This window comes from Oryzias latipes, chromosome 1, assembly GCF_053564925.1.
Source record: "Oryzias latipes strain Hd-rR chromosome 1, Olatipes_Hd-rR_3.1".
Lineage (NCBI taxonomy): Eukaryota > Metazoa > Chordata > Actinopteri > Beloniformes > Adrianichthyidae > Oryzias > Oryzias latipes.
Genome location: NC_136237.1, coordinates 15,944,501 through 16,088,679, shown reverse-complemented (window position 1 = coordinate 16,088,679; position 144,179 = coordinate 15,944,501). Strand labels below are relative to the sequence as shown.

The following is a 144,179-nucleotide window of genomic DNA, read 5'->3' as shown; positions in this document are numbered from 1 at the left end:
AACTACCCCTTTTAAAATGGTTTTGTTTTGTCTTCATAGCAGCCTTTGTTAGTTTTTAGTCACTTCGGAGTGACAAACAGATCTATGTAAGTTTTAGAAGAATAATCATTTGTAAATTTTTGAAATTCCTTGACTACTGAGGTTCTTTGTTAACCAAGCCCACATTCCTTGTATGTTCATATTGCATGTTAAATTGTTCTGTTCATCTTGAACCAAGGATTCAAGTATTAACATTTGCACAATATTTTATACAAGATTAAAATATACAAGAAACAAGGAAACACCAGTTTTGTGAGCCTGCCACGCTTACGCTGCTCAAAATCTTCACATTTTAAAATAAACATTTTTTTGTAATAGCTCTACAACGATGCTCAATGAGTCATGCGGCAACAGATCAAAATCCCCAGGAGGAGTTTAAATTTGTAGATGGAATAATGTGATTGAACCCATAAGAGATTTTGGCTCCATTCTTTTTTCTCTTTTTTTTTTTATTTGGGGGCTGGTGCCCCGTGTGATGACATCATTTTTTAGAGGGATTTGTTCATTATGTACAAAATTCATTTTAACTAAGTTACTAGGTGTGTGCAAAATTTTGGTGAGCTTTTTAGCATTCAGCAGTAGCAAAATGTTCGTTTAAACATGCAGTATTTAAGAAAATTGCAAAAACCCATCTGGTCCTTGCAGTCCAGAACTGCTGCAGTTCATAATCATATTTCCCATATTCTGAGGAATGCTTAAATAAAATAAAATATTGCATAATGGCACCAAACAATTCTTTCCGACATGATTAGTTATGACATTTCAGATGTATGCAGCCCACATCCTACACATAAAGGAGCAACATAGCTGCAGGCTGTTGCAGTACAAAGGGTATCTCACAGAGGAGGTGCCCTTCCTACACAGTGTTTCATGATTTCTGGATACCAAAGTTCAAATCTTTTTCCACATTTATCTCTCGCTGCCATTTGCTGCCTCTGATATGTAAAGCTGCTCGCTATAGCTTTTGCTACAAAAATGCAGTCTGTGCAGGCCTCAGCGAGTGTTTCAGATGGAGTGGAGTGCATAATAACACAAACTGGATCAACTGGTTTTGTTCATTGTTTGTGTATAGTATCTAGGGCAACATTGTTTTTGATTGTTTTGTGTCTGACTTGTTTCTTTTACCACCTGTGATTTAATGAAAAGTCTCCTTTCTAAGATTGTCTTCTTGAGCTCCTACAGCTGCCTTGTGTTTAATATTTGACACTTGTTTACCATATTTGCCAATAACATGTTGCTTGTAAGGTTTTTGATGTCAGCTGTTACTGGTGCAAAACCAAAAGCAGAATTTGGGTCAGATCAGGAAGGGATTAGACACAAATTAAATTAAAGGGAATGAAAAACCAAATTGTAAATTTGTCCTTTGTCCTTAAATGAACACACAGATTTCAGTTGAGTGCCTCTTCTGATGAACATGCTTCATTTTTACAGTCATGTTTGTTTGACACTTCCTCAAGTGTTTTGATATAGACAGCTTTTGTACATGGAGCTGAACTTAATAGTTGAGATTTCTCAGCTTAGACAAGATGAGAGGGTTGTAAAGAAAGATGTGGGGAGTTGGTGGGGCTACAAATAAAAAAAATGTGAAAACAGTTTTAAACTCAGAGATACACATTGTCAACTTAAAGGAAATACTGAAATTCGAAAATTTACACTGTATATATAAATATATATGTATAGACACACACACACACACACACACATATATATATATATATATATATATATATATATATATATATATATATATATATATATATATATATATATATATATATACATAGAGAGAGAGAGAGAGAGAGAATTTGCTATGCCTGTGTCATGCCTTCTCTGATGTGGGCATACACAAAAAAAAACTCCCCCAATGTTATAAGATAACATCCCCATAACCTCTTTCACCCGATGCCAATCATGTCACAGTAGCCAATAAGCACAAAGCCCCACCCCCACACAAAATTTGACTCAACTGCAACAAACAGAAATTCTGAATTGAAACAGTGAATTGAACAATAAAAAAAAAACTGAAAACTGCAGCTGTTACATGTTAACAATCGTTTTTATTTGGTAAGAGTTTTAGGATTATATTTTATTTTATTCAGGTTTCAAATGTAGATTTTTCAAAATTACCTTTTATTTCTAATTTTGTTTTCAAATTTACAATATTTCCGTCAAGTTTAGAATGGTGTACTAAAGAGTCTAAAAAAGGTTTTCAAAATTTCAATTTCTTTTTTTTTATTGACAATCTGGTTTTTCATTCATTTTAAGCTGATACTGATTTGACCCTAAAGAATTACCTTCATTTGCAGTTTTTAAAATATAAAAGGTTTCAAGTAATTTATTTATTCCCCTTTTCTTTATCAACCATAAACAGCTGCACACACCCTCGTCTTTGAAATCCCTTAAACTGAAACTGTTCTCTAGTTTTTCTGGAAAAACTGCTTGAACTTTGGTGCAGTGAGTCTCTTCTTCAAGCCTACTAACATTTCATATGCTGATTAATCAAAGTCACTGATAAAACATTGGAGCTCCAGAGATACACAGATTTTGACAAACGGGACTGTTATCCAATCAGATTTAGGTAAAGTAGATAACCGAGATGCAGAAGAATGGACAGTAAGCCAAAAAAGAAGAGGAGAGAAGCAGAATGAGAAAAGTCCGCTGTGTTGGCTGCCCGCCCTCCTTTCCTAAGGTCTAGAGGACATGTTTAACATTCTGCTCTATTCTTCTTTCTCGCCTCTCATCCAGCTACAGCCTCAAGTCCCTGCTGCACTCTGTTACTGATGGCCAGAGATGAGAAGAGAGGCACAGTAAATCCCTTAATCATAAGAAGCAAGGCATTGTTGTTGCTGCCTTCACTGTCCACCAGCAAAATCTAGTGTCTTTTGTTCTGAGATTTTATCTAAGAAATCTTGTGATGAAAAATTTTGTGCAGTGATCCAATTGGTACAAAAAAGTAAAAAAAAAGAAGAGGTGTGCAGAAAACCAAATGATGAAAAAAAGGCCAAAGATGGGGCATGCAATCATATTGCAGGCACATTAAGAGATATTACACTATTAAAACAGTTTGTAACACAAAGATTTGGAAATCATAAGCAAAAATCTATTTCACACCTCAATTACCTGGGAAACTCATCACATGTACTGCAGAAAAGTTCTACTCTAAATTCAGTCCTATTCAATGCAACAGTCACAGAATGCAGCAGCTCACATGATGAAAATACCAATACCGCCAAGATTGTTCACCACAATTTGCATGACATGCAAGTTCATCTGCCACTGTAGTTAAGAAACACAGAATGTTTACTGCCCATCATCAAGACATCTCAAAAAACAGTGTACGATTAGTTTTAAAATATATCTTCCAGTCTTTTTGCAAGAGAATCTGGCTCTGAGTTCAAAGACCAGGGCAAAAAAACAAACAAACAAACAATCCGTGGCATTTAAGTGTGTCCTGAGCCCTCTAGGTGCCAGTGGTTAAAATAATAAATCTGAAAAATCATGCACACGGATTAATCAATTGTGCTGTTACGCAATTATGGGCGCGTACACATTGCATGTCTCTGAGCAGAGCAGCTGGACTTTCAGCTTCGTGTTTGCAGGCAAGGGAGGGTGCTTTGTCACAGTGTGCGCAATGGAGGAGGCTTCGGACCGCAGTCATTAGTAACAGGCCGTGTTCAGGGGCCTGCGGCTAATGATGACGTTGCACTTTTTGATTGGCTGTACGTTGGTCCAATGACGTGTAAGATAGGATTGGTCTGGAAAATTACGGTACGAAAGAACAAGAAATTGGAGTCCCGTTGGACCAACTCTGTTTTTCATTTATATTAATGATATTTACAAATTATCACAAATTATGAAATTCAATGTTTTTGCAGATGATACCAACCTTAAATGTTCAGGGGAGAACTTAGAGAAACCTCTAAGTGAAATAACTCGGGAATATTACAAGTTAAAATACTGGTTTAATAGGAACAAATTTTCATTGAATCTAAAAAAGAATGAATTTATGCTGTTTAGGAGAGCGAGTAAGGATGTGCCAGTTCAAATTATTGTTAATGATACACCAATTGAGAAAGTGCAAAAACACGTGTTTCTGGGTTTAATTATTGATGATGAGCTTAGTTGGAAACCCCATATACATTATCTGCGTTCAAAAGTGACTAAACGTGTTGGAATGATGAAAAGATGTAGCTTGATGCTTAATCAATCCACTTTATTTATTTTGTATCATTCCTCCATGATGGTATATTTGAATTAATGTATACAAGTGTGGGGAAATTGTTAAAAAGCAAATTTGCATCCTTTAATAATACTCCAAAAGTGAGCCGTCAGGTTCATTCACAAAGTTAAATATAATGAACACACCAATTCACTTTTTCTTAATACATTTAATTTAAAATTACAGGTTTTGGTAGATTTTAAAACTGCCCAAATTACGTATAAAGCATCAAAAAATTCTCTGCCAACCAATATTCAATCTATGTTTCTGCCTTCGAAACAGAGATGCTGTGAATAAATATAAATTGAGTGGAATCAACTAATTCTATTAACCTAAAGTCAGGACAACCCAAAAATTGATGTGTAAAATCCATGGGCACGGTTTCACAATTTATGCGCAGGGTTTTTCAGATTTCTTTTCTTTTTTTAACCACTGGCACCTGGAGGGCTCCGTAAGTGTGTCAGATTCAAACTAAAAGTTGAAAATCATACGCATAACTATTAACAATGTTAATACACATTACCTCTCAAAATCACATCAACATCAGTGAGCACAACCAGAATTAATCTTTATTTTAGTACACATCCTATATTTTTTCTATGATTTTTCTAAATACTCAATGCAATTGACAGTAATTTCATAATTTTCAACTCACTCACTGTTGCAGTTGTTATTGAACAATCCTTCTAAAGATAACAGAATTTTTAAGAAATAAAAACCGTAAAATGCAGAGTTCCACATTATTGTGCACAACAGCGTTCCACAGCATCTTATATATTGTAAAGACCTGAAAATGGTCATTTGTTGAACGTGCTGCATTAGGAGTCATATTAACTGAAATCAAAAATGTATTTTGGTCAAATACATCCTAATAGGTCAAGTTACATTTTAACATAGGATCCCTTACTTTGTAGCAGCTTCACAATTCTTACATCCATTGAAATTTTAATTTTTTGGAGAGTTTCTACTTGAATTTCTTTGCAGGATGTCAGAATAGGCTCCCAGAGTTTCCCCATCAGTTTATCTCTTTTTATGCCTGTAGCAGCCGATGATGCAACTTCATCAAGCAATGTACAAAACTGACGGTGGTTCCATTTACATCAGCCACCTGTTAAGCGGTCCGCCGCCCTGCTGGTAGAAACGTGTGTCGCAGCCTATGACGCAAATTTTTGTTGACAGAAATGTTGATTAATATTTATTCTACACATTCTTACAGCATTGGAAAACGTTAAGAATGTTTGTGTCTTGTTTTTTCCTCCTACGGAAACCATATTAAACAAAAAATATGTTTCTCTCCCCCATCTTTTTACATTTTCAAATATTTTTGAAAATGCTCCAGGGAGCCACTAGAACAGCGGCTCCTGAGCTGCGGGTTGCCGACCCCCGGTATAGGCCCTTCATACTACAATGATTACGCTGAAGTTTCCGTGAAATATCCAATGTTTTCATACCTTGTCCAAGGCATTTAATGATTTCACCATTTTCAGCAGCAGGATGATCATTTTTCTTTCCCATATTGCTTGAAAATGTTGGTCTGCTTCATAATGTGGAACGTCCTTCTGTAGTAATTTTTCCTTTAATTGAACTCACCTGGCAAACTAACTATCATAGATATTTGAGATTGATGTCCATGATCCAAAGAGCCCAGAGACACAGTGTCATCCACGAGTTTGATTGAAAAACAAAGAATTTCATATTTTTGACACTGAAATACAGTTTGTATAATAATTTGGGACACACTGTGAGGCACTCTGGATTATTAGATGTGCTGTTGTTTTGTTTAGTAAAAAAAAAAGACTTTTAGTGCAAAAAATGTGCTAATCAGGCGTATAAATCTCCACATTGCAGGCTGTAAGTTTTCTTCTGAACTGAAAGGATAAAAAGATGAACAACTGTGTTTTCAATATTCATTACAAAATTAGCATGAAAACATAAACAACAATAACCTGGAAAAAGGATTTGTGTGTAGATGAGTGGGTATGTTTCTGAATTACTAAAGTAATATCTCAGAGCGCTTGAAAGAGAGACAGTAGTGTAAGCTAAAAAGAAAAAAACCTAACAGAATTTGAGACACTAATTTAAATTTAAGATAGACACATCAGACCTCAATGATTAGGATCATGAGGGTATCAATGTTCTCCTCACCTAAGGGTATCAAAGGTTGGCTTAAACTGGAATTTCACACCAGATTCCATAGACCCAAAGTGGTTCCCCTTAAGCCGTCAAGGTAATTAACGAATGTGGACATATTTGGATCTGTGGATCTAACACAGTGCTTCAGATGAGAGGTGTAGAAGAGAGGTTGAGGTCTTGTGTGGACTTGATGATCAGAAACAGCTGGATTGTGGCGGTCAGCAGGGATTATGCAGCTAAACAGGAGATAGTTGCTGTGCAAGCCTAACACAAGTTGTGCATGTAATCTCAAAGGTTATTAATCTGATTAGTTACAAAAATCAGAAGCAAAGTGATTCAAAAAGGTTGTAAGAAAAAAGATTTAAAAAGAAGAAATATTGACAAAAAACAAAGGTTACTAAAGGGCTTTTTACTGAATAATCTAACCAGGGTGTGTTTTTGGTATCATAACTAGAGAAATTGTGTCTTTTCAGAGAATTGTTGCTCTGGATAATTTTTGAGTTGCACTTGCATGGGTTTATCAACTCCAAGGTCATCTGGACCCAACATGTGAATCCTTGTGCTGCTGCTGTGCAGTGGTGGACACTGAAACAGCAGAGTAAAGAGGCAGAGCTGATATCCTTTTCACCACAGTGCTTGGCTGCACTTGCCTCGCTGATGCTGAAGTAGTTTCATTATTGCTTCTTCACTCCGAGCTCACTTTTTTTGTTTGTAGAGAAGTTCTAGTGTACTTTTATAGAAAATTTAAGATACAACAATACCAAATGTGAAACTGAAATAATACAGTAACAACCTGTCCAAGGGGGGGCCTGATTCCCGGGTCGTACCAGACCTTAAAAAAGGGATCCTTAAGTATGTTTTTATTCAAAACCTTTTTATGTAAATTCCTGGTATGTGAATCCTACATTGCTGTCCTCCAGACATTTGTTTTTAAATGAATATAATTAGCATAAGTTTGGGACTTTGTACAACTGTTGTTTTGCCACTTTAAGTCACCGGGACGAATTTTGCGCGCGATATTCGTCGACGTTTAACGCCTCGTGACTAAACAAAGGGCACCAACGTGAGTGTGCACACCTACGCAAAAAACGCCACGCGTAAAAGCGTCATTTTTTAAAAAACGCCTCGGGTTCGTTTTCTTTTGGTTTGACGCGCCGCGTCAAAAACTACACGACCAATGAGAATGGCGCTTTTGCACACGTGTCTGGAGCTTCTGAAGTTACAGTAAAACACAACTTGGGGGCGCTCAAACACAAAACTGTCATGCTGAGCACACATACGTAACGGCGAAGAAGATATACGCCAACTAGCGTCTACACTGCCGCAAAGAAATAAGACGAAGAAGATGCACTCACTGACGGATATTCGAAAATATCCCCGAAAACCATCATGATACATTTTCAGCTCTTGTACCAGTCGATAAAACTCCCCATGTTCTTCTCTTCTCGTAACTATGGGATGTACCCAAAATCGACGTCGTTTCCGGCGTCTTTCATCATTCAACAGAACAATAATTTCTTCATCGCTGGAACTGGAGCTAGAGCTACTGGTGCTGGAAATATTCATGTTTTCTTTGTTTGATTCTGACAAGCGCGTAAATACTTGCTCTCTTCTTCTGAGTGAAAAGCGACTTTAAGAAGCGTAAAGTTGCGCAGCGCCACCTTGTGTACAGGGGTATTTCTGTTTTAAATTAAGCGCCATATAATGTCAGGGAATGAAATTGCATGTTCGCTCGGCTCATCGTCAGCGAAAATCGCCTGGGTGTGAACACAAAAAACGTGTTGAAAAACGCTGGCGAATAACGGCTGGCGAATATTCGTCCCGGTGTGTACGGGCCTTTACCCTGTTGTCAGTGAATGCAGGCTTGGAGATGTTAAGATAAGGCCCTGAAGCTTTAATGGCAGATCCCAATTCAGGAGTGTTGCTCCTTCACTGGAATGATTGAAATTATGGAAGTCTCGTGACTGAAAGGTGCTAAATATTTCAGATGACAGGGAAGCTTAGGTTTTCTAACTTCTCCTCTCAGTAAACTAAAACTAAGCACTACTTCACCCAAGCACTAGAAGCTCATCCACAAACACCTTTGTAACTTCATGGGATTCACACATATATAAATTCTTAACAGCTCTTTGGTTAAAAATCTAACGTGTTAACTACACACATTTTTTTTGCTATCAAATAACTTTTTTCAATTAGGTTAATACTGATAAAAAATAAAAAAACACTCAAGAAAAAATTGGTGTGCATGTACGTGTAAATGTTCTCAGGGTTTTTTTTTCTACAGGTTTGTGGAATTTCCACATTCCACAGACATGTGCAACTACAAAATTAAGTGCAACTCAAAAATTGTCTAGCCCAGTGATTCTCTGAAAATACACTGTTTCTCTAGCCCTTGTGCTATCCTAGGCACTTTAACATTGGGAGTTGGGTCATCTAGACCCACTAAACCGTGCTCTGAACCTTTTTTCTTCAAATATTTGTGATCTTCACTGGTGTCCATGGGTTACATGAAATCTTTCCACCTTTATCCACCTTTGTCATGGTAACACGTCAATGCAAGAGTGGGGTCATCTAAGATAGCATAAGGGTTAATTATGGTGCTAAAAAAAAACCTGGTTAGAATGTTCAGTAAAAAGTGAGGCTGCATATGTTTTCCCCTTAAGACAGATCTTTATCTGTTATAGTTACCCATTGGAATAGATGTAAAGCACTCAAAATACCAGCAAAAGTATTTTTAAACCACTAGGAAAAAAACACGTTCTTATAAATGTTTAGCTGAATTAGGATGAGCCCAAAGTGCAGAAAAGATGTAATTTAAAAAAAATCAACTCATATTATGGCTGGTTTTCTGCAGCAGGTTGTCATTATGTTAATTAGCTGTGCACCTCAGTGTGCATGTATTTATTCTTGTGAAGTGAAGGATTGCTCCATCTCTAGTACATTGTCAGCTTCAGCCGTACTCTTTACATGACAACGTAAACATACTGTAGATAAGGGATGTAAAGAAACATGCACCAGGGTCCACTGCGAGTTGTGCATGATGTGTTGTACTTTAAATTTAAAATTGTAATTTATGGAGATTTTCTAGTAATTTAACAGCTCTTGCAAATGTAAACACACACACACACACACACACAAGTCCTACTTAGACATGTTTTATTTAGGTCAGTGCAGCTCCATTTGAGGTATCTCCTTGTTCTTTTGTTTTTTACCTTATATCCCTTTTAAATAAGCATTTCATACATTTTTTTGGTCTAATCATTATACATTAATTGCCTTAGATTGTGCTTTTCTTCTTGGCTCCTTGCTTGCTTGTCCTCTCACTCTGCCCGTGTGGCTTGAGGCTGAGCCGGGGTGTCCTATTCCTCTTGCGCTAATCGCGAGCTTCCAGTTTGCTTGAATGACTCTGACTTACCTGCTGCAACCTGGCCTACTTTAAGAATTCCATCTAACTTTGTATCACCAGTAAAGCTGAAAGGGTTTGGATTGATAAACTACAAGAAATTACAAACTAATAAAAGGTACTGTGTTTTCTGCACCATAGGCCACACCAAATTTTAATTTGCACCGTCAATGAATGGTCTATTTTTCTACTTAACTTATGTCATATATAAGGTGCACCGATCTATATGACGCGTTAAGCGGGACAAAATAATAATCATTCAACGTCATTCAGACGTTATTAACTGTGTTCACAGTAATTCTTGACTTGTTTGTAACACGATACGCATTAACCAAGTTAGAAGCATTAGTTGTGTTGACATATTTACAAGACATCTAACTTCTAACCTGATTTGCAACAAGATTTGCATGTAAAAAAACTGTGACTGTTTAACTCCCAACTTTGTTAGTAACACAAAAAAAGAACACAGTCCAGAACCGCTACACGTTAGCTGTGTTAGAGTTTTCACAATACTCAGGGGTTAAAGTGGATTTTTGTTTATGCTGGTAGTAGAACAAATTACTTCAACGTAAATAACGGCATGAAAATTTATATTAGGGGTGTAACTATTAATTGATTAATTGATTACCAAGTTTTTGAGTCAAATCAAACTATCCCATTGTAATATCATTTAAAAATGAAATAAATTGATTGTAATCTATATTGGATGGCATGGTAGGTTTATTTTACTGTAACGTGAAAACAACCAAGTGCATCACAGCGGACAACACACATGTGAAGGCTGCAAAAAAAGATCAACCAACCATTAACAGTCTAATGTGTGGAAACACTTTAGCAAAGATTTAGGAAACAATTTAGCAAAGACATGCATCGTGGTAGAATGATCTAATAATATTCCGTTCCAAATTATTTTGATGTGGAAAAACAACAGTGGAAAAACTTAACCAGCACTGTTTATCTCTGAGTCATACTGGTTAAAGTTTTGGCTAAAATTTTGGTAAACAAAAATTATGATATGAATTTAAAAAAAAATTAAAATGAATCGTTACAGCGCTACAGAGAAATGCAGTTAAAAAATACTTTTGATCGTAAATCCAACTGTTGACAGGGCGTTATGGATTTTTTTTTTTATTGATTATTGTACTAAAGAACTTGATAAATGCGGGAAATGCACTTTCTTCTTTCTCATTTTCTTCTTCTCTACAAATTTTAGCTTTTACATCTTCATTGGTTAAATGCTATAAATATGGAGTTAATTCAGTCTCAATAATCAGAAATGCACACAACCGGTTTTACAAATACACACGCTCCGATTCACAAATGTCATTTTATGCAAACGTGAAAAATAAATTCGGAAATACACACCCTGTGTTTCACAAACACACACATTGTGTTTCACAAATGCACACTAAATGTTTTACAAATGCACAATAAGTTTTTCTCACAAATGTCCACACTGTGTTTCACAAAAACATTTTTGAAATTCACAATAAATGTATCAGAAATGCACAGTAGGTGCTTCACAAACAGGATTTTTAGGTACACATGTGATGTGAACTCACAGATCATTCGAATTGCAGAATGTGCATTCAAAATCACGTTCTCGTTTGTGAATCTCCCCGTGTGTGTGAGAGATTTTTCTACGGTGAATATTGAGACTCATCTGACGGAGCAGGTCGACTAATGTCACCATTGGCTAGTGAATCTGTCAATCAAACTCATCGGCAAAGCAGGCGGATTCGCTTTTTAGCCAATCGAATGGCCCCTTACACTTTCTCTATGCTTTCTGCAGGTGGCAAGAGCCCCGCCCATGTTTGATTCTGTACCAGTCGGTCGTTAGCGTGTTAGCTTTAGCATGACTTGCTGGTTTATTGCCTTCTGTTGTCAAAAATTACTGGCTTGCGCAACTTTTCAGTGGACCTGGGAGCAAGGCAACAGTGGTTGAATGCAGTTGACATAGAATCCATCGAACTCTGTACTGGTCATGAGATTTACAATGAACGTTTCACTCGGGATTGTTTGTACGTTATTCTCTTAGCTTTCATGCTAGTGTCATTTCAACACTCAGAAACGGTTCCCTTCGGTCTTGATCATCTGAAGGTGGAGGAGAAAAATCTTTAACTTCCACAGTAGGTTCTGTGGAGAAACTGGCATCACTTTGCTCCGTACCACGCAGTGGGACTACATTACCTCAAGTTCATCTCATTGTCAATCACAGATATACAATACACCTCCCCTGCTCAGCCCGAAGTCACTTTGCTGGACCTTAATTTTATTTTTTTAATAACTCAAATGTCATTGATTTTATATTGTAACCATATACATATACACCTCTTGGCCAGGTCGCCCTTGCAAAAAAGATCCTCATCTCTCTGGGTTTTATAACTGGTTAAATACTACACAACAAAAGATGGTCATAGAACAACAAAGTGCAAACATTCACCCTTTATTGCAGAGTAAAATTCAGTGAAAACATGAACAGATTAAAACATCAAAATTTAAGCAAATGTGGGATCTCTACTGATTTGAATTTTATTTAAACTGGTACTAATTTTCATAACATCCTTACATACAAACAAACGAACAAATTATCTTTGAATCTAAAAAAGACTAAATTTATGCTCTTTAGCAGGAAAAGCAAGGAGATGCCAGTGGAAATTATTATTAATGATACACCAATTGAGAGAGTGCATAAACATGTGTTTTTGGTTGTAATTATTGATGACAAGCTTTGTTGGAAACCTCATATACATCATTTACGTTCTAAAGTGGCTAAATGTGTTGGTTTGATGAAAAGGTGTAGCTCGATGCTTAACCAATCCGCTTTATTTATTTTGTATCATTCCTTTATAATGGCATATCTAAATTATCGTATTGAAGTGTGGGGAAATTGCTACAAAACTAATTTGCATCCTTTAGTTATACTCCAAAAGCGAGCCATCAGATTAGTTCACAAAGTTAAATATAATGAGCAAACCAATCCACTTTTTCTTAATACAGTTAATTTAAAATTGCAGGACTTGGTAGATTTTAAAACGGCCCAAATCATGTATAAAGCTTCAATAAATTCTCTGCCGACCAACATTCAATCTTTATTTCAAAACAGAGATGCTGTTAATAAATATAAATTGAGAGGAATCAACAAATTCTGTCAACCCAAAATAAGGACAACATTAAAATCGCTGTGTATCTCAGTAAAGGGTGTCTCACTCTGGAACAATTTATCGGACAACATGAAAACTTGTAAAAATCTTGTTCATTTTAAAGTTATGTTTAAAAGATTTATAATGAATGTGTACCAAGATGCAATGTAACAATTATGAGTATGTGTAGTCTTGGAATTTGGAAGGATCATCATCAAAGTGGTTGTTTTGTTTTATTTAGTTTTATTCTGTTATTGTTTCCTTTATAGGGGGTTTGGTGTTTGGTCGGAGTTTTTGGGCATGTCTGTCTGTCGTCATCAGGTGTTTTTTGTATGTTAGCGTTATTATGTCAAATGTTTAATTTCGTTGTTTTGTTGTTATGATTGTTGTTGAGTGGGGGTTTGGATTTTTATAAGCTTTCGCTTCGTCCATTCCCCTTTCAAATCTTATTTTCCAAGTCATGTATTGACTTATATTTTCTTTTTCCAGGTAAATGTTGATTGGATTTGATTTGAAATAAACTTGTTACTACATACAATGAAGTCCCTTGAACAATACAGCAGTATTGATTTGAACTCTGTCTTCCTCCCCTCGGTCTCTCTTCTTCTGTATGTAATTATGTCGCCTAAATTAAGTTCTAAACAAACGGGACAGTAAAGATGTAGGTCCACTCCCAAACAGTCTGAATTCCACAATGGGTTGATGTCGTCTTGCACTTCCAACATTTGTGGACCCAAAAGGGGACTGTCCCATACCAGGACATTGATACCAGGATGAGGTTCAGTCATGGATCCACTCTCCTCCCATTCAATCTCTGGAACCAGCATACCCTGACAAAAAAAAAAGATACTGTTTATGAACAGCACTGTTTTTTTTAATGTTTTAGATTATGTAGGAACAGAGACCCACTAATAATGACTTATATTATTTCTGGCAGGCAGACCTCATATCTCCATAACTGTTTTTAATTTGCAAATAAGTGACTGTTAACAAAGAGATTAGTACAGCTGATGGCTCATAATGCCATGCATTGTGATGCATTTTGAACTTGCAGATGTGCTTTTCTTCCTACTTGATTTAAAAAACCAAACAATTTAGGGAAATAGTTTGCAACACACAACAATACTTTTCATTCATTTTTGATGAAAATTCCTTGTAGTCATTGTGATTTCATTATACTGTTCTTGATACTTTCCACTTTAGTCGAACTGCACACACATCAGTTGTCCAGTACAGTGAGATTAAATAAAGCAGGGTTTTTCAACTAGTGTGCCGTGGGAGATGGTCAAGTGCGCCGTGGGAAATTGCCCTCATTCACTGATCTAAAAACATTTTCCATCTCCAGGAAATCAGCTCTTTGTTCATCCAAACGGGCACTGATAAAACACTGAGTAGTTAGGAATATAAAAGATCTTAAAATGACTTTTTTCTTTTGTGTTTATATGATTCTATTGAAGACATTTTGATAAGAATGACGGTACCGCGATTTAGCTGCAGCTACAACTGTGTAAGGAAAAGTCCCGCCCCTTTAACTGTCTCCGCCAATCATTCTTGAAGGCTTAATCACATGTCATCAGTCTGACCAATCAGAAGTGGTTAAAGTCTTCACTTCCTTATTCTTAATTCTGCTGATAAAGTCGCTCAGTTCTAACAAAAATACCAGCTAAAGCTCGTCTTTAGCGGTGTAGCTTTCCACAGAATCCAGTGTCAGACCGTGGAACAAGTGAACAAAGGTTGAAAAACACTGAAATAAAGCACTTACCCGGGGATCAGAAACAGGGTTCTGGGTCAAGCCCAACTGCCACAGCTGATTTGGTGTCATGCTTTGCTCCATCCTGATTGGATGGCTGTCCCACGCGTCACTAAAGACATCCAAACTGGCCTGAATGCGTGGTAGGAAAATATAGTGGCAGCAGAATACGTGATGTTACTGATATTGAGCAAGTCTTGGTCCTCAGGAGAGTGCAGGATGTTGTAAAATAAACCAGTAACACTCATGAAGACATCACACCAGAGGGGCTGGCTCAATCCTGTATTTGGAAAAAAGCAAAAAGAAATAAGATATTGTCAGATTTATTTTAAATACATCATTCACTTTTATGTATATATTAAAGCTTCAAAAACCAGGTTCAACTCACCATTGATTGTGTGTACACTTTTCCCACAATGAAGCTGTTTGTGTCAGTTCTACATACTGTGAGCATTAACTCGGCTATGCCCACATTTTCTCCTCCGTGATCTCCTCTCACCCTGACAATAACATGAAAATCATGTCTCAAACACATAATTACAAATGCATCGCCAACACATCAATTTAAAATGTAATGTTTTTATGTACGTTGCCAATAAGTAGAATTTCTAGGTTAGATAAATTGCAGGAGTGGGTTACATGTATCACTGGGGAAAAAAATGAGGCGAGAGAGACTGTTAAGGGGGGGTAAAATGTTATTCATGAGGGTAAAGAGTTTTAGAGTTTCCTTTGTTTTCAGAGGAGTCTAAAAAAAGTAATTTTATTTTTGTACAAATAACCAAGTAGTTATACTGCCTGATATGTGAATGAAAGATTTCTTTATGAATAACATGAATACCTCAGAGGTAAGCCATACACGTTCTAAGCGTCACTGAAGAAGGCCAAGTCTGCACAGTTGTTGTCTGCCATCTTCAGGTACAAGATCTATGGAATACAAGTACAAATACTTTCAACTGACAGATATTTACAGGGGCAAAAATGCTAAATTCCCAATTGATAGGTAAAAAAGTAATACAATAGGATGATAAAATATGAAATAGAATATAATAGAAAGGTATTTAATGATCCCACATAAAAACACACACGCATTACAAATAGAAATATCACAAATTAAAAAGATTGATAAAAAAGGTAAATAATTGAAAAATCAGTGGGTATAATTAATTAAAAGAAATTACTTGTGAGATGCCCTGCCAGAGAGTTGTATTGCCTGATGGCACGAGGAACAAAAGATTGCTTCAGTTTTTCTGTGGAGCAGCGCTGGGAAAGCAGTCTGTTTCTGAATGTGCAGGCCTTCCACAGCAACAGGTTGACTGACAGTCGATGATGCAGCCTTTGAAGGATGTCACGCTTCAGCAATTCCTAGAGAATAAATAAAAACACGACAAACATGGATTAGATCATTTAGCTGTCTGAGATTAAATTACATAACTTTCAAATATTTGAAAGGGGATTTTTTTTAAAACACTCTTGCTATGATAACTTGACCTTGTAGTAAAGAACAGCTTTAAAAAAAAATCAGAGACAAGACACTGATCACAGGAAGCCTGTCTGTAATACTTACAGTAAATTCTACTCTAATCACTGTTGACAGCAGATTTCTCCCAGCCACCCTTTCTGTGACTACTTATCGACTACAAAACAGCCTAAAAACATAATGTTTGGGATTCTTGTCATTACGTCATTGGAATTAAAGATACGGGGAATTTAGTGGCTGTCACTCTGACACAATCTCACAGGGCTTTTCAGCACAATACGGGTTCTAACGTTAGAAACTTAATGAGGCTTCTTTCATTCAACAGTGGATTCACGTCTGTTATATTTAAAAAATGCCGTTTTCATGAATGTCATATGAATTAACTTTGTTGCACATATCCACCCCATCTTAAAGTCTGGGTTGTGAAAAGACTGTGTCTAACTTTAACCCGGATCGCGTTTACATAAAGGCAGCACACGGAACAGCTAACTAGCTAGTTAGCATAGCATCAGTGTTTAAACAAATCCCCATCTCCAAATCAATACTTTTTATCAAACTTTCTTTCCTGCTGTAAATCCGGCATGTTTTTCCCCTTAGTTCCATCTGAATCATGTTAAGAACCTTGAACCGACACCGGCTTGAACTTCACTCACACTCACATGGCAGGCAGCACAATTTGAGTCGAAAGCCGGCTAGTTTCGAGGCCCCTGGTTGGTTGTAGTTACTCGTGCTGTGTGAAGAGCTGGTATACCAAGTATAAAACTTGACAAAACCATCATAAGTCCTCCCCCGCATTCATAAAAAATATGACCGTACAGGCTAAGCTAAGGTAATTTGCGGTGGGGGTACTCTGCAAAAGACTCGGCTGAAGTGTTCATAAAGCATTCACACATGTCACTTGGCAAAGGAGAACGCTTCAACTTAGTATTCAATAACATTACAGGACGTACAACGAGGGAATAATAATCAAATAAGTGCATTACTTACGGGCTGAGACTGATACCGTTCGGAAGACCTCTCCGCCATGTTTGCCGCCCGCGTCCTCTCAACTGCTGTGCTGAACAGCTCCCTCCCTCGTCAGTTTGAAAGTGAGGAGTGTAAGGGGCCATTCGATTGGCTAAAAGCGAACCCGCCTGCTTTGCCGATGAGTTTGATTGACAGATTCACTAGCCAATGGTGACATTAGTCGACCTGCTCCGTCAGATGACTCTCAATATTCACCGTAGAAAAATCTCTCACACACACGGGGAGATTCACAAACGAGAACGGGATTTTGAATGCACATTCTGCAATTCGAATGATCTGTGAGTTCACATCACATGTGTACCTAAAAATCATGTTTGTGAAGCACGTACTGTGCATTTCTGATACATTTATTGTGAATTTCTAAAATGTTTTTGTGAAACAGTGTGGACATTTGTGAGAAACACTTATTGTGCATTTGTAAAATATTTAGTGTGCATTTGTGAAACACAATGTGTGTGTTTGTGAAACACAAGGTGTGTATTTCCGAATTTATTTTTCACATTTGCATAAAATCACATTTGTGAATCGGAGCGTGTGTATTTGTAAAACCGGTTGTGTGCATTTCTGATTATTGAGACTGAATTAACTCCATATATAAAGCATTCAAGCCATTGTTTTCCAATTTCTCTTTATTTATTTACTTATTTATTTATTCATTTATTTATTTATTCATTGTTGTATCTTCCGCTAATTTTTTGGCGCTTAACTCCTACAATCTTTCAACTATTTTAACCATTCAACTATTAAAATATTCAGCTTTTTCAATCTATGACTTTTGGTTCTTCAAATCCTTGAACTTTTCAAGATATCTCTGGATTTCCAGAATTCATGCCTCCCGATACATGGGGAATCCTTGAATAGCTTTGCTTCTTTTAACCATTATAACTTCAACATACTTTTAGCTAGAGACACCATTCGAACTGCCAATTATTAATAAGGCCTTTAACTGATTCCAATTCTTTCAGATTTTTTAAATATGTTTTAGTTTTGGAAATACTAAACCTTTAAACTTTATGTCAATTTCAGCTTTATTGTGGGTTTCAATGGGAGTTCACCCTGTTTCTGAGCTTCTTATTTTGGCATTCTTTCTGCTAAAGACATCATCAAAGCATTAAAATGGTCACAAGGCTTTGGACTACACAATATTTCAGTCTCGTGATTATTTATTTATTTATTTATTTATTTATTTATTTATTTATTTATTTATTTTTTATTTTTATTTTTTATTTTTTATTTTTTATTTTTTATTTTTTAACTTGTCCTATCCAACAGCTGGGCAGACAGATGAGAGCTGAAGGCCTCTTGTGTTTGACATATTTTACTTTAACAGGGGTCATTAATCTTCAGAAAAAACAGAGGTATGTCTGAATAAACCCCTTTTGTAATTGAGGCCAAACTTTATTCATTTTAATCATATTTGAAAATCTTTTGTGTTGGACCGGACGGAAAAGGAAAGGAGACAAGAAGAGAGGGATGTTAGAGAGGGGGGATAGGAAGGTGATCATAGGAGGGGGGGGGGGGGGGGGACCATGAAGCAGCATGAAGCAACAAGTTTCTGGATGTTTATCATTACGGTGAGGTTCAGATGTAATACAAATCTCAAAGGCTGGGGCCTGTCCACACACACACTCAAATGTTGTAAACACACCTGCTAGCTGCAAAAAAGTCCACATGTCAACATGTACATAATACAGATAGTGTTCACACATGCATACTTATACCTTCAAACCAACTAGTGTTAAATATTTCATTCATTCAATCACGCAAACTATTAGTGCAAAGGTGAGCTAACACCTGTGCTCAATTGAGTGTTTATGTTCTTCTAAAATGGATGGTGGAATGTGAAAAGAAAGAGGGAGAGTGCCCAGCCATCCCCACACCAAGACCCCCGCCGCAGCAGCAGTGGCAGCCAGAACCCCCCAACGCCACACGGCAGCAGGCAGAGAACAACCACCCCCCGGGAGATCACATCCGCCACCCAGGCCAGGGCCAGCAGGACCGCCGCGAGGCCCCCAGGGCCAGAGAGCAGGTAGGCATGGGGGGAAAAAAGAGTGTCGCCCCAGCCCAACCAGGAGAGCAGCCCCCCCGCCGTGCTGGGAGGGCCCAACGCAGGGCCCCACCCGAGAAAGGTGCCCACAGCCCCAGACGAGCACCCCATCACCACCCAGGAGTTCTGGGCATCCCCCCGCCCCAGGTACGAGCCAGGACCCCCCAAGGGAGACCCGCGCGGCGCTCCAGGCAGCCACCCACCCGGCCCATGGTTGGTCCAGAAAGGAGCAAGGCAGGGGCCAGCCATCCCCACCCAGGAGGGAGGCACCCCAGGAAAAGGGGGGCCCACCAGGGGTGTTGTAAACATGGCCCGACCAGGCTCGGCCACAGTTGGAAATTTGGCGAGGCCCAGCACCCAGGGACAAGGGCCAGAACCAACAATAGCAGACATCGAGGACAGTTACAAGTACCTTGGAATTCCACAGGCAAATGGCAACCTGGAACAGGCAACAAGGAAAGCTGCAACAGCTAAATACCTCCAACGAGTAAGGCAAGTCCTGAGAAGCCAGCTCAATGGCAAAAATAAGACCCGGGCAATAAACAGCTATGCACTGCCAGTTATCAGATACCCTGCAGGAATAATAAGATGGCCAAAGGAAGAGATACAGACCACGGATGTTAAAACAAGCTCCTCACCATCCATGGAGGGTTCCATCCCAAATCCAGCACCCTGAGACTGTATGCTAGCCGCAAGGAAGGAGCAGAGGACTAGTGAGCGTAGAAGCCACTATCCAGGATGAAACATCCAAGATCCATGATTACATCAAGCTCAAGGCCCCAAATGACAGTGAATGTCTCACGCAATGGAGAGCAGAGGATACAGTGCTGGAGGACAGATCCTCATGGGAGGACAAACCCCTGCATGGGATGTACCACCGGACCATAACTGAAGTGGCTGATATCAAGTAGTCCTACCAATGGCTAGAAAGGGCTGGCCTACAGGACAGCACCGAAGCACTCATCCTGGCAGCCCAGGAACAAGCCCTGAGCACCAGAGCAATAGAGGCTCAGATCTACCACACCAGACAAGACCCAAGGTGTAGGCTGTGCAAAGAAGCGCCTGAAACAATCCAGCACATAACTGCAGGGTGTAAGATGCTGGCAGGGAAAGCATACATGGAGCGCCACAATCAAGTGGCTGGAATAATATACAGGAACATGTGTGCAGAATATGAACTGGAAACCCCAAGATCAAAATGGGAAACGAATGAGAGGGCAAAGATCCTGTGGGACTTCCAGATCCAGACTGATAGGATGGTAATGGCGAACCAACCAGACATTGTAGTGTTGGATAAAGAACAGAGGAAAGCCGTTGTGGTGGATGTGGCAGTGCCAAGCGATGGAAGAAGGAACATGAGAAAATGGAGAAATACCAGGGACTCAGAGAAGAACTGGAGAAAGCATGGAAAGTGAAGGTGACAGTGGTGCCTGTGGTAATTGGAGCACTCGGGGAAGTAACCCCCAAGCTGGAGGAGTGGCCACAACAGATACCTGGAAAGACCTCAGACCGCTCAGTCCAGAAAAGCGCAGTGCTAGGAACAGCTAAGATACTGCGCAGGACCCTCAAGCTCCCAGGCCTCTGGTAGAGGACCCGAGCTTGGAGGAGAAACCACCCGCGGAGGGTGAGAGGGGCGTTTTTATATATATATATATATATATATATAAATAAAAACATATATTAGCAACAAGTAATTGTGATAAGTTTATTCAACCTAATTTCTAATGTCTGTCCAACTCAATAATTGTTTATACAACTCAAATTCACATAATTACCAAACTAAATGTCATAATAATCCGACTCAATTGAATGTTTTTCCATCTTAATTTAATGTTTTTTCTTGAACTGTCATATGTCTAAGTTTGGACCCACAGATATTCTCCTTTCTTATAATATTAAAATGAATGACCGAGTGTGAATTGTCTCTATGGAGCCTGAGTTCAGTTATCATAACCTTTAACTTCAAGTTTAGAACTTACAACATTTTTCAGCACAAGGGGTGTTGTTATCATCATCTTCCTTCCTCTCACTCATGGTGCAGAAAGAAATAAACATAACAAGATAGAATAACTAGGCAAAACGCAGTAAAACAGCTAGATAACAAAACACATTTAGGCAAAAACCAACATTTAAACCCCAATCCGTCCAGACAGGCAAACGGAATGGTATCCCACAATTCCTTGTGCTGCGGGATCTAACAACAGCACCATAGTTACACCTACTTAATTGAATTAATTTGCATGAAAGTAAAATAACTACTAATTACGTGTTATTCTTGAGTTTATTGAACTAAGAAAAAATGTATCTTAACTGAAGCAAATCATCACGGCAGGTTAGATCAATGTAAAAAAGTTTATCTTTAAACCATCGATAAGTGGTCTTATCACCCTCTCAAGACAGAGAAAGTATTATCTTTCTCAAATGGACACGCCATGCTCCTTCACTTCACTGAAAACAAACTAACATCCAACTAAACCTGCTCCAGACCAGGTTATGTTCAGATCATAAGTTGCTATGGCAACTTAACATACCCTGAAACATACCTCAGTTTTTGGAACCAAAAGCTGAGGTTATCCGCTTCCTTATCCTCAAACTTATCGAGGTAACTCACATAACCTGCTTTCTGGAACAGGGCCCTGTAACTCCTAACCTTGTTTGCAATACGTGAAAAACTGATACCACCAAAATAAACGTTACTGTGAATACGGTAATTCCCAAATGTAGTAACACGTAGAAAAAACCCACAGTCCACACGTATTAGGGTAAAAATGTGTCTAAATGGACAGGCTTGTAGATTTGATGTGAGAAATTGTAAAACAGAATGTGAAAACCTGTGCACCAAAAATTTGCATCTGTGTATAAAAATCTTCTGCTGTGAACTGACAAATTCCCATTTGCATGTGTTCATTTAGAGTTACAACGTCAAATCTGTGATTACGACTGTTCAAATGTGCTTTTGCATGTGCGTGAATCTGCTGGCGCAAATCCCAAGTGCGCTACAACTGCACTCTGACTTCTGACACATTCCTTGTGAGAAACTTGTGTAAAAACTGATCTGTGTCCGATAATGGAACTAGGGGGGAGGAAGGGTTAGAGGAGGGGGGAGTCAACCAATCAGAGTGCAGGACTCAAAGAACTTGGTGAAATTGGAAAGAGCTTCACAGATCTTCCTGCTTCAATAACTCTTCTGATAAATGTTCAATTGTGACAGCAAGCATCTCAATCCTTTTGTATTGACACAGATGGTTAACTACAAATGCCTTTCTAAAGAAAAAAGATTGTTTTTGTCTGCCTTTTAATGAGAAGTCGAGCTGAACATGCAGACACTGCAGCAGTGACACGGCCTGCAAGGGACCGTGAACAAAGTGCAACCTCTGTGAAAACATCATTCTGTAAAAATCAATCTCTCCAAAATGAATAAATGTCTACAGTTACAAGAGCTGGTAATGAAGACTTGTCAACATATTCATGGTACAATCAATATTTTGTGAGAAATTCCATCTTTAATATATTTTATATAGTTTTTCACATTTTAAAAGTTATGGCCATTTGAGTACAGTGAACTCATTGTCATGTTCAAGAAACCAGTCTGAGACAATTTCAGCTTTATTACATCGCGCCTTATCCTGCTGGAAGTAGCCATCAGAAGATGAGTACAATGTGGTCAGGAGTCTTCAATTAGGGCATCTTGCACAGACTATGACGCTGACTTATTAAGTGTGTATTGAAATGTCCTTCAACCAAAATTTGCCTTAATCTAGCTCTCTCTGTATATTCCTCTGCCTGCCTCTGTCTTTGTAATTTAAAGGGCCAGTGGAGCCTCATTAGAATGCAGAGGATGATATCTTTCCTGCAAATTGAAAACATATTGATTCTCCTCAAGCTTTCAGGGAGAGCTAAAGACAGACGGACAGAGGGGTAGACATGAGAAAAGGAAAATTTTGGGGGGGGGGGGGGGGGGGGGGGTCTGAGAACACACTAGAGTTCGCTTCATTCCCGATGCTACATGTGCTTGCTTCTTGTTTCTGGAATGCTGTTCAACAGCATAAGATGATATCCCATGAGGTATAAACATGATGCCATGACAACTGCATCCACAGAAGCTTTTCTACATGTTTCCACTCTACCAATGCATTTGCCTACATGCTGCGAGGTCCAGCTGCAAAGGGAAGAAGCTACAGGATGCCAATGGACAAAACATAGCACGTACAGATGTGCTGACTGCACAGTTTCCATGGGAACAAGACCACCAACATATCCCTTCTCCCTCCATCTCTCTTAATCGCTCCTGCAAAAGCCTGACAAGCTTGTCTAATGCTACCAACTTGCACATCAGTAGCATTAGACAAGCTTGTCTAATGCTACTAACTTCGCATCATGTGTGCCCATGCATTCCTGGTAGGGCTCTCACATCAGATAAAGCTCAATTTGTCTTGTAGTGCCCATGTCTGTTGTGTGTGTGTGTGTGTGTGTGCTTGTGTGAATGTGTGTAGTTGAATATGTGGATGTCTATTTCTTTAATCTATCACAAGAACAAGGACAGAGGATAGGGAAGGAGGGCTGGTGGTGGTTTTATCAAACAGAGTGGTTTTCTATCTTGAGAGTAGACGCAACCTGATTACAAACAGTGCTTACATACAGACACAATTTTTGGGTACACAGTCTACGACTATCTGTGAAAGAATTTGTGTGAATTGAAGTTTTTTCACCAATGTTTAATATGAAAAAGGCTTTTGATTTTTTTGATTAACAAAACCTGCCATCATGTGGTTTCCCACAGTCAGTGCACAGTTTAGACACAGGTAAAGAGTTTGTAGAAATCATTTTCATTTAAATTTTTTATAAGTCTGAATCTGCTCTGTTTTTCTTTATATTTTTTATGAAAATGATAAATTCCTTTTTGATGATAGCTTGTTTTTCCTTTCAATAATTTTTTACAATTGAGAGAATACTTTTTATTCATATAATTGTCTTAAACTTGTCTTTATTTCCACAGAAAATTAAAGATGTCGTGAATTAAAAAAAATCCTTCTTAAAGGTTTTGATTTGACAACAGGCTTTACATAATTTTATTTTAGTAATAAAATCTGACTTTTTTTCATGGGAATCAATGAGAAATTTCTATCTTCTGACACTGTCCCCTGGTGTTCATTTGAGGAACAGACATTTTCTTTTTTGCTTCAAATTCAAGACTGTAAGGTGGAGCCTTGGGATGATGTAAAGGATCGGGATTAAAGAAAACACTACATGAAGGCCAATCCTATAACAAAAATAGTACATCGACTAGTTTCTTCATCACTCTGACACATGATTCTATCAATAATAGTACAGCAATATACATTTTAAGTTGGAGTGTGATGACTGCGGTCACACAGGATTAACATTAAAGTGTAGTGTACAGCTCCAATTGATTTTATATGTAATTTAGCTGTGGTTATTTGTGTATATTACTTGTTTGTTGCTTTGAGTTTTCATGTGGAGCTGTACCTGCTTGAGGTGGCCTAAAGATGGTTCCAAACTGAGAAGCTCTCCAAGAGGGTTCTACTACTACCTGGACTCCATGGGGAATGGGTTTCTATGTTCTACTTTTGTTGTTGTTTTTTGTCTCAGAATGACACAAGGGGGGGCACAGATTCGCTCCATACAAAACAGTTTACTCCTGACACACTTTGGCCCCTAAAACTGTCGTTTCACTGAAACCAACTCGAAAGTCTCCCGCCATCCATTAGTAAAAAGTAGTACTCTTGAAGTTTATTTTGTTTAGTATACTTGAGAATAAGTATAGCTACAACAGAACATGTAATTTTAGTGTAGTAAAAGTATTAACTGAATACTTCTTCAGACTACATTGGAACATTTGAAGTTTACAGTAAATAGATAGTACATAAAAGGTAAACCTCAAGTACACTGCCTCACTTTTAGTATGAACCAAGTATACTTTTAGTACACTTCTATAGACTAGAGGAATCTTTTATACATCATTACAGCATTTGTCTGACTTTTATCAGCCATAAAGATTTCTACCTGTAAGTTTCACCACGGTGGATAGTGGCGCAGTGGTTAGCGCTCTTGCCTCAAGTCCCGGTGTGGAGTTTGCGTGTTCTCCCTGTGCATGTGTGGGTTCTCTCCGGGCTTTCTGGCTTCCTCCCACCGTCCAAAAACATACTTCATAGGTCAATTGGAAACTCTAAATTGTCCCTAGGTGTGAATGTGAGAGTGAATGTGTGTGTGATTGTGGCCCTGCGACAGACTGGCGAACAGTCCAGGGTGTACCCTGTATGGTACTTGGTACAGGAAGCAATAGAACATTCCAACACCAGTGATTTTGTGAGGGCTTCCTGAATACCAAATGAAAACAGCTGCACCTTATCAGACGTAAAGCAGCCAACACAAAAGCACCCAAGACCATGACAGATTTCTGTGTTTGGAGGCTTTAATTTACAATATTACTAAACCTTAAGAAATACCGTTAAGCTGATTGAATGGTACATTGGATGCTTATAAAATTAAAGATCTTATTATTCAATTACATATATACAGTTTGAGATGTTCAATGACTGGACGCCTGTGCATGTTAAAGTTAAGTCCCATTCGCTGTAATACACCTTGGTGTGTGAAATTTGTTCTCTGCATTTGACCCATTCCCAGGGGGAGCTATAAACTGCAGACATAGCCACGCTTTGAGGTTTAAACCCACCAACGCAAATAGTTTGTCAAGCAGGGAGGGATTGGGCCCCATTTTTAACATTTACAATTCAATTTTACTGCTTTGACATCTACAGTAAACCCTTGTTTTTCGCGGGGGTTACGTTCCAAAAAGAACCCATGATAGGCAAAATCCGTGAAGTAGAAACCTTTATTTTTTTTAACAATTATACAATTAAATACTTTATTATACATTGAGAAGAAAGAACAAACCATTTTACAGGCTCAAGCATTTGTTTCACAACCAAAAGTACTTTAGAAATGTTTTTTTCAACAAATAACTGTAATGTCAAATAATAATTTGAATCATCGATGTGAACAGATTGCTTCAAATTGCGGAGATTAGCCCCGCCCACCGCAACCCGAGTAATTGGATTAAACAGGAGAAAATTTAAAATGATTATGACAAAAATACAAAGTACAGTAGTCGGACAAATAGTGACTCAGGTGTATTTCACTGACTCCGCTCTGCAGTGTTTTCTTCTTTTGAAGCCCGCGGTTCAGGTGTGTTTGTTCGGGAGAACATAGTGATAGGCAGTTGTTGTCGCTCTTTTTTCTATGGGTTTTAGAGAAACTTGAAATTGCAAGATGATTTGCACGTACGTGTTGTAAATTTGGCAAGCTGATTTACGTACGTGTACATATTAAACTGCAACTTTATTGACGCACAGGTAGAGAAGAAGCGGAGTGACTTTTTAGCCAATCAGAATGCAGAACACAATGCACGATGCAAAACCCTGAAGTAGCGAAACCGTGAAAAGTAAACCGCATTATAGCGAGGGATCACTGTATTTTTATTTAAAAGAATATTTAGTGCCCTATAGTTCACCTCATAACTTTCACCACTAAATTGTGTATTCTTTTGTCTCCCCAGATATAAAAACAGTCTGAGAAAAAAATACCTTCTGTTTCCACAGCATCAAAAGATTAGAACAACCTTCTTTAGTTCCTACGTTCTCTTACAACACCGTCAACATTTAGGAAAGCTTTTTTAACTGATATAAATAACTTGCTATTGTTTGAAATGTATCTTCTATTTGAAATGTATGGATTTTGTTTTATATTTTGATCTTTTATGTACTGTGAACTGTCATTTAGGTATGGGTAATTATTCTGAGTCAGCATAAAAAAAAACACAAATCTGGATGTTTGTCTGTGGGTGTGTGTATTTTTCTCTGTTAAGTGATACTGTGACTCAAAATATATTGTTTCTGTTTTCTTTCACAATCTGTACTCGTAAGTAACTGGAATAGAGAACCACCATAAAAACATGGTTTGTGTGATGGGGCCAATCTCTCTTTGAATTTTAAATAAATTAAGTTTAAAATTTAAATAAAATGTGCTTTGCAATAAAATTAGAAAAACGCAAATGCTGTGAATTAAATTGGTAATAGTGTTTCATTATGGAATAAAAGACAACCACTAACATAAACTCCTCCAGCAGATGGCAGTAGCGCGCCGTGGATTGTTATTGCAGGCGTCCTAAGAAATCCGTAGAAGAAGAAAATACAACTCGCATGTGTTGAAGGTAAGTTTCTTTCATGATATTTGCTGATTTTTCACTACTATTGATGCATTTTAAACTCTCATAGTGTAGTAGTTTTGTTTGTGTGTAAGGCCGCATGTGGTTTCCGTTTGCTGTGGTGCAAATGAGCGTTAATCTGTATGGATCGATCGTTTTTGCTACGGTACTTTGTTCTGTTGTTAATTCTAAAAAAACGCTAGAAACTGGACGAGCTTACTCAATTTCATGCGATTATGTGTGATTTTATTCTAGTTATTGTGACGTTTCCGTTGGCTCTGGCATTGGGTGCCCTGTGGCGGTCCTGCTGGGCATGGCCTGGCTGGGTGGGTGGCGGACGTGTTGACCGGCGGGCGGGTCAACACGTACCGCCGTACGGATCATGTTGGGGGGGGGTCCTGGCTACCACTGCTGCTTCGGCAGGGGTCTTGGTCACTAATACCCCCGCCGAACTAAGTTAGTGTGGGGATGACTGGTCGCCCTGCCTCGTTCTTTTTACATTCCATCATCCACCCTAGAAAAACATAAGCAGTGAGTCACTTAACACAGGGGGTATTCCAGGAAGCAAGTTAAACTACCGACTTTTACCCTGAACTGTCGCGTAAGTCAGCCTAAACTTGTTTGCTCTGCGTATGTCGGTTCCAAAACACCATTTATGAGTTTGCTTAATTAACCTCCTCTCGGTAACCCTGAGTGCATGGCAAGTACAACAAGGCATTTTCAATGGATCGCCGATTACCGGAGTCACCATGGAAACAACAAGTGGAGAAAAAAAGAGAGCGCTATACTTCAGTGAGACGGACTCGGGGGTTTAAATGATGGCGTATAATGAGTATTGGTTATGTTCAGATCATAAGTTGCTATGGCAACTTAACATACCCTGAAACATACCTCCGTTTTTGGAACCAAAAGTTGAGGTTATTCGCTTCCTTACCCTCAAACATATCGAGGTAACCTCAGGTAGCCTGCTTTCTGGAACAGGCCCCAGGTTTCAGCTCACTATTTTAGAAAATTGGTTTGCGTGACTGAATGAATGTTTCACATGTGTTAGTCTGAATGCATAAATATGCGTAAGTGAAAGCTAGTTGTATTGTTAAAATGTTTGTATGTGAACATTTTTGGAGCCAACAGGTGTTTGTAACAAATGCGTGTGTGTGTGTGTGGACAAGCAATGCCCCTTTTTTATTTATTTATTATACATCTACACCTGACACTAATAATTATAAACTTCCAGCAAATTGTTGCTTGTTGCCTTCTGATGTGTTATGATTTTAACCCCCCCTATAAACACCCTCCTACCCCTAACATCCCTCTCTCTTCTTCACACCTCTTCTTTTCCATCTGGTCCAACAAATGGTTACAAACATAATTACTATAAATAAAGTTTAGCTTAAATTACAAAAGAAGTGTATTCAAATATACACCTTGTGTGTCCTAAGATCCATGTTGTAACAGTAAAATATGTCCAACACAAGAGGCCTTCAGCTCTTATCTGTTTGCTCAGCTGTTGGACAGGGCAAGTTTGACCCTTGTGCTATCCTATGACCCCACCCTTACATTGTCATGTTCTCCCTACCATGACAAAGATGGATAAAGGGTAAGAGGATTTTATGTAACCCATGGACACCAGTGAAGTTCACAAATCATTGAAGAAAAAAATGTTCAGCGCACTGTCTAGTGGGTCTAGATGACCCCACTCCCAATGTTAAAGTGCCTAGACTAGCACGAGAGAGAGAGAGAGAGAGAGAGAGAGAGAGAGAGAGAGAGAGAGGAGAGAGAGAGAGAGAGAGAGAGAGAGAGAGAGAGAGAGAGAGAGAGAGAGAGAGAGAGAGAGAGAGAGAGAGAGAGAGAGAGAGAGAGAGAGAGAGAGAGAGAGAGAGAGAGAGAGAGAGAGAGAGAGAGAGAGAGAGAGAGAGAGAGAGAGAGAGAGAGAGAGAGAGAGAGAGAGAGCAATCAGACGCTCAATTTATTATATAAAATTACATTTCATTACATAAAATTACTCACGAGACTTGAGTCAGGTGAGCCACAGGAAGTAGGTTGGAGCCGTTTTGCAGCGCCAGCCCCTGCTGAAAGGAAGACTGTCCTGCTTAAATCCTGTGTAGTCCTGTGTAGTGTGGGTTAAAAGTTGATGGTACAGGTAACCCAACAATGTAACCCCTGTACAGTGTTGATGAGAAAAATATTACTAAAAAGTCAATTGTTATTTGAAGTATTGCATAAAAACGTATTGACCATAATTTTTAAATCTAAATGTTATCTGTATGAAATATGTGAAATAAGCTTCCATAAAGTCTTCCAAAAATGATCAAAAGCTTAGTGTCAACATTGCTGATTAATAGGCACCTATTACAAATAGAGTTGTGTTGTCTTACTGTCCCTATTTTCTTTTCTTTTTTACAGAATAAAATCTAATTTTGTGGTCTAAAAATAACACATTTGTCACAACAAACGAACACACTGAGCAACATATACATTATACCTTATGCAAGTGGCTGAGGAGGCAGCAGGTCTCGGCTTTCAGTTCGGATATTGTTTTTTTTCCTGGGCAAAACTCAGACACGCTGCCAAAGCCCACTCTAAGTTGACCTCATGACATTGGCGGCCCCCAAAAGGAGCAAAAGCCGGTGCTTCAGAGATCAAGTCGTCTTACTTTCTGGTTGGAAAATTAGCATGATATCGGCCCTTTTAAAAAACCAATGGGATCGCTTTTAAAATACATCACAGGATAATAAGCATATGCAGTGTAAGAGATATTAAAAATGAATAAATAAACAGATGCATTGTTGTGTGTTCTGCTCATAAAGGCCATGCGCATTGGACTGCCAGCTTCAGAGACGCTGCAAGGTGGATTCTTAAAAGCTTTGGTTTTGGTGAGCATGCAGATTTCACTCATACAGAAAATATTTAACCCTTGTGCTATCTCAGATGACCCCACCCTTACATTGACGTGTTCTCCTAACCATGACAAAGGTGGATAAAGGTGGAGAGGATTTCATGTAATCCATGGACACCAGTGAAGATCACAAATCATTGAAGAAAAAGGTTCAGCGCACTGTCTAGTGGGTCTAGATGACCCAACGTTAAAGTGCCTAGGATAGCACAAGGGTTAATGCATTTTTTCTGGCACATGATGAACCTGTCGTTACTCTTGCTGTATCCCTACCCTTACAGACGGTGTTGTTCAGCGTGTTTATGTTCCAGTTGTTGAGGACTGTTGGACTAAGGGCGTTCTCCATGGCATCTGAGACCTACTTGTCGGGCACTCACTCTGCAGCTTTCGTCACCTGTCCTAATGACACTGTTGCTAGAGACCTGGCCAGGTAATCCAAATGATATTGGCCCAATTATGAAGAACACTTTTATAGCCAACAAATTGGTCAAGTAAAGCCTATTAGCTGGAAAATACTTCTGCCAATGACTTATATTACCCTTTTAGTGCAACCCACAAATTGAATCACAGCTTTGACAAAAGTCTTTTGTCAGTCTTGCTTTTTACTATCATTTTATTTTTTATTTTACGCCTGATCCACACTGTGCTTTTCTGTCACAGAGGTATTGTGGAAAAGAAACTAGCTGCTTGTGTCAATATTGTGCCAGCAATCAAATCAATGTAAGTCATATGTATTTCTGTCCTTTGCTGTGGTTGTGAAAAAAAAACATGTATCTTTCAATTTAAAATAATATTTTTCTTGTTGCTCCAGATATGAGTGGCAGGGAAAAATTGAGGAGGATAATGAGGTTCTTCTGGTAAGTTTTTGAAAATTGTTTTTCTTGTTTTTCCTGCTTAAAAAAGGCTAGTTTTATGTCAAATTCTTTAAATATTTAATAACAGAAAAGCTAACTGCTATAAATGCTTCTTTATTGATTGTGCAAAACAAACTGCAGGCTTTTCCAAAGATCGTTTGTTCCTGCATGGTTTATTTTGACAAATTTTAACATTTTAAACATTTTTGTGCGGTTTATCAAAAATATTATACACCATGGCGCAGAGACCTACGACAGTGTATCCGGGCCACCAGAAAAATAAAAAAATGAATAAGAATAAAGTTGGAAAATTTTGACAAAAAGTTTACAGTTTTACAATCATAAAGTTGTGGAGAGGAAAAAGTCTGAATTTTATGAGAAAAAAGTTCGAAAATTATAGGAAAAATATCAAAGATTTACAAGAATAAACACCTAAAATTATGAGCAACGGATTCAGTATTTTATGACAATATAACATAATTTCATAAACTATTGGTTGAGAATTTACAAGATTAAAGTCATACATTTATGAGGCAAAAGTGAGGCAAAAAGAAACCGGTATCGATAGATTCTGGATAGAGACATACACAACCAACTATATTTTCTACTATAAATTATGACTTTATTCTAGTAAATTACAACTTTTCTCTGACAATTTTAGGACTTTATTTTAGTAAAATTACAACCTTTTTTAAGTGAAAATATTTTTCTCATAAAATTACAACTTTATTCTTTTAAATGTATTTATTTTTTTGTTTTTTATGGTGGCCCTAATACTCTGTCGTAAATACTTATAAATGTTTAGCTTTTAATGACACTATAGTCTGTTTCCTGATACTACCAAGAAAACACTGTAATCTGGACCACTGTTTTTCAACCAGGGCTGAAGATGGTAAGGTCTTCCGTTGGAAATTGTTCATTTTAACTAATCTAAAATTATTTAGAGGGTATCAGCTCTGTGTTCATCCAAAAATGCCCTGATAAATCACAGAGTTGTTAGGATATGAAAGATTATAAAATACTCTTTTCTGTGTGTATTTGATTCTATTTATTAATCTATCTATTTTGTGTACGATTCATCAAGCATTCTGTCATACAATTGTTCACAAAAGCGCAGTTGCTTTAGCATAAACAAAAAAGATTTCAATAAATAAATCACTATTAAGAATATATGTATATATTAATGTGTTTTTTTTTTTTTTTGAGAGGTTACATGAACTTGCATTTTAATAAATTGGAGGGAAAAAACTATCCGGGTAAACTTTTACCAAATTTTGTTGAAAATCATTTTTTGAAAACTATCACAACTTTTAGGAAAAGCAGCCTGAACTTGAAGCTTTTTGTGCCTCAGTTATTACAATAAAATGCTTGTGAGATTGAGGAGAGACTGAGGAGAGGTTCTCTTTTTTTACATTTTTGGTCGTTGGTGTGCCTTGGGATTTTTGTCAAGGAAAACTATACCTCAGCTCAAACAAGGTTGAAAACCACTGATCTAGACAATGTTAAAGCATTGATCATTTGTGAATTTTGGACATTACCTTGTTTTATCACTGTGCTGTTCAGAACGTGGGGAAGGCAAAAATGTGTCTGGCATTCATTGATTCTGCTAGTTAAAAAGATGAGAGGTCTGTAATGCTCATCATAAATACGCTTAAACTAAAATAATTCAGATAATCACATTGACAGATTTTTAAAGAATTGCTTTGTGTAATGGTGCAAAAAAGTGTTTTTCTCCTACAAAAAGAAAGAATGCTGTCTCTCATATACCCGTTACTTCTTTAAGAAATACTTCTGTTCTCCTATTGTTACCCGTATTACAGTTTTTCTCCAAAGGTTTGGCTCATTTCTTGAAACAAAAATTACATTCCCAAAACAACATGGACAAACCTCCAAACCACTTGGCAATTGTTCACAACAGAATGGAATTTCTCATTAATTTCATCAAATTGCAAATGTCTTGGTACATGTCTCAATGGCTCAGTACATCTTTGCAAGTGATTAAGTACAGGTAGCCTACATTTAGCACAATTTCCAAGTGAATAGATCTTGTTGATCTAAACTGATTGTTGATTCTCAGTCTAATGGTTGTTCGCTCCAAAATGAGTCAGCATCATTTCATTGTGTAACTCAACATGCACAATAGTCTGTTCAATTGTCAAAATTAGTCAAGAACATAATACCATGAATACGATCCCTTGGAACGTTTGATAAATTTATTATTATTTTGATTTGATCCCTGAAAATGAGAGAGGTCTCGTAGGGCCTCACCTACCACTATATGTTATTGTATGGAACAATGTGAATTTCCACCATGGCCCGCTCATCAGGTCCTGGTTCACTACTCATCCAAGGATGGTCATAGTGTTCTTACCACCTTACTCTCCTTTCCTCAATCCTATTGAGGAGTTTTGCTCCGCTTGGAGGTGGAGAGTGTATGAGCATCGGGCTCAAGATCAGAGGTCCTTGCTCCATGCAATGGATGCTGCGTGTGAGGATATTACAGGAGATCAGTGTAGGGATGGTTGTGACATGCACAGCGTTTCTTCCCTTGTTACATCGCAAGGGAGAATATACGCTGTGATGTGGACAAGAATCTATGGCCAGACAGACAGCAGCGTGTGGACGGCCAGCAGGGTGAGGATGATGGCCAGGAGAGGGAGGGTGAGGACAACGACCAGTGAAGAACTGTTAGTTGTGAAACTCAAGCATTATTTACAGCACTGTAGCTGCAAATCATTTTCATAGTTTTTTGTTTATATTCTAAAGTATATTTAAGTATATATGTTGTATACATTTTCTATTTACTCTGATGTATGACGGTTACTTTATGTGTGTGAATGATAATGGTTAGAATTTCCTTGGCAGTATGAGTGCAATGTTTGCTGTTAAACCTAAGAGGCTACTCTTCCCCTAAAATCCTTTTTCTGTTTTTCAGTTTTATACAAAATTGTATTCTGTTAGCTATACAAAAACAGTACAGTATCCACTGTCAATGAATGACTGAGCTAAGACTGAGAGGTGGACATGAGGGATATTTCAATGGTCCTCTGCTAAAGTGACAAAACATCTACGGTAATCATTTTGACTTGCAGTGCTTACACATTGCCGAAGGGATGGAGTATTTTGGGGGCACTGACTGTTTAAATGAGAAAGAAATTAATTTTGACAGATGAGTGAATATTTTTGGGAGAGATATGAGCTTTTGCAGGTGAACCATGGTGTTGTGCTGAACCATCCACATTATTTTGGCAAAAGCACCAAGAGTGTTGAGAACGTCTGGTCTGCCTCAGGAAAAGAGCCAAAGCAATTGTGAAGGATCTTTGCCATTTTCATGGCACTGACTCTTTACATGGGAAAGGAATTTAGTTTTGAAGCAGGAGTGAACAGTTTTGGGAGATATATTAGATGTTGCAAGTGAGCTATAGTGTTGTGCTGAACTGTAAGACTGTTTTGCCAAATGATCTTAGAATTTTCAGAATGTAATTTCTGTTTCAAGAATGAGCCAAACCAATGGAGAAAAACTGTAATGTCACCTCTTTGAACTGATTTACCGGTATAAAAGACACCGGTAACCTCCGCACCAAAACCACAGAGCTGTCAAAGGAAACCCACGACAAAAGTTTGCTATAAACCATCATCCACCAGAGGAGGATCGGGAGAATGTCATGTGGTCAGAAGAGACCAAAATGGAACTCTCTGGTAGAAACGCCACTCGCCATGTTTGGAGGAAATAGGATGTTGAGTTGCAGCCCAAGAAGACTATACTCACTGTGAAGCATGGGAGGTAGAAAAATCATGGTTTGGGGCTGCTTTTGTGCAAAAGGGAAAGTACGACTAATCTGTATGAAGGAAATGAGGAGTCGGGCCATGTATGGAGAGGTTTTGTGTAAAAACCTCTGTCTGAGCATTGGAGATTGTCCAGCAGGACAATAATCCCAAACACATTGAAAGAGTGGCTATGTAAAATGGTTCTGGAGTAGTTTAGCCAGTCTCTGTACCTTAATCCAGTAAAGAATTTGTGTTGAAAACTTGTGTTCCCCAGCAACATCACAGCTCTTGAGAAAATCTGCATGGAAGAATGGACCAAAATAGCAGCACCAGTGCAAACCTGGTGAATACCTACAGGAAACCTTTGACCTCTTTCTTTGCCAACCAGTATTACATTACAAAGTATTGAGGTGAACTTTTGTTATTGACGAAATACTTATTTTCTGCACTATCATACATATAAATTATTCACAAACACAGGCAATATGATTTACTGGATTGTTTTTTTAAATTCGATCTTATAGTTAGTGATTCGATGGTGAACTTTCCAGACCTCTCTTATTTCTTTTAGGTGGGATAACTTGCAGAATCTGTGACTGCTCCACTGAAAATAACAAATCCTATATAGTCTGATTGAAAAGAATTTGCTCATATTACCGTTTGAATTGTTATTTGATAAAAAAAAGTGTTTTAAAACTTAATTTAATGTCAAAAGAAATCCTGAATATACTCCTTATGGCAAAGTTTAAAAAAAAGTTTCCTTTGGAAGGGAATAGTGCTGTTTGATGACTTTAGAAAACTGTTACTCTTGATCTTTTTCTTTGACGGCCCGGGCAACTATCTTTGTGTACCTCGCCTTTGCTCTTAAGTATCAAGGATAGGCTCCAGTCACCCCAGTGAGCCTCCACAAGAAACAGTGGCCCATCCAGCAATTTATCAATGAACATATGGATGTGAGTTTATCTTAGCCTAAATGTTATTTTATTGTAACCCATGTTTCTCTTATACCAGATGATCAAAACAAGAAGTTCCAAGGTGTCTGCTCTTGCTGAATATGTACGGTGAGTGTTTACTGTCTTCTTAAAGAAAACCTGACACTGCTTCATGGGCTGCTATAATCCGTACGATTAGATGTTTTTTTTATTTTGTTGACCTACATTTTTATTTACAGCTCCAACCACCCCTATGAAGTGGCAGAAGTCATCAGTCTGCCTATTGAACAGGGAAACCCACCTTACCTCAAATGGATCGGAGACGTTGTGCCTGAATGAGTTGGACTGAGAAACAATTGATTGATAGAAATATGAAAGAATAGAATTATGTTTTGTTTTAAACTGTAGAACATATCCACTGCTTTAATTTAAATTGGGCTGCTGAACTGAAGATGCAAAGACAAAGTTTCTGATCGATCCTTCCAGTTTTTACCACCAGAGGGCAACATAAAACTGCCTTTTCAAAAGTACATTTTTGGGTTTCAATTTGTTTAATGTTTAAATTAGCTCCCAGTGTTTCTCTTTAGGGACTTGTACTTTTTTACGGTCACAAAATAAAAATAAATAATATATTTTTGGAGGCCCATTCATCTTGAAACCATGTGGCAACAGTTAAGTCCTGTGATGGAAAGTGATATTTTGTAACATTAAAGTTTCACTTAACATTTATTTAGCTCACTGTCAACACATACAATTTTTTTTTGACACAAACTGAATTAAAAGATTTTTTTTTACAACAAAAAGTATTTGATGGAAAATTTATCCCATTGAATACTTTCCTGGATATACTTCATATCTATAAAAAACATCAATTTAGAAATGTAGAATTGACAAAACATGACAAAATACACCAGTAATACATCAGTGTAATTCACCTTATTAAATGGATGCAAACTTATGTCACATTTTTTAAAAATATATAAGCAGCCATCTCATATTCACATATTTAATTGTGTTTCCAATGTTTTTGAGGAAAATAAAAGGGTTGTATTTATGTCCAGTTTAACGGTCAAATGCCTGTGTGGAGAGGTAGAGTCTGCCAACGGGCAAAGTTTATCAATGAAAACATGAATGTCTTTATTAAACCAAAATGGAAACACAATTCTTTTGTGTTTGAAAGCTTGTCATTAGTGGTCTCATGCCGTGTTCACTGGTGTTGCCCTTAGCCACTGTAGCTCCAGATGTTCTTTAATCTTAAAGCAATGTCCCCAGCAAATTACCAGCAATTAAAAGTCCATTTTTGTATGGTATCCCATTGGGATAAAACCGTCTTGAGCTGACAGACCCACTCTGATGAAAATAGTGTTTTTGGTGTTTTGAACAACTCCCAATAGGATCTATCTGCAGACATCGTCAGCTGGAAGTCCCCCCATATCGCTCGAAAAACCATTTTTACTGGCAACCCTAACAGTTGCGCTTTTTCTTTTTCTTTTTTTAACTTTTTTTTACTTTCTGAACAGTTTTCGTAACCCTTGTTCTAGGCCCTTTACCATTGGGAGTTGGGTCATCTGGACCCACTAGACAGAGCTCTGAACCTTTTTTCTTCAATGATTTGTGATCTTCACTGGTGTTCATGGATTGCATGAAATCTTTCCACCTTTATCCACCTTTGTCATGGTAGGGAGAACATTATAATCAAAGAAAATTAATCAATGTATATAAAAAAAATCAATATAAGGATTCCACCCTGCGACAGACTGGCGACCAGTCCAGGGTATCCCTTGCCTTCGCCCAAGTGGCCGGGATAGGCTCCGGCAACCCCGTGACCCCGAAAGGGAATAAACGGTTAAGAAGATGAATCAATATAAGGGTGGGGTCATCTAAGATAGCACAAGGGTTAATCACAATTTTGAAAGCAATAAAATTATCCCAGTTTTTGTCCCTTCGTAACCCTTGTGCTATCCTTTGGGGTCAAGATGACCATTGACATGTTATCTCTACCATGACAAAGGTGGAGAGGATTTCATGTAATCCATGGAAACCAGTGAACCAGTGAGGTTCACAAATCATTGAAGAAAAAAGTTCAGCGCACTGTCTTGTGGGATCTAGATGACCCCCACTCCCAATGTCAAAGTACCTAGGATAGTACAAGGGTTAAGCTTACTTTACTCACTAAAACGTTATTTTTTACTGGCGTGGCACAAATAAAGCAACATCAATTCTCAACGCAATTTAATCTTCTAAAAATTAAATCAGCGTCTCCGCCTAAAAGTGAGAAGCATCTGTTTCCTTAGCTCCTTTTTGTTGCTCTTTTATTTCCTACTGTTTCTGTATGCTTTTGCTATGATTCATACATCTTGTACGTTTGTTATTTAAGATTGTTTGACTTGTAATTCATAAAAAAGAACATTCCTCCGCAAAGAGCAGATCTGCGTTATAGAAGCACAAACAGAATCCACTTCTGTTTCAAACCTATAAAATAAAGCATGCGCTAATTTATAAAAGACAGTGCAATCAACACTTTCATGCATTTTCTTGAAAAACATAATCATTTTTTGACTGCCCTATTTGTAACTTCTGAATAAAATAATTAAAATATTCAAACTAAGAAAAAAAATAATTTTAGCTTCAGCCTAAAGTTGTGTAATTTCCACCTCTGGACGATAAAGTCTGAAGCCATCTTGTCTGCAGCCAGGTCCCTCTCACTGCTGCTGCTCTGCAGAAACTATGTCCTAGAAAACAACACAGATTTCTTTTTTTCATTTTGGCTTAACCCTTGTACTATCTTAGATGACCCCACCATTGCTTTGACGTGTTCTCCCTACCATGACAAAGGAGGATAAAGGTGGAAAGATTTCATGTAATCCATGGACATCAGTGAGGATCACAAATCATTGAAGAAAAAAGGTTTAGCGCACTGTCTAATGGGTCTACGTTAAAGTGCCTAGGATAGCACAAGGGTTACACCTGCATCATCATGTCTAAAAGACCACTGGGAAAACTTTTAAAATAGGTCAAAAGATCGAACTTTAAAGGGAATGAGTTTGAAATTATTTTCTGTTTTAACCAAAATATTTAGTCACAGGAAGGAAAAAATATTGTCATTGTTAATAACAAAGAATAAAAAAAAAGTTCAGCATTTCTATAAATGTCCACATTTTCAAAATTTTTAACTTCTCAATTAATAAACATGAAGTCTTTCATGGTTTATTAATATCAAATCAATAGACTGACGTATGGAAAACTGATATATACTTCAAACTGGTGTGAATGGTCAAATCCCAGGATTTTCATAGGATCAATTATTCAGAATCCTCTCCTCGGTCATCCTTGTAAACATCATCGGGATGTATTAGAGATAGCTGATGTCAAGGACAGAGTTTATGTACACAACCTTCTCAGGCTGGGAATCATGGTTTTTATGCCTGCTGGTTGAGGGAGGGGCAGTTTCAGGGGTAAAGCCTGTGGTCAGGTCAGGATTAGCCCCCTGCACAGTCTCTGTCTTCAGGGGCTCTCTTTGGTTTCCTTTGTGTGAATGCTGATAAATTTCCCTGCCCTGCGAGTTCCCTACTTCTCCCAGGATTTCTTCCTCCACTCGCCCTTCACCACAGTTTTTCTTATGCACGTTGGCGGCAACGTCACTCTTTTTCGGTTGGAGCAAAATCCCTCCCCACTCCTCTGTCGGTCGCTGGACCTCGGTGCAAACCCGGTCGTTGTTCTTCACCCTTCGTGAGGTGCGGCACAGAGCCTTCCTAAAGCCTCTCTTGAAGTTGTCGGACAGAAATCCATACAGGATGGGGTTGGCACAACTGTTGGCATATGAAAGCACAACAACGAAATAATAGAGCCCCCTAAAATCTCCAGGAAGGACTACGAGAAGGTTTATGACATTCAGCGCATAAAAAGGAAGCCAGCAAAAGACAAACACCGCCACGACGACCACCACCATCCGGGTGATTTTACGCTCGGACTTCCTGCGTCTGGTGGAAGCCATCTGTGTTCGCTTCCCAACACTTCTCACCTAAAAAACAAAACATATATTGAGTACAAACAAGCTAGAGTCAAAAGATAACTCAACAAATTCATAATTATTTCATAAAGTAGAGAAACATTTAAATTTTTTACAAAAAACTTTATAGCTAAAATGGTTACTTTAGATTTTTTCATCAAGCTGTAAGATTTACCAGCACCTTATAACTCTTTTACATTGCAGCTTAAGCTCCAGCGTTGACATTCTTTCCACTACGTAAATGTCCAACCATTTACGCAATTAACACATTTCCAGCTGATTCTGTCACTGAGAAAAGCTGCTTTCACGCTTTACGCTAGTAAGGTGCTGCTTAATGGTACGAAGCCAATCTGTGTCCAGATCAGCTGATTCATGTTGATTGCATGAAGGATCAGTGTAACAATGTATCAAAGAAAATGCGTTCTTTAAATGTTGCCGGCGACAGCTGTAATGTTAAGGAGGTAAAGACCCACTCCAATGAAAATGATAGGAGTGTCAAGATGGCAGCACACATAGCTGCAGCTGCCTGGTTTTTGAATGGTCATTGTCATGTTTGGATGTTTTTCATGTATGATTTGTGCACATTCAGTTGGGCTGATCACACCTACAGCCGACACAAGCTCCTTAAAATTGGGTTCCGCTGTGATGGACGTGTAACAAGTAGGGGTGTATATTGGCAAGAGTCTGGCGATACGATACGTATCCCGATACGCGCCCTGCGATACGATACGTATCCCGATATTTTACGAAAAATGTTTTCTTTCTGTTTTTTTTAAATATGACTTCGAAAAAACTCAACCTTAATTTTAATGTCTTCCGCTGTAATAAAATGGTCAAATTAGGTTTATTTAATGATCACAATGTTAAGCACTTTAATTGTATCTCATATATAAGTTGCGTTTAACAAAGCAAATTCATAGTTCTTTTATTTTGGTAAGTTAAAATATAGAAAGGGAACAGTCAACATTGTCTGATTTTGAAGCATTTTGAATCGATACAAGTATTGCCAAATTAACAATTTTTTCTTACACCTCTAGTAACAAGCGAGTTTATCCGCTTGATTTCACTTTTAAGCTAGCAGGTTGCACAGTGCAGCGCCATGACTTAATGTAATGTCGCTGATTCTGGCAAGAGCAGAGGAGGCGGGCTCTGCGTATTTGTGTACATCCCACCTGATGCTAATGCCAATTCAGCTATTGCCCGTCTCCATGCCAGCACTGGGAACCAGCAGAGCAAATATCCTGATGCAGATCATTGCTGGGGATTTTAACCATGCAGACTTGAAGACAGCTCTGCCTAAATTCCATCAGCATGTTAAGTGCACCACAAGAGGAAACAACACTCTCGACAAAGTCTGTTTCAACATCAAAATGGGCTACAGAGCCAGATCTCTACCACACCTGGGCCAGTCTGACCATCTGTCCTTGCTTTTAATTCCTGTATAAATCCCACTCAGGAAAACAGTTCCCACCATCTCTATTTCCACGTGGCCAGATGATGCTTCCCAGTGGCTGCAGGACTGCTTTAACCCTTGTGCTATCCTAGGCACTTTAACATTGGGAGTGGGGTCATCTAGACCTCACAAGACTAAACCCTTTTTCTTCAATGATTTGTGATCTTCCCTGTCCATGGATTACATGAAATCCTCTCCACCTCTATCCACCTGTGTCATGGTAGGGATAATACGTCAATGTAAGGATCGGGTCATCTGGACCCCATAGAATAGCACAAGGGTTAAAGGACAGAGGTGTTTGAACATCAGGACCTGGAGTTGTCCACTTGGCTGTGCTACATTAAGACTCGGAAGGTCAAACAGACTACAGGAGGAAGATTGAAAACCACCCAGACAGTGATGACAGCTGACAGGTGTGGCAGAGAATCCAACACAGAACTACAGAACCAACCTCAGAGCTACAGAAGGTGACATCACACTGGCTTAAACCTCTTCTTTGCCCTCGTTGATGTCACTACACCACAGGCACCTCAGCTTCACCACACAGCTCACACAGTACCATCCTCGTCCTGGATAAGCAGGAGGTGAGACACACCCTGCGTGCAGTCAATCCGAGGAAGGCTGCCGGTCCTGATGGTGTCCTGGGGCGACTGGTAAGGGATTGTGCAGACCAGCTGACTGCAGTCTTCACAAAGATCTTCAACCAATCCCTGGTACAGTCAATGGTCCCACTCTGCCCGAAGTCCTCCTCCAAACATTGCTCAAGAAGCCTCACATCTCCAGCTTCAATGACTAAAAACCAATGGTTCTCCCTCCAACAGCCATGAAGTGCTTCGTAAAGCTGGTCTGTTTTCACATAACAGCAGCCCTCCAACCGGGATTGGACCCCTGCCAGTTTGCATACAGGGCGAAACGATTAAAACAGCTCTGCATGCTGCTGTTTCCCATCTGGAGCAGCGAGGGAGCTATGTTAGGATGATCGGCCTTCAACACCATCCTCCAACATAAGCTGGTGGCCAAGTTGGAGGACCTGGGACTGCACCGTTCAACCTGCATGTGGATCAGCAGCTTCCTCTCCGGTCACAGACAGAGAGTCAGAGTGGGACATCATATATCATCTGCACTAAGCCTCAGTACCGGCTTCCCCCAGGGTTGTGTACTGAGTACTCTGCTCTACTCCCAGTACACGTATGACTGCAAACCTGCCCACCACAGCAACACCATCGTAAAGTTCGCTGATGACACCACAGTGGTGTCAATATAGTGTTCAACCAAAAACTTCCTCCTCAACACATCAAAGACCAAAAAAATGATAATAGACTACAAGGAGAAGAAGACGGGCATAGTGCCACTATTCATCCATGGGGACTGCATGGAGAGGGTGGCAGACGTCTGCTTCCTGTGATTCCACATGAGGCAGAGCTTAACCTGGAAGTGATCTGTTGCCTTCAGGCAGACGCTACAATTCAAGCAGAGTAAGGACAAATAGACTCCAGAACAGTTTTTATCCAACTGCCATAAAACTTTTAAACATGTCTATGAAGCATTAAATCTGGACCTCTTCTTGTAAATTGTGATACGGTTGATGTTTTCTTCAATATTCATTATTATTTATTATTTTCTCCTCTGGTTTTAACAATTTTAACACATATCGAGTATTCTGTTTTTTTTTTTAAGTTTTAGTCCATATGTAGCAACAAATTTAATTCATTTCCTGTTTTAGTTACCAGATAAGCACTTTTTATGTACCGGTACGTTTTTACCATGTGTTGTTTTTAAGGTATATCGGTGTTGCACTGACAAGGAAGCACTTTTAATCTCATTGAACCTGTGACAATGACAAATAAAGATCTATTTGTCTGTCTTTTAGTGTTTTTAAAATGTTCTTGTGGCCTTTTTACTAATGATGGAGGACATGCAAATAAAATCTAGCTTAAAATTCAATTTCTGTGTATTTCTGCATTCAAATTGTCATAAATCAGGAGCAGACAAAAAATGCTGTTTGAAAAAGAAGATTTTTGTGACGTAGAAATCACACTAAAGGGGCCACAAGCTCCCTGATCTGCAGCATGAGGAGAAGAGAGGTGATGGAAAATCAACACCTATGAGCTGTAGAGCGCCACGGACCGGTATAACGTCACACAATGTTTTCACGGACCTGTCTTTAACATGTAGGTGGGTGAATTTATGGTGTGACGGATAAAGCAAAAATAAAATGAGAAAACCGTTGCAAAACTGGTATTTTTTAAATACAATAATAAACGTGAATCAACCGTGTCTGCATCTTCATTATGTGCGTATGTAAAAAATTCGAGAATCAGTTGCCCTGTATCAAGTGGAACGGCTTCTGATACGTGAGAACAACTGTCTCAATAAGTCCATATGTCAAGGAAGACTCCTAGTTTTGTCTGTAAACAGCAGCTTTATTTTTCGTTAAAGTAAAAGATCCTTACTCTGGCTCTTTTTTCCCCAAAGAAACTTTCCAAATATGTTTTTTGTTTGTTTTTCCTTAGCCTTTTAGGTTTGAGCTTTTAACTTAGCATTACGAGCAGCTGCTTAAAGTCACATGACGCATCAAGACAGACAGATGTGGTGAACAGAATCTGGTAGTTTAAAAAAAAAAACTTCCTCCAAAACGGAAATAAATAGTGTATGCATTTGTTTCTTTTTTTCCTCCTTTTTTTTTACTTGTCTTGTGCAACAGCTGGGCAAACAGATGAGAGCTGAAGGCCTCTTGTGTTGGACATATTTTACTTTAACAACAGGGGTTATGAATCTTCTGACAAACTAGAGGTATGTCTGAATAAACCCCTTTTTTAATCAAGGCCAAACTTTGTTTATTTTAATCGTATTTGGAAAATATTTTGTGTTGGACCGGACGGAAAAGGAAAGGAGGGAAGAAAAGAGAGGGATGTTAGAGAGGGGGGCATAGGAGGGTGATTATAGAAGTTAAGCAGCATAAAGCAACGAGTTGCTGTATGTTTATCATTACGGTCAGGTTCAGATGTAACAACCAATCTAGAAGGCCTGCGTATGAGGCCTGTTCACACACACACTTTTTGCATTTGCAGGATCACTGTATTATTTTTTGTATGTATGTTCAGGTAAAAAACTGATAACTTCCAGTTTTGTACAGTTTATGTTGTTAATAATGTGAACAGAATTCCACAATCAAAATCAAATTGGTCTTGGATAGAAATATTAAAAATAACCAATATTTAATTGAATAATTTGAATTGTGAACTTGCAATTCAATTAATTTAGCAGTGAAACCCAGTGCACAGATATTTGGGTCAAGATCAGTGGAAACAATGAAGAAAGAAATGTTAGATTCACACAGGGAAGGAGTTTTTAAGATGATCAGCCTAATCTTCTTGATCTATATCAGTAAGCTCAAAGCACAGATGGGGAATTTGCAGTCTGCGAGCCACATATAGCCCTCTGAGCTCATAGATCTGACTTCAAGCATTATGTTGTGTACACACAACTAACTTAGCTGTAGTTTTTGTACTTGGCTCATCTGTTCGATCTTAACTGTTTATGCTTCAATTCATTTTAGAAAGAAAATCAAATTAGTTGTGAAAGACAAAACAGACAATTTCACATGTTGATGTGTTAGTCACAACATATTTTTTTGCACTGAGTGGAAAAAGAAAGCTTTGATACTGCTTTGATTTGTAAGATGAAACTCCAGATTTCAGTTTATAGATTATAGATTATGACAAAACCACTGCCCCACAAATAAATATATATCTGGTTAAAGATTATGATGTATTCACTTGAAAACAAATAGATCCATTAACGTCTTTCTTTTCCTCATCTGAGCTGGCATCTGGCTCAAAACTGTACTGTTGGATTGCAACATTTTTGTTGCCATGTTATGTGTGGTTGGGGTTGTCAGAAGCTAGCTTGTAACAGATGGGTGATGGGAAGTGGGGGCTGGCTTACTTCGGGCAAACAGTCTTGCCCAAAACTCAGTGGTGAATTTCTAATAAACTCCTGGAGTTCATTGAAATTAATGACATTTGAATGAAGCATCGCCTACATCCAATTAGATAATCACACTTTTTGACTCTATTAAAGAAAAAAGTAAATATGATTAAAAGCAATACCTTGATGATGATCAGGAGGTAGCACAAAGAGATGACCAGCAGGGGGCAGAAGAACCCGACAGTACAGGTGTACACTATAAAAGACGTTTTCCACACTTCTGCTGGCTCAGGCCACACAATGCTACAGTTGCCATCATCCTTTAGCACATCTGCAAACACCACAACTGGCAGAACCACGACAAAAGACCCTCCCCAAACCGTGGCACTGATTGCCTTTGCCACACGGGGGCGTCTCCACCAGGACGACCGAATGGGGTGGACGACAGCCAGGTATCGATCCACCGACATTACTGTCAGGCAAAAGATGCTGGTGAACTGGTTGAAAGCGTCAACAGTCATGACCACTCGACACATCAGAGAACCGAAGGGCCAAGACAGGAGAGCATTCTGCACAGCCAAGAAGGGCAGACCCAACATGAAGAGCTCATCTGCAATGGCCAGGTTGAGGATGTAAATATTTGTGACTGACTCATTCTTAGTGTAGTTGACAATCACATGGATGACCAAAGTGTTTCCCACCAATCCAACGATGCAGACAATCCCATAAATAAGGGGGATGAAAATTCCAGCCAAACCAGTGAGAGTGTCTGATGTAGTACAGTTGTAACAGCTGCTGTTAAACAAGAAAAAACCATCAGTAAGGTTGGGGCTGAAAGGAGGCTCAGAAGGAGTAGATGCAAAATAGCGAGGGTAGGGCAGTACAGAGTTGTTGCTCCATTTTGTTGTGTGAGCTTCCAAGGGCTGCAGAGAAACTTTGGTGGTCTGGATGAGCTCCATTGAGGTCTCAAGAGTCCAGTCACATTAGTGAATCAGATGATCCCATCAAGGAAATGTCAAAAACCCTGTGAAGGAGAACAGGATATCAGTCAGAAAGGCAAACTTAAATATGGAGGAGGAATTTGGTCTTTCATCAATGATTAGCAAACATTTTCATCGACGATGATAAAGTCGCTTCACTCAAATGAGACCCAGAAATGACTTAAACCTACAATTTTCAACTCCAGAAATTGATCTTGTTTCCATCAGGACAAAGGCGTCACATTATTTTTAGAATTTGGACATAAACAATCATAACTTTTGGGGATTTCCTCAAGCTGCTTTGTGTCTGATTTCACTCAACGTGTTGGATAATATTCACATAGCAAAATACTAAATGGATCTTTCTTGGCAAACATCCTTTAAGCCTCTTAGCTAGGTTTAATTTTTTTTAGCAGAACAGAAGGAAAACAAAAACCAAGTCTGGTTGTTAAAACTAGCAATCATGATTTTAGTGTTTTACTCCTCCAGCTCCTTTATATTTACTCGCTGTGTCTGATTTCATTTAACTTGTAGAAAGTAATAAATTCACCTGTCAACTTAAACTGCATTAGAGCTTCTTAGCTAGGTGTAGTTTAATTTGATCAAAATAAAAAAAAAGGCCAAGCCTGATTTTTAAAAACTGAAAAAGTGCACCCACCTATAAACATTACCATCAAAAACTAGATTTGCAATTCCTTTAACCCCTGTGCTATCCTAGACACTTTAACATTAGGAGTTTGGTCATCTAGACCCACTAGACCAGGGGTCTCAAACTCGCGGCCCGCTGGCTATTTGCGGCCCCCAAGATGATATTTTGCAGCCCACGCCTTCATTCAAAAGTTTATTGTTAATGCGGCCCGCCAGTCTGTATGAATGACACTTTTTCATTTTTTTTTTTTTTTTGTGCGCGGAGCTGCCCAACCAGTGGGGTATATGACTTTTGGGGGCGTTACATTGATCGGGCTTGAAAGCAGGGGAACATTTAAGGCAAGAAACCTGACAGCCCCCTCCTCGGACCACATTAAGGAGTTCCTTACTTTCATTTTTAGAGCGTATATATTCGCTCGTAATTTTTCTAAATACATGCAGTCAGTGCTGAACCTTTCTCTGGGCCGCACAGACCCGGAGGAGGGTTACGGTTATGGTTACGGTTAGGCGCGCGGCGGTGTATCAACCTCAACCAAACGGTTCTCTCCACTCCCGCAGGAGATGGGTCGCTGAGGAGAATAAATGTCCCACACCTACATGCGTGGCAGCTAACTTTACTCTTAGACACACTGAAAATATGTGGGGAAAATGCAACGATAGACGTTTTTGAGATGAACCAGCGCTGTGCCTGAATCGTTACGGAGACCAGGCGGCGGGGGGTGGGGGTGGGGGTGGGGGGGAGGACGGTGAAGCTGCAGCGAGACTGAAGGAGAACAGAAAGTTGGAGTTGTCCTTAACATTCAATTTTTAGTTTTAATCTGCCTCTCCCCCTTAGTATGATCTGTGATATTTCTTTTATATTTATTTGAATGTTTTGCAATGTATGTAGCCTTTTTTAATCAATTGGTATTTTAAATTATTTTAATTGATCAATCAACTACAAAAACCCATCAGGACACATGTCCCATAATGCATTGTTTTGTAGTCAATCGGCGGCTTGCAGTCAGTGCAGTATTACATTTCAAGCTGTGTTTGCTCAGGTTGGGGCCTTGCTCCCGCCCCTTTCTGGTGATATTTTTCTGATGATTCACAGGTGATGTTTGAGCAAAAGCAAAAATATACGTCTCACACCAGGTGATCTGCGCAGCGTTTCATCCACCTGGGTGATCTCAAACACGCTTATTGTGCATCTTGGCTGCACTTATTTGGTGTCGCCAACATGAATTTTTGATCCGTTTTTTATAAAAATATAGGAGTGGCTGACCGGCTGCTCTACAATAACTTGTGATCTGGGTTTAAATGTGCAAAAGTCATAAGAAAGAATGGTTACTGAATTTTGTTTCTCCTTTCCTGATTTGTGTTTTAAAAAGTAAACTCAAAAAAAGAAATTCAACACAGACTCAAAATTGGGAGCACATACTCTCTGATGTCTCCACCTTCAATTTCAATAAGTCCAAGTCCAGTCCAGATTTACAGACAATCATCTTCATCCACACTGAGGGTCTCAGCTGTTTGGGACGAAGTGCTGCCAAGTGTCCATCAGTGAGAAGTAAACAAGAGAAGCCATGTTCAGAAGAACCATTGATGGAGGTTACAGATCATTGAAGGTTATAACTATTAAACACAGATTTGTGTTTAATAGTTATAATTCAACAGTGTTAACTAAACTGTGTTAATAAGGATGTTTAAATTAGAAAACAGCAGATATAGAAGACTAAATAAACAGAAATGTGTTACTGATTTATTTACTTATTGATTTTGATTTGATTATGTATTTTATTTGAATGGGAGTTTTATGAGTACATTTTGTAAAGAAAACAGTTAATAATAGAGTATAGTAATAGTATAGTACATGTTCCATACAAATTTATTGGCTCTCAGACACTCACAAGTTGCGTGCGAGCGTGTGTGTGCGTTGAAGTTGCGACCCTCCCTCAGCTAGACCCTGCTTTCAGTGGCCCCCAGGTATATTGAGTTTGAGACCCCTGCACTAGACGGTGCGCTGAACCTTTTTTCTTCAATGATTTGTGATCTTCACTGGTGTCCATGGATTACATTAAATCTTTCCACCTTTATCCACCTTTGTCATGGTAGGGAGAACATGTCAGTGTAAGGGTGGGGTCATCTAAGATAGCACAAGGGTTAAAGAAAATTATTTTAAGCATTTCAAAGCTTTTGCTATCAAAGGCCAAAATCTTCTTTCTCTTTCGGCTTTGTCCCATCCTCATTGCAATTTTCACTGATGCCTGTGTAACACATAATCATTTCAGGCCACAGCTAAGTAAAAACAACCTATAGAGGAAGTGAGAGGCTTCAAGGTCAACATTTTTAACAAGTCTTCTTTCCCTTTCGGCTCTTCCCATCAGGGGTCGCCACAGCGAAACAACCTCCCTGTCAAGGATGAGTCGCATGGTTAACTTGGCAATGTTCTATGCCGGATACCCTTCCTGACGCAACCCTCTCAATTTTAAAAGGGCTTGGGGACCAGCACAGAAGCAGAGAAGGGAATAGGGAGCAGCCCGGATTCGAAGCCTGGTTCCACAGACGGAAGGCGCTGCAAACCAGCACGAGCTAAACTGGCTCCCTCTCAAAGGCCAAAATACCCAGTTTAAATATGGATGCACCTTTAATTTCAAGAATATAGTGACATAACTGTTCAAACTAAAAGGCCTAAAAACATTTAAAACATTTTATATTATACAGGACCATTTATAAAACCAAAATGGCAAAGTTTAATCTTGTAACTAGATTAGTTTTAGAGATCGGGACTCATTTTACCATCTTGACCCTTGTGCTATCCTCTGCACTTTTAACATTGGGAGAGGGGCCATCTGCACCCCACTAGACAGTGCACTGAACCTTTTTTCTTCAATGATTTGTGATCTTCACTGGGGTCCATGGATTACATGAAATCCTTTTCACCTTTATCCACCTTTGTCATGGTAGGGATAACACATCAGTTTAAGGGTGGGGTCATTTTGACCCCACAAGATAGCACAAAGGTTAAGAATTTTATTATTATTTTTTTCCATTCTTAAAACACAACAATGTTAACAGCAAAGACAAGACTTCTGTAATATTATCATTAAACACTAGGTGGAACTTATCAAACTTACAGTAGGATGTCTTAAGAAGAAATACTCATGGTTTTGAGCAATCATGGGTAATAGATTGATCTCATTCCTTTTTAAATAGCTTTTTATACCTTTTAGAAGTTATTTAAATAGTTTGGTAAGCTTTTGAAAGCTATTTTGATAGCTTTTAAGGCATTTTTTCTATAGTATTAGTTATTAAAAAAAAACCTCAAAGCTTTAATGATAGCATTAAGGCATATTTTTTACAGTTTTACTAAAAAAAAAACTTTAAAAGCTTTTTTGGTAGCTTTTAAATAACATGTTGTAGCTTTTAAGCACCTTTAGCTTCCAATAGCAGCCCTTTAGAAGAATCAGGCACAAGTCTAGCAGTCTTGAGGAATCATGGTTAATAACTTCATCTCATTCATTTTGATTTATAAATAGCTTTTTATAGTTTTTGAAAGTTCATTAAAAAGCTTTAGAATGCCTTTTATTTGGAATATACTTATAACTTTTAATAGCTGTCTTGGTTGCTTTTGAAAGATCCAAAAGGCCTTTGCCAGCTTTTAACGGCTTTAGAAGATTTAGTAGCTTTTACAGCTTTTAAGGCTTCAAGTAGTTTCCATTTAAAAGAAACAGGCACTTAATACAATGTTTAAAGGAATCATGAGTAATCACTTGGTCTCATTTAATTTCTATGGGAAATTATTTTAAGAACATATTTAACTATAAAAAACATATAAATAGCATATTCACTTTTGGTACTGAAAGTAAGAGCACACTTCTCGCAATGGAGCTTTATAAAGTACTTTTGATTGATTGCATCTTGATTACTGCTTTCACTTAGGAGAAAGAAGCGCGGCACTACACTCAAGTTGTAAAACAACATACAGAGAACACAGGTGTATGAAATAATAATGTGCGATATCGATTTGATCTAGTACAGTTACCAGGTAACACTGCATGGACATTGCACAGACCTAAGTGGAACATAATATACTTAAATCCCACTGACCTTTGTATAAGGTAATTCTGATTTGTTAGATAGAACAGCGGCCCCGAAGGGCCAATAACACCAACAAATCCCTAAATGCAAAATATTATTATTTTCCACAATTATAATCAATGATTCACACGGGGGCCAGTTTAGCTCGTGCTGGTTTGCGGCGCTTTCCGTTCGTGAAACCAGGCTTCGAATCTGGGCTGCTCCCTATTCCCTTCTCTGCTTCTGTGCCGGTCCCAAGCCCGGATAAATTGAGAGGGTTGCGTCAGGAAGGGCATCCGGCGTAAAAACATTTCCAAGTTAACCATGCAACTCATCCTCAAAAGAGAGGTTGTTTCGCTGTGGCGACCCCTGCTGGGAAAAGCAGAAAGAGAAAGACGAAGCTAATCGATGATTCACACAACAGTAATGAAAAGAAAAACACCTAGAACCATGAAACACGTGTTGGTACAAATTTCAAAACTGCAGAAAGACATGCTGATAATACTGTCAAGAGTTTAAAATAAAATAAAAACAAATAATTATAATAAAACTTTAACCCTTGTGCTATCTTAGATGACCCCACCCTTACATTGACGTGTTCTCCCTACCATGACAAAGGTGGATAAAGGTGGAAAGATTTCATGTAATCCATGGACACCAGTGAAGATCACAAATCATTGAAGAAAAAAGGTTCAGAGCACTGTCTAGTGGGTCTAGATGACCCAACACCCAATGGTAAAGTGCCTAGGATAGCACAAGGGTTAAGTGGGCGGGTACTCACCAGTGCTCAGTACCAGCACTTGCAAATAACACTCTTTACAGCACCACCACTTCTATCCGCCAGAACGCCAACATGTTCGTTTTAACTTTTCAGAATACTCGAGCCTCACTCAAACACTTGGAAATATTATTTTTAAGAAAACAAAGAAATACTAATAAACTGGATTATTTTGTGCCCACTCACTCGCATTGCCAGCATCAGGTGTTAACCCCAGACATATATTAAGCGTGTTTGAGGACGCACCACTGCGTAGATCAACTGGTGCATGGTGTATGCTGGTCAGTTTTCTGCTCAGATGTCACATGTCAATCATCATAAACATATTGCAAGGTCAATGTGTCTGCCTAGGCGAGCGCAGCTTGAAATTTGGTACTGCACTGACTACGAGCCACCTATATGACTATAAAACAATGCATTGTGGGAAACGGTGTCTTGGCAGTTCTTGTAGTTTCAAGTGATGCTGATCAGCAATGGTTGGTGCTCAATGAAGGGAATCTGTGTATATTGTAACTCTTTCTGCAAAAAGTGAATCACTGATTAAAAAATAAACAAGATCTTTACTTATACAAATGTGGTAATTGGTAATTGTGGTAATTGAAATCAACATCACTCAGAGGACTTTATCATTAAGGCCGGCACACCGGGACGAATTTCGACGAAACAAAGGGCACCAATGTAAGTGTGCACACCGACGCGAAAAACGCCACGCATAAAAGCGTCATTTTTAAAAAAAAGCCTCTGGTTCGTTTTTTTGGTTTGACGCGCCGCGTCAAAAACTATACGACCAATGAGAATGGCGCTTTTGCACACGTGTCTGGAGCTTCTGAAGTTACAGTAAAACACAACTTGGGGGCGCTCAAACACAAAACTGTCTTGCTGAGCACACGTACGTCACGGCGAAGAAGATAAATGCCAAGTAGCGTCTACACTGTCGCGAAGAAATAAGACGAAGAAGATGCACTCACTGACGGACATATAAAATATCCCCGAAAACGCTCACGATACATTTTCAGCTCTTGTACCAGTCGATAAAACTCCCCATGATCTTCTCTTCTCGTAACTATGGGATGTACCCAAAATCTACGTCTTTTTCGGCGTCTTTCATCATTCAACAGAACAATAATTTCTTCATCGCTGGAACTGGAGCTAGAGCTACTGGTGTTGGAAATATTCATGTTTTCTTTGTTTGATTCTGACAAGCGCGTAAATACTTGCTCTCTTCTTCTGAGTGAAAAGCGACTTTAAGAAGCGTAAAGTTGCGCAGCGCCACCTTGTGTACAGGGGTATTTCTGTTTTACATTAAGCGCCATCTAACGTTAGGGAATGAAATTGCATGTTCGCTCTGCTCATCGTCACCGAAAATCGCCTGGGTGTGAACACAAAAAACGTGGCGAAAAACGTGGCGAAAAACGTGGCGAAAAACGCTGGCGAAAAACGCTGGCGAAAAACGCTGGCGAATATTCGTCCCGGTGTGTACGGGCCTTTAGAAATGATTCTACTTGAAATTTTAAGTCTTTTAATTCTTTCTACTGATGATCATTTTGGTTTTGATGCTAAATATCAGACAGACATTTGCATTTATTCAACAAAAGGAACTCATTAGGAGAGACATCACAAATCATCTGTGGTTATGTGTTTTATTGTTGGCTATAAAGTTAATTTGTGAGGTCCCAAGTGCAAGAAAAGTGGCCCCTAAGACCTGTTGGAGCCTTTTCTAAAGAGAACGACATAGAACAATGTTTGATACTGTATTTGATGTTTTTTATTTGGTATGATCTTTTGTTTTTATCTTGTTTTAAATATGCACTACCAAAGATATTTGCTCACCCGTCCAAATGATCAGAATCATATGTCCTAATCACTTGGCCTGGCTATAGGTGTTAAAATCAAGCACTCAGGCACGCAGACTGCTTTTACATGATTTATGAGAGAACGGGCCGCTCTCAGCAGCTCAGTGAATTCCAGCATGGAACTGTCATAGGATGCCACCTGTGCAACAAATGCCGTGGTGAAATTTCCTCACTCCTAAATATTCCAGTCAACAGTCAGCTCTATCATAACAAAATGCAAGAGTTTGGGAACAACAGCAACTCAGCCATGAAGTGGTAGGGTAGGCAACATAAACTGACAGAGTGGGCTCAGCAGATGCTGAAGCGCATTGTGCAAAGAGGTCGCCAACTTTCTGCACAGTCAATTGCTACAGAGCTCCAAACTTCATGTAACCTTCATATTAGCCCAAACACAGTACGCTAACAGCCTCATGGAATGGGTTTCCATGGCCAAGCAGCTGCATCCAAGCCACACATCACCAAGTGCAATGCAAAGGATAGGATACAGTTGTGTAAAGCAGGTTACCACTGGACTCTGGAGCAGTGGAAATGCATGCCTTTGCGCTCTTAGTCATATTTCAGATTGCATTGTACCGAGTCTGAAATGTGGTGGGGGAGGAATTATGGTTTGGGGTTGTTTTTCAGGACTTGAGCTTGGCCCCTTAGTTCCAGTGAAAGGAACTTTGAATGCTTTAGGATACCAAAATTGTTTTGGCTGATTCCATGCTCAAAACCTTGTTGGTAGTTTGGAGCCAGCCCCTTCCTCTTCCAACATGACTGTGCACCAATGCACAAAGCAAAGTTCATAAAGACATGGATGACAGAGTCTGTTGTGGACAAAATTGACTGCACAGGGTCCTGACCTGAACCCGATAAAACGTCTTTGGAATGAATTAGTGCAGAGACTGAGACCTAGGCCTCCTCGACCAACATCAGTGATTGATCTCACAACTTGTCTTGAATGTTTTATTTATGTTTCAACAAGTTATACAAAAGTGATTGTGCACAGTCAATGTATGACTCAAATCATTTATAGACTTGACCTGAACTCTCCCTTTCTCACACATAGAAAAAAGGACTTCTTTTTATTGATCAATATTTACATTTAAGATTCTCTGCAATTTATGTTTCGACCTACTTCCATGAAAAATGGTACCACCACTTCTTGTTGTCCATTTAAAGCACTAATAGTGGTAAGAAATTAAGTCCCCATTTTTGATACATGGCTAGATGAATACTAAATTTCTTATCATCTCCTTCCCTCAAAACAAAAACAAACTTCGAAAAAACACAACACATTGTGCCCTATTAAGAGATGACTTGTTTATGAAGCCATTCCGGTTTCTTAATCACCATCATGCAACATGCAGGCACACCCTTGTACCTCAGAGCACTGTCCAATAATTGGTGCTCAGCTAGAAACGAAATGCACTGAAGAAGAAACAGGGGCAAAACCTTGCCGACATGCACAGGAGGGAGGGAAAAATGACGTTCCAGGAAGACCTTTAGGATGATAACATGGGAAAGCGGGTGAGAAAATCATATTTAGATGAAACCCTTCAAGGTCGTTTTACAGTATGATCTGATGCAGTCTTCAGACTCTTGAAATACATTTGTAAATTTACTTCACAGTAAATGTGCATTAAACAAGCGTTTCACTCATAAGGGATGGCACAAGGATATACCTGTTCCTCAAATATATTATTAAGTATGCTGTTCTTGCCAAAGGGATGTTTTCTTTGAGGTGATTAAAGTAAAACCAATTGAAATAAAAAGTGAATTGTTATTTTTGGGGAAAAAAATTATATTCCAGACCCAAAATAGATGACTTCTCGTCAGAATTTCAATTTGTTTTTGCCACACCTCGCAGTGTATATAGAAATGATCAACCTCCCATCTTGTGTTTGTATATGTGGTTTGCATTGATTCAAAAATGATTTAACCAAACTTAAGCAATGCTAATTTAACCCTTATATTGTGTTTGGGTCAAAATTGGCCAATTTTCAATTGTGAAAACAGGTCAATTTTGACCCGAACAAAATATAAGGTTTAAATAAACTTTTTTTTTAATTGTGCTTTCTCCAGCATTGAAAGAATATCCTGTGGTAGGAAAGATTGTAATATTGCTTTTATTTATATTCTAGCATTATTACAAATCACATCTCTGCTTTTTCAGATCTATTGAAGCTATTTGGAAGGAGCATCTACACAAAACTGAACTGAACATTTAACATTTGACGTTGTGTAGTGTGATCTGATGTTGATACACATAGGAACATTTTTTTTCTGTCATTTATTCTTTGTGTGCAAAATTCATGACAGCAAATATCATCAATGAGCACCACCTACAGATGTTCTCCTGCTGAGAAGAGAGGCCGGTTTTTGCCAAAAAATTCCACATAGGCTTGGGTTTCAGCAGCAAACTAAATTATTTATTTTCAAATGGTGGCCGAAACAAAGATACAATATTACGTTCAAAACAGAAATCCTGTCCTGCTTTAAAACTAACCTAAAGTCCCACTCCGATCATCTTTTGATATATTTCAAAAGTGTACCCAGTGGTCTTTTAATTATGATTATGACATTTTTAGCCAAAGGAAAAAGAAAAAAAAACGTGTCATTTTCTAGGACAGTTTCCGCAAAGTGACAGTAGCTCATCAGAAATTCCCCTCTGAGTTGTGGAGGACGGTGCAGGACTGTTGGTGCGGAGTCAGTCTACCCCCACTTCCCATCATCCATCTGCATCACCCATCTCCATTTGCACTCTCTTCTGCTAGCTTACAGCCCCTTTTATCCCCAACTTAAAATGACCTATGCAACAAAAATCAAGAGAAATATTGGAACTTTACTGTTTTAAAGATGAGGAAAACCAAGATGTACTAAGATCTAGTCCAGGGGTCCGCAACCTGGGGCAGGGGTGTATGATGGCAAAGTAAAGGGTCTATTCACACAGTGCTGCTTCTGTGACCCCGGCCGCCTATATAAATATTGCCACTTCTTATTTCTTATTGCTGTAGGTCTTATATACCAAAGATGCAGTACTTTTTGTTTCAAACAAGCATAGCTGGAAATCTATTTCAACCTCAACCTTACCGTAAAATATTTTTATGAAAGCACTTTTTGAGTTTTATGTTTTAAAAAGCTATCTCTGCTGTTTGTGAATAAAATACAATTTCAGATATATTGAAAATGTTTTTGTATTTCTTTGTATTAGAGTTTGCATTACAGTTAGTAGTGGGACAGTTGTTAAGGAGAAAATTTCAAATTGGCACTTCATGCCATAAACTTTGCTGACCCCGAAACTAGTTAGAAGTGGATGCATCAGAATGGAGGAGAGAGCTTGTGGATTAGAGCTTCTATGTCACAACTACAAGGTTTTTCCAACTACATTTTTTTCCTCTGCTCCTGATTCACAATGATTTAAATAAAGAAATACGCAGGAATGCATTTTGGGCTTATTTTATTTTATATACGTTCTCTATCATAAGAAAAATGCTACAAGAACATGTTTAAAACGCCAAAAGCACCATTTTCATTGGAGTGGGTCTTTAACCAGATTTGCAATAAGCAGACTTTCAACAAACACTAATGAGCCTTCAAGAGATCATCACCCTAAACCATGTAATAATTCCTTGTGTGTAGAGGAAAATACCCCCTAATGAGTCATTTGTGGTGATGAAGCAAAGATGAAGGTGGTGATGAGGATCTGGATGAATGTAATGTTGAGCAGTGCTACTGGTGAGATAATCAGATGAGTTCATGGACACTGATCCTGATTAAAATTAAATAGGACAGAAGGGAGTTGCATTTATTTGGTAATGGTATAGTGACTATAACTGCAACAGAGAGAGGAGAAACTGTAAAATGAAACACATACAGATCAGCAGAGGCAACATATTGCTTCAGTGGGAAAAAAATAAATATCAGCAGTCAATGTGATGAGTTAGGAGAATGAAAATAGAAATTTCAGAAGAGACTTTATCAAAGAAACCTTATATCCATCTACTCATTTCCAACACTTGCTTTATCTAGTTTAGGGACATGGGGAGATTGAGATAATCACAGCTGTTAGAGAAAGAGCAGCAGAGAGAAAAACAACTGCATGCTCATTTCAGTAAATGATTTAGATTCTACTTTAGTGTGCTTCAACACCACACATTTTTTTCTGGACTGTGGAAGGATGTTGTGGGCAAAAAACAACAGTGTATTTTCAAAATGACCGAAAATCCTAAGTCCCTCATATCAAAGCTGCAAATCTCATATTACAAAAGCCATGCTAAAAAGCATTGACTTTGCATGTATACATTAGAAATATATATTTAATAAAAGTGGAAAGAAAAAGTAGCCGTTTGTACAGTTTATAAAACTGCCATTAGCACCTGTAATCATTCTACATATCTTTTCTTATCTCCCACAGAGCCTTAAATTAATTCTGCTCAACTCTGGTGAATTTTATTTGTAAAAGTCACAAATGCATTTAGTCATCAAATTCATATAGAACATTTTCATAAAATATAAAAAAAAACAAAAAAACTTAAACTTAAATTGAACAAAAAATCGAATTTAAGTGTAAACCCCCTTCCAAAAAAAAGTTTGAATATGTCATAGAAGTGTATTCATTTACATAATTTTAACACTTTCATAGGATATAGATTCAGAGCCCAAACATTTATTTATTTCGACATAAACTGGGTTTCCAGCTCATAAAATCGACAAAAACAGGGGCTTAAGTGAGAAGTGATGAAATGTCTCTTTTTTAATATAATTATGGAAAATAATACACTTCTCCATGATATTCAAATATTTTAAAGGGTCTTTTTTTAAATATTTAAATAAAAAAAGATTTAACCAAATATTCCTGCTTAAAAAAATCTATAGGTTTTACATAGCAATATATTTTCAAGAGTGGTTAGCGCTGTTGCCTCACAACAAGAAGGCCCTGGTTTAAGTCCCGCCTGGGGGACCTCAAATAGAATCATCAATGCTGGACCTTTCTGTGTGAGGTTTGCATGTTCTCTCTGTGCATTCATGGGTTTTCTCCGAAGGACTCCAGCTTCCTCCCACTGTCCAAAAACATGCTTTATAGGTTAATTGGTTAATCTCAATTATCCCTAGGTGTGACTGCAAATGTGTATGGGTGTGTAATTGTGGCCCTGCGACAGACTGGGGACCTATTCAGGGTGTACCCTGCCTTCTGCCCGGCAAGTGGCCGGGTTGGGCTCCGACAGCCCCGTGACCCCAAAAGGAACAAAATAGGTTTTGAAAAAGGATGGATATTCTAAATAATTTCATCCAAATTTACATTTCTTTAACCTCACTAATATTAGTAGAGGAAGCCTGTAACAAATGCGCACACAGAGGTCTTACTTAATTACGAACACACTCTTTCCCTTACCCTTCAGATTTCCCCCTTCCTGGCATCAGCTTTCTGTCCTAATCTCTGACAAACACAATAGCAGCAGACAGACAATCTTTCTTCCCAAAATGTATTCTCTCTTTTGTCTCCCATTGTATGTTCAGTTTCACCAAAAGTGTCCCCTGACATGTTGCTATGGTACTTTGAGGTCCAGACAAGGCTTAAAGCACAATAAATGGAACACATCAAAGAGACAAATGAGAAAAGGAATGAATGCCACTGAAGAGTCTGTGGTCCTAACACTGACCATTGTGTGTCAGGAGATAGATGCATGATGTATCTGTGCACCCCAAACACGTCTGTTTAGTGAAGATACTGAAGGTTTGGAGATTTGAAATAAAAATGTGTGTTTTTTAAGGTTCGATATTTAAAACAAATAAATTGTTGATATTTTGGTTCTGTGACACACACCCATCCATGCAATTCCCTCAACATACAATGAATTCATAGGAGAAGGGAGTTGAGGTTTGGCAATTTTTCACAATAATTTCATGAGAAATTTAACATTTATATCATTTTTGGTGGGCTGCACGGTGGAGCAGTGGTTGGCACTGTTTCTTCTCCACGTCACATGCACAACACGGATCAACCCCTTAAAAAACAAAGTTCAGACACCCCTACAGCTCCAAATGCCCCTACAATTGGAGCAATAGGGGGGAGCCAAGGAGGTAGGGAATAAATTATGGTTCAGTTTAAGAATCTCAGAATCTGAGCAGAATCTGAGAGAGTAGTCTCTCCAGCAGTGTCCTGGGTGTTCCCCGGAGCCTCCGCCCAGTGGGAAATGACCGGAGCACCTCCCCAGGGAGGCATCTAGGTGGCATCCGAATCGGACGCCCAAGCCACGTCAACTGGCACCTCTCAATGTGGAGAAGCAGTGGCTCTATTCCGAGCTCTCTCCAGGTGACCGGGCCGGAGGGGCCCCACTAAGGGAGTGCCAAACTACCCTTCAGCCGTTTGTATTCGGGACCTCGTTGTTTTGGTCATGAACCAGAGCTCATGACCATAGGTGAATATTGGAACAACAATCGACCGGTAAATTGAGAGCTTTGCTCTCTGGCTCAGCTCTCTCTTCACCAGAATGAACTGGTACAGTGACCAAATAACGGCGGTTGCCGCATCAATCCGCCTGTCGATCTCACGCTCCAATCTTCCCCCACTAGTGAACAAGACCCCAAGATACTTAAACTCCTCCACCTGGGGCAGGAGCACTCCAACCCCTAGAGAGGGCAAATTACCTTTTTCCAGTCAAGAACTATGGCCGCAGATTTAGCAGTGATGACCTTCATCCCAGCCGCTTTACGTTCAGCCGCAAACCACTCCAATGCATGCTGGAGATCCTGGTTGGACAAAGCCGCAAAGCCAACAGGACAACATCATCTGCAAAGGGTAGAGAGGAAATCCTGTGGTCCCCAAATCAGACCCCCACCAGCCACTAGCCTAGAAATTCTGTCCATAAAGACTATGAACAGAACCGGTGATAAAGGGCAGCCCTGCCGGAGTACACTGGGAACAGGTCCGATTTACCGCTGATCATGCGAACAAAGCTCCTGCTCCAGTCATACAGAAATCGGACAGACCCGGTAAGATCCCATACTCTCATTGTGTATTTGGGTGGTGGTTTCACTAAGGGTGAGCTTTTTTGTACATATGTATATTTCAAAATAACAACGTAACTGGGAAACATCATTGTGTTGTGTTTTGTATAAATAGAGAAAAAGAAATAAGCACATACAGTTAAAGAAGGAGATCCCTGAATAATCTTTGTAAATACTCTCATTTAATGCTGAGTCTTACAAATGAACATTTGGAATATGCAAGTAAAAGTGGAATGGAGGGTGGGTGCCGACGAAGCCCCAAAGAGAGTCGTTCCCCAGTGAACCCTGCCAGCATATCCCACCCATCTAATTCCCGGAGCCCTACGTACGTGTGTGCATAATTTGTTAGGGTGGGAGCGGAAGGAGCAGGCGGATGGGCACAACCGTGGGAGAGGACTCCCTCCAGGTAACCGGCTCCCCAGCCAGCCTCAGTGGGCGCCTCATCTCCCAGGCGAACGGGCAGCTAGGAGGCGGTCAGCCAGCTGCAGACAGAGGCCGAGTCATGTGCCAGGGCGGAGAGACAGTCACCAAGGGTGGGGTCTAGCGCTGCATTTAAGTTTATTTGTTTATTTAAGATACAGTTTCTGCACATCAGCAGTGGCTCATTAGAAATAGGCCTCTGAGGTGTTGGTAAAACAGCTGGCGTGGACCAAACCTGCCCCCTTTCCCTTCCCGTTGCTGAGAGCTCTGTTTGCATGATCCAGCAAAAGCTTATGGTCGCTAGCTAACATTACTTGTGCAACAAAAATAACAAGCAATGTTGGAGCAATTCAGCTGTACAGTTTTGAGCCAGATGCCAGCTCAGACGAGGAAAACAAAGACATAGGTGGATCTAAGCGTCTACAAGTGGATGCATTGGATTGGAATGGAGAAGAGCAGGGAACTTGAAGCCGTCCAGTGTTTTTCCTACGCAATGAATACAATTTTGTTTTGTCTGCTGCTGATTCGCAACAATTTGGAATAAAAAAATAATCATAAATGTAGTTTTAAGCGTAATTTTCTTTATATGTCCTCTCTCATCAAAAAAATACTACAAGAACATGTTGAAAACATCAAAAGCACTATTTTCTTCAAAGTCTCTAAATAATGGCATTTTAACCTTCATTGGTTCCAATTACAGTCATATTATCAGCAAGTTTTTTTTTTTTATAAGTAAACTTCAAGAACATCGGCTTTAAATTTGTTTTTACATTTTCATTCATCCTTGTGGCCGGGCCATTGGAGGACCTCTAACAGTAATGAGCTCATTAGTTTTGGGACACGATGCCCAAAACTCTTTCAGCATTACAACATAGCTGAGCTTAGGTTTTGGAATAACCTGCTTGACAGTGCTCTGTTTATCTCTCAAAAAGCACACAGTAAACTAAAATACAGAGTACATCATATCTCTCGCTAGGTGAAACAAATGCTACTAAAAACGCATTAAAGAAATGATAGCTCGCTTCTAATACTTATATTTTAATATTTTTCTCATGGGATTTGAAGGAATACGTCGATCAGATCTGCTTTTTAATAATTCTTCTGTTAGGAGATCTAAACCGATGTTTGAAGAGCTGCAGCTCCCAGAAGTCTCAGCCTGGAAATCCTATGGGATGAACTGCATAAATAAGGTTGCATTACTTTTATCTTTTATCTACTTTAACTTAAACCTGGTTTGACTGCACTTGTTCCAAATTCATATATTTGATGCATGATTTCTTTAGGTCTTTTTCAAAAGTGAGGTCTCACCAGTTGTATTATGCTTTGGCTTTGGACTGACTTTGTACAAATTCCCCACTTGTTTGTGCCAGTAAAGTTTCTACAAAAAAGGCATTTTGATATTTATCTCAATGGAAGTTATCGATAAAGGTTTATTTAAGTCATTTTCCTTTTTTGGCATAAGTGTCTATCATCTTTTATAATAGGTAAACTAGAAGCGTCTTAAACTACTTTTGTGCTGACACAAAAAAAGACACTACAAGCTCAAAGAATCCTTGCTTTATTAGTGTGCTCAGTTTCCATTAGGGCTACAGCTGTGTTTCCACAGAAACTGCATCTTTTTCAAATCATAAAACGAAGCCTTAATTAAACTTTGACCTGTCAGATTTCTGATGGTGATTATCCTTTACAGATGTAAGAGCCCGTCACAAATGGATAGCATGCTTTTGAATTAACTATCTAAAGATCTAATTTGTCAGCGACCGTAATGTTGACTGTGTGCAAGGCCACTTTTCTCCCAACCATTACATGGTTGGGAGAAAAGACACTTCCTCCTTATTGCAATTTTCACTGATGCCTGTGTAACATATAATCATTTCAGGCCACAGCTAAGTAAAAACAACCTGCAGAGGAAGTGAGTGGCTTCAAGGTCAACATTTTTAACAAGTCTTCTTTCCCTTTCGGCTCTTCCCATCAGGGGTCGCCACAGCGAATCAACCACTCTTTCGAGGATGAGATGCATGGTTAACTTGGCAATGTTTAACGCCGGATGCCCTTCCTGATGCAACCCTCTCTATTTATTCGGGCTTGGGACCGGCACAGAAGCAGAGAAGGGAATGGGGAGCAGCCCAGATTCGAACCCTTGTTTCACGGACGGAAGGTGCCGTAAACCAGCACGAGCTAAACTGGCTCCATCAACATTTTAACAAGTGCTCAACTAAATATTTAGTCTTCAATATAGCATGTGTATTAATTACAGTACTATCCATCCATTCTCATTTATTTTTTTTGTCTATTGTCAGAACAAAGGTCATACCCAGAGGATGACATTTTTTTGATACCCACAGACGAATGACAAAACTCATACTTAATAATTAAATAGTTCAATATTAATAATTAAATTTATTAGATGTGGTGGAGGGGTTTGAGAGTTTAAGCGATCCCAGGGACTAAGCTGTCTGGGGATTTGGTTGGGTTTCCCATGGCAGACAGGTCCTGGGTGACGAGCAAAACAGTTCAGTTCAGACCACCCTTTATGTTGTTGTTGTTGTTGTTGTTGTTGTTTCCCTTTGGGCTTTTCCCATCAGGGGTCGCCACAGCGAACGAGTCGCATGGTAAACTTGGCAATGTTTTACGCCGGATGCCCTTCCTGACGCAACCCTCTCAAAGCAACCGGACTTGGGACCGGCACAGAAGTAGAGAAGGGAACAGGAACCAGCCCGGAGTTGAACCCTGGTTTCATGGACGGAAGGCGCCGCAAACCAGCACGAGCTAAACCAGCTCCCCTCAGACAACCCTTTATGAGATGTAAAAATAAAGATTCTGTAAGGTCGGCCTTGCTGAGCACACATACCAGCGAAGAAGATAGACGCCAAGTAGCGTCTACACAGCCGCGAAGCAATAATGACGGACATTCTAAAACATCCCCGAACCAAGCACCAGTTGGAGCTACTGGTGCTTGAAATATTCATGTTTTCTTTGTTTGATTCTGACAAGCGTGTAAGTACTTGCTCTCTTCTTCTGAGTGAAAAGCGACTTTAAGAAGCGTAAAGTTGCGCAGCGCCACCTTGTGTACAGGAGTATTTCTGTTTTACATTAAGCGCCATCTAATGTCAGGGAATGAAATTGCATGTTCACTCCACTCATCGTCAGCGAAAATCGCCTGGGTGTGAACACAAAAAACGTGGCGAAAAACGCTGGCGAATAACGCCTGGCGAATATTCGTCCCGGTGTGTACGGGCCTTAAGAGAACTCAAAAGGTGCGGGTGCAGTGTGGTTTGGGTGGCAGTTGAAGGTGGGTAACTCAGTCACAGAACTTGGCTTTTGGTACATGGAACGTCACCTCTCTGGGAGATACCGGCTAGACATAGTTGGGCAAAAATCCACACAAAGCCTGGGCTTTGAAACTCAGTCGAAGGGGTGTGAGATTGACAGGCGGATTTGTGCCACGTCTGCCGTTATGCAATCGCTGTTCTGGTCCATTGTGGTACGGAGAGAGCTGAGCCAGAAAGTAATTCACCGGTTATGACAATATGGCAGGAGTAACAGCATAACGCCTCTGCTCCGGGCAAAATCCCTCCAAAAGAAGTCAAACCAGCTAACACTTCAATACTCAACATAGAAAAAAACTTAAGAATTTAAAAGCTTGCAATGTCAGCACCCAAAAGAGAAACCGAAGAGAAAGGCAAAATCCAGAAAAGAGAGGACAAAAAACGCAACACCGATGGCTTGTACCGCATGGCTGAAAAGGACAACATGGCAGAGATGGTAGCTGAACTAAAAAACCTACATAAAGAGCACATGGATGCTTCCCAGGAGACTAAAGCCTCACTGTCTAGAGTGGAATCTCCAAGACGTGCTGCAGCGCACCTCCAAATTAGAACAGCGGAACGCCGAAACTGAACAGAGGGTGAGCAACATGGAGGATAAAGCGGGGCGGCCGTGGTGCAGAGGTAGGGCGGTCGACCCATGTTCGTAAGATTGCAGGTTCGATTCCTGCCTTGCACGCCCATGAGTTGAAGTGTCCTTGGGCAAGACACTGAACCCCACCTTGCCTCTGGTGGTTGGCGGCCGCCTGTTTTTGGCAGCAGAGCAGCCACCAGTGAGTGAATGTGTGTGTGACTGGGCGAATGGGTCGGTGACTGTAAAGCGCTTTGTCCTTGTAGGAAGAAAGGCGCTATTTAAGTATACGCCATTTACCCTAAAACACTCTGACATGATTGAGCTATGCGCTACTTGTTACACAGAGATGCAAAGCTTACGGCTAGTTGCAAGGATCTCGAATCTGGAGTAAGGAGAAATAACCCTGCATATTTGGAGTTAAAGAGGGGGAAGAGAAAGATAATATGTTAGTTTGCATCACCAACCTGATACGATCGTTTCTTGGGCTGCCGGCAGACCAGGATCTATGCCCTCTCTGAAACCCCACCAATACAGCCCCCCCAGATCCATTAAAGTTCGGTTCTACGACTTCAGAATTAAAGACAGAATCCTCCAAACAGCATGGAAAAAGAGGGAAGTGACATAGGAAGAACAACGGATTTTCTTTGACCAGGACTACAGATGTGCAAAAGAAATGCAAACAAGTGCGAGAGGTGATTTAACTGTAGCACTTGTGTCAACTTAACCAGCAAAAGCTACACAAAGTTACTAGGTTCTATTTACGAAGAGAAGAAAAAACAACAATGTGTTTAAATAACAGAGGGCAGGTTTATTCCATTACCTTTCACAACACAAAATAGAACAACAACATAAATAATAATTTCTTCCTAAACTGAATTTCTTTTACAAAATAAATCAGCTTTATAAAAAAATTGTATAAAATAAATTGTCCTTTGTCTCGTTTGTGCACTCAATTTGTTCTCTATCCGGGTAGGATAAGTGAATGTGCATAGGAATATTCCTTATCTCTTGTCCTGTCAGATTGGGTTCAATCCTGTTGATGGGAATCAGTAACAGCTGGTCACACTGTACTTCAATCTTCAACAGGATACTCTCGTTCTACGCCTGGCTCGCCATCGACTTCCAACGAAGAATTGTAGTCCGAGCTACAATTGAGGGTCATCAAAACAATTCTGCACATAGTACAGAATAAATCAGACACATTATAATCTATATTTCAAGTGAGATCTCATCTTTCATTCATTCATTCATTCATCTTCTTAACCGTTTATTCCCTTTCGGGGTCACGGGGTTGCCGGAGCCTATCCCGGCCACTTGGGCGTAGGCAAGGGATGCCCTGGACTGGTCGCCAGTCTGTCGCAGGGTGGAATATCCTCAATCACACATCCATTCACTCTCACACTCACACCTATGGACAATTTAGAGTTGCCAATCAACCTATGTAGCATGTTTTTGGATGGTGGGAGGAAGCCGGAGACCCCGGAGAAAACCCACGCAGGCACGGGGAGAACATGCAAACTCCACACAGAAAGGTCCCCCATTAATGTTGTGTTTTTCATGTCCCCCAGGCCCCGGGGGCCTTCTTGCTGTGAGACAAGAGCGCTAACCACTGCGCCACCGTGCAGCCCATCTCATCTTTCAATAAACTCAATATCTTTTCCCTGTAATTTGGATTTTTTTTTTTTTTTTATGGTTTTCATTTTTTTTTAGTAGTTCACCAAAACCAATTTACAAACAAAAAATTCAGTAATCCTTTTAACAAGTATTACTATTAGTAAAAGGAATTTCCCTTTCCACAAATCTGAAAAAATAACTGTATGAATAAAGTTTTAACAAATAAACTTATTATAATCATGGTATAATACAATTCTTTTTAAACAATGAATACTTCAACCACCTTTTCAATTAACTTTTCAAAAATACATATTAGCGCATACGTATACCAGAAAGAAATCAAATAAAGTAAACATTAATAACACAGTTAATACAGAAATTAACATTTTCTACATACTCCGAATTGTTTTGTTCCCTTTTTTAACAGAATTTAATTTAAAACATAACCGTCAGCTCCATATACAACTCTTTCCTACTCACCGGAGTTTCCAAGAATTCTTAAACACGACACGTTCACAACGTAGCCGCTCTGAAAATGTTCTTTCGGCACACAACGTAACCGATCTCAAAAAACAAAAAGTAGCTTCTTTTAATTCTTCAACTTATTTTTCTTCTTCCGTCTATAACACTGCCGATCTTTCTCTGCTGGTCACGCAGCTCCTTCTCTGCCTCGTGCTTGCAAGAAAAAAACACGCAGACACAAGATGGCACCCTCCACAGAGCCCTGCATGGTATGCCTGGAGGGCAAGGTTATTATAGTTAACGAAAACGAACGAAAAAACTAAAACTAGAACTGAAAAAACATTTTCGTTAACTGAAATAAAAATAAAAACGAGAGTTTTTAAAAAAACGAAAACTAACCAAAACTGTTTGTTGTGTGTATAAAACTAACTGAAACTAAATAATATTAACCCCAAAAAATACTTCGTTTTCGTTAATACTTTCGTTTTTGTTAATACATAAGTCTTTTGGGTTGAAATAAAGTCTATTTACTTCACCCTGCTAGTTTTACTGTGTATCTGAACTAGAGGGCTGCATTGGGATTGGGTCCCGCCGGACCCAACCCAAATCTCGCGGGATTGGGCGGTTTGAATTGTGCTGCGGGCGGGAGCGGGCGGCAGAAAAAAAACCCTGCGGGATCAGTGCTGCCATGAATATCTCATGAATATATATTAGCGGACTACGTTAGGCTGAGCGGCTGTTGGATTCTAATGTACTGAAGCTCTGTGAACGCACCAGGTAGAGACGCCCAATGGCCTCTGTCATCTAACCTGTTGTTGGGGGTGCGCCCCGCCCCGCCTCTTACTAAGAGCGCGCTTCAGGCCGTCTGTCTGCACGCGCACACACGCACACTTTTAACCGAACGGGATTTGTGAAAATATATTTAATAATTAAGTTGCAAATTACACAAGAGGAATGCATAAAGGATGAGGCTGGAGGAGGGACATGAATCTCTTTAATAATATCAATACAAATACGTGTTTTTTTCCTGCGGGACGGGAGACAATACAAAATCAATGCATCTCTATTACTTGCGGGACTAAATTCTATGAGTTTTGCGGGTGCGGGCGGGAGTGGACATACATATTGCGGGTGTGGGCGGGAGTGTAACACATACGTTGCGGGAGCGGGCGGGATTGGTCAGAAATTCAGCGGGCGCGGGATGAAGAAAATAGTCCCGCGCAGGGCTTTAATCTGAACCTTACGGCATCACGTAGTCTGTGACGTCACATGATGTCTGTCGGACACTGCCGGCTAGCGTTGTCATAGACATTTACATGAGCGTGATGGCTGCAGTAAAAGTTGGGAGAAAGCGGGAGAGTCCTATTTGGGACTTTTTTGAATATAACAGCGTCGAAAACTAAAGTAAGTGCCTTGTAGTCGAAGCAGGAGACAAAATTTGTGGAACGCTCCTCAAAGGGAAAAACCCTACGAATCTTAAAGTACATTTAAAAAGCGCACACAACAACGCAAATCAAAAGTACCTAGACAAGCTAGCCTGTCGCCCGCCCTCCCCCGAAAAAGAAGCCAGAGCAGATAACGTAATGCTGTTATCGGCTGTTGTATTTTAATTTAAGGATGGTTGTCCTTGTGTCCTCTGAATAATAAGTGTTTCAAAATGTATCTTTGATTGCGTTTTTATCATACAATACTTATTCTGGTGATTTTGAATCATGCACCTGACAAATATCCTAATTTACAAAAAAAAAACTAAAACTAACACTAAAACTAATAAAAACTAAACTAAAACGAAGCAATTTCAAAAAATAAAAACTAGTAAAGCAGCCTCTAAAAACTAATTAAAACGAAATAAATTTAAAAACAAAAATTCAAAACTAAATAAAAACTAAAACTAATAAAAAATCCGAAACTATTATAACCTTGCTGGAGGGCCAAACCATCTGTACCGCAAATGAAAAATTAACCCTTTAATTTCCATTAGGAAAATTAAATGCTTTTTATAAGTGGGCTACATAACAGCTGCAAGAGAAAAAAGTGAAAGCTCAATGCACATTTCCTGCACACCTGAAAATCCACCTGCAATCCGGGCATCAAAACATTTGCCACCCTTGCAGATGCAGCCCCGACCCTCTGAGAGATGGGATGTTGAGAAAGATGAGCAACGTGAAGGTTTTCAGAAAGCTCTGATGTGCAATAGCTGGGACAGCGTGCAAATTTTTAAAAACATCAGGTCTCACAATGAGCAATGCGGACATAGACATTTTTCTTAGAGATGGAAAATAATCTACACCTATCAGAAAAGTAAGCAGATTTGTCATTCCTACTGGCTGCATCATTTATTTAACAGATAACCTTTTAAAATAAGGATAAACTGATTAATATTAGAAAACCGTGTTTAAAAAAGACTGTATTTACTCAGTGGGAATGAGTGAATGGGTATCTGGCTGACTTGAAGTTTTCTTTAGGGTGATGCAAATAGAGTTAAGCTGATGGTGGGAGGGACTTTCCCGTCTGGCTGGAAGTTTTTCTCTCCCTTCGTTTTACCCAAGCTCTCATTTTGTACTCTATTTTACTTTATTTTTTTATCCTTTTAAGTAACTCTAGTTTAGCTAATCGCCTTTAAATAGTTGCAGCACATTATGCATTTCTGGAGAAGTTTTATTTTTTGTCACAACTCTCCACTGTTTACATTTGAACTCATAATAAACGTATTCTTTTGTTTTTCTTCTTATGCCGTCTTTCAAAGGTTCTATGAGGGCAGTAGAAATATATAAAACACAAGTTAAAACTCAAAAGATCACAGCAGTGAAAGAAATGATAACATCAGCCAAATAGTATGAACAACTTGCTAATAATATACAATGTTTGGGGTTTAAATCATCCTATTAAAAGGAAAATGATATAGACTCAGCTAAAGAAGCTACAATGTGCAATTGCTCTTTTGCAGGAGACCCACTTACCTGAACTGGAACACAAAAAATTAAAATGGGAATGGGTGGGTCAGGTTTACAGTGCTTCTTTCGGGGGAAAAAAGAGGAGTAGCAATATTAATAAATAAGATAGTCCCTTTCTTCATCAACACAGTTACTAAAGACAAATTGGCGAGGTATTTTATGATAACGGGTAACATAGGAGAAACTCCAATATCAATCTTAAATGTCTATGCTCCAAACGACTATGAGCCAGGCTTTTGTTTTTGTTTTGTTTTTTACAAAGATTACCAATATAATTGATGAGAAGGCTGCAGGTATGCTTTTAGTGTGTGGAGATTTTAATACTGTACAAAATGGTTGATTAGAAAAAGCACCTGTTGAGACAGGCCCAACTACTCACAAAACTAAAAACACAAAACTTCCAAAACTTGGAATTGTGGACCCCTGGAGAAATAAACACCTAACTGATAAAAACTTTAGTTTTTACTCTAATGTACACAATAGATACTCAAGAACAGACTTCTTTTGCCTCCTCCAACAATACATGCAGAGAGTTAATGACTGCCACATTGAACAAATAACACGGAGTGATCATGCTCCAGTTGTCTTAAATATAACCCTGGACAAAGAAAACTATTTTAAACACTGGACATTAAATGTCTCCTTGCTGACCAATTTAGAAACTGTACAAACCCTAAAACACTACATCGGAGAATATTTTGAAACAAATGACAATGGCGAAGTCTCACCAGGTGAACTGTGGGATGGAGCGAAGGCAGAATTTAGAGGAAAAATTATTCAGATTGCATCAACTCAAAAAGGAATTTGCCAGATACATCAAAATAACCTTGATATCAAAATAAAACAACTTAAATTAGAATATAAAAATACTTGGTGACATACAACACTGATGGAAGTTAAAAAAACAAGGGCAGCCCTGGAAAATATGCTAACATATAAAGCTGAATGAGCACTTAGATTCTCAAAACAGCACTACTAAGAAACGGACAACAGAGCTAGCAGACTCTTAGCATTAGGCTCAGGCAAATTGTCTAGTTTCTAGGCCTGCACGATTAACCGCAAATTTATCGTCATCGCAGTATCAGGCCAATGCGGTATGCATACCGCAAAAGGAGGCAAAATGGCGATAAGTCGCCTCCTAATAAGGTTATATAAATGCTAAACTATCTCTTTGTAGTTTTAAGCAACGTATCAAATAAAGCCCTTTATGCATTCAACCAATGGTATGGAGCTCTTCGTGTCATTGCCCAATCAACTGGAGCCCCCTAATGTTAGATACCCGCCTTCTACATAGTGCGGGAGTATAAAAAAAAAAAACTACGTACTTTTTTCATCCGACATTTGACCAAACAAGACTTGCAATGGCTGACAGCAATATCCCGGAGGACGTGCTCGTGGCGAAAAAAAAAGCATGTCGATTATTTGGAGGTACTTTGGTTTCAGGACGGGCGACGTTCTCCAAACACAGGTACTATGCAAAACATGCCGAACACCTGTGGCAACCACCCGAGGAAACACCAGCAATCTCCACCATCACCTTCAATACAACCACGAAGATCTGTTTAAAGAGTTCATGACATCTAGGGAGAGCAAAACACCTGCTAAGTCAGAGAAAAAGAAGAGCTCGGCAGGCCAATAGACGTCTGTATTTCAGAGTTTTGCGAGTGGAACTCCTTATGAAAAAACTTCAAAGCGGCACAAAGAAATAACAGAGGCCATTTCACATTTTTTGGCAAAGGACATGATGCCAATAAACATAGTGAGCCGACAGGGCTTTGTCAATTTGATGGACAAAATGGACCAGAGATATCAAATCCCTTCACGAAATTACTTTTCACAAGTCGCCATTCCACAGATGTATGAGACCTGCCGCAAGACCGTTACGTCTGAATTGAGCCAAGCCGGATTTTTTGCAAGTACCACAGACCTGTGGTCAAGCCGCACGACTGAACCGTATTTGAGTTTTACGGTGCATTTTCTCACTGCGGACTTTGAATTAAAAACGCGTTGTCTGGAGACCGTGTATTTCCCGGAGTCGCATACGAGTGAAAACATAGCGCACATATTACTAGACGTGCTGGCAAGCTGGGAACTTGACGAAGAGCGACAGGTGTGCATCACCACGGACAACGGTCCCAACGTCGTTAGAGCCACGGAGCTCAACAAGTGGGTCAGGCTTCAGTGTTTTGGACACAGGCTGCACCTTGCAATTGGTGAGTTTATTTAAGATAGATCTTTATGAAAAAAATATGTAAATTATTATCAAACTATTTTGAATAGCTCCAAGATGTTAATATGACAGTATAATTCGAGAACATGCAAGTCGTGATTTAATTATTCACTTGTAATGACTTGTAATTCATTTTTAAATTATTATACATTTCAAATGTTTTTTTTTTACAAACAGGTTTAATAATTAGTTATTTTTTTGTGTGTCTTCCTCTTATTCAAAAAAATTCCATCAAAGATGATGCCCGCATCGCTCGAGCCATTGGCCTTTGTAAAAAGCTAGTTGGACATTTTTGTCACAGCTGGAAAGCCAACACTGCTCTGAAAAAAGCACAGAAGGATCACAACCTCCCTGAGCACACACTCGTCACTGAATGTCCAACAAGGTGGGGTAGCAGGCAGAAGATGATTGAGAGAGTCCTGGAACAGCAGCGGGCCATTTCTGATGTTCTCTCAGCAGACAAGAAATCCAGGCATTTGATTCCTACTTGGCAGGATCTGGATGTACTGGAATCTGTCAACATGGCATTACACCCCCTGCAAGACTTTACAGATGCTCTGTCAGGTGAGAGCTATGTTAGTGTTTCATATGGGAAGCCAGTCCTCCACCTGACGAAGACATCAGTGCTCGCAGAGAAGGAAGCGGATGGTGATTTGACAAAATCAATCAAGAAAAAAATCCTTGACTACTAGATTACAAAATATGAAAATCCAGCTACCCAAGAACTTCTGGACATGGCGTGTTTCATGGATCCCAGATTCAAAGCCAGCTATATCAGCACTGATCAAGTCTCGAACATCAAGACCAGGGTGCTGTCAGAAATGGAAGCAGTGGCACAAAAGGTTATTCATGCATGCATGTTTTTACCAGAGATGTTTCTTTTGTCCAAAATCTTTTTTTTTCTCATGTTTTGCTTTTGTTTTAGGAGAGAAGCTCCACAGATGTAGAAGCCCAGACCAATGATCCACCCAGTGCTCCGCTGAAAAAGGCAAAAAAGTCACTGGGGAGTTTCTTCAAGACAAGCCCACTCCCCAGTTCATCTGTTGCGCAATTGTCACAAGCTGTAGAAGCTGAGTTTAATAGCTACCTGCTGTCTGCACCCCTAGACAGTGAAGAAGACCCCTTGGCATGGTGGAAACTCCACCAAATTACATTCTCACAGCCGAGCAAGCTTGCAAGGAAGTATCTCTGCATACCTGCAAGCAGCTCACCTTCAGAGAGACTTTTCAGTACATCAGGAAACATAGTAACATGTCAGCGCACATGTTTGAAACCATCAAAAGTAAACATGCTGGTTTTCCTTTCAAAGAACTTGCCATAATGACACTGATGTTGTTCTTTATAGTTCATACTAGGTCACGTTTAAGTTGTGGGCCTCTATCTTTTTTCTTCAATGTTCATTTATGTTTTGCCCACAGCTATAAGACTTGGATTTTAAGTTATGTTGTCTTATTTAATAACACTTGCAGTAAAATGGAAATATAGGAGACACCAACCTATTTTATTCCTGGGCATCTACATATATTTTTTGTAATCATTCATCTTAGTTTTGGCATCTAAGTTGTGTTGAATTATTTGAATAAAACTCACACTGAAACCAAAATGTATTGGTATTTTTGCTTTTCTATTTTTCCATTTATCGCAAGTCATACCGTCATCGCAGTTTCAAACACTGATATCGCATATTTTTCTAATATCGTGCAGGCCTACTAGTTTCTAAAGTTGTTCATACCGTGCTTAAAAAAATGGTTCACAATCCAAAAGAAATAGCAGAGGCCTTCGCCAGGGCTCCAGACTGCGAGCAATTGGTCGCATTTTGCGACCAAAATTTGAGAGTATGCGACTGAATTTTACATCCAGTCGCACATGCGCGACCAGTAAATTTGCCTCCCCCACCCTTCGTATTTTTTATACATTAAACGTGGAAGGGGCACGTCAATGATCAATGAAAAAATCAATGAGACGCAAGCCCACAAGGACGCAGGCAGACACACACACTCGCGCACATACTCATGAAACGCGAGCACGTACACTCTCGCGTGATACCTGTCTGTGAGGCGGCCACTGCGTGTGAGAAGAATAGGGAAAGCCACTGTAAGTGGCTAAAATGCGTGTAGGGGAAGGGGCCTAAAGATAATCGAGTACGCGTAAACATCTGTGGGAAGGAAACAGACAAATATCACAACCTGATATGTGCGTCTGAGCTATGGGTAAGCGAACTATTGATTCGTTCTTCCGACCTGCGGCTAGTGTACCAGTGCCAGAGTGTACAGCAGGGGTCTCAAACTCGCGGCCCGCAGGCTATTTGCGGCCCCCAAGATGATATTTTGCGGTCTCCGCCTTAATATGAAGGTTTAATGTTACTGCAGCCCGCCAGTTTGTATGAATGACACTTTTTCATTTTCCTGCGCGGAGCTGACAAAGCAACCAATCACAGTGGGGTATATGACTCTTGGGGGCGTGACAATGACCGGGCTTGAAAGCAGGACACCTGACAGCCCCCTCCCCGGACCACATTAAGGAGTTCCTTACTTTCCTTTAGAACGTATTTATTCGCTCCTAATTTTCTACATATATGCAGTCCGTGCTGAACTTTTTTCTGGGCCGCACAGAACCGGAGGAAGGTTTAGGTTTTGGTTACGGTTACGGCGGCGCATCAAAGGGTTTTTGCACGGCCGTTACGGCAGCTCACCGCTCCCGCGGGAGTCGGGTCAGCTGAGGAGAATAAATGTCCCACACCTACATGCGTGACAGCTAACGGGGCTTGAACTTTAAACACGCTCGAGCAAAAACAACATTAGTTTTAGACACACTGAAAATACGTGAGGAAACTGCAACGATAGACGTGTTTGAGATGAACCGGCACCTCGCCTGGATCGTTGGGGAGACCAGGCGGGGGGGCTGTGAGATGAAAGCAAATCTGCAGCAAGACTGAAAGAGAACAGGAAATTGGAGTTGTCCTTAACATTCAATTTAGTTTTAATATTCTTCTCCCCCTTAGTATGATCTGTGTTATTATATATTTTTTGATTATTTTAATGTTTTGTGATGTATGTAGCCTTTTTTAATGAATTGGTATTTTAAATTATTTTAATGAATCACTCCATTACAAAAACCATCAGGACACATGTCCCATAATGCATTGTTTTGAAGTCTGTAGGGCAGCTTTCAGTCAGTTCAGTTTCCAGCTGTGTCCGGGTAGGTTTGCCCCTTGCTCCCACCCCTTTCTCGCGATATTTTTGTGATGATTGACAGTTGATGTTGGAGCAAAAACAAAAATATATGTCACACACCAGGTGATCTGCGCAGCTTTTCGTCCACCTGGGTGATCTCAAACACGCTTATTGTGCATCTTGGCTGCACCTATTTGGTGTCACAAAGATAAATTTTCATCCGTTTTCTTTACTCATTTGTACTGTCATGACAGCGATGGTGCTGTCAGTTTACTTTGTTGCATCTTCAAAAGTGCAGAATAAAATGTGACACTGAAATTGAAACAGCACATTGTAATTTCTGCATCTATTATTAAAGTATTTATTAGTAATACAGTGGAAATGAGTAGATTTGGTTAGCATGTTGATTTACGGTATGCGCCCTAAATTTTCTGGTTGTGCCCCTAAAATTTTCAGTTAGGGGCCACTGTGCTCCTAGTGAAAAAAGTTAGTCTGGAGCCCTGACCTTCGCATTATTCTATCAAAATGTGTATAAAGAATCTCAAACTCAAATAGAGACAGAGGTTTTTCTTACCAACCCGCACCTACCCTTTTTATCCAAAGATGAATCTCTTAAAAGGATAACATATCTTGGAAATGGAAGTTGGAAGCCATTAAAAAAAGAAGAACAACAAATCCCCAGGAAATGATGGACTCCCCAGTGAATTCTACAAATGTGTAATAGATGAACTTTCACCAATACTAACTCGTTTTTTAATCAGGTTCTCTCTAGCAAGGACCTGCCGGCTTCATGATCAGAGGCTATAATTTCGGTAATACGGAGAGAGAATAAAGACCCAAATTGTTGTGAAAACTATAGACCCATTAGTCTGCTAAATGATGACCAAAAATTATTGACAAGCATTTTGGCTAAAGGGATACAAACTGTTCACTAAATTAATTAATTCAGTGGATCAGACAGGGTTCATTTCAGGAAGACATGGAGCAAAAAACATAAGGAGAACATTGAACATTAAAACTAGTACCAAAAAACAACCACAACATTCTCTATGCTTATTAGCTTTGATTCACAAAAAGCTTTTGACACAGTAAATTGGCAGTTTTTACAATAAACATTGTCCTTTATGGGTTTCCATCACATATTTGTTGAGTGGGTTAAGCTTATTTACACAGATCCAAAGTCGCGGGTAAGAGTGAACGGTTGCTGATTGAACTTTTTTACTTTGGAAAGAGGGGTACAACAAGGAGACTGCATGAGCCCCCTATTATTTGCTATAAATATAGAACCTCTGGTTGCAGCAATTCATATGAATCCAAATATTAAGGGGGTGAAAGATGAAAGCCAGGTAGAGCATGAAGTTTCTATATATGCCAACAACCTTTTAGCCTTTGTTAGTGACCTAATTACTTCTATACCTGCCCTTACAACAACCAAAAAGAAATATGGAGAAAGGTCGGGCTGTAAAATTAATCAAAGGAAGTCCGAGGAAAGCTACTAAATGAAATTAAAAATGATCTGACGAGATAGGAAGTCTTCCACTCTCTCTGATAGGAAGAGTGGAGACTATTAGAATGATGGTACTGCTGATGCTCCTCCTTATGTTTCAACCAATACAAGACCCCACATCCACTTTTATTGCAATTAACAAGTGGTTTCCAAATTTATTTGGGGAAACAAAAAAAAACACAATAAAATTTAATAAATCACTAAATACCAAAGAAAATGGGGACTTGGATTTACCAAATTTGAAAAAATATTATTGGGCGGATCAGCTCAGATCAATGATATCTTAGATAACTCAAGGTAAAGCTTGCTTGTGGGTTGATATGGAACAAAGTGAATACCAAAATCTACAGCTAGACACAGCCCCATTTTTATGTCAAGATACTTGGGGACTGAGCAAAATTAACATGGGTTAAAAATACTTTAAAAAATGGTTGCAAGTCAGAAAATATCTCAAGCTCCCACTTTCAATATCCAGAGCCGTAAGAATCTCCTGCAACAATGACATTGCACCTTGTAAACTACCGTAATTTTCGGATTATAAACGCTACTTTTGTCACACGCTATCGACCCTGCGGCTTATTCAATGATGCGGCTAATATATGCATTTTTTTAACGGCCGCCTGGGGCGCTCGAACAGACAAGGTAAGTGTTTGACAGGGGGAAGATGGTACACGTGTCAATGAAGACACCCGCTGACTCAATCAGTCTCAGAGAGGAAGCTGAATGGATAATCCCATTTCCAACAATACGCCCATTTATTTTGACACACCCACAAGCAGCCAAACAGCATGGACATGACTTCTGCTCTTAGCCCCATAACTCATGGTGCAACAAAAAGAATCACCCACGCTCAGCCCTATTTTGGCCGCATCCCAAAATCCTTTGATGCCATTAGACCCAACGTGCACATGACCGCCACTACAATATGACGCAGCTTTCAAGTTAAAAGCAATAGTTAAAACCAGTATGAAAAAAATCCACCATCACCAACGGGTTTGGAAAAGCCGGTCTGCTGTGTGACGGAGAGGACAGCGCAAGCTCAGGAGTGAATTTGTCTAAGAGTGACACTGACAGCCACAACGAAGGAGAGACAGAGAGAGTGTGTGGCAAAGAATGTCTGACGCTATTCCAATCCGACACTGAGGAGGAAGACTTCCATGGTTTAAGTGCACAGGAGGAAGATGAAAAAGTGACTTTTACGCTTATGTTTTTTAATCCAGCCCCGTTAGCGGTGTATTACGGTGTGTCACTGTTGTGGAAGAAAACTTCCAGCGCACGCGCTGTGCAGCGTTTGCCTCTGTGCAGAGGCGCGCGCGTGCGCCTATAAGTCACTGTTGCTCTCAGTGACTTTAATACTTTATTTAATACTAGACTTTAATGGATTAATAAAGAATCATTCATCTTCTTCTGGGGGATTTAATTACAGTTCTCTTTCACTCTAAATAGCAAACATAAACACACCCCCCCAACACACTTTCGCTGCTCTTGCTCTCACTCCCTCTTGCGCTGCACTCGCGCTCTCCCCTCCTTCCGCTGCAGCTCCCTGCTCCTTATTAGCAGATATACATCTTCAATTTACAGCACAGTGTGGTGACCTGGGGGTTAGCCCGGCCCTAAGCTCCTAGGACTCATAGGAAATGGGGAATCGTGGGTGTAAAGTTCCTCACCATGAGTGAGGGGCGCTATGAGCAGAAGTGACATCCACGCTGTTTGTGGGTGTGTTCAAATAAATAGACTAAAATGTTGTGTACTTCTCCCTCTCTGAGACTGTTTATAATCGTACAGTGTAAGGGACAGGGTAACCTGTGATGCACCAATCGTTACAACTTGCTTCGATGTGGGCACATGCGGTTAGTACACAGGTGCGGCTTGTGTATGTACAAAAGCTTATCCTTCAAAAATTAAGTGGGTGCGGCTTGTAATCAGGTGCACTCAATAGCCCAGAAATTACGGTAGATGCAGACTTTATAAAATGGGAGAAGGCAGGTTTTAGTAATCTTGGGAAGCTTTTTGACGGGAATGTTTTAATGTCCTTTGAACAGCTCAGGCAGAAATACAAGCTTCCAGTTCATAAATTTTTCAGATATCTATGGCTGAGAAATTATCTGATCAATCACAAAGAATGGGAAAAATTATGCAAAACACCATCAAAAATAGAACAATTTCTCATATTGCCAATATTAAGGGGGATATAAAAAATCAATTCATTTCACACATATATAAAATACTACAAGAACAAATGGATAATAGCTTACATATTAAAACAAAATGGGAATTAGAAATGGATCCCATTATATCTCATGAATACTGGACTAAGACCTGTAGCAACGGCCACAGAATAACGGACAGTCCCACGTAGAAAGAATTTAAATGGAAAACAAAAATGAGGTTCTTTAAAACGCCTTTTGTCACTTTAAATTTAGCAATACATCAAATTTGTGTTGGAGAGGTAGTGGAGGGGTGAGGGATCTGGGTCTGCCCCAAGCTAGTAGGATATTGGCAAAATATCCAAAAGGAAATAAAAAAAAAAAATGCTTGAACATAGACCTGCCCCTAGAACCATCTGTTTTCATCCTTCTCCAAACAGAGAAAAAGTTTTTCTTCCAAATATTCTTCTTTTGATTGCTAAAACAAAATGATAACGATATCTTGGCTCAAATCTGAACCCCCTACAATTGCGCAATGGAAACATAGAGTTAAAAATATGTATACAATGGAATATTTCACTGCTAAACTGATTTTAAAACTGAGGACTTCTTGTAACATTGTTCACCAGTAAACACTGGAATTACAAGAATAATGTCAAACTTGGACACACACTGGTAAACAACTATAGCTGTGGAAAAATACAATTGTAATGCCCAAATGAACCCTTCTTGTGATGTTGATGAACACTTGACTGTACTGTTGTTCATGATTATTTTGTTTGATTGAATAAAAAGTTCAAAAATATATTATTATTATTATTATTTTTTTTTTTTTTTTAAACTTGTCCTGTCCAACAGCTAGGCAAACAGATGAGAGCTGAGGGCCTCTTGTGTTGGACATATTTTATTTTAACTAGAGGGGTTATTCATCTTCAGACAAACCAAAGGTATGTCTGAATAAACCCCTTTTGTAATTGAGGCCAAACTTTATTAATTTCAATCATGTTTGGAAATCTTTGGTGTTGGACCTGACGGAAAAGGAAAGAGGGGAAGAAGAGAGAGGGAAGTTAGAGAAAGGGGGGGGGGGGGGGTCGGAGGGTGATAATAGGAGGGGAAGGGGGGTAAGACCATGAAGCAGCATAGAGCAGACAGGTTTACTGGTTGTTTATCATTACGGTACGGTTCAAATGTAGTACAAAAAGGGCGGGGCCTGTTCACACACTCAAATATTATCAACACACCTGCTAGCTGCAAAAATGTCCACATGTCAACATGTACACAAAACAGATAGTGTTCACGAACGCATACCTATGCCTTTAAACCAACTAGTGTGAAATCTTTCATTCATTCAATCATGCAAACTATTAGTGCAAAGGTGAGCTAACACCTGTGCTCAAGTGAGTGTTTATGTTCTTCTAAAATGGATGGTGGAATGTGAAAAGAAGGAGGAGGAGCGCCCAGCCACCCCCACACCCAGACCCCCGCCGCAGCAGCAGCGGCAGCCGGAATTCCCCCAACGCCATACGGGAACAAGCAGGGAACAACCGCCCCGCGGGCGACCAAGACCGCCACCCAGGCCAGGGCCAGCAGGACCGCCGCGAGGCCCCCAGAGCCAGAGAGCAGGGAGGCTGTTAGAGTTTACGAGGCTGGACCCAGAAGCAGGACAGAACAGAGATGGTTGGTGGAAAAGAGTTTTTAATCAGTCCCAGTGGTGGTGGCTTAGGTGGCTGGATCCTGGACGGCAGATGAGACCAAAGGTGTGGAGGATGCTGGAGGCAATGTCGCTGAGAGCAGACGGACTGACATCGGCTGGAAGGTGAGGAGTCCATAAATAGGCTGAAGGTTGATGAGGAGACTGGAAACAGGTGAGGCGATTATTCCCCGGTAGGAGTGGGAGGAGCTCAATCCTAACAGGACCCCCCTCTCAAGGGACGCCACCCGGCGGACGAAAACGGTCAGGGTGCAGGCGGCGAAACTCCCGCACCAGAGCAGGGTCCCAGCAGCGCTCCTCCGGGCCATAGCCCTCCCGGTCCACCAAGAACTGGAGGCCACGACCCCGCCGACGCACATCCAGAAGGCGACGGACAGTGTAGACCGGATGGCCGTCCACCAGACGGGCGGGAGGAGGGGGTCCGGACGGAGGGCACAGCGGACTGGAGACCACAGGTTTGAGGCGGGAGACGTGGAAGACCGGATGAACCTTCATGGAGCGTGGGAGACGTAGCTTGACACTGGCAGGATTAATGACAGAGTCTACAATGAAGGGTCCGATGAAGCGAGGTGACAACTTCCGTGACTCTGTGTGAAGGGGAAGGTCCTTGGTGGACAGCCAAACCTCCTGTCCAGGAGCGTAAGGTGGAGCTGGAGAACGGCGCCTGTCAGCAGAGGTCTTAGCACGCTGTGTAGCACGTAGGAGCGACTGTCTAGTCGCCGACCAGACCCTGCGACAGCGTCTGATGTGATCTGCCACAGAGGGAACAGTTAAGTCAACCTCTTCAGAGGGAAACAGAGGGGGCTGGTAGCCCAAATAGGCCTCAAAAGGGGACCTTCCTGTGGCGGAAGAGACCAGACTATTATGGGCATATTCTATCCAGCTCAGATGGTTAGACCATGAACTGGGGTTCTGGGAACAAACGCATCGAAGGGCAGACTCCAAATCCTGGTTCGTGCGTTCGGTCTGGCCATTGGTTTGGGGATGGAAACCAGAGGACAAGCTGGCCGTGGCACCCAGTCCCTGGCAAAAGTTCTTCCAGACCTGGGAAGAAAACTGGGGGCCACGATCAGAAACAATGTCACAGGGAATGCCATGGAGCCGAAAAACATGGTCAGTGAGGCACCTGGCGGTCTCAGTAGCAGTGGGAAGTTTGGGCAGCGCCACAAAATGAGCAGCCTTGGAGAATCTGTCCACAATCGTCAAGATGACAGTGTTCCCTTGAGAGGCGGGGAGTCCGGTGACGAAATCCACTGCTATGTGTGACCATGGTCTGGAAGGGACAGGAAGTGGATTAAGAAGGCCAGCAGGAGCTTGATGGGAGGATTTGCTGGTGGCGCAAATGGTGCAAGCAGCCACATAGGCCTTAGTGTCTGAGATGATGGAAGGCCACCAGAAATGCCGCTGGACTCGGAGTAGAGTCCGACGGAACCCCGGATGGCAGGAGAACCGAGACGCATGGACCCAAGTCAACACTCGAGACCGGACCGATGCTGGGACATACTGGCGATTGGGTGGTCCACCTCCGGGGTCTGGATCAGTGGCCAGAGCTTGCTGGATGGCGGTCTCGATCTCCCAGGAGAGACTGGCAAGCACACAGGACGGAGGGAGGATGGGACTAGAGGAGGTCTCTGGTTCTTCAGGGGAATGCAGGCGGGAGAGCGCATCAGGCTTCACGTTGCGTGACCCAGGGCGAAAGGAGACAGTAAAATTAAACCGGCTAAAAAACAAAGCCCAACGGGCCTGACGAGGGTTGAGTCTTCTGGCAGAAACTATGTATTCAAGGTTTTTGTGATCTGTCCAGACTATAAAGGGAAGTTCGGCACCCTCCAGCCAATGGCGCCATTCTTCCAAAGCCAATTTAATGGCCAGCAATTCCCTATTACCAACGTCGTAATTGCGCTCGGAGGGTGACAGTTTGCGGGAAAAGAATGCACACGGGTGAAGCTTCCCATCTGGAGTGCGTTGGGAGAGGACCGCCCCCACCCCGGTATCAGAGGCATCCACCTCCACCATAAACTGTCGAGATGGATCGGCTTGGGCCAACACGGGGGCGGTGGTGAACCGGGTCTTGAGAAGGTTGAAGGCATCCTCAGCTTCCTGGCTCCACAAAAAAGGAGTCTTGGGAGATGTAAGAGACGTTAGGGGGCGTGCAATGCTGCTGAAGTTGCGCATGAAGCGACGATAAAAATTAGAAAAACCAAGGAAACGCTGAAGGTCTTTACGGGAGGTTGGTCGGGGCCATTCCTTAATGGCAGCGACCTTCGTGGGATCCATGTTAACATGACCCTTTTCTATAACAAAACCTAGGAACGAGATCTTGGGGACGTGGAATTCACATTTCTCCGCCTTGATGTACAGTTTGTTTTCGAGGAGTCTTTGGAGGACCAAATACACATGCTGGACATGGGAATCGAGAGAGGGGGAGTAGATAAGAATGTCGTCCAGGTAGACAAACACAAACCGATTAAGAAAGTCTCTGAGCACGTCATTTACGAGTGCCTGGAATACTGCTGGTGCATTGGTTAACCCAAAAGGCATCACCAGGTACTCGAAGTGGCCTAAAGGTGTGTTGAATGCTGTCTTCCATTCGTCTCCCTCTCTCACCCGCACAAGATGGTAAGCATTACGGAGATCTAATTTGGTAAAGACCGAAGCTCCCTGGAGATACTCAAAGGCTGAATTTAGTAACGGCAAGGGGTATTTGTTCTTTACCGTGATGTTATTGAGATGACGGTAGTCAATACAGGGCCGCAGAGACTTGTCCTTCTTCTCCACAAAGAAAAAGCCAGCCGCCAGGGGAGAAGAGGATGGTCGGATTATGCCCGCAGCGAGGGACTCCTTGATGTATCGCTCCATGGCCATGAGTTCTGGTCTGGAGAGACTGTACAGTTTAGAAGAAGGTAAGGTGACACCTGGGAGCAGATCTATGGCAATGTCATACGGTCTGTGAGGAGGAAGGGTGGAAGCCCTTTGCTTACTGAACACCGCTGCAAGGTCATGATACACCGGAGGGACGCCAGACAGGTCTGGGGAAACAGGTGGCAAATCAGTAGTCTGTAAATCAGGCAGGGCAGAGCGAAGACAGGTGGAGTGACAGTAAGGACTCCAACTTATAATGCAGTTTGTCTGCCAGTCAATGTGGGGATTATGCAAACTAAGCCATGGACGTCCCAAAATGATTTGGCAGGAAGTAGCCTGAAAAACATAAAACTGGAGAGACTCACAGTGGTTGCCAGAAAAACATAGGTTAACAGGAGTAGTCTGGTGCTGAATCAGAGTTAGAGTCTGTCCGTTAGCTGCACTGACCTTTAAGCAGGGGTCCAGGGGGAGGAGAGTTAATCCAGCTTCAAGGGCTAGGTTCTTATTGATGAAGTTGCCCTCAGCACCAGAGTCGATGAGGGCGGATATGGATCGGGACCAGGAACCAAAAGAGAGAGTGACCAGGAATTCAGTTCTAGCTGGGGTTTGAGAGTCAGAGACAGTGCCCTTCAGTGTCCCCATGATCACTGAAGGGCTCTCTCTTTTGGCCTGAGGGGGCAGACTGCCACTTGGTGATCTTTACTGCCACAGTAAAAACATTCTCCTCTTGTCCGACGCTCCTCTTTTTCCTTTGGTGTTAAACGCGTCCTACCAAGCTGCATCGGTTCCTCAGGGGTTAATGAGTGAGCAGGAATATCGGCAGAAGAAAAAACAGAAGGGGGCGTGACCGAACGTGTCGTGGGTCTCGGGAAGGCCAGCTGGGACTTGTAGTTTCGAGAGCCGCGGCGCTCGCGGAGGCGGTTATCAATCCGAATGGAAAGTGTAATCAAAGACTCAAGGGAGTCCGGTTTATCATAATGTAATAGTTCATCTTTGATCGAATCTGTTAATCCGTTATAGAACACTTCCTGTAGGGCTCGCATGTCCCAACCTGCTTCCGTGGCTAAGATGCGGAAGTCAACGGAGTACTCCGCCACAGAGCGTCTCTCCTGTCGGAGACTGAGCAGTTTCCTGGAGGAGTCGTGGTACTTTTCTGGAGTTTCAAACACTTGTTTGAAATGCCCCAAAAAGGCTTGAAAAGATAATGGAGCGGAGCTGCGATTAGCCAGGAAGGCTTCTGCCCATTCCAGAGCCCGACCTCGCAATAAACCAACGACGAAGGCGATCTTTGCTTCATCCGAGGAATACATGGCGGACTGTTGCGAGAAGACTAGAGTGCATTGCAGGAGAAAACCACGACAGTGATCGGTGGTTCCGGAAAATGGATCCGGGTTAGGAATACGTGCTTCATGTACGGGCGAGGGACTCACAGGAGGCGGCTGAGGAGGAGGAGCAGCAGCTGAAGCCGAAGGTAAGTGCGTCGCGTCAGCGATGGTCTGAAGCAGAGATTGGAGCTGTGCTAGTTGCTGCGAGATGGTCTGTTGATTGTTAGACAGAGCGTCGATCATCTGTCCTTGTCGGTCCAGGGTGGAGGCATGGGTAGACAGAGTCTGGTTAATGGGGTCTGAGCCTGCTGGGTCCATAATGGTCAGTCCGTTCTGTTAGAGTTTACGAGGCTGGACCCAGAAGCAGGACAGAACAGAGATGGTTGGTGGAAAAGAGTTTTTAATCAGTCCCAGTGGTGGTGGCTTAGGTGGCTGGATCCTGGACGGCAGATGAGACCAAAGGTGTGGAGGATGCTGGAGGCAATGTCGCTGAGAGCAGACGGACTGACATCGGCTGGAAGGTGAGGAGTCCATAAATAGGCTGAAGGTTGATGAGGAGACTGGAAACAGGTGAGGCGATTATTCCCCGGTAGGAGTGGGAGGAGCTCAATCCTAACAGAGGCGCGGAGGGAAAGAGAGCGCCGCCCCAGCCCAGCCAGGAAAGTAGCCCCCCCGCCGCACCGGAAGAGCCCAACGCAGGGCCTTTGCACAGAGGGAGGCCCACAGCCCCAGACGAGCACCCCACCACCACCCAGGAGTTCCGGGCATCCCCCCGCCCCGACCCCAGGTACGAGCCAGGACCCCCCAAGGGAGACCCGCTCCGCACTCCAGGCAGCCACCCACCCAGCCCACGGTTGGTCCAGGTAGGAGCAAGGCAGGGGCCCGCCGCCCCCGCCCAGGAGGGGGGAACCCCGGGGAAAAAAGGGCGGCCCACAAGGGGTGTTATAAATATGGCCCGACCAGGCTCGGCCATGTTGGAAGTTTGGCGGGGCCCAGGGGCAAGGACCACCCACCCCCCAGGGACACGAACACCCCCGGCTCAGGTGTAATATGAACCCCCCCACCGTGCGGAGAGAGCACCGCCGGGCCCAGGGAGCCGGCACCCAAGGGACACGGCCGCCATCGCCAAGGGGCCTGCACCCCCCACCAGGGAAGGGGTAGGGGACAGATGGACCCAGGTCCCACCTTCCTTGTAAAATGTGTGTGCGTGTATGGGTGTTTGAGAGGGTGTTTGTGTGCATGTGTGTGTGTTTATGTTTGAATGTATATATTGAAGGGGGAGGGGTGTGTGTACTAAGGGGGGTGCAGTTAAAATTGGCGAGTAGGGCACTAAGGGGACATCTCCTGATTACTCACAGTGATGTCCCCTCACCCTACACACCAAGGGGCCCTAAATGTCTAAGGTGCGGTTAAAATTGGCGGGTAGCCTAAATATATTAGGCTAATACCTTTTTTTTACGTTTCTTTCTTCCATAACCTGAAACAAAAGTGATGCTTTTACATGTAATAACAGATCGACATGCAAGAGATGCAGCTTTATTACACCTTTTTATCATAAAAACCATGGGACAAAAACAGTACACCACAAGCTACAACCAGGTCTGCATAATCAATAAGAATTTAAGCTAAATTGAAACAAAAAAAAAAAGGTTAAGTAGTCAGTGTAGGTCTACAGTTAGGGGAAGGAGGGAGACAGAGGCTCCAGCAAATAGTATAAATCACCTGTGAAGGCAGCATACCCATCACAGGGAGACCAAGTTTTGTGTTTAGTCTTGTCTTTGTAGTCTTTGGCCACGTTCACATTGCAGGCTGAAACGACCCAATTCCGATTTTTTTGCCCCTATGCGACCTGTATCAGATCTTTTCGTGACAGTCTGAATGACACAGATCTTTTCAAATGCGACCCAGGCCACTTGTGTATGTGGTCTTGAATCCGATACGTATCCGATCTTTTCAAATGCCACCTCCGTCTGAACGGCCAGGCCACATTTATCTGACTCGTACGTCATTGATACGCTACAAACGTCATCATTCTGCGTTGAAGTAGGCGGAAACGAGAACATAAACATCAACCATGGCGGACGATGCTGCTGAGACCAGTCAGTGGAAGGGAAGCGAGGTCACCGATTTGATTAAAATTTGGGGTGACAGCTCTATTCAGGCCAAACTCAAGGGCTCTTATCGCAACCGGACGGTTTTTGAAAAGATTTCCAGCGAAATGCCTGAGCGTGGTGTTGAACCTTTCAGGGATGACTTTTTTTTCCCCTTCCTTTCCGACCGTGGTCAGAAGCGCGGGGGACTGAAGGCGGATCCTCCTTCGGGGTTCACTTCCCCGTTCGGACCCTCAGATTCTCCAGAGCGAGTTAATAAAGAGTCAATAGCAGTTCTGCTGGGGGAACCCTCTTTTATTATTGTTCTCCTTCCTCCCTAACACACAACATGAATGCCCCCCCCCCCCCCCCCACTGCCCCTCTCACTGCCCCCCAGAGAGGAGAGAGCACGTGCAGCGCAGTAGTGCACTGCACGCGCTCTCTCCTCTCTCTTACACATGCGCGCGGCCCCAGCACATTCACATCCCCATTCCACAACAGTGGGTACAGACGATCCTGGCTCCAATGCCCTCTTAAAATGAGAAAATTGTAATTGTGCTGGCTCCTTTGTGAAAATAAATGTAATTACGCAAAAAGAGCTCTGCTGTTGACAACACTGTTGTTGATATCCATTTTTAACGTTAGCTACTTTCGCAAACAACGAGTGACGTTGTTCACCGTTGAGTCTACTCTGCGCATGCGGGTCACTTCTGGGTCATTTCACGGTCACACAGGAGATCACTAAAGTTCGCATTTAATTGGAAATGTGAATGGCCTTGCAAAAAAATCGGACTTTTTCAAAAAATCGGAATTGACCATAAAGCCCTGCAGTGTGAACGTCGCCATTGTTAAATGTTAGTTAACCCCCCTTGTTTCTCAGCTAGTCTGATCAACTACTACATATTTTCCCCCTGTTGTGTCTTTGGGTAGGTCAGTTTGTTTATGTTGCTTGGTCTGTTCAGTTGGTTAAGTTAAAATCAAGTCTGTTGCCCGAGTTAATAATGTTTCTGTTGACCTCTTTTAAGGGCCCAGTTTGTAATTCTTTTTGGGAGAAAAATTAAACATTCCTTTTTTGATAAACTTCTGTTGTCCTCTTTGGCCGCTCAATCCCTCACATCGCCCAACAGCCTAAAAGATTATGGGACAGTTCTTCTTCTTGACAGTTTAATCTACGTTTATAGCGGAGTACCCTCTGGACAGAAAAGTGTAGCAGGATTTATAAGATGCAGAAAAGAGAGAGGAAAAAATGGCAGAGAATTTGGGAGATAAACATGGCAGCTGGATTTAAAACTCAGCACAGTGGCAGGGATGCTTCCAGCATCAGCAGCAGGACTGAGCAAGAAACAACTCCAGGTTAACAAACAGGTCAGTCATTTTTGCCTGTAAGCATGGCTGACTTTAGAGAAATATAGTAAGTGAAAACTCACAACATGATTTTTCTTTTTTTTTTTTGTGAGGAAATGAATGTGTGACCATTGAGTATTATAGAAAAAAGTCAGCTTCACTGACAGAAAATTAGTTTGAAACTGCAGCTGATTTGTGAAATATTTCTGTATATGATGACTTTATTAGAGCTGTGCCATTGACTGTACAAAAAAACTCTGATGTAAAAAAAACAGCTTACTTTTGGCTCCAAAGAAATGAAGTAAATTCAGTCGCCATTCTTCCATTATAAAAACTCTGCCATCTGAAGCCAAACAACATTAGTAAGCAGTGATTGGTTCAAGTGGTCTAAATCAACGTTTCTATGGAAACTACTGTAACCAAACAAGAGTGTTGAAAGTCCACACCCCTTCTACTGAAAGCAGACTCAACAGTACTGTATCTGGCAATAAAACCTTATGAATGTTCAAAGTGGGGGCACAACGTGCTTTAATTAAGGGTTCTGATTGGCCAGTTAATAACTTGAATAGCTTTTAATAATGAAATAATATCTTTAAAAAATATGATTAGCAAGAACATGTTGAAAAAAAGATAGCAGAGCAAGAATGGTTTTTCTCACAAACAGAATGAGTAATTGCTTGTTATTTCTCTTTACAAGTCTATGGGATTTTGTCTTCTTGGAACCAGCGGGTACTTCCTGTTTGGACCGTGCTAAGGTGGGGGGCTCAGTCCAGTTCCCTTATACCAGGGGTGCTCCGACTTTTTCGGCATGGGAGCTACTTATGAAATGACCACGTCAAAGTGATCTACCCATTTTATTTATTGAGAAATATATTAAGGATTCTTACAACTTATGTTAATGTATGTTGCATAACCACATATGTTGCACAACACAATTATGTACATTTTTTACTATTACCCGAGTTCAGTCTGATGACTTGCACTGAATTGAATCAGCCAGGGATGCATAGTCCTGACAGTAGCTGCTGCTGACAGCCAGCCTCAAGCCTGCTACCAAATGCTCATCAGTCATAGTGGAGCAGTACTAGGACTTAATTATCTACATGTGGGAAAAGGCTGACTCACAAAAATAAGTGGAGCCGAAAAATGCAGTCAAGGAGGTAGCACATTTCCTCATGTTGGGGTACTTTTCCCCTGCTAGCAAGTTCCAGTATTGCCCATGAGCTCTGGACTTCAGCTAAATGTCGGCTTGTAGTATGAATATTTCATCTTCCACTCCAGAAGAGTTCAGGTGAACTAGAGTTGCAATTTGTGATGAGTGAATCAACCTCCACATCTTCCCGAAAAGGAAAACACATGAATGTAGCAACTGCCTCAAGCAAAGAAAAGTCTTGAAAGTGTTTGTCAAACTCTGACAGACAGTTGTCAATCTGCTCTGTGTAGCCTGCACTGTCAAGCTGCACACAGACCTTCCCTTGCATCTCTAGCTCTGACGCCAGGTTCTGGAAGTTTGCCAAATCATGGCGCTGCAGCTTTGAAGACAGATGTTGTAGTTTGTGTTTGAAAGAATTGACTGAGCTGATCATATTGATCACTGTTTTGTCTTTTCCTTGCAGATCTAGATTGAGGTCGTTCAATCTGTTTGTCAAATCTGTTAAAAATTGCATGTCTAACAGCTACTCACAGTCATTCAGTTGCTTGTATTCTGCATGCCCAGTTGCACGGAAAAACTCCTTAATCTCCGGGCAGAGCTCTCGAAATATTTGCAAGAATTTTCCTTGGCTAAGCCGCCTCACATCAGTGTGTAGCAACAAGTCAGAGAGGTCGCAGACAGCCTGGTCCAGATGTGCACAGAATAAAAGTCTTTGAAGAGATCGAGCTTAAATAGCACAGGAGATCTTCGTTGCAACATCCATGCTCTCTTTCATGTTGAGCATTTTAGCACATACCACTTGTTGGTGGATAATGCAATGGTAATTCGGAAAGTCTGGGAAAGCATCGTCCTGCCTACTGGCAATGAATCCATTTAAGTGGCCAATCATTGCAGGTGCGCCATCTGTGGTGACAGACACAAATTTGTACACTGGGAGCTGGGTTTTTTCAATGAAGTTTTTGAATTTTGAACTTCTTTTGAACTTTTGAAATATGTCCTCTCCTCACGTCTTCTGGGGCAGTACTGTTAACAGTTCCTCTTTTGCAGTCATATCACTAAACACCATATGAATGAAAACACAATCTTTTTTTTCTTACTTGAACTAGCTTCCTAACTCATTTTTATACCTTGTCTTACTGTAAGTTTAAGAGGAAAAAACCGAAAGCAAAAAATTTGGAGGTACCTAACGACTAGCTTGTTAGCTTTGCAGCGCTTAGGGGCGTTGTTTGAGTTACCTAATTTTATGTTAAAAAAATATCAGCTGTCATCTGACTGGTTGTCCTGTATATCAATCAAGTGACGGGATGGATAATAGGCTGATGTTTTTAATTACATGTTTTTATTTATAATTATATATCATTTTTTTTTATTCAAAACAAATCAACTTTATTTGTATAGCGTCAATTCATGACAATTTCACCCGAAGGCGCCTAGCAGACAAGCCAAATACATAACAGCCTAGCTAAAGAAACAGACTGGATCGAATCTTTATTTAGTTGTTGTTGTTTTGTTTTTTTTCTTAAACTTGTCCTGTCCAACAGCTGGGCAGACAGATGAGAGCTGAAGGCCTCTTGTGTTGGACATATTTTACTTTAACAACAGGGGTTATGAATCTTCTGACAAACCAGAGGTATGTCTGAATAAACCCCTTTTGTAATCTAGGCCAAACTTTATTCATTTTAATCAAAATCTTTTGTGTTGAACCAGACGGAAAAGGAAAGGTGGGAAGAAGAGAGAGGGATGTTAGAGAGGGGGGTATGGGAGGGTGATTATAGAAGGGGGGGGTAAAACCATGAAGCAGCATAAAGCAACAAGTTTCTGGATGTTTATCATTACAGTCAGCTTCAGATGTAATACAAATCTAGAAGGGGCGGGGCCTTTCCACACACACACTCAAATGTTATAAACATACCTGTTGGCTCCAAAAATGTCCACATGCTAACATGTACACAAAACAAATACTGTTCCCACATGCATGCTTATGCATTCAAACCAACTAGTGTGAAACATTTCCTTCAATCACACAAAATATTTGTGCAAAGGTGAGCTAACACCTGTGCTCAAGTGAGTGTTTATGTTCTTCTAAAATGGATGATGAAATGTAAAAAGAAGGAAGGAGAGTGCCCAGTCATCCCCACACCAAGACCTCCTCCGCCGCAGCAGCTCCGGCAGCCAGAACCCCCCAACGCCACATGGCAGCAGGTGGAGAACAAGCGCTCCCCAGGCGATCACATCTGCCACCTTGGCCAGGGCTAGCAGGACCGCCGCGGGGCCCCCAGAGCGAGAGAGCAGGGAGGCATTGGGGGACAGAGAGTGCAGCTCCAGCCCAACCAGGATCGAATCTTATTGTCATGCGATCTACCAATAGTACCTTGGAGATCGACTGGTAGATCGCGATGGACGAATTGAGCACCCCTGTCTTATACAGTCAATGAGCTGTGCAGGTGAAAAAAGAAATAAATCTAGGATCTATTACAAACTTACTGATATGTTTAATTCATTTTACATTTATAACTTCAGGCAACTCCTAAATAACACATGCTCTTTTACATAACATTACTCTTTTACTGTTTCTCAACATGAATCAGATGATTCTGACTATATATGTGTGTATGCACCGATATGCAACACATTACCACCAACGTAAATTGTTGCTTAATGGCGCTCTCTCTGTGAAAGAATCTGGTGATTCACGTTGATTACATAAACACTGGTGCTAAAAATTTAGTGTAAAAGGGCAGTGGTGCACAACCACGGACCGGTTTCATGTCAAGCCTGTACGAGGTTATTTTTTTTTGGCATCCAGTTTCTCTTAACTTTTGAGTGTAAAGTTTATCCTCTTCTGTTAAATATTTGCAGCTGGTTGGAATTTTATTTTTTGTTGCGTCATACTAATAAAAAGTCCCTAAAACTGGTATTTTCTAAATATAACAATACATCTGAATCCACCATTTGAACAACTTTATTAGCAGCGGCTCTTAACATTAAAAAGCCAGTTGCTGAATTGTATGCATTATTATTGTACTGTGTAGGAACAACTGTTGTAATAAATCCATATTTTGAGTAAAGACTCCTGTTTTTTGTCTCATAAATACAGATTTCTTTTTTCTTTGAAGTCAAAGGCTCTTCCTGTTTCTTCACAGGCTCTCTTCAGCTAAGAAACTTTTCAAGTACTCTTGCTTTTTGTTAACTTTGTGGGTCTGAATTTAGTGGTGGGGGAAGGCGCTTTGAGAAAGTAGCAGATGGATTTTTGACAAGCGACCGTGCGACTTGACATGCGTCAAAAAAGAGTTGGATGTGGTGGGGAGAATAGGTTTCCAAAATAAAACTTCCTTCAAAAACAGATTATAAATAAAATGGAAATAATGTGGGTTATATATATTTTTTTTTTTTTTTTGTGGCAGGAACATCTAGCCTTGCAATAGCCCAAAGTCCCAAGAGCAATTTTTGTGAAGGGAAAGATGCAAATACAGGAAAATCAAATTTTGATAATATGGAACCACCAAAAATGATTACCAAATGAAGAGTTGCAGGTTTTTTTTTGAAACAGCACCCAGAAAAGAAACTAAGGATTGTTGTTTGCAAAACCTCAAACTGAATAATCTCTATGAGCTTCAACTTTGCATAAAAACAAAAAAAACAACAACACAAGGAAAACTTGATATTAAACATCTACACATTTGCTTGGGGGTCAAATTCTAGGCTTGACAGCCATTGTCCTCAGGCAACACATTTAACCAAACATTTCTTTGACTATAGTACCTTTGTTGGTCACTTTGGAAAAACACATCTGCTTAATATATAAATTACAAAAAATGCACTACATGTTCACTACAAGTGGGTCACTGTAAAACTCTGCAGCGTGTAATGGGGACAAAAAACAGATCAATTTTGACTCCTACTTCAGTGTAGTTTGAGTCATTCAAAGCTGCATTTTTGAGTTTCTTAATGTTGCTGTTGGCAGTATATAATCAAAACAGCACTTCCATGGAAAAATTTCAGGGCAGGAGCATTATTCTGCGGGCACTATTTAAATATTTAAAAAAAAAATTGTTCTTTTTTATGCAAAGGGTAATATATTGTCATATACATAGACATCATTTACTATAAAAGGCAAAAGAATAGCTTGGTACAGGCCCTTTAACTTAATAAAAAAGGTTCAGATTTATGGTTTACCCTGTTTTACCACCCTTTCATGTAATTGTACCCAATTATATTTGGCATCTGAAAATCTGGCTTTTCAATTTGGAAAGTAGTGGCCCTGGTTTACACCGTTGTAAGGAAAATTAAGAAGTGAGGGAACATCAGGACAGTTCTTCACATTAAAACTCCAACTCGAAATGCATGTGTGCACCAGTGACGTGCCTGACTGCCTCCCCTATCTGACTGGGAGGCAGGGGAGGCTGCAAAGTATAGCGTAAAAATACATGAATGAAACAAAATTCATATAATTATTTAAAATGTAAAATAAAAATCAAATGAATTTTTAGACATGTCTTTTCTATGATTACTTTTTTCTGTTTGGCATTTCAGTGTTTCTTTGGTTAAAAAAAAAAAAAGTAGCGAATTTATGAATTTCCTGTTCAAATACACGAGAAACCGGCAGAGGAGGAACAGAGAGCCTGTGCTGGAGCAAGGACATATTTGTTCATTGGCCATTACCTCCATTGACAGGAAAATACTCATTAAGCTAAAGGAAAATTAGGAAGACTTTTACAACAGATCATAGAGCTTTTTGTGGAGAAGGATCGCATGGACTTAAAAAGTAAGGCCAAACATGGTTTTTATTTTTTGTTTTTGAAAATAACATGGGAGTAAGTGAAAATAAATGTAAGTATTTGAAAACTAATTTTAGGCCTAAAAGAATTATTTTTATGAATTTTCCCCTTATTTCAGCCATTATTTATTCTTCACTAACGTCTGGTATTGTCCCTTCACTTATCAAAAATGCAGCTGTGAAACCAATTCTAAAAAAAACCTGGTTCAGATCCCACCATCCTTAGCAACTTTCGAACTATCTTCAATTTGCCCTTTATTTCAAAAATACTCGATAAAATAGTAGCCTCTCATCTCCACCAGCCTCTGGAACACAATAGTCTTTTTGAAATCTTTCAATCTGGTTTCCGTCCCACCCGCAACACTGAAAATGCTCTTCTGAAAATAACTAACGACTTTTCTCCATTCTTATTTCTCAGGCCGTACACAGTTCATTCAGCTAAAATCCTTCAATTTTCATTCATCATATCTTTCTTCCAGTGTTCCCCAAGACTCTGTTCTTGGTCCTTGTGACGGAGCGCCAATAGATGCAGCCACCTGCGCACACACAAACACACACAAGCATACCCACGCAGTTCATTCCATGCATTTTATATAAATAAAGATTACTTACTAAAGATTACTTACTCCTTGGAAGAGATTTGGATTTGGAGACTGATCATCTTGCCCTCACCTGGATACATTCAATGAAGGACCACAACAATCGACTGACCCGTTGGTATCTCGCACTTCAACCATACAAATTTACCATCAGACATTGGCCCAGAAGGACCAACGTGGTGGCTGACTATCTCTCACGGTTGCCATACAGTGTCAACCTGGAAGAGGAGGAGGGTGATGTGATGGAGCACCTATAGATGCAGCCACCTGCGCACACACACACACACACACACACACAAGCATACCCACGCAGTTCATTCCACGCATTTTAACCTCTCACCGCATTTTCAGACTCTGTGTCACGAGGCGGGCGCTCCTTGGGTGGGTTGTGTTGAGGGTGCACACTCAATGCGCTTTACCGGGAGCCGTTAAGAACCGCGAATTTCAAACGAAGGCGTCGCCTATTCAGCTGGTAAGACGCGACCGGGAGCAGTGGACGGAAATGACGTGATCACACAAATGTGGGGGGAAAAAAATTATTCATGTAAATATTATTTATTATTGTTTGTAGTATTTGGGATGGAGGGATTTATTCCTAAATGGTTTGGAATTATTCTGTGTTTTTTATTTTATTTTCTTTGTACATGGTTGGCAGAAATGGCCAGAATTACAAGAAAAAACCTAATCAGAGGAATATTGAGAAGTCAGCCTAATGGGAGGGGCTTACAGTATATAAGAGGGAGAGGTTAGTTGTCGCAGGAGGGCAATGAAGGAAGACAGGAATGTGCTCCTCTCCTGTGTAATGCTGTTGAACATATGTAAAATAATTTCACTGAGGATTATTGCATTTGGGGAATTGTGGAGAAAAATAAACCAGTTGCAAGTGGCACACGACTGCCTGGATCTGTGAAACACCCAGCCTCATCACAGTCATCTCTTATTTATCACTTACCTCCTTCCATTTGGTAACATCTTCCGTAAATTCAATATCAACTTTCATTGTTGTGCTGATGACACCCAGCTCTAACCCAATTCCTCTCTCCCACCCTCCTCCCTCACCTCCTGTTTGATCAAATTAAAAACTGGTTCACTCAAACCTTCCTTAAACTTAATAGTGATAAAACAGAACTATTACTTGTTGCCTCTAAATCCACCTTTTCAAAAGTTCCAAACTTCACGCTCTCCATTGACTCTGCTTCAGTTTCCCCCTCCCCTCAGGTAAAGAGCCTGGGTGTCATTCTTGATAGTTCTCTCTCCTTTGAACCCCACATTAACAAAATTACTCGATCTGCCTATTTTCAGCTGCGCAATATAAATCGTCTTCGCCCCTCCCTCACTATCCACTTCACTTCCATTTCAGTTCATAAATAAGTTATTTCACGCCTTGATTACTGTAATTCTCTTCTCTTTGGTTTACCCCAAAAAGCTCTCAATAAACTCCAACTGGTCCAAAATTCAGGTCCTTGCATTGTTTCCAGAACTCCACCGTTTCATCACATCACCCCCGTCCTTCAGCAACTCCACTGTCTCCCAATCAAATTCAGAATACAATTTAAACTTCTTCCTTTAACCTAATAGCTCTCCATATTCTGGCTCCACCTTGTTTATCCGATCTTCTCTATATCTACACTCCCTTCCGCTCTCTCCGGTCTTCCTCATCCCTGCAGCTCTCTGTACCCCCCATCCGACTGGTCACCATGGGGAGCAAAGCCTTCAGTCACTCGGCCCCTCAACTATGGAACTCTCCCCCTCTGGACCTCCGTATCATTGACTCACTACCTATCTTTAAATCCAGACTCAAAACTCACCTATTTAAATCTGTCTTTCTTCTATGATTGCCTATCCATCCCTTGGCTGATTTTATTGTGCTTTTATTGTGTTGATTTTATTTATTCATTGTAATTTCTGTAGTGTACAGTGTCCTTGAGTGGCAAGAAAGGCACTTTAAATAAAATGCATTAATGTTATCAAATGTTGTCTGTGAAAATAATAATAACACTGGTTAAAGCACCAGAATTTGAAGTCAGAAAAATACCAGAAATAGTTACTGAGGGTCAAAATGTGTGCTGAACACATCTACTTTAATTTGTTTACAGTATATGAATAATTTATACACAAGAAGAGTGTTCTATCCATGTCTATAAAATAAATGTTCTCTGTAGGAAAAATATGTTCTTGTGTGTATCTTATATGCTGTATGCTTATATGCTGGAAAAGGATGATTCGCTGTGGCGACCCCTGATGGGAAAAGCAGAAAGAGAAGAAGATTTACCTCTACGATGTGCCCTTTTATGTTTACTTTATTCATGGCTCATGCCTTAAAAAGTTTTGTCCAACCCAGATGTTTAGTTTAGACACTTTATATTGATTTGCAAACGTTGAATCTGTTTTTCTACTCAGAAACTTGAAACTATTGTTCACTTTAAAAAATGTTTTATAAAACAAGTTTCTTTGGCAAATTCAGTTTAAAAAATTTGATTTTTGAAAAAATATTTGAAGGCGTAGAAGTCAGCCACAGCTGTTCTCATTTTTTGTTTTATTTTGCTGCACTAAAATGTATTTTTCTTGTTTGTAACTATTCAGTTAAAGGTCAATAAAAAAAGTAAGAGAAACACAAGTAATAAAATCCTGTTTTTCAGAGAATAACTGAAAATATTCATCGTGGTATATGTTGATCTTATTTTACATTTGAAACTCTGCTTTACCGACACCAAACCCGGAAAGCCAGCTACACTGACAATAATTTGATTTTAGGTCGCGAAAAGGTTCAGAATTTCTTTGTTTCTGAAATCTATTTGGAAATGAAGCTTCACAAAATTCTCCACATCTTTCATCTTCACGCTAGGCTCCGATAAACAGACAACTTTGGTGTTTTTCCTCGTTAATCTATGACTTTTTTTCGTAAATGTACGAGATTTTTTCTCATAAATTTACGACTTAAGATCTCGTAGTTTAACAGTGATTTTCTCGTAAATGTATGATTTAAAAGTTGAAATAAAAAAACAAACAAATTGTTTGCAAACTGGCCCTAAAACTCTGTCATAAAAAGGCACCGCCAAAGACGTCACTTAAAAAGGAGTGGACTTCATTTAAAAGTAAATGTAAGTCAATATTAACAATTTTGGTGCTTATTTTTCTTATACTACAGTTTAAATATGAGAAGAAAAATGTTAAAATTATATTTTAATCAACAAACTTTGGGTTTTCAGAACACTGAACACTGAACAACTAGAGCGAGGAGTGAAAGAAGCCATCTTTGTCAAGAAGGACAAACCTTCTCTTAATAAGACTGGTAGTCTCAGGTTTATTCTTCCATCCATCTACTGCAGTGTTCCGAAACCCAAACGCATATGCCAACTTTGATTTTTTCCCGCTTTTTTATTTTCTGATTCAGAAGGAAGTTTTGTTTTGGAAAACTACCGGATTCTGTTCACCACATCCGCCTGTCTTGCTGCGTCGCATGAATGAAGGAGCAGCTTGCTTGGAGCACTAGCTAAGTTATAAGCCCAAAGCTAAAAGTTAACAAAAGCCAAACAAAAAGACGTGTTTGGAAACTTTCTTTTGGGAGAAAAGAGCCAGTGAGGAAACTGATGAAGAGCCTTCAACTTCAAAGAAACATAAAGCTGCTATTTACAGACAAAACCAGGAGTATGGATTTATGGAGACAGTTGTTTCCATGTACCAAGTGGCGACTGACTCAAATGTTTCACATAACCTTACAATAATAAAGATGTAGACATGATGGATTCATTCTTCTAATATATTTAGAAGGTACTACTTTAACAACGGTTGTGTTGTTTATTTTGGGTTATCTATCTGTCACACCTTAAAAGTTGGACACGGCTAAAGTTAGCGTCCGGTTATTAGCCTCCACACTCACATTAAGGGAAAATGTTTAAACCAGCCTCAAAACTTGTTCGCCTTTATTACTTCTCCTACACTTGCCTGTGGATCCTGCCTCTGGCTCGTCGTGCTTCTGTGCCTGGCCGTGTACCTTGTCTCTACTACTGCTCCTGCACTTGGCTGTTGATCCTGCGTCAGTCGTCCCCCTGACTCCATCTGGATGAAGCTCATCTGTTGGACTTTATATGTGTAGTTGTAGGGTTAGATAAGTTAAATCTTCTACATGAGTTCTGGCATCGCCTGTCCATCCTGGGGGAGAATCCCTCCTTCATATGGACACCCCTGAGGTTTCTTCATTTTTTCCGGAATCCGTTTTTTTTTAGGAGTTTTTCCTTAACGCGTATTAGACAAATTAACGTTTTAGATTAGTTAGTTCAGTTTAGAATCTTTCTATTGAATTGTGTGTATTCATGATCCTTTTGATTTTCTGTTTTACCCTACATTTATATGCACAAAGCCCATCGAGACAACTGTTGGGCTATACAAATAAAATTGAAGTGAATTGAATTACAGAGAATGAAGATTCAATCAATAAAGTTGCCAACATGCTGAAGAAGTTCCTGAAAGGAGGAAACTTGTAAAAGGGTCATTTAGGAATTTTTATTCCTACAGAAAGGCTGAATTAAACAGGAATTTTCAGCTTGGAAATGCAACCCTCATAGACTGAAAAATGTCAAACATTTGTTCAATGGGGAGGTGTTCCTTTCATCTAGTTTTCTTGGTGATGTCGGCAGTTGTCCTGGTAGTTTTCTTATTGTGTGGGTGTGGCGAACAGTTTCATGTGTTTTATGTTAAGTGACATGAAATACTGTCAAAAGTTTTCAATTGTACTGAATTGATTTGAAGTATGAGTTAGATATTAATTACATGCAAATATGCCACCAATCCTTGGCTACTTAAGAATATATGAACCTGAAAATTTAGACATAATTTTATTTCTGGACCTTAACTTCAAGAATTTTTTCTGACTGCACCTCTTTAAACTAAAAACTCCTGAAACATGCCCTTTAATAATTGCAGTTTGTGTCCGGCCGGATTTATATGATAATATTCAAATAAAACTGTGAATAAAAAGCCTGGAGGAAAAGTTACAAGATTTGCACCTCTTTGATATTTTACATGCATTTAAATACGCATTTAATAAAGCACGTTTAGCGCATCCCTGAATGTGTCACATGCCTGATGTGTTCATAGCTTCAAATGCAACCATCCCTTGTCACAGTGTTAGGTCATGTTGAATGATTTCATGTTTTCTGCTATTATTATTATCACTTTTAAGGGTTTTTAAAACTCATTTGTTTTAATAGTCAAAAAACGAGACTTTTGGGAGCTGTAGAAAAGTCCATGCCTTTGGTTAAGTATTATGTCATCCACCACACAGAATCCTCTGGACATTTACTGTAGGTTTTTTTCATATTTGGGTCCCTATTTACCAAATAAGTATGTAGCAAAAACTGGGACCATAAGTCTTCTTGAGAAATTTACAAAGCAAGTCAAAAGAAGAGCTGTAGGTCAAATTGTCCCTACAGACTTTCACAGGGACGTGTTATAGCTGCAGAAACTGTATCCTCCTGCCAACCCAATAGAAAGCAGCAGAACACTGCATTTAGAAGAGATGATCAAAGTTATTCATTTTAGTTGTCAGTCAATTTAATGTAGTTGCTTCTAAGTGTGTGTGTGTTCATTTGTCATATTGATCTTCCTTGGGGGAGAACCGTATTGTTATAATGTGTCTGATCGGTGGCAGGTTTGGTATTTTTTAAAGCCACTCTCAGGAACAACAACAGAGTAAAAGGGTAAGATAGATACATGATCTACAAATTGGCTGTCACCTGCTTTATTTCCCCAAGGCAGTCCACTTCCTCTGCTCCTGTTCAATTAATGGATTTCCAGAGTTCTGTTCTACTGGTCCTGTCTTCATCACAGCGGCATAGCTGGCCCCACATTTTTCACTGCAAAGACTGACAGAAGCTGACAAATTGGCCAGAGCCTGATCAATGTCTGCAGTAGCTTTTCGTCCGTGCCCAAGTGTGGGAAGGCAAATCCAGAAGAAGAAAAATGTATTCAACTCTGCCTATATTTCCAAAACACTCATTGGTACTAATTTAACCACATCATGGAGTGTTGGGGGGGGGGGCAGAATTAAATAAATGTAGATTTGTAGTACAAAAAGTCTGAAGCAAGATTTGCAAGATTTGCACCGATTTCACATTTCACACCAAATGTTTTCCAAGTGTAGGTGGTAGATAGTAAACAGTAGAAAACTTGTTTAGCACATTATTGAACATGTGTCACATGCACGGTTTGTCCTAGCTTCACAGGTAGCATATATTTAGAAATGAGTGCAGTAGAGCCTTTTAGAGCAAGTACACCTGCTGAATTTTACTTCCATAATACAGCTTTACCAGCTGCTTCTCAACCCACACAACCATCCAAAACCACGCAGTTCATGCCAAGTGGATCAGAGAATGAAAATGGGACTAAAATGCTTTAAAAGCTACAAAGTGGATGTAAAGCAATTAAATTAAAAGCCACCCTCCCTTCAAAGCAACAGAGGGAAAGATGGAAAGGAAAGAGGGATTCGTTTAATTTTTTCTAATAAAACTTCAGCAACAGGAATGCGTGAAAGGTTGCTGAATCACTACATGAAATAGTAGAATTGCTTTTTTCTTGCACATTTGATGTACTCACAGTGTTCCTTACCTCTATTTCACCTCCAACAACCTCCATTTTTTTTATCTTTTCCACCTCTCTCCTCACCTTCAGTCCATTTTCCATTGCAATTGTTACTCATCTCCTCTATCATCTTCCCATATTTTCTATCTACTTATTCATTTCAGTTGATCGGTGTCCACTGCTTTAACATTTTATCATTGGTGTTTTTTTTGCTGGTCCAATTTTTCCAAGTCAAATATAATTAAAAATGTTTTGTTTTTTCCCCCCAGAGATTCTGGTTTAATATTTGTATTGAACATAATGGTTCTTACAGTCTTGATTTCATTCAATGAAGACCCCAAAAATATATTAAAGTAATATCTGGATCCAAAAATAAAAAACATTGATGCTGGTACAATTAATATAGGAAAATTGCTACTAAAGATTTAAAGATACAGCTGCTTGTAGGCTAGCTGTGGGAACGTTTATGACTTAATGACATTTGCTGTTATTAGGAAAAAATCCCTGGGGAAGATGGAGGATTAAAAAAAAAAAAAAAACAGGGTGTCCATTCACTTTCCTTTCCGGTTTCTGTCCTGATAACTCACCACAAAAAAAGTGAATGGGCAAAATGTATTTTTCAATGTAAGCCTTTTTGCATTGTGTATTACCTGAAATGTTAGTTTAACATGCCCAGAGAGCGATCGCAACACAGAACCCCCGGGATCCAGCGTTTGTGCATGAATATCAAAAGAAAAAAACACAGACAGACAAATGTGTGAAACATACATACCATTCTCCTCTTTGGGGGATTTCATCAGGGGGAAGTTAAAAGTTGTACTCGAGGTGAGGAAGGAATCAGGCGGAGCGGGTGAAGTGCACACAGCTCGTGAGGTTCGTCTCTGAGCTGACAGACGCCACAAGACGAGCCCCCTCCCCCGACCCGCGACACGCCCTCAACCCACTTCCACAGCGAAGCCACGACTGACTGGAAACAGCGGTTCCCACGCATATAAACCTTACGGAAACATCGCATCTGATTTTTAACCGAATATTTACAATCAATACTCCTAGTGTTGAACAGGGAATAAAAAAAATGCCAATATGCACTGCAAAAACCCCACCACACTCATAAACCATTAAAGAAAATACTAAATAGATAAAACAGACATTTTCACATCCTTCCATTTTACAATGTGAACTTGGGGGAAAAAAGTGTTTGTTTTACGAACAGCAGGTGACACATTGTACTTTACTTCTAATTCTACGGAGCCCTGGACATGACATTCAAAAATTTAAAATGGTATATTGTGGCTATAAGTTACTCTCTAAATTAACTTATTTGATGCTTAGCAAGAGGAGATGGTAACATCCAAAGTCTACCAGCCAAATTAGATTTCTACTAGCCAAACATTTCTCTGGGAAAAAAAAGAGATGTATGTATTTGAAAGCAAATCAGTTATTTCTTTAAAAAAAAAAGTTTCAGCTGATTATTTTATTGCGAAAACAAAACACTAGTAATTATCATAAGTGTTGTTTTAGTTAGGTTTTATAACATTATAGAAATGCAAAGTTATTTTAACAAAAATACTTCTAATGTCTGAACCTTTTTATGAACACACGCTTTCTTTAAAGCATTGACTTTTCATCAAAGCCGTGATGTTTATTTCTAGTCATGGTCATTTATTTACAACTAGAACATTTTTTAAGAAATCAACTCTGTTCAAATCATAATTGTTTTGTTTGTTGTTGTTTTTTTAATGAACAGCAGAAGAGTAAGAATTTAAAATTGTGGTAAACAATAAATAATTACTCTATTATTTTTTTCTTTTAAAAATGTCGTGAAGAAAAAACATGCATATAGGCCTCTATTGAAATATGTACGATGTTTTGCATTAGTATGTGTGTTCAGTCAGAGTGTTGTAGTTAAAAGTTTTAGTCATTTCAATGACATGGAGCAACAAGTGAGTGTATGTTTGAGTTGGTTGAGGTCAGAATTCTGGGAAATTTCCAGGGCACTCGAAATTGGAATTATAGATTTGGACAGTTCTACAAAATGGTGAATGCACTATATAGTGCACTATATATAAGGAAGAAATTCGGACTGAAGCAGTGTCTACAAATTTGGACGTTACCCCTCGATGACGTCATCATTGCGTGCCAATGTAGCCCACAGCTACATTGGCACGCAGCTGCCAGCACTCGGAAAACACATAGCAACAATGTTTTATAACTTTAAAAAGTCATTTACTATTATTTAATACTATTATTGAAGTCATTTACTTTAAATGTACTGACATTTAAATGCAAACTTCTATGCTACAGAGCACACCCAGGTGAAGTAATGTGTTTCTCTTTGTCTTGGCACAGCGCAGATCATCCTCCAGGCAGAGGGATAGAAAGCTCTAAGTTACTTCTACTTCCCCTCAAAATAACAAGTTTGTACACCACTACAGCTCTAAATGTCCCTGCAAATGTAGCGATAGGGAGGAGACAGAGGGGTAGGGAATGAATTCGGAATTAGTATTATGTGGTCACATATTTACATATTGTAGTCCTAATTTAGTATTTGTGGTCAACATTTGCAAATTGTAGTCCCACTTAAGTATTTTGTGGTCAAAATTTTAATTTTTAGGCACAAATTAGTATTTTTATTAGTATTTATTATTTTGTTTGTAGGAATTACTATTTGGTCAAAAATTAGTATTTTTGGGGCAACATTAGCATTTTGTAGTCACTATTTAGTATTTTGTTTGCAGGAATTAGTATTTTGTTTGCAGGAATTAATATTATTTGGTCAAAAATTTGTATTTTTCTGGCACAAATTTTTATTTTTCTGGCACAATTTAGTATTTTGTTTGCAGGAATTTGTATTTTATTTGCAGGTATTTATTTGTTTGGTCAAAAATTTGTATTTTTGGGGCACAAATGAGTATTTTGTATTCACAATTTAGCATTCTGCTTGCAGGAATTAGTATTTTTTTATCACAAATTTGTATTATGTGGGCACAAATTAGCAGTAGAATTTATAGGCCACTGAACTACAAATTTGTGGCCAGAAAATTCTAATAAATTGCTACTTTATGGCCACAAAATACTAATTTGTGTGCACAAAATATTAAATTCAGGCCACAAATGATTAATTTGATGGAATAGTTCATATAGAGTGATATAAGCTAAATTGGACCATCAGGTAAGGTTTATAAGCTTTATAAGGTTAGAGGATCAGTCAATGAATGCAAATGAAATCAAACTGGTACCACAACATTACTTGACATGTAACAATTGTTTTGACTGGTCTATGGTTGCTGCGGTGGGCGGGGCAAAGCCTCATAGTGCGGCACCAGAAAACTTTACGGAGAGTGCCCTGACATACCTAATTGTACCAGTTACTAATAAGGCTGATAAATAAATAAATAAAAGACTTAATGTACCTGGAACTCCCCCCACTGGGAGGATGTTCCACGTCGTTCCACACATTACTTCACATGTACACACATGCTCTAAACCACAGTTTACATTTAAATGTAAGTATTGACATTTTGTTTTTGCACAACTTTTTAAAATTATAAAAGCGTTGTATTTTCCGAGTGCTGGCAGCTAATGTAGCTTACCAGCGACTATTCATGACGTCACGGAGGGGTAGTGTCATCCGAATTTGAAGACACTATTTTCCCATAACTTTCTGCTGGGAGGGGTAAATGTAGAGGTAGGGAGAAGCCGCAGGGTTAGGAGAAGAATTCGTATTTGGCCCAAATGAAGTAGGAATCTATTTAGAATTCATAAGGTTAAACTCAAATTTATTGTAATAAATATTATTAATAATGTTATATTAATGTTATTAAAAATTATGACTAGTAAAGTATTAAGTGCATGTTTGTGCAGGTACCGATAACATAAAGAAGGCTATCAGACCCTATATCACATGTTATGAACAACAAATACAAAGGAAAAATAAACACAATGACAAGAAACTGACAAAGAACAACTGAAACCTGCTGTACACAGAAGAAACATGAGAAGCAGTTGTGGAAATCAAAAACCCAAATATATCACTCTGTTAGAAAACTAAGGCTAAGCAAAAAAGAAAAAAAAAAAAGAACGAAAAAACTGGAAAAAGACAGAAAGCAAGTCACATAACACGTAAACAAATAGTTACTAAATCTGGAAATGGTAAATTCATCATGTATGATATCTCCTGCCTTAGCATTCTTTGGGTGGTCTGTTATGTAATTTTTCAAAGCTCAGGTATATATATCATATTCCATTTCGTGTAAAATATTCTTTCAAGGCACTTGATGTCATGTTGTGTAATTTAGTTGAAGGCAGGATTTAACAGGTGTTATTTTGTAGAAGCTACAGTATTTGTAATGACCATCTTATTCTACACATTACACTCACACTTTGAGAACTCTTCGGACATGATGCTTTGTCTAACTCCCAGTCAGATACGATCAGTAGACAGTGAAAGAACACACTCAGGCTTTGTCCTGTAGAAGCATGAATAGAGCAAAAAAATAATTGGTGGAGCATCTGTCCCCTGACTGACTCTGACATGTGTTCATGACAGAGACGATGAAACATCCTATTAGACAAGTATAAAAAATGCTACATCTACCACAAACAGCTATGTCTGTCTAATGAGATGTTTTGGGTGACTGCATCAAAGAGAGCCAGTGGAGCGTCATCTGTCCCCACCAAAAGCACTTGCTTAGGTGTTAAAAAAAGTGTTTTTGCTAAAAAAAAAGAAAAAGAAAAAACAGGGACAGAATAAGATAGGATCGATTTATTTCCCTTTTCTTTTAATTTCTTTTTCCTTAAGCAAGTTGAAATATTTTGTTAAAAAAATTGAATTAAAATGAAACTCAAACTAAAATCAAATACAAATAATTTCTCTGAAACTTAAACAAATGTTTATTGATGTATTCAGGTGCTGCATTTTGAAAAAAAAAAGTCTGAAGTAATTTCTTTATGTAACAACTGCAGCTTACAATTGCTTTTCTAACTTGCCACTGACAACAGTCTCCTCTGGAAGTTGCAAACCGTGGCTGGGTCATGTTGTTGTGTCTTGTGTCTTTTCAAACAACTGTGTTGTTTTTGGGTGTAGCAGAGGTGAACACAGAACTAAGAAGTACTTGATAAACACATTTTAAAATTTGGGTGTAGACTTGAGCAAAACTCACAGACTGTTTATTAAGAGAACTAGACCAAATGAGTGTGACAGAGCAAGAATGGTCATTCAATTCAATTCAATTCAATTTTATTTGTATAGCCCAAAATCACAACAACAGTCGTCTCGATGGGCTTCGAAGTAAAACATGAACTTAAAAGGATCACGAATACAAAGAGTTCAATAGGAAAATACTAAAATGAACTAACAAACTGACTATGCTATACTGGCATCCCTGCCCTTAGACCCCCCTTCGCGGTAAGGAAAAACTCCCAAAAAAAACGGATTCCGGAAAAAACGAAGAAACCTCAGGGGTGCCCACATGAAGGAGGGATCCTCCCCCAGGACGGACAGGCGATTTACCAGAACTCTTAGAGAAGAATTAACTTATCTAAATCTACAACTACATATATAAAAGTCCAGCAGACGAGCTTCATCCAGCCGTGGTTGTGGGGACAGTCAAAGGCGCGAGTCAAGCCGGAGACAGGAACCACAGCCAGATGTAGGAGCAGGAGCAGAGACGAGGTACTCGGTCAGGTACAGAGCAGAGACGAGCCAGAGATGAGCCAGAGGCAGGATCCACAGCCAGGTGTAGGAGCGGGAGCAAAGGCGAGGTAAACGGTCAGGAACTGGAGCACGGATGAGCCAACTGGAGTCTGGAAGCACTCCCACTCCCCAGGAGGGGAGAGGAAAAGAGGGACAATACATGAATCGCACTGTACCAAACAGAAGCATGGAGAACTAAATTATGAATTATGATCAAGAATAGAGGAGAGGAAGCGTAGAAGTAGAAAAGAAAAGAGGACAGAACCCCAGTGCACCATAGTTACCCCAGCTTCAACTTCTAGCAGCCTTTTAAAAGAAATAGTTATTAAGTTTAATTTAAACAAATTAACATTAAGTTAAATAATCTCTAAATTCAGAGAAATTTAATGACTAAATAACGTGTATTTTTCAATAGAAGTCTATTGGATTTGGCTTCTTGGAGCCAGTGGGTACTTCCTTTTTGGAACGTGAGCGGGGAGGGGTCACTCTGTATATGTCTGAGACAGTCAAAAATCCATGATCTGTTTTTTTTCTAATTGAAAGGCATGGATCTTAAGTTTCAGTCTCTCTTTTGTTCACATCTCTTGGATATTTATTCTGCCTCAGAGATAAACAGAGAATTCCTTTTTAGCTTGTTGCCAGCTAAGATGTCACGGCTCCCAAACAGAGCATATTCTTGTTTATATGAGCGCTACAACTGTATTTTTTTTTTGAAGGAACAAAGTTGACCACATCTTTTGAAGAGGTTTGGGCTTTTGGTTTTTAGGAGTTCTTGCATAAGTTTAGTATGTAGTTCATACAAATATTTACACTTATTTGTAAGAAAGCAGCTTCAGCAGCAGTAAAATTAAAGAAACTGAACAAAAAAAAACATATATGTTTCACTCATTGCTATGATGATTCTGCAGCTCTAGCAGATCTTTTAGAAGCTTCCTTATCTCTGCTGCAATAGAAATTCTTCAAAGAGTTTGTTTCTCTTTAGAGAATTACATAATGAAAATTCATCAAAACTAATTTGTATTTCTTTATAGTTTTCTTCTCTGTGTGATTTTCAAACCATTTATTTAAGTGGAACAATGTCGTTTTCCTTTTTAAAAATAATAATCTTTATTATACAAAATTGCTCAACATCAAGTAAAAGTTGATTATTTTGCAAATATTGGTGGTGTGAGCACTCTGGTTGTTTCAATGAATAAAGCCAAATTTAATTGAATACAGTGAATCAGAAGCGAATCATTTCTTCAAAAAGCAGTGGAATCCTAACTCGGTGCATCAAGATAAACTTTTCTCTTGTGTTTCTGAGGGCTAAGTTTAGTAAGGTAATGGAAGCATATTATGTTTAAAAAAACCTGATATTTTTTCTATACATTTTTCCATTTTTTTGTGCTAATTTTTTAAAGAACTGCAAACACTTTTTGCAAATCAAATGAGTCACGTGACCAACAACCGCATGGCAATGGGCTTTTTGGTAGAAGTAGCTACACAACGAGCGCCACAAGAGGTCTCACAGCTACTCACAGCTCATTTAAAGTTGAGCGTGTTTAGCGAAATTGTTTACAGCTCCTCTGTAAAATCACCAACCGCAATTTCCCAAAATCGCTTCATCCATAGCCGCTCCCACGTGTAAGGAGGTTGCCACGCCGGGATAAGACGCCAACACCTTCTTTGATAGATGATGTAGAGTGCTAATGCCGTGGCAGAAATTTGAATGAATTTGAATGCTACAAACCAAAGTATTGCTCACAAGACACCTTTTATTGAATGTCTATATCTTCACTAGCCGTGATGATAAAGACATGTCAGAAGTGATATATTTCTATCATATGTAAGCTAAATAATAGGGGTGTAGGGAAAAATCGATTCAGCGATATCACATTTTTCATTTGGAGATACTTGTATCGATTTAAAATGCTGTCAAGATGATATTTATTTAATTATTCATGAACGTCCTTCAGTGTCTGACTCTTGTTTTCCTTCTAAACCCCTGACAGCAATTAAATGCTTAATGTTCAGTCAACATCACGGTGTTTGTTGTTATGAAACATGTACTACTTAGTTTTTACTAAGAAACTCTGTGCCACGTTGCTGCCAGTACCATATAAAAACGTGGATTGTGGTGCTTTGTAGTGGGCTCAGATAAGAACGAGTGAAGCAGTGCAGCTGTGCAACACCCATGCGTGGCTGTCAGCATTTCGCTAACAGCCAAAATACTGTCAGAAAGGTGGGCCAAAGTTTTGCAGAAACTCTCAGCAATAGACTCTAGTTTAGAGACCTGATGGATCAGAGTGATGTGTGCAACACTGAAAAAAGGCCAACCGTGCAATATGTGTTTACTTACGCGTGTGAGAAAAAGGAGCTGCAGTGCAGACTGTCATGTAAATAGGCAAATTAACCTCATTGAAGTACTCTCCTTTACTCCATCATGCTGCTTCATCACACTTGAATGTTTCTGGAAAAAATCTGTGTTATTACTTTCTTTATTTATTTTTTAAGAACCCGTTCAAGCACTGAGCAGGCTGAACCGTTTCAAAGTACTGGAGAAGCTACATTTAGCAATGTTGGAAATAAACATCACTCTATTTCCTCAATCATACTTTTAGAACCTTATTGGTTAAGGGACATCCATTCTATGTATTTTTTCTTATACAACAAAAATATTTTTTGTGGAAATAAGACAGTGTTGACTGTTCCCTTGAAGAACAAATATTTCTTAATTTACCAAAAGAAAAGCTCTATGAATTTACTTGGGTAAAAGCAACTTGTAAATCAGATACAGTTGCAGTGCGCCATTATGTAAAATTAATTTTACAGTTTTATTACAATAAAAGGCGTATTCATTTTTATACTCCTGGAGTGGAGTTCCTTCAACTGTGGCAGTGGGTTGGATCTGATTTTACAGGAGTAGCTGATTAAAAAATAATTTGAGTAATTGTTTATGAATGAGAAAAATGTGGTAAAGCTTTGTGTAGAGAAGGGTAAAAAGGTGCCATTGAAAAGTGGATCATTTCATCTGCTAGCTTTCAATTGAGTGTGTGGGTGAATGTGTGGAAGAGAGAAAAATTGGAGTGCCTCGGTTAATTTCAGCCATTGTTTTTGATTTGATTTGATTTGAAATGGTTTATTTCAAGCAATCAAAGCAAAAATAATGCACAAAACAATACAATCAGCAGTCATACGTTCATACAAAGATGTGCCAATTTAGGATGATTAGACATTAAATCAAAGATTGCTTGAAAGGGAGTGGAAGCAAGCGAACTTTTATAATCCCACCCCTGTTCTACTGTAACCTTTTTTTTACATGATTTATCATTATCCGGTTCATAACTTTTATCAGACGTCTGTGCCTTACCAACACAATTTCAGGTCATCAAACTTGAGTGTCAATAAATCACACGGCAACGATGAATTACTTACCGTAATAATCATGTAATTTTGTGTATTAACATACCACAGAACAGTTGTCTAAAATATATTCTGATTATTTTCATTAGAAAAATCATGATTATGATTAAAATAATATCAGGAAAAATAATATCAAGACTTTTTGGGGCAAGTGAAGTGATATAGAGATCAATCAGTTTAACCATCTTCAATAATTAATTAAGCAATTTTATTATTATAATTATAGGGAAATGCTATGAAATAAAATGTAAAAAAGGGTGCACATTCTGTCGATTGTCCAAGGTAGGTAATTCCATCTTTTGCTGCCTTATTGACAGCTGTCCTGGTTTTAACAGAGTTTTTGAGTTCTTTTCGCTGTAATGTCTGCAGACATTGTTAAGGTACGTGTCCTTCTGCAGCTGTTATTAGCGGCGCTGAAAGTTGAAGTCAAGGTGTTTGCAGGTCAGAACTGCTGAAAATCTTTTTGAGATAGCGCTGATCCCAGGCGCCTTTTTTCTTCTGAAAGCCCTTCATGTTGTTGTTAACCAGAACCTCGGACCAGTCCGGTGGACTGAATGGTTTAACGTAAATCCTGCAGCCTTTTACCCAAGTGTTCTGAATCTGCTTACGCTTAAGACTACGCAGTCTTCAGGCCAGGACCAGCAGACTCAGAGACAGTTTTCTCCTCCAGGCTGTCAGGAAGCTGAACTCTCTCCCAGCCCTGCCCCCCTCCCCTCTTGTTGCCCCGTTGCCCTCCTGCTCTGCTGATCCCTGACATACACAAGTCACCTACCTCATCAGCACTAACTGCACCTTCCACCAGTCCTCCAGTGCCGTAAAAAAAATTGAGTTAAACAAGAAACTATACTTCAGTCACTTTATTCTCTAGTCACTTTATTCTCTCCTCATTTTTACATTGTTATTTTTTATACTATTTATGCCTCTATTTATAGTTTGTTTTATTGTGCAATTTGAAGGTGTCTCCCCGTTTAACTGAAGATGAAGAGAAAACGAAATTTCAATTTCTATGTATGTGTCTACAGTGTAGATTTTGACAATAAAGTTACTTTGACTTGATAAGTTAATTCTTCTCCAAGAATTCTGGTACATCGCCTGTCCATCCTGGGAGAGGATCCCTCCTTCATGTGGACATCCATGAGGTTTCGTTTTTCTTTCCCGGAATCTGTTTTTTTTTTAGGAATTTTTACTTTAGAGGGTTTAAGGGCAGATGCTCTTTGCCCAGTTTAGCTTATCTGCTTGGTTTAGTTTAGCAATTTCCTATTGTATTTTATGAGTTTCATGTTCTTATACAATTACCGGTATGAAGCCCATTGAGACAACTATTGTTATAATATTGAGCAATATAAATAAAATTGAATTGAATATTGTTGTGTATGTATTTTTTAAAAACAAAACAGTATTTTTTTCATGTTCCACATCAAAGATGCTTTGTCATGGTTTGTTTGTATCTAGATAGCAGTTTTTGCAATAATCTGCTGAAATCTTTGCTTTCAGTAAGAAATATTGATGCTTCTGACAAAGTAACACACATGTACACATTTTTATTTTCAGCTTTCACAGAGGAAAACTAGATGAGAACAGAGAAAAAAGATCAACTGAAAATTGATTTGGCAAACCTAACACTAAACTAGAAAAGTATCTAATAAAATAAAGCCGTTCTGCTAGCACTTTTTTAGTTTTAAAGTTGTAAAGTTAAATAGAATAATGTTTTTACAAATGCATTAAGAAGGTTGAAAACAACTCGTGGGGAAATTTTGACAACATTTTTTCTGCATTCACACAAATGTTTTCACCTCTTCAACTTTTTGCCTGCTTCAGTATTCCTACTCTTGCAGTTGTCTGAGAAGACAGCTTGTTACGCTTAATTGAGCTTCGTCTCTTTATCCAGACTTGCAGATTGTAGCTCTGAGGGGAAGAGTCAGAACCAATTGAAAACATCCAAGCTTCACTGAACTTTGTAAGAATCTGCTTTTTAGTGACATTGGTGTTGTTACATGGAGGCATGCCCCGGAGCAGTTCTTGACAATTCCCGCCTACTGCTATTTTCAGTAAAAAAAAAAGGAACTGCTAACTTCTTTTTTTTAACAACCTGAACTGAGCCAGAGTGTGTTTTGTCACTTCTGAAAAGTTTTTTCCCTTCATCTATGCCTGTTGTGTAGGTGCTGTTTAAAGTAAAGGCAAAGGTAAAGGCAGTTGTGACTAAGGCATTAGTTTCATGCTGCACAATCCTATATTCATCATGTCTGTGTAGATTTGCATCCATTCAGCTTGATTCCATCAAAATATTATGTAAAAAAGCAATGAACTGAACCTGATTTTATAAATGAAGACATTTTAACTCTGCTTCTAGAGCAGGGATGGACAACTCCCGGCCTCGAAGGCTGGTTTGTCTGCATGGTTTCCAGAAATCCAAGCCCTACTCATGACTGATTGCATGGTTAAGGTGTGTCCTGCCAATTAGAACATGCCAGAACAGGGTATGTTGGAAGTCATGCAGAAATGTCACCCTCAACGCCTGTAGTTTCCCATCCCTATTTTAGAGGCTTTTTCAATTGCATCTTTTACACCTTGCTCAAACCACCCTTTCTCTGTGGCTAAACTACGGACTACGGACCTCACCATCTCAGGTGGAGATGTACATGTATGTATGTATGTATGTATGTATGTTTGTATATATACCCTGTATGTATACCCTGCTCAATGGGGGGGTCCCCCGCCCCAGGGAGTGGCTGGGGTCGGCCTGTTCCTACTCCTCGGCCAGTGGGATGCTGAGTCTTGGCCTCAGTCTCCGTGGTGGAGGTCCAGTGCATGAGAGGGTGGTTCCTCGCGGGTCTTGTCTGACAGTAGGGCTCTTGGTTGCCTGGACCACCCTGGTTGCTTCGCTGCAAACCCCTAGCTCTGGGGTGTGGGGTGTATATGCAAATATACACTCTGTTTGTCTGAAGATCTATAAACCCCTGTTGTAAAAGTATAATCTGTCAAACACAAGAGGCCTTCAGCTCTGATCTGCATGCTCAGCTGGTGGACAGGACAAGTTAAAAAAATAAATAAAAAAGAAGGGCCTAAAAGCTCTCAATAACATTTAAGTCAGGTGAAGAAGGCAGCCATGTCATGAGCTTTTCATCCTTAACCCTTGTGCTATCCTATGACCCCACCCTTACATTGACCTGTTCTCCCTACCATGACAAAGGTGGATTAAAGTGAAGAGGATTTCATGTAATCCATGGACACCAGTGAAGATCACAAATCATTGAAAAAAAAAAGTTCAGCGCACTGTCTAGTGGGGTCTAGATGACCCAACTCCCAATGTTAAAGTGCCTAGGATAGCACAAGGGTTACGGCCTGTGTTAGCCAGTGGAGTACTTTGATGCATGTGATCGAGCTTTGTCTTGCACAAAAATGAGTGTCTTCCTGAAAGATGCAGTCTCTTTTCTTTACCATTGCTTAAAGAAAGTGTCTTCTAAAAATTGGCAGTAGGTCTGATAGATGATCATGAGTCCATTTTCAACTCAAAAAGGTCCACCTTATTTTTATTAATACCTGCCCAAATCAACACCCCACCTCTTCGCTGGCGTCTAAGTCGAAGTGCAGCTCTGTGTCCACTATTCATCAAACCACGCGCCCATCCATTTGGTCCATCAAGAGTCACTCTCATCTCATCAGTCCACAAAACCTTTGAAAAGTCTGTCTTGAGGTACAGTTTTTCTTGGCCCATTCGTGACGTTTGAACTTGTGCATTTTGTTGAGGTGGTTGGGTTTCAGCTTTTCTTACTTTGGCCATGTCTCTGAGAACTAAACATCTCTAGATGTAACCGCCTAAACTCAATTGAACAGGTAAGTTGAAGGTTTATTGATAACATTACAAATGTTTGGAAGCTCATTTGTCTTATTTACAGTTTATTAATATTTTCTTTTATGATGGCAGGATCTCTGCAGCCTGTTGAGGAAGCCATCAGTATCCCTGCAGCTGTCCACTTCCTCCATGAAAGATAAGATCTCCTCCAAATCTGTGTGAGGCTTTCGTCTAAAAAAACCCCCAGTTTTTGGCATTTTAAATTTTTTTATGCTAATGTAACAGACTATTTCTATTCCTTCTCTGTTGTTTTGTCTTGAAATGAGACATTTCATTTGGAGGAGGGCACGTATGTCACACTATTTTCATTCCCCTTTGGTGTTTCTTTTGCGCATGACAGTTACATGACTCAAGGTGACAAATGGATTTTTGGGTATGTGGATGATAAGGGCAGAATAGCGGACCTCTACACCCAAACGTGTCTCTGAGTTCTTTATTTTACCTATGAAACTCTGCATTACTCAGAATTTCTTTGTGAAGCTTAAATAAAGCTTTACAAAACGCTCCACATCTTTCATCTTCAAGCATGGCTCCTATTAACAGACAACTTTGGTGTTTTTTCTCGTTAATTTATTACTTTTTTTCTTGTAGATTTACGTGTTTTATAGGCGTAAATTTACAACTTTATTCTCATATTTAATAGGAATAACTCTTTTCTCATAAATGTAGGACTTTAAAGTCATAATTAAAAAAATGTTTTTGTTTGTAAAGTGGACCTAAAACTCTGTTGTAACTCAGCTATGATTAATATATCTATAAGAAAACCTAACTCGATACACTAACATGTCTCCTTCAAAAATACTGAGCTCTGTTAGCTACCATACTGCTTGTATAGTGGGTTTAAAGCAGAGTCAAAACGTGTGACTCCAGGTTTTTTTTTTTTTTTCGTAGGAATAAGTTTAAAAAAAACGATGGTTTTAAAGAAATCATTGAAAATGGAAAATTCTCCCCCCTGCAATCAGATTTTTGAAGCAGTTTGTAAAGGAATTCATGCTCTGAGCTTCATCCTGGTTGACTCTGGGTCCATTTACTTTTAAATTGCACCTTTGGTTTAAAGTCGTCCATGATGGAACACTTTTCCACCAATCATAGTGAACATTATCTGGATCTTATCTGAGCTGTTGGCTCTAACCTTCTGCAATTGTCAAGCCAAACATAATCTCAACAACAGTCTACTCTATTTGACAAATCGCTGAACCTGTAAAGAGGTTTTCAGGTGGAAAGAATTTGAAATTGATTTGCACTGAATGACAATTTCTTTCAGTGGATTGCATCAACATTGCTCTTCACTGTATTCCCTTTTTTTAAAAGTGCAAAGGATTGTCAGTTGGGGAATGTTCAGTTTCAAGGTTTTTACTAATTATTTCCAGGTTGCATGTTTCTATGTAAATTTACTCCCATAAGCTTATTCTATTTCTCCCTATGCTATAACAAAAAGATGAATATTTCATACTCCAGCAGTGTGTACAGATGTGAAAAGGTGGCTGCTGCTCTGTGGCAATATGTCCATGAAACACACAACCTGCTGCAGTCTTATTCCCTATTAAATTCCAGTGATGCCTTCTAATGAGGCAATCCTGAAAATTACTTAAAGTATTTCATTTTTTCTAATCCTTGAGGGGTGCATCTACAGGAGTACATGCTTTAATGATAATTTTCACTAGAATTGACATTACTGTGAGTTTTTAAAACCACTAATACTGATTTATACTGGCAATACAAAAAAAAAAAAAAAAACTGGACACTAAAACTCCCAACAGAAACGTAGCAATGCCTCCAGTTCCACCATTAATCAGATGGCCACCAATAATCTGTGCATATTAGTCTGACTGATATCATTGCCATAATGGTTTGGCCTTTGGGAAAAGCCAAGTAAGATTGATCATGCTAGTAGAAGGGGTTAAAACAGCAATATGTTACTTTAGCATTACCTCAGAAGGACTGAGCTCACTCTTTCCTGATGGAGTCATAAAACAAAAGGAAAAAGGTAGGGTTGCTTTAAGAAAGAGCACCAAGTGATCATGGATATTTTTATGTTATAGTATACAGTATTTTATTTCAACATTCCCACAAATAATAATATTTTTTGCATTTTAAGCAGGATTTTGTTGCATTCTCTCATGTAGCAAATAATTTGATTTTCTTTTCCTTGTTCAGCATAATTCAGCATAACATAAATTAATTAAAACACTGATTTAATGTGCCAGAAATTGTATTTCACAATGCTTTTCTTTATAAATCAATTTTTTTCTGGTCTGTTACTTTTGCTCCCGTTCTTTTGCAAACCAACAGATATAACAGAAACTTTCTAATTTTTGACATCATTTTTCAATGCTCACTCATAGCAGACCATTCAAAGCAAATTAATAAAGTTTTAAAGTAAATAAGAAAGCAAAGGCATAATATTTTAACAAGTGGACTCCTATTGAAACCTTCTAGTAGAGATGTTATAAAAGAGTTACATGTCATTTAAACTCAACATCCACAGTCCTCTTCTCACTCCTCTTTGGTACCGAATGAATCTAAAAAGAAGACCATAAAAGCAGGTTAGAACAGAGATCCATAAGGCCCACTAACTCCTTAAAGCCTGCATTTATTTTCAGCTAGGAGAAAATAAATTTATTATTAATTTATATTAAAATAAATTTCACTTATATTTTTTGCTTTCAAATAGATGCTAAGTGAAAGTTATTTTGCAGCTAAAGTGGTTTGCTGCATTTTTGCATCAATAGACGTCAAGGTGTTTATGTTAAGCTATGTTCACACTGCCCTCGGCAATGCACATTCAAGCCACCACTTCCAATAAAAACTCTATGTAAACCCATAAAATATGTGTTTAAGGCTCCGGCGTTTAAAACCTTTATGTTCATGCGTGGTTATGCAATTTTCTCTGACCATTTTTGGGCTCTATGCAGGGGCGGAGCTACAAGGAGGCAAGGAGAGGCAAAAAAAAAGAAAAAATGGACTCCCCCAATAACTCTCCAATTTCTGAGTCAATATTAGTATCATTTTGATAAGATTTAAAAAAATCACAAATTCAAGCTTTTTAAGCACTTATAAACATCAGCCAAAAAAATAAAAAATATAATTACAACTGCTCTATTAACTTAATAACGATAACAATTGTAAAACTGTTTCGAAGAGTGGCAAATGTGAACAGCACATCACAAATGAAAAAAAAAAAAAACTTAATTTAAAGTCTTCTGTTCTTCTCCCAACCGTCCATATGAAATGTTCTTACTCCCCCACTGGCTCTTCAAACAAATGTACGGCTATTGAACATGCATTAAAAGTTAACCCAGGTCCAACTTTGACCAATCAGGGACTCGGATTTGGCAGTGATTCACATAAGTGCCAACTGTTTGAAAACTTATCATGGAGGAGAAATTATTAATTGCTCAATTGTCCGGGCACAAGTCTTTCACATACAGGAATAGAGCTGTGAAAGAAAGCCTGAAGAAAGATTCACAAGATTTGCACCGTTTTGACATTTCACACTAAGCCTTTTCCAACTGTAGGTGGCCGACATGCGATAGAAAACAATAGCAAAAGAAGAAATTCCTCCCTGCTTGTCCAGTGTGAATGCCATGGGATAAACATGCGTTCAAGAATGTATGTTTAACATCCATCCATCCATCTTCTTCCGCTCATCCAGGACATCGCAGTCTAAACAAAGATTCCCAGACTACCCTCACCCCGGCCCCTTCTACCAGTTCCTCTTGGGGGGACCCAGAGGCATTCCCAGGCCAGCCAAGACACACAGTCTCTCCAGTCCAGGATGTCCTGGGTCTCCCCCGGGGCCCACACCCAGTGGGAAATTCCCGGAGCACCTCCCCGGGGAGGCATCCAAGAGGCTTTCGGACTAGATGCCCGAGCGACCTGAACTGGCTCCTCTCAATGTGGAGGAGAAGCAGCTTTACTCTTTGCGGGTGAAAAACCTTCTCACCCTATCTTTAAGAGAGCGCCCAGCCAACCTACGGAGGAAGCTCATCTCAGCTGCTTGTATTCGGAACCTTGCTCTTTCAGTCATTACCCATAGCTCATGACCATATGTGAGTACTGGAATGAAGATAGAAATCAAAGATTTAGCAATCATGACTCATCCCAGCCGCAAACCACCCCAATGCATGCTGGAGGTCCCGGCTCTGTGAAGCCAGCAGGACAACATCAAAGAGCAGAGCAAAGAGCAGAGAGGAAATCCTGTGGTTCCCAAACCAGACCCCCTCCGGCCCATGGCTGCGCCTATAAATTCTGTCCATAAAAACTATGAACAGAACTGCCGGAGTCCATCATGTACTGGGAACAGCTCCACAGTCAGAGACCCTTCCCCCACCTGAAGACAAAGGGACATGACTCTCTCATCCACCAGGGTTAACTCCAACCCCTCTCAAGGTACTGAGTTTCAGAGCCCAGACACGGAGGTGACCCCAACTATTTCTAGCCTGTAACCTCTCAACCTGAATCATTAAAATATCACTAGTCATCTCTCACAGTCAATGCATGTGTTTTATTTCTCCACCTTTTATTTCTCCTCCTGCCTCTCAGGGATAATGTTGCACTTACCATTTACAGCATTAAGCAATTTGCCTTCTTTACTTTGGCCGGCTGAGGGCAAAGCACAGCCCTGATGGCTTCATCAAACACAGTCTTCAGGCCACGCTGGGTCAGTGCTGAGCACTCCAGGTACTTCACTGCATCTGTGTCCATATGCAAACACACAGTAAACCTCAGAAAATTGTAACAAATTCTCTTAGAATAAACAAGACAAAAACAGGTAAAACATAGAAAAACCAAAATAAGTACATTTGATTGTTTTAGCAATTCTTTTTTGTTACTGCGCCTTTAAGCAAAAAATGTCACCCCCCCCCCCCCCTCCCACACACACACATACTAAAAAACTCACTACAATTTGCACATATTTAGTACCTGGTAAAATGCATTTTTGACACAGTGAATGACCCCTCCCTCAAAAATGATGAAATCACAGCAGGTGAAATTGTAAAAAATAAACAAATAAAGAATTGGGCCAAAATCTAATAAGGGGCCAAAAAAAAAAGAAATTGAACATTCAGTAATGAAACAAAACCAACATGTCAGCCATATCCAAACAAAGTTTTTATCATAGTATGGACACAGGTTCTACGGCTTGATGGCTACTACATGCCGAAGTTTGAACTTTGGTGATTTTCATATTTTTGCACATGTATGGGAAAGGACAAGCTTTGTTTGGGTGATCTTTACAAAATGTCACACACCAACGACCACCACCAAAGTTTCTTTGACCATGAGAAGCAGCTACAATCTTGAATTTTTAAACAAACCTACAATTTTAAACTCCTCCAATAGAATTTAATCTATCGCCTTTTAACTTTTTGAGCATTACTGGGAAGCTACTTGGGTAAAAAAAAGGTTGGATTTAGAAGTTGTAGATTTTGGACAGTGTAAGTGTGGCAAACTCACAAAAGTGGTGTTCGCCTGTTGCTCACACAGTTTTTACTGGAACATTATCACAAAAAATAATACATGAATCCTTGGCTCAAGCGGAACGAAATTATATGACATACAATGGAATGTGGGCGTGATTAACAAAACCCTCTGTTGCCAAGGAAATCCAAACATTTATTTTTGGCAATTCTTCAAAATTATTTTTAGACCTGTTCGTCACTACCTGGCTGCCATTTTGAAAAAAGTGGGGTTTAAAGTAGCAGTGGCAGAAGGGTAGAGTGAGGGGTGTGTAGCAGCCACTAAAGCCAATGAGGGCAGATCAGGAGGGGGTGGCTATTGCTTGCATACAACACCACTCAGGCTTTAATTCATTTTTTTAAGCTCCAAAGTAAAATCTAAATCAACATGAATTTGTCCCATAAAACATCAAATACGTATATATTAAAAGCTTTATATTTTTCTTCAAAAAGCACATTTTTAGTTACAGGGTTGAGTGTTATACATGTAAACATATTAAATCACAGATCAGATCACAAATATTTATTTAAAAAAAAAAACAGAGCTGAAACAATATTGAGTATAACTGACCAATCTCCTTAGCCAGAGCTAAGCCTTGTGGATAGGTGATTGGTGCCAGTTTTTTTTCCTTTAGCTTCTCAATCGTATCTTTCTCATCCCTCAGATCCAGCTTGGTGCCCACCAGGATGATTGGTGTGGAAGGGCAGTGGTGGCGAACCTCTGGGTACCACTGCAAATTAAGGACATGAAAAAACAAACATGGAACATTTTCCTAATTTTTCTTTATTTTTTATTTACAACTAAATGTAAGTCTGGTAATGGCGTGCTTAAACGTTAAAGACTGAAAGTAAATGTGTTTGAATTTTTTTAACTATTTGGACTTCCTCTCCTTTTCCAGATTTTTCCTGGCTAACAGTTTGTAGATTTTCTGCATTTAATTCTCTTAGCTAAATAAATAACTTTCAATGTATTTTACAGTATATTTAAAATACCAGAAGTCATATTTGAAAAGATGGTAGGATGTTATTTAGTTTATCAGAAGCCAAGGGAGAAAAACAAAGGTTAAATAACTATAGATTTAGCTACTGAAAAAAATCTGAGATAAGCTTTATTCTTTAACCACTAGCTTTTTTTTCTTACACATGAACTTCTACTCCTGCTCTTTTTGTTTAATTCTTTCCGGAAATATGTGGATTTTACTTTTCCAATGAAATGTAGATAATGATCCTGTACCAAACGGAAAAAAGCAAAAAAAAGTTGTCTTGACCATCATGAAAAAAGAATCAAAAGGGAGACACAAATTTAATTTAAATTGAGAGTTTAAACAATGGTCAAAGGTCAATAATTCATGTTGTGTGGCTACTTTAAACAGTGCACAACCTCTTTGTGTCTCAATTTCAGGAAATGTGTAAAGTAATTTACCGAGATTCAATCTGATTAGAGATAAAAAAAAACTCTAAACCTATACAAGTATATTTGCTTAATTTTAAATTAATCCAATTTCTGTTCCAGATTAGTTCTGTGCTGGATTATGGGGATTATTGCAACCCATCATAGGGTGGGGCGAATGCAACTCCTAGCAAAAAGTAACACACTTGCACTTCATTTTATTCAGTACACTAAAAAATGAGAATAGCAAATATGCAAAAGACCATCTACGAGTGGGAAGTATACTATCTAAATATAGTCAGGACCATAAATATTTGGACAGAGACACGTTCTTTCTCATTTTGTTTCTGTACATTACCACAGTGAATTTTACATAAAACAACTCAGATGCCATTGCAGTGCAGACTTTCAGCTTTTATTCCATGGGTTGAACAAAAAGATTGCATAAAAATCCTTTCATTTCATGGGATTGTAAGTAATTGGACAGATGACTTCCATGCTATTGCATGGGCAGGTGTGGCCAATTCCCTTGTTATGTCATTATGAGTGAAGCAGATAAAAGGCCTGAAGTTGATTAGAGGACTCGTGCTTGCATTTTGAAGATTTTGCTGACAACATGCGGTCAAAGGAGCTCTCCATGCAGGTGAAAGGAGCCATCATTAAGCTGAGAAAACAGAAATTGCTACAGTATTAGGAGTGGCAAAATCAACAGTGTGGTACATCCTGAGAAAGAAAGAAAGCACTGGTGAACTCAGAAACGCAAAAAGACCTGGACATCCACAGAAAACAATAGTGGTGGATGATGGCAGAATCATTTCCACTGTGAAGAGGAACCCGTTCACAACAGCCAACCAAGTGAACAACACTCTCCAGGAGATAGACGTATCAATATCTAAGTCTAGCATAAAAAGAAGACTGCATGAAAGAAGATTTAGAGGGTACACTGCAAGATGCAAACCACTCATAAGCCTCAAGAATAGGAAGGCTGGATTGGACTTTGCTAAAAAGCATCTAAAAAAGCCAGCACAGTTCTGGAAAAACATTCTTTGGATAGAATAAACCAGAATCAACCTCTACCAGAATGATGGCAAGAGAAAAGTATGGAGAAGGCGTGGAGAAGCTCATGATCCAAAGCACACTACATCATCAGTAAAACACTGTGGAGGCAGTGTGTTGGCCTGGACGTGCATGGCTGCTAGTGGCACTGGGACACTAGTGTTTATTGACGACGTGACACAGGACAGAAGCAGCCCAATGAAGTCTTTTTTTTTCCCTTTCCCTTTTTTCCCCCCTTCCTTCTCATCTATAGGCTTTAATCATCAAAATGACAAGACTGTATTACATTTTTTGTAATGATTTCATACATTAATACAAAATAATAGTCATTGGTTTTTGGTTATTTCATTTGGCTGAACAGATACATTTGTTTCAATCAAATATTAAGATGAGAGTTCACTAATAAATTTGGTTTTACATGTATCTGAATATTTCCTCAACAGAGAGAGTGCTTTAATGGCCTTGACACTCCACTACGATTCATTTTAAAGAGGAATCTCATTAGAAGAACCAGAAAAGCTTTTTGGGCCTTTGGACTTTCCACACTCTCACCACTCCGTCCGCCTCGTCACTTCCCATTTACTGATGGGGCTGCGGACATTCTCATCCCTAGGAATGTGGTTGACGGCGTTGGATTTATTGTCCATTAAAAAGATGACGATAAATAATCATTTCTGTAGTCAAGAGCAGGATGTGCACTCACAGCATAAGTTAGCTTGACAGCGAAAGATTGGCGCAGAACAGTAGTGCACTCCCGAATGAGGAAAGGGATGCAAATCAAACGGCAGACATTCAAATCTGACAAGCACTACAACAAAAATAAAAATACAATATTAATGGAAAATAAGCTCTCTTGCCTCATTATGTAAAATGAGGCAAGTGACTGCAGTTTTTTGAGTAAAGTAGTTTTACATTTCCCTCTTATTTTAATTTATTTATAAGGGTTTAAAAAAAAAATGTTTTTCCTTTTATTGGGTTTTTAACATATTTTCAAAACAGACAACACTAACAAATTACAAGAAAGAAAAAAATGAATAATGTAGATATGAAATAAAAAAGACAAAAAAAATAATTACATGTTACATGTTACATTACAGGTTACATGTGCAAAATATCTTGATCGGATCAGTGGTCGGATTAAAATTCAACCGTGTACATGGGCCTAGAAAAACTTTTTCCAATTAGAACGAATGTTCACATAGTCACACTATCGGTCGGAATAAATCATTTGGGCATGCGCAATAGTGTTGAAAATACCTGAAGAAGAAATGAGTCCCACTGTAAACAAAGTGAGCTGCCATATACATTTATGCAGCTGCTCGGTAATATACGAGATGATCTTCTTAATGTGCTTTTATTAATGTCATGAAGCGCCTGTTCCCTCATCACTTCAATTTTAATCCGTGTGGTCAGTGCTTTTTTTTTTGTGGAAGAAAGGAGCAGGAAGAAGGGTTAGGAGAAGGCTAACACGGGCTAACAACATTTAGCTTTTGACGAACATAAAGTCCATGTGGGAAATGCCGCAATCTGCATCTTGGCTGGACATAAATATGTGGGAATAAACATCAGCCTTTATTTTGTCGGGACACGACTGGAAACACAAATCCACGTGATTGTTTGAACGCTTTCTAAGGACTGAGCAGCCTTTTTGCTTTGTTTGAAAAGCTCACACACCACCCGAAAGCCGCTGTGTGAGCTGGCTGCCCAAGCTCTGCTCGGACACAAGGTTCTCCTGAGTCCGGCAGCCGCTAACCCAGAGCGGCGGGTCGGAAGCCTCCCCCTTGGAGTGCACATGCACCAAAGCACCACCGCCCTGCCTGCAAACACAAAGCTATAACTCTGGATGCTCTGCTCACAGGCACGGTTCACTCGCGCTCCAAAGCTTTCTCTTAAGCACCGCACCTTCTATGCGTGACGTAAAACCAGAGCAGTAGTGACACACGATCGGAATGAACTGTTTACATGCAACTCGATCAGATAAACAATCGGCATAACCCACCTATCTTGATCGGAAAGAAATTGTGATCCCAACAAGTCTGATTGGGGTAGAGTATTCCGAACGGCGTGTTTACATGACGCATTTTTCTTCCAATCAGGCATTCTTTCTGATTACTTTTGTCCATGTAAACGCAGCTAGTGTCAGAGAAACATCAGACCAAAAGTTTGACAGCTTAGAGCAACCCCAAAACATGTGCGACAAAGATGCTGGAGCCTGTCCACAGCGTATACTGTGGACAGGCTCACAGTATACGACAGGGAATATCTTACTCAGTCTGAGCCTTGTACCGTGGAGCCTGTGTATTATCTTAGACTGAATCAAACCATGCCTGGCACAGATTGAGGTTGTGTGTGTGGAGCCTAAAGCTAGATCCCATTGCTCTTCTGAAATATTTCTTCTGAGCTCCCTCAAGTGCTGCAAAGTGCTGTGGCCATTGAGGTGGCTCAGTTTATTATGCAAATGTGAGATTCCTCCTCTAGTCGCAGGGTCTTTCAAGAATAATGAATCGGTAACAGATTCCTCTGGGAGTTGTGGGTAATTTGGAGAGTTGTGCCTAACAAAAACTTTAGTGAGTATTAGGCAAGTTATATTTGTCTTTCAACTACTAGATCAAATGATGAAAACAAACCATCAATATAAAGATCTTTGAAAACACGCAGTCCACGATCATACCAGTCAGCAAAATTAACATTTTTCATTGAAGGAGAAAACAAATGTTTTTTAACAATAGGGCCTGACAATGGATTTGCCTGGAGACCAAAATGATGCACAATCTGTTTCCATATTTTGACTGTATGAGATACAACCAAATCCTTAATCTTTTTTAGTGATATTGTAGTTATGTCTGCAAAAAAAAAATGCCTTAGGGGAAGAAGGGTTGCAATGGTTCTGTACTATCTCCATCCAGTTTGGAAATTTCTCTGTGATCCAAAATGAGATATTTTTAAGTTTACAAGCCCAATAATAAAGCTGAAAATTTGGTAAGCCCATTCCTCCTGAGGATTTTGGTCTTTGTAGAAACTACCGTTTAATCCAAGAGACTTTCTTATTCCAAATGAATTCCAGTATTCTCTTGTCTAGTTTTTTGAAGAAACAATTGCTTAGGTGGAGAGGAATAGATTGAAACATAAAAAACATGTGGGCAGCACTGTCATTTTAATCACCCCCACACGATCGGCAAGAGAGAGTGGAAGAAAAGACCATCTCTCAAGGTCACTTGTGGTTTGTTCTGCTAGTTTGGCGAAATTTTGGTTGTAAAGTTTTTTTACCGATGAGGTAACTGTAACTCCCAAATATGCAAATTGGTATGAAATCATGAAGGGAATTCCAGATCTATTGACCCGGGTGTCATTAATTGGAAAAATTATACTTTTATTTATATTTATCTTATAGCCAAAGAATGCTAGTTTTCTCATTATGCTTGGAAAAGAAATGCTAGGATTTGAGATGTATAACAGCAGATCGTCAGCATAAAGTGAAACTTTATGTTCTCATTTAGCTCTTACAATGCCTGTATAGTCCTCTAAAGTGCGTAAAGAGATTGCAAGTGGCTCAATTGCAATAGGAAAAGGTAAAGGGGATAATGGGCAGCCCTGTCTTGTGGACCTGGCAAGTGGAAAGTACTCTGATCTGTAGCCATTCATTTGAATAGAGGCGACCAGAAAAGCATATAATAATTTAAACCAGGAGATGAAACTGTCTCCAAAACCACATTTTGAAAGGGCAAAGAAGAGGTAAGACCACTCCACCCTATCAAAGGCCTTCTCCGCATCCAATGAGATGAGTAATTCAGGTGTGGGCTTTTCACCTCTTGTAAAGATGATATTAAAGAGACAACAAAGGTTTTTAGATAGCTGTCTATTTTTAACTAAACCATTTTGATCGGCATGGATAAGTGTAGGTAGCACTGACTCTAATCTCTTACTTAAAATTTTTGCCAGAATTTTAGTATCAACATTTAAAGGGCTTATAGGTCTGTATGAGTACACAAATGTAGGATCATTGTCTTTTCTATGGATCACAGCAGCCGAATTAACTCTGAGGTGTTCAGAGACATACTGTCTGCGCAGATCCAGGTGAATGCAGCCAAACTGATTGGGCGGCGTTTTTATAATACAGATGGACAAGGACCCAAAACAAACAGCCAAAGCAACTCAGGAGTTTATTAAAGCAAAGAAGTGGAATATTCTTGAATGGCCAAGTCAGTCACCTGATCTTAACCCAATTGAGCATGCATTTCACTTGTTGGAGACTAAACTTCAGACAGAAAGGCCCACAAACAAACAGCAACTGAAAGCCGCTGCAGAAAACCCAGCATCTGGTGATGTCCATGAGTTCAATACTTCAGGCTGTCATTGCCAACAAAGGGTTTTCAACCAAATATTAGTAATGACCATTTTGTTTTCAGTTATTTTATTTGTCCAATTACTTACGAGCCCATGAAATGAAGGGATTGTGTTTAAAAAATGCTTTAGTTTTTCACACTTTTATGCAATCTTTATGTTCAACCAATGGAATGAAAGCTTAAAGTCTACACTTCAATGGCATCTGAGTTGTTTTATTTAAAATTCACTGTGGTAATATACAGAGACAAAATGAGAAAGAATGTGTCTCTGTCCAAATATTTACAGTCCTGACTGTACTTCTTCAGACTAAACTGGAACAGTTTAAGCTTAGATGGTGTAAAAAAAATAAACTTCAAGTATACTGCCTCAATTTTAGTAAAGACTAAATATGGATCTACTTCAAGTATGCCCTGAATTGGCCTAATTTGTAGTTAAGTAATACATTTTTTCACTTCATATAAGACACAATAACTTAATAACGTTTTAATGTGATAGATTGACTAATCTTTAGTTGAAACATCCTGAATGTAACACTTTTTAAATTAAAATATGCAAAATGTTCTATTGTAGAATAATGACAGACACTTTGTTTTAACATAGTGAACATTCAGTCAATTGGTCTATAAATTAGATAGAAAATAAAAGTGTTTTAAGAGATCCTTAGTTATTTCTGTGTATTATTCTATTTCAACACAATTTTTTATTTTTATTTTGGACACACCCTCCTGGTTGAAACACTTTTGTCCTTAATTATTTTTGTTTCATCCATGATCAGGTGGATGAAGTCAAGGTTTTACAAAAAAAAAGGGGGGGCTACTTGAGACTCACCTTAGCTCTGACATTTTCATAAGAGGCAGGGCTCACCAGAGAGAAACAGATCAGGAAAACATCCTGCATGGAGAGACAGAGAGATCTGAGTAGCTGCTGCAAATATTTTTGAGCCAAATTTGTTGTGATAGGCAGAAAACAAAAATAAAAAAAACCTTTAAATTCACTTCTTTAATTTTTAGGTTAAACTAAAATACTTGGATAAAAGTAAAAGCAGTAAACCTAAAAAGTTATTTTCTTGTTAATAACTATATTTAAAAAGTTTTCTTTTTTAAACAATTGTGAACTTTTTTTTTTAACTGTCCTCTGGAGACTAGGAACAAAATGTCTCTTTCACAGATTGGTTCAGATTCAACAGCCAGGGACAAAAAGAACAGTGCTTCCTTATGAAAAATGTGCATATGTGCATGTGTGGAATGAAAGTGTACCGTCTGTGGGTAGGACAATGGGCGGAGCCTGTCATAATCTTCCTGTCCTGCTGTATCCCACAGGCCCAGGTTTACAGGCTTGCTGTCCACCATCACATTAGCTGAGTAGTTGTCAAAGCTGTCAGAAGCACAGAAGATCAGCAATAAGTCAGGTGGTTGTTTGAATAATTAAATGGTTTATTCATTAGTGATAACAGATTGTCATTGCAACAAAAAGCCCCACTATGAGTCATTGGTCCTTTGGGATTTGATAAAAGACACCTCATGTTGCAGAAAACAAGATAATTAAAATTGTATGCATAAGTATGCATTGTAGGGCATAAGAAAGTCAATTATTTTATTACTCATTTATCACAAAACTTAAAAAACATTTAAACACTCAATCATGTTAAAATCGACAATTTATGGAACAATGTTAGGTTTCACAAGTTATCAGCTTTTTCCTGCATGTTTTCACTGAAAACGGGAACATCTTCACAATCTACAATTAACTAACACTGCCCTCTTGTGGTCAAAATAAATAACCAAAGTTTTGAAGCTCATGTATAAAATGAATGCGAAAACTAAAATTTGTGTTTCTTTCTTTACCTCCGAGCCCCTAAAGTACATAGAATTAAGAAATAACCTTTGATGCTGTTAGGGAAAATTCAGTGATTTTGATTTATCAGTTTGATTAATCATCAAACTGATCAATCAAACTGAGGCCCAAAATATTATTTTAGTTGAGAACAATATACTGTTTGGTGTCTTAAGAAGGCATCACAGCATCTATTTAGAAAATATACACTCAGATTTGTGTAGACTTATTAAGATTTCAGACTTACTTCAGTGTCACCTAAACACTTTTACAACTGCTTTTTAAAGTTTAAAAAAATTATATATATATATATATATATATATATATATATATATATATATATATATATATATATATATATATATATATATATATATTTTTTTTTTTTTTAACTAAAACGGAAGTATAATGATAAATAACTACATGCAAAGTCTGAAAAGGGCTTTGGACTAAGTTTGGCAACTTATTGAGTCTTTTTTTCACTTAGGTCCAAACTTAAACGTTTTCAATGTAATTGTTCAGGAATGCAAGAAATATACACAAACACTGAAAACAAGCAATTTTGTTCAAAATAAGTCTTATTAAGTTTTTTTCTTGAAATAAGAAATATAAATCAAATAATCTTGTTGAGTCCTTTACATCCATTTATTTAATTACTTTTTAATTGCTTTGAATTTTTAAATAGATTGAATATTTAAAATGTCTTGTGGAGATTCAGTGCTAAACTCAAGTTTAGCATTTGTTCTCACAGCTGTTTTCATAACCATGCTGTATTTAAAAACGTCTTTAAGCAGTCTATTTTAACCTAAGAGAAACATTATATATTCTTAAAAATATTTATATTTGCTGAAAATAACAACAAAAAACAGAACTGTAGTCAAAACAATTCCAGTCATGCAGATAAAATATTTTTATTGTGGTTTTGTGCTTTTCTTAAGGTTAAAATCTGATATTTGATTCTTTCAATTGTGCCACTGCAAAAAGGGTTATGCAAAAAGAACACAAATCCTACTAAAATCACTAGAAATTAGAAAAATTATCTTTCCATGCAGCAAATCATTTTTCCTTAAGAAATCTTAAGATATCAAAATCGAAAAAAAGGAGTTTTACACAGGCATTAAAAAAGGAAGTTTTAAGTAGAAAAAAGCAAACAGTGACATGTAATTACTTTTAATATAATGCTATGCAGCCTAACATATTTTGCTAGTTCGAAATAAATGTTTTGTATTTGTATTTTTTGAAATTCTATCTAACTGAAAACAGTGACAAAAAAAAAACAATAACTAGTGTAATAAGCAGAAATTACTCAATACTATTGTGATCTATTGTGAACAAAATGAGAATACAATCTTTGTACAAGTTGGCCCATCCTAATACATTTTCATAAAATCTACAACTAGCACTTATTCTTAAAACATAAATCAAAATTTCTGCTTCCAAATTAATGACAATGAATGCTAGTGTCTAACCTGTCAACCTTTACTGAAAAAATATAACCTCCTTTATTACCTCCTTAATTTAATTTGAGTGTTTTTGTACGGAGCCCCTGCCTGACATTAAAAAATAAAATATGTCTCGTTCCCAGAGATTAATGTCTTGTTCCCACAAATTAATATCTTGTTCGTACAAAATAATATTCCGTTCACACAAGATAACATTACGTTCCCTCGAAATGCTATTTCGTTCCCTCTAAATGATTAATTTGTGTGAACGAAATGAGCAAAAGCCGCTTTCAGCAGTAACTTCCGTGTCTCTGTGACCCACATTCATTCAAGAAAGGTAAAAGAAAAACAAGAATTATCAATTTATTACTGTCTCAATGAATATAAGAAAAATATCATAAGATTTATGATACCTAGGCTTGCGGCTTTGCCATACGATTCACCGGACATAGCTCCTACTAGCTCTGCCGTGGAGCTCTTTTGCTTGTCATGGCGGCATTTGGGCAGGTGGCTGGCCGGTAGACAGATAGCCAGCTGATATTGTAGTTTAGGATCGAATACGAATAATAATATTCAGGACTTGTCTTTTATTAACATACTCTTTAGCAGTCGCTTTAAGGTTAGGAGGCTACGTAAGGGTTAATGGCAGACGAAGTATGCATAATCACTTTTTAACGCACGGCGTGGAAGCCTGATGGCAGAGGACGGTTCAAAAAGTTATAATGCATTCTCCAAAGGCCATTAACCCGCTTATACCAAGGTCACTTACAAAACAAATAAATAGTAACCAGTTTTTAGTCCTTAATTCTTGTTATTTTTTTCCAATTTGGATCGCTTTTCTCACAAAAAGCAAACTAATTATTACGTGGTACCGCGCGGAAATAGTCAGCTTCGCAAGATATTAATTTGTGGGAACAAGAAATTAATCTGTGGGAACGAGACATATTTTAATTTTTTAATGTCAGGACATGGACTCCGTATTTTTGAGTGTTAAATCAAGTTTTTCAGTTGTCCCAAGTATAAAGCAAACTGATTTTGACTCATTTTCCTTAGATTTTCCATAAATCTAGATCCTAGCTCTTGATGAGACAAAAATTCGTGACTGTGATGATTTTGAAAAAAGTTTGGAAAGGTGAAGAGCAAAGATAAGTTAAAATAACTTAAAAGTAATGAAATATCTTGCAAAGATTCAAAACCATGTTTATAGAGATTCAAGTATCAAATAAAGTTTAGTCAAAGTATTGAAATGCCAAACTATATTTAATCTATAACAACGCTTGAAGAGTACGTTTGCAGTTGGATCAAAACAAAGGTTAAATAGGTTGTAATTCAGTAAGAATCCTGCCTTTTGTTTTCCATCATTTAAATTCTGAACAGGCGTGACTTCAAGACGTTTTGTGTTTTCCTTCCCCTGCATGTGGCAGCAAGTCTAAACTTGGCCCTAACAACACTATCAGACATCTAATGTGGCATGTGCTTAAGTTTTTTTCTTTTTTTCTCAGTGTACCAAGGACTATAATGGTGTTAAAATATGTAGCCTACATGTATATCCATCTATGTTGAAAATAATAATGTCTGGAGTCACTTGTGCTTTAACTAAACTTTCATTTTTCTTCTTTGCACATGTACGTGGATGTGTACTTGTGTCTTATACTCACACAGTAGGAATGTACTCCCCAGGGAAAGCATTGGTAGTGTAGCTGATGAGAAGACATGTTTTACCCACAGCTCTGAAATGCACAGACCAAAACACACATAGAGACACATCAGAGAGGAACAAAACAGCATCAGCACATCATTGTTGTCTGCAGTTTACACCACAGTTGTTCAATTTTATCAAGTTTTGTCAATCTATGAAGAAGCACACTGACTTCTGTAAAAGACATTCACAATTTCCAATTTAGTCCTCACAGGAAATGATTCAACATGTTCTCTGACCTAAATGAGCCACAGTCAAACTGTAACCTGCTAATGTTTTGTGCTGCCGCTGAACGGTCATCCACGCTGCATCTACAATTGCACGACATTTTAGGTTACCTTACTGCACACTCGTAAACCATTTTATTGCAAGAACACTGACTCTGACATAAAAACAAGTTTTAATTGCTATAATTCATTCATCTTCTTAACCGTTTTGTCCCTTTCGGGGTCACGGGGCTGCTGGAGCCTATCCCAGCCACCCATGGGTGAAGGCCGGGGACATCCTGGACAGGTCGCCAGTCTGTCGCAGTGCCACAAATCACACACCTATGCATACTCACATTCACACTTTCTTGCTGTGAGGCAAGAGCGCTAACCACTGCGTCACCGTGCAGCCCCTAATTTTTTAATAACATGTTAAAAATTGAGCTGAGTCTTTAAGTCTGCTTGGAGAGCAGGCTGAAAAACCGACTCACTGTAACTGCAAAATGAGCTGTTAGTTTCAACATACACAATGACGCTGCATTTATGTGGGGAAACCTGTTTCCAAACAGTTAGCAAGCATGTAAAACTCACTGCATAAAAGATTTTACAGAAAATGTATATTCTTCGGCATAATAACTCTGTTTAAATCCACAAAATAAAGTGTGTGCATTTTTCATTCACTCCTCAGTCGTTCCTCACTGATGTGGCCACAGCTGCCCTGGGGCAGACTGACAGTTCAGTCATGACATGTTGAGGGATCTTGTAAGTTTTTGCTCACAACAATGTTGGTTTAAGATGTAAAAATCTTGACATGAGTGTTCCTGAAAAAAGATCCTTATTAACGCCACTGTCTCATTTTGGATCCACATATTTTTAACCTGGTGGAACTGAAATATTAAGAATCAATTATCGACAAGGGAGCATGTAAACATTTAAAAAATGAATAACAATAGATGAGTTACTCTCACCATAAACCTTTTCCTGCCAAAAGTGTTTCTGAGATTTCATGGAGGCAGCCATTCTGAAATGAGCAGTGAAAGAAATCCCTTCTACTGCCCCTAGTGGAATGATTATGCACTACATGGTAGAAAACATGTAAGTTTGGGTCATGCTAATGAGATAGGGGGTCTCAGAAATGCTTTTATCAAAGATGATATGAATTTATTATGATGAGGTTAAGAGTGTTCTACAAATTTACTGCCATTTCTCATCAGCAAACTTTCATCAAAGTGTGTGGTAAATCAGCACTGCAGTTTCTTTCTGAAAGACTGGAAATTATTCGCATTTTAACCACAAAACTCCTTACATCCTAATGGAAGGTTCTCAATTAATTAATTAATTTCATGTGAGATTACACTTTTTTCTATATTATGGTGAAATTTGTCACTTGTTAACCAGTTTGATTAAAAAGGTCAAGTTCTCCTAAACTTGTTGACTTTATTGCTTAAGATCCTCTCTACAGCAAGACGCAGGACCATCCCTTATTACCATATAAGTCATGTTTTTTATTCTTTCCATAGTTTGCCGGGGGTCAGATTCATATGCAGGTCGAATGTATTTGTGATTTTTCAACTAGTAAACAGCAACAACCGCTAGATGTTACCGTATTTGTGTATGAGTGTTTGCTACTGACAGCAATACAGAAAAAGAAAAAGAAGCACTGCTCAACCTTACGCCAGGCTTGGCCGAATTGTTTCAAAGCGACACAGAGGATGAGGGATTCAATGGATTTAGTTATTTAAAGTGATATAAAGAGTGTAGTTGACTTGTTAGCATGTTATTTACAGCATGGTTATTGTAATAATTGTTTATATGTTGTGCTAATATACATTTTGTTGATGATTCATGAAGCTAAATAAGCATCATTGTGTTATTGTAGTAAAGCGTGCATGTATTCAGCCTATTATTATATATTCCATTATTGTGATTTACCTTTCAAGATGAAATGGGCGTTCTTGTTTTTATTTTGTTATAAAACATGTGAAAGTGCAACTGATACTCAAGAGTAACTTATATACGATTTTTTCTTTTTAATAATTCATTTTTTTGCTGCTGTGACTTTTACTCAGGAGCAATTTATAGTCCCACAGACAGGTTGGTTAATATTGTTGATAGCAAATTAATGCTTTATTTGATTTTACTGCGTATGTCCACAGTTTTTCACTTATTTTAATTGTTCAATTATTAAACTTTTTTTTTTTTTTGCTATTTAAAGATTTATACAGAAATTCTGACTGTGCGTTTTTGTCATTAAAAAAACCTGCACTGCTCTGTTGGTTGACTTTTTAAATTATCTGTCGTTACAATTTTTTTCCAATCAGAGTTTTTGTGACAAACCTGGCAACTCAAAAAGGACTGTATTAAAAACAAAGAATACATGCTTTACTTCAGGTTTTGTTATGAAAGGTCAGAATCCTGTGGTTGATGTCTATGGAGTCCTATACTGTTCATAATTAAATAAATAAATATTTAATTAAATAAATAAATATAACCTCATGCAAATACACAATCAACCAATAAATCTCTCATAAATATATAAAAAGATCCTGAAATTGTGAAAAACCTGCAAACAGATTTTAAATTAGCCATTATATCATTCAATATATTTCATTTTGCTTTAAAAACCATTATTTTAAAACAGCATTTTAAAATATTCATTTTAATCATGTGGAATATTATTATAATTCTACGCCTTTTTTCAGAACCTTGGATTTCAAAATCAATATTTTGCAAAGTAGCTTTGTTTTTATTTCATGTTGCTGTTTTTCACAATGGCGTATTTATTTCATGATGAGCTTTTTCAGGAGAATGTGTCTGTCTGTCAATCAAACTAGACAAGGCGGAGACACTTTTGTGATTGGCTACTCCTTAACTCAGACATGAGCAGCAGCACCCTGACTACATCGATCGAAGATGCGTCACCAAACTTGACGGCGCAATGCACTCTCCTCAACACTAGGGGGAGTATGCACCTCAACACATCCACAGTGTTACACGAAATTGGGCAGTTTTGGTTCTACATTTGAGGACAAAAGTGGCTTTGGGCGAGTGTGCATAATTCGGGTGATTTTGTGGTCGGTTCTGCAATTTTCATCTTCTCATGAACATCTAGTAGTAGTCTAAGTTAGGCTGGGTGGTTGTTGGAGTTCCACAAAACTTCTATGAACTGGAGTTCCATGAACGCAACATGCAGCGTGTGGGATGGGCTACCAGCTAATGTTTTTAGCCTTATAGCCACATGGAGCGGTTGCCTGTGCTTATCTCAGTAACAATGCATGGATGCACAATGTACATGGAGTGTTAAAAGATTAGGTTTATTTATTTTGAATAGTTTCACAGGATTACAATGTTTCCATGTTTGAGTTCATGAGATCATCCCAGAGAGAGTCTATGCTTCAGCTCCTGCAGTCACTCCAACTACGTCTTTAAATTACGTGTAAATCAGAGCGCCCAGGCAGCGCGAGAGTGTATGTGTAAGCGCAAGTTAAGGGTCTGTTGCCCAGTCCCCCGGAAAAGTAATAGTAAAAAAAGGTATCCTCCAAAGTACAGAGCCTGATTATGGAGTAAGCCCTGGCTGTAGAATTGCTCAATCAATCCTGGATCTCCGCTGCGTTTTCCGACCACGGTCAGAAACGTCATCCCAGGAAAGGTTCAACATATTCCCGGGAGCGAAAAATAAAATCAGAGGACCTGATTATAATCATTGTCTCAGTGAAAATAGAAAAATATAAGGTTCAGGAGGCCTGAGCAGGCTTGTCCCGCTTTGCGCAGCTCGCCTCCCGCGAGCCAACACACAGTGTGAGGCAGAGGCACGATGTGAGCTATGAGTGAATGGCGTAAGAATGAGGAGTGTTTCAACGGGGGACTTATAGACGTGGACGACCGGAGCTCCTATGTGGTTTGGTCCACACAAACCCTCAAACTACAAAAACAGAGTTGTCTATGTTTGGTGCAGCAGACAGATTGTTTGTCTCTATTTGATCTATAATGTCAGCAAAGCCGCGCGGATATCGCTGAAATATGTCATCTCTCTGACTGGTACACCGCTAAGCGGGTATCGAGGAATAAGAGTCGATTTCCATGGATGAGCCAATAATCGTTTAGACCCCGCCCACTTTCACTGATTGACAGATAGACTCATTCTCCTGAAAAAGCTCTTCATGAAATAAATAAGCCATTCTGAAAAACACCAACATGAAATAAAAACAAAGCTATTTTGGAAAATATTGATTTTGAAATATGAGCTTCTGAAAAAAGACAGAATTATAATAATATTCCACATGATTAAAAATGAATATTTTAAAATGCTGTTTTAAAATAATGAACAGGTTTTTAAAGCAAAATGAAATATATTGCATAATATAATGGCTAATTTAAAATTAGTGTGCAGGTTTTTCACAATTTCATGATCTTTTTATATATTTATGAGAGATTTATTGGTTGATTGTGTATTTGCATGAGGCCATATTTATTTATTTAATTAAATATTTATTTATTTAATTATGAACAGTATAGGACTCCATAGATGTCAGAGTAAACTAATCAGAGTAAATGTGTCCCTGATTAAAATTCACAAGACTCAAGCAGTTTAGAAAACCCTTTTAAAATAAAGAATATTGCAATGGTGGAGTCCAAGTTGATATTTTTGCATATAAAAAAACTAGCAAAGCGAACAAAGCATAGCATTATTTGTAGAAAGCATTCAGGAAAATTCTTTTTTTATTCGAACTAATGTTCATAACACCAGCTCATGATTAGTAAACACATAAACAAATTAAAATGAATCATAAAGCATTAAAAATTGTGAACATAATTATGATAATATTATTTTATGTAGTGTATTTTTATTTAACTCACAAACATAAACTTGTGAGAAAAAAGAAGCAATATATTAAAAAGACAAGTTTGTTGAGTAATTATGACATAGAACTTAAAGAAGTCTTTGAGTAAGTCATCATTTTAACAGTACAGTTAGAAGGCTTAGTAGTGTTGTCAGTGACTCATACCAACCAGGAACTGTCAGTATGTGCGAGTAAAATGTATTTTATCTTTGTGAAGGCCAGATTGCTTCTGATCACAAGGTAATTTAAGGCTTGATTTTATATTCATGGTGCGAATAAATGTATCAAGATGCAAAGCACAAACTGAGGCTGAGACTTTAAATAAAACATCTTATAATGTCTGCAAATGCTCTTTGAAATATAGAAGTGCAGGTGCACGTTTGTTTTGTGGTACCTTGAGTCATAAAGGAACTGACATTTTTCAGAAGGCTCAGTTAAAAGAGGAATCAGCTAAACTAAGCGTAAAGAAAGACTTTACTGACAAAAATGTTCCTTTGTTTTGAGTCTTTTGTTCCATCAGCTGCTGCTGTATGTCACATTCCTACATTACCTGGTTTTAGTATGGCAAACATGCTAGAAGATTCTAAATTTGCTTTGTTTAGCTTTGCCACTTTTTGTGCTCAAACGTTTCCCTGGTCCTACCCTCTAAGAGCATCTCTGCTTTTTGATATTTTACAAAGTTTCTTTTTTGCTTGTTTGATACATTCTAAAATTCCTTCCCCATTCAGGCTAAATCTATAAAAAGCCTCATCTGAATAGTTGCAGTAGAATTGTGGTATTGAGCTCCTATACGTTATCCATAACTTCAACAGAGTTACACATAGTTTTTCATAATGACTGTTTTAAATGTACACCATCCCTAAGCCAAAAAGTACAGCTAAATTATATTTTATTAAATAAACTTGAGTATAATTCTACGTTCACACCGCCCTCAGCATTGCGTGTTCAAGCTGTCACTTCCAATAAAAAGTCTTAGTAGAGACTAAGTATACTTGCAATGCACTCAAATAGACTACTTTTTACTAGGAAATAGTTTTCTTGTTAAAATAAATACATATAAATAAATAAACTCTGAAAAAGTGATGTTTGGAGGCTGATTAAATATCTTTGTTTTTTTTTTTTTTCTTTTGCCCCACTGTTTACTCCCTTTAGTCATAGTTATACATACAAATTTTCTAGCTAGTGAACTAGTGAAAGAAAATTGTCAATATACATCTGCTAATATCATAGCATAGAAATTCATTGTTTTTTGATCCCACATTTTTTTACTTGAAAGTATAAAGGCGTAATATAAAAAAATCTGTGATGTTGTTTATTAATTTATTGTTTTTGATTTTTACATTTTTTATGTTATTTCTCAGAAAGAAAAACTGCATATCATTATCTACTCAGTGATGTCCCATAATCTACCATTTCTGATTTCTCATTGTTTCATTTTTTAACACTTCATTTTGTTTTCTGGAAATTAATTTTGTTTTCTGAAAATATTTTTTTACATTTTGGTTTCTGGAATTTTATTTTGTTTTCTAAAATGTAATGTTGTTTTTTTTATTTTTGTTTTGCTTTTTTAATTGTTTTTGTGATCTTTGAAATGTTTTTGCATAGAGTGATTTGTTGGTGTAATTTACACTTCAGGGCTACCATACTTTTCACCACGTGACGTATGATTTTTTTTTAAACACATACTTCAGATTGAAAGCAGTAAACTATATATTATCAATTTGTGCATGTATTATATCTGATTCTTCTGTGGTTAGGGTTTCCTTGGCTTGAAATGTCTACTTTAGCCTGTTAAAAATACATTCAGAAAGACAATACAGAACAATAGAGAGCTGGGTAGAAAACTTCCTTATGAACAACTTCCTCCTTCTATACTTTAACCCACACCACACAAATGGCACATTTCTACACATTTTAAGCTGTTTCTAAATAGTTTACTACCACTTATGTGGAATGAAATGGCTTAAACAAAACTGCTATGCCTATTTTTTTATTCCAAACATCGAATTTTGTGTGTGCCCACAAACTGTTCCCCCTTCTGCCTCATTTTAAAATCAGACATGCAACAGGAAGTTAAACACGGAGCGAAATGCCGTTACAGCATCAATGTGCTGCCGCCTCAGATAGTTTAACATTTTACCAATTTGCTGTTGTAATGCGTATTACTGTGCCTTTAGGGGATAAAATAGTGTCTAATTCCAAACCAGTGAAGTTTTATGTTTAAACATAAAAGAATATCTTAACCTTTGTATAAATTCACTTCATATTGTAATTACTAAGAGTGTAATGTAGGTAATTCAAGCTTTTAATTTTCTATTTTTGAGTTTTGAGCACTTCTCAGAAAAGGGTGCTATGGTTTGCCATGACAGGATTTTGCTGCATGTTGTGACCTGCACAGCTCATCCAGGACTCTCTGCATATCAGTGCTGTCAAAAACCCCAGTAAAAATCTACATGTTACACTGGATACTCAGTGAGCCTTTAATGGTAAAAATACCGTGACAGAAACATTTTTGACGAAACACCAAATCACACTGCCTCATCTTAGCGGAAGTTGATCTAACCCCTCTCCGTGCCTGACAGGCTTCAGTTATAAACTCTGAGTTTACAATCGATTTTAGCTAAACCAACCTAAAATGGGTAAACTCTGTATGCAAGCTGATGTTGTGACATGAAAAGTTGCCAAAAAAAAACGACATACCCATCTCCAACGACCACGCATTTGATAGCTTGCATCTTGTTACGCTTCGCCTGTGCTCTGTACTATGATAGAAACAGACACGAAGAGGAAGGTTAAAAGCTCAGATGAGCATGCAACTACAGGAAGCGGTTGCACACCTCCCTCCTTCCCCTTCAATTGCCACCTCTTTCTCTGCCTCCATCTCCCCTTCTTTACTTTTGCACACATCCCTTCCTGGATGTTTTGTTTTTTAATATTTGTCTTTCTTAATATATTAAGACTAACAAATAATATTATATTATTTGTCTTTCAGGAGCAGAAATAAAAACTGAAAACATGTACAAAGGCTAAACATGTTGATTTAAATATTTAGCAAAAAACCTCTTCCACACCAGTAACTAAGTGTAAGATTAACAAAAATAAGAGAAAGAAAGTATAGGAATAATTCTGATGAAAAAAAAAACTTGTCTGATAACTTTTCTTGATTCATATAGGAACACTTAACTACAGAAATCCCCTTTGATCAACATAGTTTAACCCTGTAAAGTCCACTAAATCAAATAATTGGCAGAAATGTGTTGTCTTTCTTTTTTTTTTTTTTACTTTTTTTTTTTTTTATTAAGATCTTTTCAAAACATTTGATTAATTCCACAAGAAAATGTTCCAATATAATTTCTATGAGATATACACTCACCAGCCATTTTATTAGGGACACACTTTTGCCTTCAGAACTGCCTTAATCCTTTGTGGCATAGATTCAACAAGGCACTGGAAACATTCCTCAGAAAGTTTGGCCCTTATTGACATGAGAGCATCACGTAGTTGCTGCAGTTTTGTCAGCTGTACATCCATCCCATTCCGCCACATCCCAAAGGTGCTCTTTTGGGTTGAGATCTGGTGACAGTGGAGGCAATTTGAGAACAGTAAAGTGAACTCATTAGTTGCGGTTACAAGGACAAAAGTAATCGGAATAAACGCCTGATTAGAATACAAATACGTCATGTAAACACACCGTTCAGAATACTCTGCCCCCATTCGTATTCAGATTCAGATCAAATTTCCATCTGATTGAGATAGGTGCGTTATGCAGACTGTTGATCTGATCGTGGTGCATGTAAACAATTTATTCGATTGTGGGTCACAACTACTCTGGCTTATCATGGGTAAATGGTGTGGCGCTCCAGAGGAGGCTTTGGAGCGCGAACAGGACCTGCCGGCTGCTCCGCACGAGCAAATCACGTCTCTGAGCAGAGCAGCTAGACTCGGAGCTTCCTGTTTGCGAGCAGGGGAAGGGTGCTTTGTCACGGTGTGCACTCCGGAGGAGGCTGGACCGCAGTCCGTCTGGTTGCTCTGCGTGAGCTGGATTCAGGAGAACCATGTCTCCTGGGAGAACTGTGTCTCCAAGCAGAGGAGCGGCTTTGGGACGGTGTTTGAGCTGGCGGAGGCAGCTTTTGAATGCAGAAATGCCGCTCCACACTGTCCTGAGAAACCGTGTAAACAATCATGTGAATTTGTGTGACCAACTGTGTCCAGAAAAAATAAAGGCTGATGTTATTCCCACAAATCTACCTGCAGCCAAGATGCACAGTGCGGCATTGACACATGGATTTTAAGTACATCCAAAGCTAAATGTTGTTGGCACCTATTAGTCTAATCCTAACCCGTTCATCCAAGAATAAAGCACTGACTGCACAGATTTAGAAAATTATGAGTGAACAGGCACTTATAACAGGCACTTCTAACAGGCAATTATAATCATAACAATATTAAAAGCCTGTTTAGAAGATCAACTCGCTCTATGCTGCAACTTTGTTTGTTTACAATGGAACTCGCTATTTCTTCTTCTACAGCCGTTTCCGGTATTTTAGATAGTTCTGCGCAGGCCAAAAGGATTTATTCCGAACGAGAGTGTGGTGTGCGTAAATGTGTGATATAATCGGAGAAAATTTTTCTGGGCCCATGTAATCTGATCTTTGATCCAATCAATACGGTGGCCGAGAGGTGCAAGACACGCTTACATTTAAGATACAGCAACAGCAAATCCCAGTACAAATGAACAAATCACGAAACACAACAGCAAATCACGAAACACAACAGCAAATACTGAAACACAACTGCAAATCACGAAACACAACAGCAAATCACGAAATACAACAGACCGTTTACCTCGCCTTTGCTCCTGCTCCTACACCTGGCTGTGGATCCTGCCTCTGGCTCATCTCTGGCTCGTCTCTGCTCTGTACCTGACCGAGTACCTCGTCTCTGCTCCTGCTCCTACACCTGGCTGTGGTTCCTGTCTCCGGCTCGACTCGCGCCTTTGACTGTCCCCACAACCACGGCTGGATGAAGCTCGTCTGCTGGACTTTTATATATGTAGTTGTAGATTTAGATAAGTTAATTCTTCTCTAAGATTTCTGGTAAATCGCCTGTCCGTCCTGGGGGAGGATCCCTCCTTCATGTGGGCACCCCTGAGGTTTCTTCGTTTTTTCCGGAATCCGGTTTTTTTGGGAGTTTTTCCTTACCGCGAAGGGGGGTCTAAGGGCAGGGATGCCAGTATAGCTTAGTCAGTTTGTTAGTTCATTTTAGTATTTTTCTATTGAACTCTTTGTATTCGTGATCCTTTTGATTTCATGTTTTACTTCGAAGCCCATCGAGACGACTGTTGTTGTGATTTTGGGCTATACAAATAAAATTGAATTGAATTGAATTGAACAGCAAATACTGAAACACAACAGAAAATCACGAAACACAACTGCAAATAATGAAACACAACAGCAAATACTGAAACACAACCGCAAACCACGAAACACAACAGCAAATCACGCAACACAACAGCAAATACTGAAACACAACAGCAAATCACGAAACACAACTGCAAATCATGAAACACAACAGCAAATGCTGAAACACAACAGCAAATCATGAAACCTACGGTGGCCGGGAGGTGCAAGACACATTTATATTTAGGACACAACCAACAATAAATCCCAAACTAATAAATCACAAAGCACTGATAACAATCTCGGAACAAATGAACAAATACTGAAACACAACAGCAAACCACGGAACAAATGACAGAGTCCTGAAACACAGAAGCAATTTTGGGTGAAAACTAACAAAAACTGAATTACAAAAACAATCTCGATACAAATGAACAAATCCAGAAACACAACAAGGAAAGCGGAGAAACGGCGTCTAACTGAAACGGAACGTCCTGAATCCCGGAAATGACGTAATATAAAACTAATTGTGTATTATTTTTTACATTTCATTATTACTGTCTTTTTTATGTGGACATTTTCAATACATGAGACAGTCCAAAAGCATTTCTTCAATTGTATTACTACAATAAAAATTACAACAACGTTTAACAAGGTAAAGTTTTTGCTTTTCCGGTATTAAGGGTATTCCCTCTCCGTTAAGACCACTCTAGCAAGAATGTTTCAGGACTGTTTCATGTATTTAAAATGTCCACATTAAGAAAACAGTAATTAATAACATTTAAAAAATCATACACAATTATTATATAATTGTTTTATATAACGTCCATTTCTGTTAGAAGCCATGTCACTGCTTTCATTGTTGTGTTTCTGGTTTTGGTCATTTATAACAGGGTTATTTTTTTGTAATTCGGTATTTGTTTCAGGACTGTAATTTTCATGATTTGCTGTTGTGTTTCATGATTTGCTGTTGTGTTTTATGATTTGATGTTGTGTTTCAGTATTTGCTGTTGTGTTTCGTGATTTGCTGTTGTGTTTCGTGATTTGCTGTTGTGTTTCATGATTTCCTGTTGTGTTTCCGTATTTGCTGTTGTGTTTCATGATTTGCTGTTGTGTTTCATGATTTGCTGTTGTGTTTCATGATCTGCTGTTGTGTTTCAGTATTTGCTGTTGTGTTTCATGATTTGCTGTTGTGTTTCTGTATTTGCTGTTGTGTTTCAGTATTTGATGTTGTGTTTCGTGATTTGCAGTTGTGTTTCGTGATTTGCAGTTGTGTTTCGTGATTTGCTGTTGTGTTTCGTGATTTGCTGTTTTGTTTCATGATTTGTTGTTGTGTTTCGTGATTTGCTGTTGTGTTTCAGTATTTGCTGTTTTGTTTCGTGATTTGCTGTTGTGTTTCATGATTTGCTGTTGTGTTTCCGTATTTGCTGATGTGTTTCATTATATGATGTTGTGTTTCCGTATTTGCTGATGTGTTTCATGATTTGATGTTGTGTTTCAGTATTTGCTGTTGTGTTTTGTGATTTGCAGTTGTGTTTCGTGATTCGCTGTTGTGTTTCATGATTTGTTGTTGTGTTTCAGTATTTGCTGTTGTGTTTCGTGATTTGTTCATTTGTACTGGGATTTGCTGTTGCTGTATCTTACATGCAAGCGTGTCTTGCACCTCTCGGCCACCGTAAATCAAAGACATTTTGCACATGTAACCATAGCTAGTGTCATGTTCAAGAAACCAATCTGAGATGATTTCAGCTTTATGGACATGCTGCCCTATCCTGCTGGAAGTAGCCATCAAAAGATGGATACACTGTAGTCATAAAGGGGTGAACATGGTCAGCAACAAGACCCAGGTAGGCTGTGGCATTAAAATGATAAAGCGGTACTAGATAGTGTGCCATAGTGTGCCAAGAAAATATCCCCCACACCAGCACACCACTAGGACAAGCCTGAACCATTGATACAAGGCAGGATGGATTAATGATTTGATGTTGTTGATGCCAAATTCTGACCCTACCATCTGAATGTTGCAGCAGAAATCGTGACTCAGACAATGCCTGCACACAATGTTGCACATTAAAAATAGCAGCTGTGGTATTCATTTG

The 144,179-nt window shown here is 39.2% G+C and overlaps 3 protein-coding genes and 1 long non-coding RNA gene across 7 annotated transcripts; 1 reads left to right on the top strand and 3 right to left on the bottom strand.

The window, feature by feature from the left end:
* Positions 1-15,074: 15,074 nt before the first annotated feature.
* On the bottom strand, positions 15,075-18,671 carry LOC144993067 (uncharacterized). The gene is made up of 4 exons (XR_013657042.1): positions 17,152-18,671; positions 15,866-16,049; positions 15,526-15,611; positions 15,075-15,187 (listed from the first exon to the last, which is right to left on the bottom strand). It is a non-coding gene; the product is annotated as an uncharacterized LOC144993067 (long non-coding RNA).
* Positions 18,672-27,337: 8,666 nt separating this feature from the next.
* Positions 27,338-37,073, top strand: LOC101174485 (protein CutA homolog). Of its 3 annotated transcripts, none has more exons than XM_004066077.5 (7): positions 27,338-27,470; positions 30,272-30,337; positions 30,639-30,787; positions 31,018-31,077; positions 31,169-31,214; positions 35,991-36,040; positions 36,151-37,073. In XM_004066077.5, the coding sequence occupies exons 2-7, from the start codon at positions 30,275-30,277 to the stop codon at positions 36,248-36,250; spliced, it is 468 nt and encodes a 155-aa protein (XP_004066125.1). In that variant the 5' UTR covers positions 27,338-27,470; positions 30,272-30,274; the 3' UTR covers positions 36,251-37,073. The 3 variants fall into 3 exon arrangements, with proteins under 3 accessions (XP_004066125.1, XP_011476770.1, XP_078806348.1); XM_078950222.1 differs by lacking the exon at positions 27,338-27,470 and adding an exon at positions 27,955-28,065; XM_011478468.4 differs by lacking the exon at positions 31,018-31,077.
* A 2,031-nt stretch (positions 37,074-39,104) lies between these two features.
* sst3b (somatostatin receptor 3b) lies at positions 39,105-102,793 on the bottom strand. Of its 2 annotated transcripts, XM_078950215.1 has the most exons (4): positions 102,231-102,793; positions 45,486-46,327; positions 39,840-39,932; positions 39,523-39,720 (listed from the first exon to the last, which is right to left on the bottom strand). In XM_078950215.1, exons 2-4 carry the CDS (start codon positions 46,260-46,262, stop codon positions 39,664-39,666), a joined length of 927 nt encoding a protein of 308 aa, XP_078806341.1. In that variant the 5' UTR covers positions 46,263-46,327; positions 102,231-102,793; the 3' UTR covers positions 39,523-39,663. The 2 variants fall into 2 exon arrangements, with proteins under 2 accessions (XP_004066165.1, XP_078806341.1); XM_004066117.5 differs by having other exon boundaries at positions 39,105-39,932; positions 102,231-102,636.
* Positions 102,794-116,436: 13,643 nt separating this feature from the next.
* Positions 116,437-139,527, bottom strand: rac2 (Rac family small GTPase 2). The gene is made up of 7 exons (XM_023959004.2): positions 139,382-139,527; positions 131,594-131,665; positions 127,917-128,034; positions 127,489-127,551; positions 120,442-120,601; positions 118,972-119,105; positions 116,437-116,930 (listed from the first exon to the last, which is right to left on the bottom strand). The coding sequence occupies exons 1-6, from the start codon at positions 139,414-139,416 to the stop codon at positions 118,975-118,977; spliced, it is 579 nt and encodes a 192-aa protein (XP_023814772.1). The 5' UTR covers positions 139,417-139,527; the 3' UTR covers positions 116,437-116,930; positions 118,972-118,974.
* Positions 139,528-144,179: the final 4,652 nt, after the last annotated feature.

Bases quoted from the DNA above. Each gene is read 5' to 3' on its own strand.
- sst3b (XM_004066117.5), bottom strand. From the start codon at position 46,262: ATGGAGCTCATCCAGACCACCAAAGTTTCTCTGCAGCCCTTGGAAGCT. The intron at 39,933-45,485 runs GTATTGCTTTTA...TTTGTTTTTTAG, and splicing joins ACCTCCTGATCATCATCAAG to GTGAGAAGTGTTGGGAAGCG.
- LOC101174485 (XM_004066077.5), top strand. From the start codon at position 30,275: ATGCGCATTGGACTGCCAGCTTCAGAGACGCTGCAAGGTGGATTCTTA. The intron at 30,788-31,017 runs GTAATCCAAATG...TTTCTGTCACAG, and splicing joins GTTGCTAGAGACCTGGCCAG to AGGTATTGTGGAAAAGAAAC. The intron at 31,215-35,990 runs GTAAGTTTTTGA...CTCTTATACCAG, and splicing joins AGGATAATGAGGTTCTTCTG to ATGATCAAAACAAGAAGTTC.
- rac2 (XM_023959004.2), bottom strand. From the start codon at position 139,416: ATGCAAGCTATCAAATGCGTGGTCGTTGGAGATGG. The intron at 128,035-131,593 runs GTGAGTATAAGA...TGCTTCTGACAG, and splicing joins GGGGAGTACATTCCTACTGT to CTTTGACAACTACTCAGCTA. The intron at 120,602-127,488 runs GTGAGTCTCAAG...CTTAATTTGCAG, and splicing joins ATGAAAATGTCAGAGCTAAG to TGGTACCCAGAGGTTCGCCA.